General features: G+C 34.1%; 10 protein-coding genes and 1 long non-coding RNA gene across 17 annotated transcripts; 5 read left to right on the top strand and 6 right to left on the bottom strand.

Annotated features, from left to right (window-relative positions):
* The first annotated feature begins 5,820 nt into the window (after nucleotides 1-5,820).
* LOC130992606 (aldehyde dehydrogenase-like) lies at nucleotides 5,821-15,998 on the top strand. The gene is made up of 10 exons (XM_057917310.1): nucleotides 5,821-6,271; nucleotides 13,141-13,209; nucleotides 13,313-13,409; nucleotides 13,840-14,046; nucleotides 14,107-14,222; nucleotides 14,349-14,453; nucleotides 14,525-14,697; nucleotides 14,785-14,875; nucleotides 14,993-15,142; nucleotides 15,533-15,998. The coding sequence occupies exons 1-10, from the start codon at nucleotides 6,077-6,079 to the stop codon at nucleotides 15,764-15,766; spliced, it is 1,437 nt and encodes a 478-aa protein (XP_057773293.1). The 5' UTR covers nucleotides 5,821-6,076; the 3' UTR covers nucleotides 15,767-15,998.
* A 155-nt stretch (nucleotides 15,999-16,153) lies between these two features.
* On the bottom strand, nucleotides 16,154-25,529 carry LOC130992546 (kinesin-like protein KIN-7C, mitochondrial). The gene is made up of 24 exons (XM_057917220.1): nucleotides 25,220-25,529; nucleotides 25,012-25,109; nucleotides 23,842-23,931; nucleotides 23,448-23,500; nucleotides 23,253-23,318; nucleotides 23,076-23,129; nucleotides 22,183-22,242; nucleotides 21,958-22,036; nucleotides 21,666-21,733; nucleotides 21,052-21,111; nucleotides 20,699-20,803; nucleotides 20,483-20,587; nucleotides 20,261-20,368; nucleotides 20,016-20,162; nucleotides 19,680-19,862; nucleotides 19,399-19,566; nucleotides 19,072-19,311; nucleotides 18,751-18,891; nucleotides 18,357-18,482; nucleotides 17,996-18,046; nucleotides 17,856-17,903; nucleotides 17,487-17,780; nucleotides 16,647-17,360; nucleotides 16,154-16,564 (listed from the first exon to the last, which is right to left on the bottom strand). Exons 1-24 carry the CDS (start codon nucleotides 25,408-25,410, stop codon nucleotides 16,544-16,546), a joined length of 3,270 nt encoding a protein of 1,089 aa, XP_057773203.1. The 5' UTR covers nucleotides 25,411-25,529; the 3' UTR covers nucleotides 16,154-16,543.
* Nucleotides 25,530-27,216: 1,687 nt separating this feature from the next.
* Nucleotides 27,217-36,117, top strand: LOC130992713 (uncharacterized). Its single transcript, XR_009091359.1, has 2 exons — nucleotides 27,217-27,561; nucleotides 35,744-36,117. It is a non-coding gene; the product is annotated as an uncharacterized LOC130992713 (long non-coding RNA).
* Nucleotides 27,420-30,542, top strand: LOC130992681 (guanine nucleotide-binding protein-like NSN1). 2 transcript variants are annotated; one of them, XM_057917432.1, is made up of 4 exons: nucleotides 27,420-27,557; nucleotides 28,374-29,033; nucleotides 29,655-29,866; nucleotides 30,083-30,542. In XM_057917432.1, exons 3-4 carry the CDS (start codon nucleotides 29,675-29,677, stop codon nucleotides 30,422-30,424), a joined length of 534 nt encoding a protein of 177 aa, XP_057773415.1. In that variant the 5' UTR covers nucleotides 27,420-27,557; nucleotides 28,374-29,033; nucleotides 29,655-29,674; the 3' UTR covers nucleotides 30,425-30,542. The 2 variants fall into 2 exon arrangements, with proteins under 2 accessions (XP_057773415.1, XP_057773414.1); XM_057917431.1 differs by lacking the exon at nucleotides 27,420-27,557 and having other exon boundaries at nucleotides 28,055-29,033.
* Nucleotides 36,118-40,557: 4,440 nt separating the features above from the next.
* Nucleotides 40,558-46,235, bottom strand: LOC130992691 (proteasome subunit beta type-3-B-like). Of its 2 annotated transcripts, XM_057917444.1 has the most exons (5): nucleotides 46,120-46,235; nucleotides 45,597-45,704; nucleotides 44,189-44,279; nucleotides 41,049-41,133; nucleotides 40,558-40,967 (listed from the first exon to the last, which is right to left on the bottom strand). In XM_057917444.1, exons 2-5 carry the CDS (start codon nucleotides 45,604-45,606, stop codon nucleotides 40,905-40,907), a joined length of 249 nt encoding a protein of 82 aa, XP_057773427.1. In that variant the 5' UTR covers nucleotides 45,607-45,704; nucleotides 46,120-46,235; the 3' UTR covers nucleotides 40,558-40,904. The 2 variants fall into 2 exon arrangements, with proteins under 2 accessions (XP_057773427.1, XP_057773426.1); XM_057917443.1 differs by having other exon boundaries at nucleotides 45,597-46,228.
* An 8,284-nt stretch (nucleotides 46,236-54,519) lies between these two features.
* LOC130992557 (SWI/SNF complex subunit SWI3C) lies at nucleotides 54,520-60,555 on the top strand. 2 transcript variants are annotated; one of them, XM_057917233.1, is made up of 8 exons: nucleotides 54,520-54,786; nucleotides 55,368-55,943; nucleotides 56,768-57,303; nucleotides 57,828-58,179; nucleotides 58,262-58,335; nucleotides 58,857-58,962; nucleotides 59,051-59,214; nucleotides 59,685-60,555. In XM_057917233.1, the coding sequence occupies exons 1-8, from the start codon at nucleotides 54,768-54,770 to the stop codon at nucleotides 60,156-60,158; spliced, it is 2,301 nt and encodes a 766-aa protein (XP_057773216.1). In that variant the 5' UTR covers nucleotides 54,520-54,767; the 3' UTR covers nucleotides 60,159-60,555. The 2 variants fall into 2 exon arrangements, with proteins under 2 accessions (XP_057773216.1, XP_057773217.1); XM_057917234.1 differs by having other exon boundaries at nucleotides 54,524-54,786; nucleotides 55,371-55,943.
* Nucleotides 60,556-60,857: 302 nt separating this feature from the next.
* On the bottom strand, nucleotides 60,858-62,713 carry LOC130992672 (uncharacterized). Its single transcript, XM_057917419.1, has 5 exons — nucleotides 62,551-62,713; nucleotides 62,300-62,430; nucleotides 61,815-61,893; nucleotides 61,635-61,718; nucleotides 60,858-61,545 (listed from the first exon to the last, which is right to left on the bottom strand). The coding sequence occupies exons 2-5, from the start codon at nucleotides 62,426-62,428 to the stop codon at nucleotides 61,172-61,174; spliced, it is 666 nt and encodes a 221-aa protein (XP_057773402.1). The 5' UTR covers nucleotides 62,429-62,430; nucleotides 62,551-62,713; the 3' UTR covers nucleotides 60,858-61,171.
* Nucleotides 62,714-63,974: 1,261 nt separating this feature from the next.
* Nucleotides 63,975-66,084, bottom strand: LOC130992611 (pentatricopeptide repeat-containing protein At1g77405). 2 transcript variants are annotated; one of them, XM_057917317.1, is made up of 3 exons: nucleotides 64,508-66,081; nucleotides 64,318-64,386; nucleotides 63,975-64,147 (listed from the first exon to the last, which is right to left on the bottom strand). In XM_057917317.1, the coding sequence occupies exon 1, from the start codon at nucleotides 65,948-65,950 to the stop codon at nucleotides 64,589-64,591; it is 1,362 nt and encodes a 453-aa protein (XP_057773300.1). In that variant the 5' UTR covers nucleotides 65,951-66,081; the 3' UTR covers nucleotides 63,975-64,147; nucleotides 64,318-64,386; nucleotides 64,508-64,588. The 2 variants fall into 2 exon arrangements, with proteins under 2 accessions (XP_057773300.1, XP_057773301.1); XM_057917318.1 differs by lacking the exon at nucleotides 64,318-64,386 and having other exon boundaries at nucleotides 64,508-66,084.
* Nucleotides 66,085-81,007: 14,923 nt separating this feature from the next.
* Nucleotides 81,008-83,324, top strand: LOC130992602 (amino acid permease 3-like). Its single transcript, XM_057917305.1, has 6 exons — nucleotides 81,008-81,337; nucleotides 81,461-81,694; nucleotides 81,770-81,863; nucleotides 81,947-82,161; nucleotides 82,250-82,389; nucleotides 82,470-83,324. The coding sequence occupies exons 1-6, from the start codon at nucleotides 81,229-81,231 to the stop codon at nucleotides 83,130-83,132; spliced, it is 1,455 nt and encodes a 484-aa protein (XP_057773288.1). The 5' UTR covers nucleotides 81,008-81,228; the 3' UTR covers nucleotides 83,133-83,324.
* Nucleotides 83,325-85,524: 2,200 nt separating this feature from the next.
* Nucleotides 85,525-90,972, bottom strand: LOC130992596 (uncharacterized). Of its 3 annotated transcripts, none has more exons than XM_057917297.1 (8): nucleotides 89,943-90,972; nucleotides 89,183-89,558; nucleotides 88,968-89,097; nucleotides 88,557-88,657; nucleotides 87,442-87,507; nucleotides 86,725-86,814; nucleotides 86,062-86,238; nucleotides 85,525-85,912 (listed from the first exon to the last, which is right to left on the bottom strand). In XM_057917297.1, exons 1-8 carry the CDS (start codon nucleotides 90,467-90,469, stop codon nucleotides 85,874-85,876), a joined length of 1,506 nt encoding a protein of 501 aa, XP_057773280.1. In that variant the 5' UTR covers nucleotides 90,470-90,972; the 3' UTR covers nucleotides 85,525-85,873. The 3 variants fall into 3 exon arrangements, with proteins under 3 accessions (XP_057773280.1, XP_057773281.1, XP_057773279.1); XM_057917298.1 differs by having other exon boundaries at nucleotides 89,183-89,543; XM_057917296.1 differs by having other exon boundaries at nucleotides 85,525-86,238; nucleotides 89,183-89,543.
* A 3,270-nt stretch (nucleotides 90,973-94,242) lies between these two features.
* On the bottom strand, nucleotides 94,243-97,096 carry LOC130992686 (uncharacterized). The gene is made up of 5 exons (XM_057917437.1): nucleotides 96,891-97,096; nucleotides 95,672-95,843; nucleotides 95,274-95,325; nucleotides 94,666-94,732; nucleotides 94,243-94,581 (listed from the first exon to the last, which is right to left on the bottom strand). Exons 2-5 carry the CDS (start codon nucleotides 95,825-95,827, stop codon nucleotides 94,503-94,505), a joined length of 354 nt encoding a protein of 117 aa, XP_057773420.1. The 5' UTR covers nucleotides 95,828-95,843; nucleotides 96,891-97,096; the 3' UTR covers nucleotides 94,243-94,502.
* Nucleotides 97,097-108,379: the final 11,283 nt, after the last annotated feature.

Below are 108,379 nucleotides of genomic sequence, written 5' to 3'. Positions count from 1 at the left end.
GTGAGAAGCAAGATCAGGTGAAAGAAGGTGTAGACTGATACTGAGATTGTTTCAGTGAATAACTTCAATATGAAGAACAAGTTGACAAACTGATAGTTCAGTTAAGGCTTCAGTCTAATCAGTTGAAAAACTGAGTAAGTGTTATAAATCTTACTGGCTATCCAAAGGTTTGTCAGTTAGACTGATAACACTTGGTGAGCGGAAACGATTTAAATGAAATAGCCTTTAGTGAATCAGATTGTCAATTTTAAGATTTCTCTTTTCAAGTTAACAGTTTCAGTATAAAATCTTTGTACACAGATAGAATATGAAATACTGAAAGCAGTAAATGACACAGGGATTTTTAACGTGATTCGAAAAATCCTTTCCTACGTCCACAGTCAGTAGATCACACTGGTAATCGATTACGCTTGTGCTTACGGGTGCACAGCAAAACTATCAACTGAAACAACTGTTTCAGTACCAACACGTTAGGTTGGATTTCTCTTCTCTTTCTCAATCTCGCATTTTGCTTAGACTTCACTCATCTTGCTTGCGGGGGCTGAGAACTCTTCAAGTTTAGACAACCGTCTAGAACTCTAACACTCAAACGCTCTTTTCACTCGGTTTAAAAGTGATTTGAAAATCTTCTAACTATGATTACTAAGAACAGGCTCTCAAATAATCAAAGGGCTATGCTAAGGATGTATGAATGTGGTTGCCCAGACACTTCTAAGAGAGTGTTTGTAAATTAGGTTAACTGAATTTTACAACAGTGTTTACTCTCTTCTTCGATTCAAGTTTGACTGCTAAGTAAGTGGCTGACTCGATATTTTGGCAGAGTTTTAGTGTAAGTCTTTGAATCAGTGAGGTTGAAGGTTGTTCCTTAAGCTCTATTTATAGGCGAGGGATGTAGAATAGATCCGTTGGATCCTACTTCAAATACTGTCGTCGAGACTTGATTTGATCTCTGCTTAGGGTCTTCGTCCTCCATCTCCCTTTTCGCCGAAATGAGTATGGTCTTCCGGCATGGAGAGATGGTGTTACAGTATAACGTAACACGGATGAAGTAACTCTGCTCAGTGAAAGACGGTTTGTCATATCCCAACATTTAATGCACTGTCCTTTACATTTAATACGGCGTGTACCAGAAGATATCCTTTGTCTTTATTCGTCTAAGTGATATGTACTTGAATGCATCTTCAATCCGTTTTTTTTGTGGCTTCAATTCGTTGTATTCATCTGATCCTTAAACAAGTCTTCAGAGAATGTTTTGACTAAAGATTGCTTGTACATTCCAGTACTAGTTCTTCATTTATTGTAGCAATAACTTCAAGTGAACTTTAGTTGGTCAGTCTTCCAAGCTTCAGTTCACGTTGTTCAGTCAGCTTTTCATCAGTCTTCAGTTTTCAACTCTTCAGTCTTCAAGCTTTGCCTCTTCAGTCCAACTAGAGAAAAAACTCTAATACATGAATTCGAAAAGAGTATAGTCTAGAGAAATGAAATCTAAGGATTTTGGGAACATCAAAACAAGGTTAGAATATTTCTTCTATTTCCCAACAAATTCTAATAATAATACATTCTGAATTTTTAAGAATCCATAATTATTATAATGATTAAAGATTGTTATATTGATAGTTTAGTGTTATTTGTTCAAAATGGGATTGATTTAAATTATTTGATTTTCAATCTATTATTATTATTATTATTATTATTATTATTATTATTATTATTATTATTATTATTATTATTATTATTATTATTATACATGTTTAATAATTATTCTACAATACTCATTAAATTGATAATATTATTATTATTATATAAGATTTCAAATTAAATATTAATGTATAAATTAACATATTTTTTTTAAATAAATATATTATGGTACATGCATATTATACTAGTACTATTGGCGTTTTAAAGTTCAATTACGATGTATACAATTTATTAGTCGCGTTTTCCGAAAATGATTGCCAACTGAAATGTGGGTGACAAGTGACAACGCATATGAGTGTGTATTACTATTGTTCATTTATTTGAATATTGGTGATAGATATATTTAACCAAATTAATATTAGAGTACCCTAAACGGAAAGTACACTCGATTTGCCCAATTCAACGGTATCATTTACTATTAACTATATTTGATTTTTATTTGATTGGTGATGATTTTTATATGATTCACGTACTGTGTGAGTATAAATAACGAAATCGAAACAAGTTATAAAGTAAATAACAAGTTTTATTATTAATATGATAACAAAAATAATTACTTTTATTATGATGTATATATATATTATACTTTATTCGTTTAAAAAAATAGTTTCAAAAAAAAATGACACAAATTTGAATAAAAACAGTTGAGTGTATTATGAGTGTAGAAGAGATCCCACTTAAAAGATTGTGTTAATTAATAATGACAATTAATTGTATTGTGAGTGAAAAAAAGGGTCCACCGTATGATAGAAAGAATTTTAAAATAAAAGAGGACTAATTTTTATGGATTTCACAAAATAACAAAAATAAATTATTTTTTTGTGGATGTAAAGAGTATAAATAGATATGTAAGATGCAACGAAAATTTCTTCATTTATCAAGGTATTCAATTTAGAGGGTGTTTGGATAAAGCATATTTTAAAGAGCTTATGAACTTTTGGAGCATATAAGATGTAGGTTTCTTAAGAACTTATAAATTGTAAGAGTGTTTGGATAAGTTAGCTTATAAGGTAGAGAGAGAATTTTTAGCTACAGAGAGAAAATATTTGTTCGAAAGAGAAAATCAAACAAAGATAAATTTGAGATGGTATATGATGAAAATAATGAATTAGAATTGAATAAGATTTATAAGCTTCTAAGCTGGAATAGAGGAACTCGGAGGGTGTTTGGCTGAGCTTATAACCTTTTTAAAACAACTTATAACCTATCTAGGAGCTTATAATCTTCTTCAAAGTGTTTGCCAAAATAAACTTCTAAAGTGCTTATTATCTATAAAAATAATCTCTAAAAGCTTATAAGTTTCCCAAAAGATAAGTTCATCTATCCCAATTTATTTTCTCATTATCTTATAAGCTGTCTAGGAGCTTATAATCTTCTTCAAAGTGTTTGCCAAAATAAACTTCTAAAGTGCTTATTATCTATAAAAATAATCTCTAAGAGCTTATAAGTTCTCCAAAAGATAAGTTCATCTACCCGAATTTATTTTCTCATTATCTTATAAGCAACAGTACTCATTTTACAAAATAACTCGCTTATGATTTTTTTTTTCTATCATATATTATTCTAATTTCATCCATTTTCAATTTTCCTCTCTAACAAAGATTTTTCCTATCTAACTAAAAATTATCTCTATAGCTTATAAGTTCAATTATCCAAACACTTTGACAACTTATAATCTCTTATAAAAACTATACATCTTATAAGTTCAATTATCCAAACACTTTGACAACTTATAGTAATCTCTTTTAAAAACTATACATCTTATAAGCTAGCATTTGAACATTTTATACCAAGAGCTTGTAAGCTCTTTAAAATAAGATTAGTCAAACACCCTATTAATTTTTGGAGAGTTTATAAGCTCTTAAAACTTATTTTTATAACTTATAAGTTATTTATAAAGTTTATTTTTAGAACTTATAAGTTATGTAGAAACTTAATTTATCAAATAATTTTTAAAAAATTATAAGTTATTTTAAAAAACGCATGAGCTCGGCCAAAGACCCTCTTAATTGTGCCTAGACTAACTTGGTGGGTGGAGTTTGTAACACACAAACATCACAAATATGATTTAGAGTTTGCAACAATTCATTTTTATATATACAACAATATATTTTTTCATAATATAAATCACACAAAAGCAATGGTATGAGAAAAGAAACAAAATAAATATTTAATTCTCTACCTATATATATACATGCATATAGCCAATAAGGCCACCATCAAAATCAAAATTGATCATTTAATGATGGCTTGTCATACCCGTACGTATTATATTAATCAAACAACTAGTGGTCTCGTGATAGCGAAACTTCATAACCTAAACATGTGACTGGTGACACATAAATATGGGAATTTAAAGGTGAATTTAAAATTTGTTTCATTCGAGAATTTGTTCAACTTAAAATTTGTTGAGGGAAGATGCGTGTATGGTTGGGACCGACATCCAACATTTATCACTTGGTCGTACCTTGTGATCATATTGTATGTATCAATAATTTCCCCCCAATTAGTAATCTTTCGTTTATAATCGTCAATTAAGAAAACATTATTTTATGTTAATGAGGTTAAAATAATAGTACTAGTTTCAATACAACTACAATGCAGTATTAATTAATAGTCATTTGAATAAAAGTCAAATAATTAATAGTACTAGTTTAGTAGTTTCTATACAACTACAATGTATTAATTAACGTGTTTGTCGATAAATATATTTAATTATATGTGTACTTAAAGATTTTAAAAAAAATTAATTCAAAAAATAATTTCAAAAATAAGGGATGACTATTAATTTGGGTGATTAAAAAAAATAAAGATGTAATTAATTTTATTAATAGAGTCTTAAATTCTTTTTAATTTTACCAAAAAAAAGAAACGACTCACTTTTGTTGGAATTATCTAAAAACAAATACAACTCATTTTCAATGAGACAGATGAAATATTAGTTATTATGGCAAGTAAAAAATTTATACTACGTGAATGTCACGGATGAGATAGTCTAAACATAATATATATACTATACATTTTTTTTATAAATTATATAAATAAAATTTAAAGATGGTGTGATAAAGGAATTGAATAAAAAACCTCATATTTTGAACATTAACTTTCTAAGTGTTAGACCATCGCATGTATACAATACCGTACACTCTTGTGCCACTGCAAACGAGTCCAAACAAGGCAACCAAAATAAAATATTATTATGGCAAGTAGCGTAACTTGGTCCCAAATGTTGTGCCTGTCAAATTGTTATTAATTTTTAGATTAGTTGTCTTTTCACTGCTTCGCAGCAATCATTTCAATTCCTAACATACCGACACGTAGGGATATTCATCTAACAAGTATTTTTCATTTTTCCAATTTTAGGCACCGGATGTATCTGATCTCTATATCTATAAAAATAAAGTAAAGGTCCCTGTATTTTCACTTGTGTTAGAGCACTCCCAGCAGAAATTCTAAAATTATGTTTCTATATTCCTCTCGAAAGCTTTTTTATTTAATTTTAAGATCTCAATTTTATAAATGCATACACCAGATCTCCTATTTTCTACATAAAAACAATAATTATGTGTGGGTCCTACTAATTATAAGCTTAAAATAAATTTAGGGTGAGTGTAAATTTAAGATTGAATTTAGGTAGGTGTAAAATTTTTTGTGGGCCCCATCCAATTTAGGGGATCTGCTGGATGCATTTTTTTATCTCATTTTCAATTGTTTTAGCCTAAATTTAGAGTTAGTGATGTATTTAGGTGATCTGCTGGGAGTGCTCTTAACTAAGGTTCCTTACTTTTGTTTTGGTGAAACATAAAAACCTAATTTAAAACCTAAAAGATAATATAAAAACTTAAATAAGGACCGAAGACAGTTTATATTTTATATTTTAATTAAAATAAATTTTATTAATTTTTGCTCATCCCCATATATATATAATCAAAGAAAACTTTCTAACTAACACGGAGGAACTTATAATTGTAATAACCAACTATCAATTAATTAAAATATTGAAATTAAACGTGAAAAATAATTATATATTATGATTATCATTTACTATAATTTATAATCATAAAAATTAAATTGAAAAAATTAAGAGATTGTTATAAATGGACACAGATGGAGCTAAGTTTAACAAATAAAAGTAGGAAGATAAATTACAAGACGACATGAAATACTATAAAGAGAAGATGGGGAAATAATGTACAAACCCTTGTGCTCTTCTGCTTCCCCATTGAGGGAAAATCGCATTAACCTTTCACTAACCACCCCTCGCTTCAAACGTGTCCTCTACTTTTGGAAAGAAAGCATACAACTCATATACATCTCTCTGTCTCTATATATACATATACATATATGATAGTATATCACCGAGAGAGAAAGAGAGAGAATGGCTGCAGTAGAAGCGGAAGCGGCGGTGCGGGAGCTGAGAGACACCTACGCCGCCGGAAAGACTAAGAGTTTCGAGTGGCGGATTTCGCAGTTGAAAGCAATACAGCAGATTCTCACTCTTCACAGCGAGGAAATAATCGGAGCTTTACGCTCCGATCTCAAAAAACCAGAATTTGAAGCAGTTATTCATGAGGTGGGATTCAAACTCATTTTATTTAATTGAATTTCGACCTCTCATAAAAATGCATTACGCCTGCGTGTTTCGTTTTTCGTCAGTTATACAATCTTTGTTGATTTTTAATAAGTTCAAATTTGGTTTGAATTAACTTCAAAATTTTCGGTCGAATTTCATAGGTTGTAGATATTGCTGAGGATTCTAGTTGAATTTCAATGTGCAACTATATATCATGTGATTCATGTTGATTCTGAATGCAATTTTTTAGTCGATTAACTGTGACGAGATAACGACTTTAGCTAGCTCCATCAATACTTTCTATCCAAATAGCATCGAAATCGAGCCATTCACTATTTTCTTTATTACACTTTCTGTTTTTTTGCAGAATGTGAAATATTGGAGGTTTCCTTAGAAACAAGGTTAAAAACATAACCAATCTAACCCTATGAAGATAATCTTTTCTATGAAGATTTCAAATAAGACTTTATAAGATCCAGAATGATTTAATAGTAGTGGAGTGACGAATTCGTACTTGAAAAATTATACTCCATCCGTCCCATTACAACTGTCTTATTGTTTTTGGGCATGCAGATTAAGAAATGTGTAGAAAGTAGATAAAGAGGGCTTGTGAAAATTATTTAAATATTAGGTATAGAGAAATAATATATTGCCAAAAAAGAAATGAGACATTTGTAATGAAACATCTCATTGTAGATTCGATTCATTCGAATAGCATCCTCTGTTGATTAATATTTTGTGATCTTTACGAAAGAATTGGAATAATATTGTTGTATTTTGAAAGTTACAATGATTTAAAACTTTTACCGCATTGAAAACATTGAATCGTTAGGAGATATTAATTCTATATGAGATTAGATTGATAAAATACATTATTAAATATTGAAAATTTGATGAAAATAAACAAGTTAATTAATCAATAACTTAATTTATATTTTTATCCATCTTTAGCCAAAACTAAACACTACTTTACAAATTTTATTTTTATTTTTTTGAAACACTACTTTACAATTTATAACCACTATTTTAATATTATTGGACAGGTGGACCTATCACTATTCACTACCACCTTAGAGATTTGAAGAAATTCTGTCATTTCTTTTTTTTTGAAAATTCTGTCATTTCTTTAAATATCGTAAAAGGAAGATGTGGACCCAGTTGCATGGTGGTTTAATTTATTGCGTTTGAGATAGTTTTGTAGTACATAGGGCCCCACATGATACAACGTTTGAGATAGTTTTCTCGATATAGGCTCACCTACATACTACTAAAATAGGGGTGGATGCTGCCTTAATAAATTCTCCATATTTATTTTTACTTTTAATATGAAATTTTTTTATATTTTTATCTTATTTTTATTTACGGTATACTTTAATCCGGTATACTTTAAATTATAGTATGAAAAAATTTCATATTTTTATCGTATTTTTATTTTGGTATACTGTATACGGTATAGTACTGCAATTTCAATATACCGTATCATATTTCGATATATCGCACTTACACGGTATAATGAAATTGACAAGTTAGATGTAATTTATTATAAAACAATAATACTAATTATATATTATAGAATATAACTATGTAACTCACATAAGGTGAATATTATTATAACCATGCTATAAGCCTATAATATCAATATAAACAATACAACAATTCAATTATATTAAATTGTATATATATATATATATATATATATTATATATATATGTGTGTGTGTGTATTATGTTCATTTTTGTATCGATGATATTTATATTCTCCTATTTGTATATATATTCATGTAATATAATAAACTATATATAGATGTTATAAGTTAGATGTAATTTATTGTAGAACAATAATGTTAATTATATACTATAGAATATAACTATGTAACTCAAATAAGGTGAATATTATATTATAACTATGCTATAAATTCATGTATTATACTATTTTATTTATTTATTTTATATCATTTGATGATATTTATAAGGTGAATATTATATCATAACTATATGAACTATATTTTGTTTATTTTTGTATCATTTAATGATATTTATAAATTCATGTACTTGTATATATTCATACAATATAGATTATATACATCATTTCATAAAATTTATCAATACTTTTAAAAATATAAGCATAAAAAATATATACACCCTCCGTCCCACTAGGCTTGTCCCATTTCTTTTTGACACGGTTATTAAGGAAAATATAATTAGTGTAGTAAAAGTGTGTAAAGAAGTAAGGTCATATTATTTGTAGTGTAAAATCATTACTAAATATAGAAATGGGACAAGATCAATGAGACAACCCAAAAAGGAAAACTTGACAAAATCAATGGGACAGAGGGAGTATTCTAGTATTTTAAAACTATAGATTTTGATACGGTATATACCACAATTTTCGGCGTACCGATATATACCGACAATTGCGGTATATCATAACAAAGTATTATATCTTAATACCAGTATATACCGGATATTACGATATACCAGAGTAAGGTATGATACCATTATGCGGTATCATACCTTACTTTGTTATACCATAATATCTGGTATATATCAATATATGCCGGTATACCGTTAATAATATCATACCTTATTACTGCATATACCTTTAATACGATATTTATTGACTTTTTTGGTATATACAGTGGTATTGGTATACATCGGTATACTCCAATATCTGAAAAATACATACTTTTACCATAACGTAAATCTTCGGTATGGTATCATACCTTACCAAAAATTTTAGCATACCTTAAATTCGATATTTTACGGTATTTTCCGGTACGGTATGACCGGTATACCGAATTCTCGGTATATTTTCCCAGCCTAAACGAATCAAATAGAGTATTTGTTCCATTATTCTAATTTGAATAGAAATATTCGATTATATTAATATTTAATTATAAATATAAAATTATAATATTCGATTCGATAATATTATATATATATATATATATATGTATTTGTGTGTGTCGATGAGCTAAAATAAATTATTTTCAACCATTAGATTGTAAGAATTATGATGACTTCATCATTTTGTTGGATGATTTTAATTTTATTTTCATAAATATTTAATTATATATATATATATATACAAGAATTATAATATTATAAAACAAATATAATAAAAGAATTATGACATTATATAATAATTGACAATTTTAAAAAAGAAAAATGCAAGGAAACATAATATACATGCATTAAAATCATTCTTCACAATTTAAAAAGTAAGATTTCATTTTTAAAAAATTAAAATTTTAAATTAAAGTCATTCTTGCATCATAAATGGCGTCTTGTCATCGTGATTGTAAACTAATCAAATAATTCATTTTCAATAGATATTCGATTCAAATACGAAATATAAATATTTGATTTGATTTCATTAATATTCAAATATAAATATAAAATTATACTCCGTTTGATTTGTTTACAATCCCTAGCCACGTACACATGATATGTAGGTATAATATAATGTTGTCTTTCTAGAAATAGTTATTACTCCTTCACCACCAACATTTGTTGTTTCAAGGTGCACAAGGGTGGTTTTTTTTTTTCCTTATGATTTCTCTATTCGCTCATATCGAGATGATAAATTGTTGTTTAAGTTGTCCACGGTTAAGATTTTAATGATTCACCTAGAATATTAAAATGGATTATCTCGTTAGGAAATCGTTACCTATCGACAATTGTTATTTATGACGATGACGAGAAATTGCGTGCGGACCTCCGAGGCTCAATTTTAATTTTTGTAGTTATTACTAGAATTTAGTGATTCATAATAAAAATAAAATTAATTAATATGGTTAAAATTTATTAATTCGTAATTAGAATTAAGTAGCTGAATGAGGGGCGGCGGCTAGGGGTGAGCAAAAACCGAGCCGACCAAAAAAACCGACCGAAAAATGACCGAATCGACCGGTTTTCGGTCGGTTTTTTTGTATTGGGCGGTCGGTTCGGCCAGATTTTTGCAGAAAATTCGGTTTGGTCGGCCGGTTCGGTTTTTTCGATTTTGGCCGGTCGAAAACCGAACCGACCGACCATAATGTACATTACTAGGGTTTTTTTTCCCCCCCACTAATTCTCCTTCTCCCTATCGGCTGCCCTCTCATTGCGCCGCACCCGCACCCCACAGCCCGCACGCCTTCACCTCAGCGCCACTGCCCGGCTCCCCCCCATTCCTAACCCTACCGGCCGGCGAACAGCAGCCCCAGCCCAGTCCGAGTCCGAGGCCGCGCCCTCGCCTGGAAGAAGCCCGCAGCCGTCGTGTTTGGAATTAGGTGGAAAACGAAAAAACTGCACAGGTTTCGGTTTGGTCGGTCGGTCGGCCGAAAACCGACAATTGGCCGGTTCGGTTTTCGGCCGGTTTGAATATGGTGGGTCGGTCGGTCGGCCAGATTTTTTCTGGACCGGTCGGTCGGTCGGCCGGCTAAAAACCGGTCGGTCGGTGGGCCGAACCGACCGATGCTCACCCCTAGCGGCGGCCACACCAGAGTGCACCTCATGTATGATATGTTTAAATCAGAGACTTAAAAATGTTTAGAGAGCATTTTTATAAAGCGTTCTGAACTTGCAAAGATGAAAGATTGATGTAGGTTACAATTCAAGGGAAGTTTAATCTTTTATAGCTTTAAAGAAGTTTATATAAGAGAAAATTATGACCATTCTGGATAATAAAGTTTTGTTTCTAATCGATCACTTTTGTAAAAATTTATGGAACACACTTTTTATAAACTCCTAGTTATTGGTGCATAAATACACCAATTTTGAATTTTATCACGAACTATATAAAGTTTATATAATATAAGAGAGTGTTTTGTTCCCCTTAATTTTTTCTCTCTTCACCCACTAACTTTTTTACTATTTTTCTCTATTTTTTTTATAATTTTGTTTTTTATAAATATCGTCAAATTTGATTTATGAAGAAACATTCAATATGCATCTTAAATTTAAGTCGTGACAAATTTTTTAATATGGTATAAAAATAATAAAAAGTGAATTTAAAACGAATAAGTTATGAAAATTTTAAAATATTTTATTTTCTTTCTCTTCTTTAAAATTTAACAACTTTTTATTTATTTATTATAATGTGTAATACTCTATAATATTTATGTATAATGTTAATTTTCATTATCAAATTATTTTAAAAAAATAAATATTTCTCTGTTCAAATTAGACAAATATCAAGTTGAGATGTCGATATTAAGGTCAATTTCGTTCTATTTGCTGCTAAGGTCATTCAGTAGATGAATTTTTTTTAGCTGTGTTAGTTTAATTCATATGGTTTATTTCGAATTTAATTCGGAGTTTAATCATTCAAATTTCAGAGTTAATTCATTAAAGTCAGCTTTAATTTGACCATAAATAGAATTTGTGTTACAATTACTCCAATCGATAAATTGGTACCCCCTCCGTCCACCAATTCATGTCCTACTTTCCTTTTTGGTCAGTCCACCAAATCATGTCCTACCCATTTTTAGTAAATATTTCTACATTTTTTAATTGTTGGGTCCCAATAAACAATACATTTTTTCTCCACTCAACTAATAAACAATATATTTTGTGGGTCTCTTTCTCCACTCAACTAATAAACAATGCATTTGTTCTTAAAACCTGTGTTATCTTCCCTAGCCAGGTCATGAATTAGTGGACGGAGAGAGTATATTTTTTGAAACTTTTTAAAGTTCATGTTAAAAATCTGAATTCATCCACAATGGATGTATTTATGTGTCAATAACCCTAAATTCTATCACAAAATCTCATGTACACCCGGGTGTACCGTACACCTGGGTTGACTTGTACCTAGATTCTGACCCGCATATTAATCCAAACCCGCATCTTAACTCAAATCGTGTAAATTACACTATTCAGTTATACAAATGACACTGTTTATAACTAACACTATTCAATTATATAAAGGGTTAATTGCCTATAAATACACGAACTATACTCAAGTTTTGGCTTTTGACCAAATCTATTTTTTTGGTCAAAAAATACATAAACTTTTATATTTTTGGAATTTGACCGGAGCCGAAAGGTTGTCGGCTAATAAATTGATTGTCTGAATTCTGATGGGCAATCCGAAGATACCGTTAGAAAGCTCTTAATGTTATCTTTCTAATGATACTTATATTGTTGAGTTTTGATAATCGGAAGTGGTAAAAAAATGCCATGAAAGTCGAGGTCACGAAACTCTATATTTTTTCTTTTTTGTGACCACTTTCGGTTACCAAAAAAAGACAACGTCAATAGCTTTCCAACTGTACCTTCATATTGGCCATCAGAATTCAGTCAATCAAGTTATTGGCCAACGAATTTTTAGGGTCATGTCAAATTTCAAAAAATTAAAAGTTTATGTATTTTTTGACCAAAAAAAATAGATTTGGTGAAAAACCAAAATTTGGGTATAGTTTGTGTATTTATAGGCAATTAACCCTTATATAAATGACACTGTAACATTTTAAAATTAATGTTATAATGTCATTTATATTTCTGAATAGTGTCAATTATACACAGTGTCATTTACAATATTATAGTATCATTTGTACGCATTGCATGTCATTTGTATAACAAAATAATGTCAATTACATGCAGTGTCATTTGTACAATCGAATAATGTCATTTACAATATTTGAGTAGGAACAGATTTGGATCAGGATGAGGGTTAGGATTTAGGTACGGGTCAATCCGAGTGTACGATACACCCGGGTGTACCCGACCACCTCAAATTCTATTATGGTTGAAGCTAATTGTGGAAACAAGTCCCTGATTCTTTAATCTTCATATCTATATAGTATTTGTTTTCTTTAATTTCTGAGCTCCTTCTCTTTCCTAATATTTCTGTTGCGTTGTGGCATCATATATATGTATTGTTTGTAGATTTCTGTAGTATCAGCATCGTGCAAATTAGCGTTGAAGGAACTGCATCGATGGATGAAACCGCAAAAGGTAAATTACACTTAATTATAAGCATCTGTTTCTTTTTTTCTCATTTTGTGTGTGTATGTGTTTTCCAAAACAATTGCATCAAAGTATTGAATTTGTATTGCAGGTGAAAACCACATTAATCACTTTTCCCTCATCAGCCAAAATCGTGTCAGAACCTTTCGGCGTAGTGTTAGTTATATCTGCTTGGAACTTTCCATTTGGTAAGTCACAGTATATAATCTTAGGCTGCGTTTACTTTGATGAATAAATTTATTCATAAAAAATGATCGATAACACAAATTTATGTCTTTAAATGTCTCCTTTCTTTTTCAACATTTGACACAAAAAGAGATGCTCACCATTTTTCCTTCCTTATTTTCACTTCATGGATGGATAATATTATCACACGAAAATGGAGGGATAATATTATTCATCCTTGAAGTGAAAATTAGGAAGGAAAAATGGTGAGCATATCTTTTTGTGTCAAATGTTGAAAAAGTAAGGAGACATTTAAATGCATAAATTTGTGTTATCTATCATTTTCTATAGATAAATTTATCCATCAAAGTAAACGCAGCCTTACTGATTAACTATGTTAATTCAATTTGTTTGATTTGCGTCTTGATACTGACAATTAATTAAATTGGACAGCGCTGTCAGTTGATCCGGTGATCGGAGCAATCGCTGCTGGTAATGCTGTGGTGTTGAAGCCATCGGAGAACGCCCCCGCGACGTCATCGCTGCTTGCAAAGCTTGTGGGCAAGTACATGGACGCATCGGCCGTCAAAGTGGTGGAGGGGGCAGTTCCCCAAACCACTGCATTGCTAGACCAGAAATGGGATAAGATATTGTACACAGGTATGTTTATGTACCTAATGTTTATTTATTTATACCATTAATAATTAATTGAATTTACAGGAGGTAGCGCGGTGGGGCGTATCGTGCTAACTGCTGCGGCGAAGCATCTTACGCCTGTGATTTTGGAGCTTGGCGGGAAATGTCCGGCCGTCGTTGATTCCAAAATCAATTTAAAGGTACCTTACATTATTTACATATATATATAGCTCCATTTACAAGATAGTACAAGTATCAACACTGCATGGCATGGAAGTTATTTTTATAGTAATGTAATGTAAAGTTTTGATGCATTGATTTAAAAGGTGGCGGCGAGAAGAATAATTGCAGGGAAATGGGGCTGCAACAATGGGCAAGCCTGCATTTCCCCCGACTACCTAATCACTACAAAAGACTTCGTTTCGGAAGTGGTAATTCTCATCAAACCCTAATTACATACATTTCCCCAAATTCTTCAGCGCACTGTCATTATATTGCTCAGGTAAACATTCTGTCGGCGGAGCTGGAGAAATTCTTTGGAGAAGAACCTCTGCAGTCCAAGGAATTGTCGAGCATCGTCAACAGCCACCATTTTAACCGCTTGGTGAAATTATTAGACGACGATGAGGTTTCCGGTAAGATCGTTTGTGGAGGCGAACGCGATAAATCCAATCTGTAAGTTCCGATTTAAGTTTCATTCTTCGTTAGATTTTGAATGGCGTCTAATTAAAAACAGTGCGTGATGTCGTTTAATTTCCCCAGCAAGATTGCTCCGACGATTATATTGGGCGCCTCCAAAGATTCTCTTGTCATGAAGGAAGAAATTTTCGGTCCTATACTTCCCATAATTACGGTAAAACGTCGTAATCTTGAGCTAATATTGTTTGTATTTTACTGTTTAATGTATATTATATTACTAAAAATGGAAACTTGTATAATCGCTATTTTATGGTGATGTTGAATAATGAAGGTTGATAAGATTGAGGAGTGTTTTGGCGTGATCAATGCTATGGAGAAGCCACTGGCTGCATATCTCTTTACAAATGACAAAAAGTTGGAGGAGAAATTCGTTAGAAGCGTATCAGCAGGTGGTATGATCATCAATGACACTATTCTACACGTCAGTCTTCTTCTCCTCTACTTAATCGTCTATTGTGTAACATCTTTATAGATGATTATTACGTGTTAAGAAAATTCGAAAATCTACCAACTCTTACTTATGCAAATTCTTAATTATGAAGCAATTATTGTAGATGTAATGCAATAGAGAATCTGGCTTGCAAAAGAAAAACTTATGATGTCTATATGACTCATATCTGTTTGATCTTCTTAGGCTCCTTTCAGTTATACTACATTATTACTCCTCCCAAAAGAAAAAAGAGCTAAAAAACCATGTTTTGAACAATAGATTTTGTGCCTATGCCATTGATTAGATCATATCTATTGCACAAAGTAATTTCTTTCTTGTTTTCTTGGATGAGAATACACGTTACGAATGGGTTGGTTGCAGTTTTTGGAGGCGGGTATACCGTTCGGAGGCATAGGCGAAAGTGGCATGGGAGCGTACCATGGGAAGTTCTCATTTGATGCTTTCAGCCACAAGAAGCCTCTCTTAAAACGGAGTTTTGCCATTGATATATCAGCAAGATATCCTCCCTACACTCCAGGAAAACGCCGTTTTCTGCGCGCAGTTGTTCAAGGCACTTTATTTGACATTCTTCGATCATTGGCCACTTGTTGGTAAAATTCAAATTCTCCACATTTACCTATGCCTAAGAATCACTACCTAAATTATTCAACTACGTGTATTTATTTGTGGATTACCTTGTCCTTATTTTTTGTGATTCTGTAGAATTACTGATCACTATATATTTCGTGATTCATTAGTGGGACACAATTCCACCAGAACTTCTCGTCGCGTATGTACCTAAGACGTACATAAGAATTACTCCATAAATATTTGTTTCAAGGATTAATTGTCGATTTGACACAACATTTACAATTTTTTGTAATTTTATAATCCTTGAGTTTTTATTTTTACTACTACTTTTCTGAAACTTAAGGCATAAAATGTAAATAAATATTGAGATATTTTTTTAAAAGCTGATAAATAGGGATATAGGATAAATAGGGAGCAACATTTATCAAATGATAAACAGGGAGTAACATTTATCAAATTATGATTGGACTAAACTACTCATAGGGGTGATAGTACAATATAGGGTAGATCCTATTTAAAATGGCCATTCTATGTCCTAAGACAGTATTCACATGGGAAGATTGGGAATTACAAGTTACAATGTTAGAACATAGCACATGTTACAGAAATGTATGTCACTGTACATAAATGTGTAAATATATTTACACATTCTAACCAGATTTCTGCATCTACACCACTGTGGAATTTAAAGTTATCTGAGAAAGGTGAACTAGTAAGTCCAGAATTCTTGCATTGAGAATGGATAAGCGAGTCGACCCCCTCAACGGAGATGAGTCCATCGGAGCACCTAAGTCCAAAATACTAAGAAAGATAATCTGATCCCTGCAAGTTATATTACAAGAACATAAGTTGATTCAGTGTCCAAAAAAATTGAAGGAAGCAATCTGAAATAGTGACCGCTTACCTTAGATCTCAGATTTAAACCATCGAGGTGTTTGAACTTCCTTCTTTCAGATTGATAGCGCGCTTTCAGCTCATCAAACGAGCATGCATCTTGAGCGATTTCACTTTCCTCGTTCTCGTGGAATTTGGTTAGAGACTGGCCATCAGGAAATGGAAGAACTCCATTCAATTGTCTGGTTTCATCAGAAGCAGCAGTGGACTTACGAATATTTGCAACCAAAACCCACATGTTTGCAAGCTCATTTTCAAGCTTCTCTTCATGCCTCTTTGCTTCATCAAGTCTCTTTCGCAGATCAGCTTCGATTTTATCTCTTTCAGATAATGCAGCAACCAAAGAGGCCTCTCTTTGGTATCTTGCACTCAACTCCTGCTCAAACTCCTCCATTGATAATCTATCCTGCTGCTTTCTCGAGCGTGGATCAGATTGGCTACCACTTGCCCCGTTTTGCCTCATATCAACTGGAGCAGACTTTTGGCAGCAGTTTGCTTTACAACGGGCATCTGTAGCAGAAGCCAGATCTGCAGTGAGCTTGGCGTTTTGGTAGGAAAGCTTAGTTACCTCCTCTGCCAAGTTTCGGAGCTCAACTGCTGCAGCAGCTGCAAGCTCTTTCGCATACGAAGCTTCCTCAGTCTGCTTTTGGCAGTGAATTTCTAGACCATCCTTATCTTTGACAAGTTTGACCTTGTCTTGTTTCAATGACTCTATCTCAGCAGCCTGAGATAAAAAGGTTGCATAATAATCAGATTCTGAAAGATTAATCATGTGAAGAATACTAGCAAAGAAACTATTTACAGTATCTTCACGTTGACCACAAAGGGAACATAAGCCTAAAATACCTACCTGTGCAAGAAGCTGAGACTTTGTAAAGGCACCACAAATGCACTCTTTAGCATTTCCATGGTTGAATATTGATCTATTCAAACTTCCAGCACTAGTTGGTGTACTTTCATCCAAAGATGTTTCGTCACACGAATTGAGATCATACCCCCTTCCATTTTTTGTATACAAGGAATCCTCATAGCTGTTCACCCTAGTGGTGCTGCTATCTGCACTTGAATTTTTATTTGACATCAAGGAATCAGGCTGCTGCCTCAAGAGAGTGATGGTTTCTTGCATTTCAGTAGCCTCCAATGTCTAATAACAGACAACAGTTTGTTAAATTGTGGGATAATTGTGTAACTGCCCAGTAACTTAAACAATTACAATTACCTTCTCTCGCAGTTGCTCCTGGAGGACCCTGTTGTCTGCCGATTTGATCTTTTACCAGTCACAACATAATTTTTTGTTCACGTGAGTTCATGTTTTCCAAAAATGAAACATCGCGCAAAACCAATATAACTTCAACATACCTCAAGTTCAAAAGTCTTCTCATTTAATTGAGTGGCAAGCCTAGACAAAGCCTGCACAAGTGGAAGGAGGGGGGGCCAAGGAAACAAGATTCTCAGAAAAATATCCTTAGTTTTAAGAAAACTTTTCAAGCAATACGACTCCCTTTTTTAAAACCATTCTGACATTAAGATAAAATCAACAATCACTAAAATTTCAGATGACTAAAAACAAATAAGCACATGGAAAAGAGGGGGGAAATTAACAAGGAAAAAGCATTGTGGTGACTATTCTACTACTCAGACCACCAGACACAGATCGCCGGTAAGTTTGCAAAGCTCATCAGAGGTTTATGAATGTTTTGTCCTTTATTGATAAGCTTACCTGAGACATCTCAACAATGTTTGAACCGTACGGAGATGTCTCCACTGACCCAATCATACGTTGCTCAAGAACTCTCATTTGACGCTTCTTTTCTCTTATTTCATCCTTCAGTTTTTGCATGTTTTCCTGAATCGGGTGACAGTGGAAATGAACATGATTCTCAATTTACATTATGTACTTTACTTAAGGATGAGAAGTACAATCCAAATCCATAATCAACGTGAAGCATCTAAAGCATGTGATGCAAAGGAATTTCTAAAGCACGCCACTGCAGGCATGCCAAGACCTTTTACATCTAAGACTCAAATGTGGAACTAATGTGAATGCACTCCTTAATAGCATTGGTTACACACTTACACCGATATAAAAGGACAAATATATCTGATTAACTAACCAGTAGCTTCGAATCTCCAGGATTCTTAGCCGCTTGCTCTGATAATCTTTTCAGAGAACTGGTAGAAAAAGCAACCTCTCCAGCTAACATCTTTATCTGCTCACGGAAAAGGTCCATTTGGTCTGTAATGGTGCTCCCAGTCTACAAGAAATTTACCATTGAAGTTAATCAAAATTATTTAAGCCAACACAGAAACATAACTATAAGCTTGTGATAGTTTCAATTGCTAAGAGCTTCAAGAAAAGAAATGGAGTTCCATATTGACATACAGTTTCTGTCTAGGTAGCAGTCATGCATTAACTAAATCAAACTATATCTCACCGGTGGGAGACGTTGCACACCTATAGCTGCACTGAACAGATCGCCTGCTTGAGTCCTCTCGGGAAATGAACCAGCCTGAGCAGCATCTTCTACTTTTCTACTGATTGATCTCCTCTGTGCATCTTTTAGATCACTAAACATAACTCTGTTTTGTGACGATTTTGATGAGGAAGCAGGTGAACCACTTGCAGAACTCTCACAATCAGTATTTGGCGATGTCCCAATCACATTTTCGGGCTTCTGCAATCACAGGGTAAAGCATTTATATTGCATCTCAAGATTTGTGCTTCAACGAGACATTCCAAAAAAATCCACATAACGATTTACTTTCAATTTGAACCAATCAAGCATCCCCCTCCTTCTGTTCTTTCTGTAATCCTGGACTAAATCATCAAGATTCGCAGTGTCCCTCCTTCCATCATTCAAAATTTCAGAATCAATGCTTCCAGCATCATCGATAATGCTCTCTCGCTTCCTATCAGGCAAGTATGCTAGCTGCATAAGCAAGGAACACAAACAAGGCTTACGATTCCTTTGTGAGGTGGCTAATCTAAGATAACAAACAATATCTTGGATGTCTAGTACAGAATTAACAACAAAGTTAGCACCTCATCTTCCGCAAATGAATGCCTTCGCCAGTGGCTGGTCTTTTCAACAGTATTTGGTTGGATAGTAGTTTTTGTGGAAACCAAAATTAGTTTGGTTAACCTCTGTATCCTTCCCATCAAAGCAGCTTTGGCTTGTTCCTCCTCTTCTAATCTCGATTGCAACTTAATCTTGCCCTCTTCCAACTGCAACACACAGAGTATTTAAGAACATGGAATATACTAGCACCATTTTTGGCTCACAAAGTTCCAAGACCAGCATATAGAGAAGAAAGAAACTATGTAATCATAGGCCATATTCTTTTCTCCTCAAAACAATTTAATACAATTGTCACCAACCTGAAGTTTCAGATTAACTAAATCTTCTTGGCTTGGCGCTGTCTGATTCTCTTTATCCGTCATTCCACTCTTTAAGTGCTGAAGCTCTTGCTTTAGTCTGGATATTTCTCTCTGATACTTTTTGATGAGAGACTTCTCATCCAAAATCTATCCATGAAAATTCAAGAAGATTAGTAAAGCTTTGAAATATTCCCACCGATTCTACTTTCTTTACTTGTGCTGTTAAAGACTTCGATACACCTCACCTTATTTTGAGAAGCTTTGATTTCAACATGCTTACTTCGTTGGGCGAATTTAAGAGTGTTATGTGTTTCTTCGGTATTGCTAGAGGCTGGAGTAACTGTGCAGATAAGCTGCATAAAGTTCAAGCAAAAATCATAATTTTCACCAACAGAAACCTCCTAGATAACATTTCAATGAAATAGGAAGTCTTTAGTAGGTCTACAAATTCGTGAACTACAACTTACTGAGACTCGGCCATGGCCACTAAGAGATGACTGCAACAACCGTGTAAGTTTTGAATCTCGATAAGGTACATGAGTGGATTTTCCATCCGTTAATTTGGATATCACCTGCAGAGATGAAATTATTGATCATGTTAGCTAAATGTAATATGAAACACACAATAGTAAATTTGAGACCAAAGTAATGGTGAAAAGGAAAGACATGGCCATGTCTCTTACAGTGCCAAGAGTAAGTAAGCTTTTATTTATGTATGAGCCCTCTTTTCTCCTTAACCCAGTCGTCTCTGTTTTAGAACTTTCAGATCCTGCCAAGTCAATTAAATGCTATAAAAGAATTCAGTGTCTTGCCCAAATATTATAAAAAGAGAGATACTTAAGAAACTTAAGGCTATTTAGACACTCAAACAGCAAAATCGGATTAAATGAAACAGGGAAATAGGGAGGAAAAAAAGGCGATGAGGAAGAAAGAAAATTTTGTGTATTCAAATCTTTTCATAGTGCATAAAAAATGATAGACAACTAATGTAAATGAAACCACAACAGAGTTAGACAAACAGCAGGTTCGAACATACCAATTGCGATAGAGTCACTTCTTCTCCTTCAATGTCCCCGCGTAGACTGCTTTCAACAGTCTGTGAGATGAATAAGTTATTAAAGATCAAGGAATTAGAGTGTTATCTAATACAATAAATGTTTCAAGAGAATTTAATTTTGTGTTCTGCATCAATTACACAGCCACAACTATTGAAGTCTTTTTAGCTCTTGAAAGAACAATAGAAAAGAAACAGTCATCATGAGCAAGATGTCAATTACTATTAAATCTTTTTATCATTGTTCTTATTAAAACCGCATCAAAAGAAAATTGAAGTCCAATGTTTGCCAATGATTCTTTCGCAAACTCATACATGTCTCGCAAAAGAAAACGAACGAGGCTAAAGCCTAAAGGACAAGAACTGACTTAGTCCTTTTAAAGCTCAACAGACTATTCCTGAAACCCAGGGAACATGTCACCAAGCTATGTATTCACATTACAGCTTTTCATGCTCAATACAAAAGCCAATTCTACTATTTCCGGTAAAACACATGCACAGCCCTCTAGATATAAAACTCAAATGAGATGGCAGAATGAAGATGACTTCAGGCAATTCTATATGAGAAAACGAAAGCACAATAAGAGCTGTAATACCAAAGTGAATATTGTGTGGCTTCGGCTGCTGAGTAAGTTGAAGTTATTAGAACCCACGTGTCTATGCTCTGCATCAATATTGACAGAAAAAGTTAAGATTTTTGTTAGCCAGAAAATATTAAAGCACAACAGCAGAAAAACATTAGATGTTTCCAGGAGTAAATACAGGCGTTGAACGTTAAGGATAATAAGGTAGTGGAGAGCAAAACTACATTTGAGAACAGTAGTTTAAAGAGTATGTGGATGAGTTTATCATGAATAACAGGATCGAAGATTTTACAAGTCAATTTACCTTCACCAGATGCTATTAGAGAAAGAGCATGGGCAGGTGACAGTACCACCTCTTCTTTTATTCCTTCCACAAATGTGCCCTACAAAGTTACTTAATATTCCTCAAAGTCGCCTATTAATTTATACATCAGCAATCCAGTTGATTTCACATTGTAACCGTGATGCAGCTTATGCAATAAAATCAAGCAGCAAACAAGAACTTGACGCCACTAAAAGACATATATACCTGAGAGTCCTCTCGTATTCTAAGATTCTGTCCAGTGGGATTGAGCAAGTCATTGATGACCTAAATTTCCATGCAGGGACATACATAAAATGCAAAAACAAATATCTAATAAGTAAGATTCCAAAAACTGTAAGAAAAGCATGGAGGCTCGTGTTTCAATTTCATAATCAAATAAGGATGAGCTTGCTTCCAGTTTGGAAACCCAATTCAACAATCAAGGTCTTGAAATGCACTTCACTAAAACTTTACAGGTAAATAGTATTAGTCCTCAAAATCCCACCTCATCTTGCCAGAAAATCAACAATACCAGCAGGCAGCACCTGCTATCCATTTTATTTTTCTGAAAATCCAGAGTCCACCTCCCCAACCGACTAAGCTAAAAATGGTTTTCTTGTTATTTAATTACTCCTGAACTAAAGGAACAATATCAAATCCGAAGAAGATGTACAGATCATTTGGGAGCTTGTGTGTATATATAGCAAGGGGTGCAAGTGCAACAGGCAAAGCAAAGATTTATAAGTGTGCTCTGAAGTGTGGAGTTACAGAAGACACCACCCCAAAGGGGTCCAACTGACCAGGCCTTGCTGGATTAGCTACAGGTTCAACTACTTTCAGGGGACCCAAAAAAGTCAACCAAACTGCATAATGGGTTGACATGGAAAATATTATAATTTGCATTAACCCCAAACAAGTGCAGCTTAAGTTAATGCAAAGTGCACCAGATGAGTAGAATTAACCTCATAGAATAGTTGGACAAATATAATCAGCTACAGAAAGACAACCTAATGAAATTCAATCTCATATGTAGCTCAATTAGTCAATAGCAAGTTGCATAAAGCAAATAATCAAATACAAATAATAAATATTTCCAACTTGCAAATAATGAAACGAACCTCATTGTATATTTCCAAATATGAAACTCGGAGAAGAAACTCTCGCCCAGGCGTCTAATACAGCATAGCAAAGATAATTCAACTTTTAGAATAAATATAATCTCTTTATTGTGATAGAAACAACAAAACTAGCATACTTGTCACGGCCAGTGCCCACTTTAAGGTAATGGGACTTACCTCTTGTATAATTCCAAAGACATCCTTAACAGCCAGAGGTATGATTCCTGGTGACTTTTGCTCTCCCTAAGACATAAAAGCAGAAAGTTTTCAACATTAGCATCAATCAGGAACAATATAAGTGGATGCACCTGAGTTTGATTAATGCTAAGCATTTTATAAAAAATGTGGAGTTGAAGAACAGTTAGCCATTACATGCATCGTATGTGTCTTCCCACTGCTAGTAACACCATAAGCGAATACAGTGCCTACAGAAACAAGTAAGCACGAAATCAAAACCAGAGTCAACTGCCAAAAGAAAATTCTATTGCAATGGGATACAGGGTAATAGCTAATCAGAGCCCGACATAGATGAGCATGGATCAGTTTCCTTGGTTTTCCAAAGAACATTACAATTTGAGGCAGGCTTACATTAAGGACAAATGCTGTCCAAAAAAGAGGAGGAAAAAGAAAGACAATCTTATGAATTGTCTTTACGGTCTTTAAACATAAATATGTAACGGAATTTAGACTAGGGCAGAGTGGTTGACTGTAGTCTGAAAATATATGGTACCAAAATTACAGATAGTTGAGTAATGAAAATATATACCATTTATTCCTTCCATGGCACCATTTACAACATGTTGTGCTGCAACATCATACACCTGGCGAGTAGTTGTTGCAGGACCAAATACTTTGTCTGGGAACACAAGTAGTTTTGATCACCATTAATTAATAAGTTATCAACACAAAGGCAGAAAGAACCAACTAAAAGATGAATGTTGTTCTACAAATGGAAATGCAGAACTTATTCTGCAACATCTTCTCACATTTGCATGAATTAACAACCTAAAAGACCTTATAATCTGAGAAAAGTATCAAAACATTGGCTGGAATAGCTTTCTTGGTATCCCTTCAAACGAAATTAATAAATGCAAATCCATAAGCTTTGAGCATCAAAGCACATTTTCTCGATGTGGGACAGGCTATTAGGACTTTTTACTCCCACTCGTTCTCATTATAATGAATTTGAGTACACTCCTATCTATATGGTTAGCCATAAAGGACACCTTCTTTTTTAAGCTGCTCTAGAGGAAGACTTATATATACTTTTCAATGAAAATACAGCTTCTATCCATATGTTAGCCATAAAGGACACCTTCTATCCATGAATATGTGCATATCAGATTCTCTCTGTAGTGTCCAATTCTGCTGACATATACGCAGATCATAATGATCTGGAATCTAACTGAAACTTCATCGCTACAACTTTTATTAGCTACACATACCAAATATAAGCATTTACAAGCAAGTGATAGGCTGTGCATGGACATTACACAACTCCCCATGCAAAGTATGAAACTTTCAGATAAAAGTTTGATATTTCAATTGATTCATTATAATCAATCTCACTGAAGATACTTAAACAAAGGAATTTCCAAAAATTGTCGGTCAACGATCATCCAAAACATACCAGTTGTACTAGTGAACAGAAATGGTAAGAACTGCCACGAGTTCTGCTCCATTTATTTCTCAATTTGTGTTAGACTTATATTCGCAATTTCGCACAAGTGAAAGAGCTAAACAATAGCATTGACATCCTCTTTCCGCAAACAATATGTGAAGCAGCAGGTTGCCTGCTATATAAATCTATCAATGAAGCCTATTTTGATTCGAGACTTCATCCCAGAGTCCACTACTCATTAATCTCACACAGAAAACATCTCCATTTTTCGTCTACAGCTAATGCGTATGCATGAGAGAGAGAGCAGACATTTACCAAATCCATACGAAATGTCGGAATTGAACTCATTCCGCACAGTATAGTCTCCATCAGCATACCAAGCCACTTCATCACCTTTACCAATCTCCCTAGCACTGTAAACAGCAAAACACAAAACCGAACAATTAAACCATCCAAAATCCAATAAAATGCAGACCAGTACAAACTATGAAATTCGCATAAAAATCGAGATTCTCCCTTCCACCTGAGAGGCCGGAATCGCACGGTGACAGTGACATTCTCCTTAACTTTTCCGTGAGGCGGCGGAGCTGACTGTCGAGAGAGGAGCGACGCGGCGGAGGACGGAGTGGCGGGGCGGGCGGGCGGCGGGGGAGGGGGTTTCCGGGAGCGGAAGGGGGAGATAGAGGAGCGGCGGAAGGCGGAGGCGGAGGCCATTCGCTGTGGAAGTCACGAGCCGGCTGATTTTGCCGCCGGAGTTTCCAAAATCAAAAATATTTGGAAGTGGTCTCGCGTTGAGTTATTTTTTTCAAATGATGGGTGGGACCCGCCAACCAAAGGATCAAAACTTTTTGCTGCCGGATTTTTTTTTATTTTGTTTTTTACTACTAATACAGATTGTCATTTAAATCCAATTTTTTCATCATGGTTTAAATAAATACACTTTTCAATCATCGTTATTAAGATTAAGATAAGTTTAAATTCTTTTGGCGGTTGAAATTTCAACCAATTTTCGAACTTTTGATTTCAAACAAATTTTTGTCTTATGATTAGTTTATACAATACAGAATAAAATCTAAATATTATTTTTTGTTTGTGTACATTCAAAAAAAAAAATTAAATTGGAAGGGAAAATTGTAAAACCCATGGGACTAGCATTTTTTAAAAAACATATGGAGATGTGGAAACATTTTTCAAAGTATATAGTCAATATTTGTATTAATATAATTTAATACAGCAGAATGTGGAAAGATTACTATAAAATGGAAATTTTGTCATTTCTCGACCACTCTTGTTGCTTGCTTGTATAAGTTGTATGTTCTTCGCAACACAAAGTCACGAAACTATTAATTTACACTTCACTAGTGCATCTTGACTGCTAGTATTGAAATATTTTTCATTTGGTATAATGTTTATATTATAGAACTAGTGTATAATCCGTCGAAATTCGATGGGACTTTAAATTTTGATTTAAATTATTTATATTATTTTTAATTAATTTAACTTGATGTAATAGAGTTTACATTATATTAATTTCAACTATATTCGTCAATTAAATATTCATTTTTTGCTAGAATAATAATAATATTCTTTTATATAAATTTTGTACAATTTTTTTATATTGACGGATAAAAATTAATTTAAGATCTCATATGCCATATAAGCATCATCCCATCTCAACTCTATAAGACCAGAGGATTATCAAGAACTCGAAAAACAACATTTAACTTTTGAACGCCAAACTTTTGAGGATTATCTCGTCTGGACCCTGAAACAATTATATATGACTTTTATGCGTCAATCGTTTGAACATCACTATTTGATACTTTAAATATTATAACTTACTTCTAAACATTATTTTCATTGGGAGCTTGAAATATTTTTCATTTGGTATAATGTTTATATTATAGAATGACAACTTTTTTTTAGAATGATTACGTTTCACAACTTTGAAATAGAGAATGGAATGAAGCCAAATTGCAAAGATGAGTGTTGGCGTTATCACCAGCTGTGTCCCACGTAAATTGGCAGTGAAAATTAACCTTTTGTTTGTCATTTTTGTGTTGGAAAATGTACGGATATTTATGCTCAGAAGGTTAAAACAAAAATGAAGCTCGAATTTTGATGCCCAACGAAATTGTTATACTAAAATGTGTTTCAAATCAAAATGAAGCTCGATTTTTTCGATTCCTAACGAAATCATTATATCAAAATGTGTTCAATTTTAATTAAGATTTAAGAGAAGTATTATTTCTTCAACCAAGTCCTATACAAGACTGTCAAGACCGCCAGAGTCATTATAATTGCTTTAAAAAATAAAATGCATATCGTACAATTATTTTTTGCCTGCTTTATGATTTATCTTGAAATTATTATAATGAAGTAAGATATCTATCAATTCTATAAAGCAATACATTTTTGAGAGCCCACAGCAATTCTCTATCCTACGTGGCGCTCTCAAAAGTCTCTATTTCTATTTATCTAAATTCTACCTTTTATGCCTTCGAAAAAACTCAGCTTCTCACAGTAATCAATCTGCAAATACCTTGATTTGGTATTTTCTCCCCATCGCTTGATCTATGGCGCAAATTTCTCTCTCCATATCAATGCAAACGCCCTAATTTGGTATCTAACGCTCTACCATAGGAGCCTCCGAGGCATGCCAGCTCTTCTCTGACGCCCTACCATATATGCAGCCTCTCTTGCTCTCCCATCGCCTCTCTCCCACTCCCAAATCTATAATCCTAAGTCGTCGCCGCGAGCTTCGTCTCCTCCAGTCGCCGCCGCCGCCGGCTGCAGCTCACCAGGGAATGCCCCATTCTTTTCAACATTGAGCTCAAACACGTTTGGTTCCAGAACCGCAGGTGAGTGATATAAAAAAAAAATCACGATAATGATATTTATTTGGTCTGTTTTCATCTTTTGGGTTCATTTTGTGATGATTGAATCAAGAATTCTATTGTTTCTGGAATTGATTAAGTTAATATTTTTCTGCGTGGTGTTCTTTTGTGTCTGGATAGCGGCCGATTGGATTTTTTGTGTTTACTTTCTGAATATTTGTGGTGGTTTGGGGGTTTTATGATTCTTGACTACGCTGAAACTGGGAAGATCAAAGTGTGTTGTGCTTGATAACTTATTCATCCTAGAAAGTTGGAACTTGTGAAATTTGTAGGGGTCAAGATTTAGCTTATCTGTTATTTATCTCGTTATCATATCCAAAGTTTTTTATTTAAAAGAAATCATTTCTGAATGCCACCAGGTATAGAGCTAAATCAACAAAATTGATTAATCCTACTTTGAGCATGGACTTTACTGAGATTATAAAGAGCAACTTTTAAAAGCTTCGATGATCTCCTACGTAAATACGGATTGACTTCCATCTGTTTGGCTTTCTCTCCGGATTTTTCTTCAGATTGATTCTTTCCTGCTATGTTCACTTTTCGTGCAACTTTTGTTGTTCATGATGCCCCCTCTTTGAATTCGGTGTCTTGGAAAACTAAGAGCATATGTATTCAAGGTTTCCACGTATTTTATGCTGTCACATTTATCTTGCTTGTGAATAATGATTACTACATCTTTTTATGTCTTCTTGATCTTTGTTTAGGAAGATTGTTCCTTGCTCAACTTTTATTTTTAGCAGCATCAAGGGCAGCATTACCTAATTCAACATCCATGTGCAGGAGAGCAGTAAGTGGCAATCACTAAGCTATAATTGTAAAGTACCATCAGCGTGGAATATTATTTGAGTCCTGCTCACTTAACTTCGTACTTGGTAGAGAACACAACAATACCAGCTGTTATTTTGTGCATATGATTGAGTGGTTTTATAGTTTGAAGCACAAAAAAGATGGGCTTGAGAGTGAACCTGCTTCTTTTGGTGTTTCTCTCGGTTGTCATATTTGGTCATAGTATAACAGCTGAACAAGAAGAGCAAACTTTACAAAGAGTGATAACTGCTCCTCGGAGGAATGCAGAAGGTGGTGTTTTATTAGCCTATCAATTCTATAAAGCAATACATTTTTGAGAGCCCACAGCAATTCTCTATCCTACGTGGCGCTCTCAAAAGTCTCTATTTCGATTTATCTAAATTCTACCTTTTACGCCTTCGAAAAAACTCAGCTTCTCACAGTAATCAATCTGCAAATACCTTGATTTGGTATTTTCTCCCCATCGCTTGATCTATGGCGCAAATTTCTCTCTCCACTCCCAAATCTATAATCCTAAGTTGTCGCCGCGAGCTTCGTCTCCTCCAGTCGCCGCCGCCGCCGGCTGCAGCTCACCAGGGAATGCCCCATTCTTTTCAACATTGAGCTCAAACACGTTTGGTTCCAGAACCGCAGGTGAGTGATAAAAAAAAAAAAAAAATTACTCTTGATTTCTAAGAACCATTCATCAATTTAATTATCATTTAGGTTCTTGCTTTTTTTCTGATTTTAATGATGTAAATTTTGATTTTTATGATGTTAAATTTGGAGATGGAATATATGTGACAGCTGAAAAGGCATAATAGATTGCTATTATAGACACGTCGAATCCACTCCCCTTGGTATGATAAATACAATATGATGCCAATCCTGCAGTTGTTATTGATCAGGTAAAGAGGTGGATGAGAGAATGGAAAAGTGTATTTGAGGTTTTAACAAAGAATTATCCAACAAATTAACCAAGAGATTTACTTGGATGAAATTATTTTCTTTCTGATTGAGAATAGAACTATGTTGTAAATGTCAGTTTTTTTAGATAAAGCATGACAATCCATGAATGATTCAAACATATCTTTTGTATTCACTATGATATTCAAATGAATGATTATTAATTTTTGATGCAATGATATGCATAGCCAGTTATTAAAAAATAAACAAAAACTTTCAGTGGAAAAAATTTTCTTGGAATTATTGTGTATGTTTTATTAGCCTATAATGCAAAGCTATGCTAAACTTTGTTTTTCTTTACAACTGCAGGTAAAATTCCGTATTATACCATGCCTCCCAAGAGGAATGCAGATGAGCCTTCTGAGGCAAGGATCGTCACTGAACTTGGGAAGGAATTCAACATAGATGAAGTTTATGGCAGCGAATCAACTATTATAGGCAGTTTGAAATCAGTGAATGACTTCAATCCAGTTGAAGTTCCTTCAAATTCCCCTTTGAATTTTGATATGGTGATGCTTGAGGTTGGCTTTCTCTCTGAAGTTCATCTCATATGATAGGGCCTCGTGTGTACCTGTGTATCTCCTCAATAGACTCTAGATCAGCGTGATCTCTGCGTCTAATTGACTTATGAAATATGATTAAAGGTTGATCAAGAAAGCTCTTGGTCATGTTAACCGATTAGTGATTTCCATTTCTGCAATTACTACTATTTATTCACCATAATCAATGATACGCAGGACAAAGAACCACCTCAGGGCAATGATGACGATCAGCCCATGGCATCTGGAGAAGAAGATGGAAAAGTTAATGCAAAGGAGAAATCTGCTACTGTCAAGCAAAATGAAAAGCTGTATGCTGAGGAGGGCATGCTAAATACAAAGATGAGAAAAACAGATGAGAAAAGGCGGAAAAAGAAAAATCAGCCATCTGCGATGGAACATGATGGAAACGATGATTACGACTTCAAGGTTGACTACACGAAGGACTCAGCCATGGAAACTGGAGATGAGGTTGAAGATGATGAAACTAAGAAGAATAGATTCGAGCTACCTTCTGGAGTAGAGTTGGACAATGAATGACCAAAAAGAGAGATAGCCATTGATGATTGTGAGTTTGAGTTTGTGAAAGTGCTATAACTTTTGGTAAATTACTATACCCCTATTTTTGTTAGTGAATGGATTTGAGTTACATTGATTCATTGCATTGTCTAATCAGGCGGAGGGGTGATATTCTTATATTGTATGAAGTTTCAATTGCATGAAGTTTCGCTTTTTATGATGTTTAATCCTCAAACATTATATATTGTCCATATAGGCAAGCTGGAAAGCAAATACTAGGTGTCATAATCTTGCTTATAAGATATAAAGGCAAGCAAGAGCTATGCAACCTGCCTCCATCCTATCTGTATTTGTGTATACACCGAAAAATGCTTCATGCACTCATTCTTCTCCATATCATTCTGTGTATTGGCAATTGTTCCCATTTTTCTAATTGAGAGACATCTGATACTTCAATTTGGTTTGTGAAATTGCTCCAGGCTTGAATGATGCTCTTAGTGGATTCCCAAGTAGAGAAGCATCTTGATTTCGAACAGAAGTAAGACCATTTCCTTGACTTTATTGTTTACACACATGACCCCAACAGGAATATTTCTTTAATGTGGCACTCATCTGTGCCTAGGTGAGAGTTAGTGTCTTTTCTTTCTTTTACTATTGACGGTTAATTCACATATCATATTGAGTTACTTTGCTACATGTTTCATTGGATTTGTTTTAGTGTACTGATGAAGATAAAATGTTTGATTTTTGCCACATTATGTCTCTGCTGAGTTAATTTGTGTTAGTTTCTTGTAGGGTGAAGAATGTTAGATGATTTCTGTTACTAGAACATATTTTCATCTTCTTCATCTCAACATATATTTTGTAAATTTATGCTCATATTACGACTGATGGAAATGGTAGGAAGACTGCTATGAAGAGGCAGAACAAGAAATTTTAGAGGAGGAAAAAGAGGTATGAATCAATGCGACTCAACTCCTGTTGGCTTTATAAGAAGTGTTTGAAAATGTGGATAGCCAAAGGATTCCACGACATTTGATTCTTATCATCAATTCATCATAATGTAGAGATGAGGCACTTATAAAACTTTTTTTTTTCATAATACCTAATGGAATTCTTCGTGCATCTTTATGCTATTTAGGAAACAAGATTTGAGTTGCAATTCAAAACAATAGTCATAGTTTTTATAATATCCATCTTCCCCCCGACTTGTGCAATAATTTTAGAAAATAGTTGATTGTTAAATAAGCTCATTAGTTCTGTTTGCTAGATTGTGATTCTTGTCATTGTTCATTCATTGCTGAAAACTTTTGTGGATTTCCCTGTTGATTACTTTGATCTCTTCAATTACATTTTTAAGAAAAATAAGGACTGCCATCTTTATATGTTATATGCGATTAGCAATCATTATGGTGGCCTGAGTGAACCATTTTGTACTTTTTATAACCTTAGGTTGTTGATATTTTCAACATTTGCCTGAGACATAAGATGAAAGCGAACACCTAGGAAGCTTATGGTGTACCACATCATCCAAACTGAAGTGGCTGTGAGTTTGTAACTTTCATTGGGTAATGTAGTTGGCTGGGTAAAGGCAGTTGGTTTGTAAGGAAAAGGTTTAGTGGCGGGGAAATTTTTTAGGACAGTTGTGTTTAGTTATCAAGTAGTGATAACGAGGGTTAGCAGGGAGGAACACGATGGAAATGGAAGTTTAAAGGAAATACTCATTTTTGTTGGTTGTTTCTGGGGCACCATGAACTGCTTGGGGTCGGAAGAATAACAAATCTTGTAGTTTATACTGCTTGTAGTCTATAGAATGATTTTTTCCAATTGATCATATTTAGCGAACATGATATTAGAAATGATCTTCAATACTATAGTTAATTCTTGTCTACTTCTTGCCACCTTATATTCAATGAGCTGTTGAAAGTTACCTTTTTCAATGTGAATTCTTGCTGACTTTATTTTTAACTTTAGCAAATAGAATTTTCCTTCTTAAGGACATTCGGTATTGTCCATGAAGCGAAATGTTCGTTAAGGTTTTAGAACATGATTTGAAGGTGAACCTTATGTAATTTTTGCATCAGGCGTGAAGGGATCAGAAGAAGAGAATGTCCTCTAATAGAATCAATAGATGTCTAATGTAATTTTTACATTAGAACATGATTTGAAGGTGAACCTTATGTCATGTTTTATCCATCTATAGATGTCTAATGTAAATTATTATGTTTTAATGGTTGACTACATTACATTATGGCTTCTATTTGTAATTTCTTGCATGGTATAAAGTTAACGTCTTAATAAAAATTTATTTTATTAAGCCCCTTTTGTAGGGGCTATAAAATATAATAAATCCCCCCCCCCACCAAATTAATTACGAAATCTTTCTATTAGCGCTATACAATAGCGATGTCTATTAATTCAAAACACACTGCTAAAAAATTTGCCGATAAAAATCAGTTAAAAACGGATGTCTTACATACTTTTCTGAATAAAATATGATCGATTTCTGAATAAAATTAGTAATGCATAAATAAAGAATCTTCTATCTATTACTCCCTCCGTCCACTAATTGTTGTCCTAGGGAAAGTGTTATTTATACTTCCCCTAGGACAATAATTAGTGGACGGAGGGAGTATTAAATAGGATACATGTTGAAGCTACCACAACAATTCTCACTCCTAGGTGGTATCCTCATATCCTCCTATTCTCATTTTTCTAAATTCTACATTTTATTCATTCTTTATTTTATTTCTATTTTTAATGATAGTTGTCTTACCATAACTTCCACCCTAATGCAAACACCTTGCATTTAAAATATAATTAACGGCAAGTTTGATCGGTTTAAAAAGAAAAACTGGCAAGTTTGATCAAACCATTTTTATATCTTTATTCCATTCTTTTTTTTTTCTTCTTAATTAAACATTTTGCAATTTTTTCATTTTTAATTTCATATTATATATTATATTTATAACGTGAATAATATTAATCTTAATTATTCTTAACAATCATTTAAAAATGATGAATTTTATGTTTGATGTTTTGGCTGTAGAGAAGTACCCCTTATACTAATGATGAATTTTTTACTTTATGTTTTGTGCTAAACTTCAAATCTTCTTTATAACAGGAAAATGATTTAGCCTTTGTGGCATATCTAATATCTCATCATTTTGAAAATTCTCTATTCTCCTTCATTTTCATTTTTCACAAAAAACATCTCTTATCCCACATTGATTTGTAATCAAACATCTCAATTGATTTTTATTTGGTCAATTAACTTTTAGTTGGCAAAATAAATGGTTAAATTTTTTATTAAAAAATTAATTTAAATTATCTAATATTATTTTGGAAATAATTAATTTATTGAATAATGTTAGTCCATATATTAAAATAATAAAATAATAAATTAATAAATTTAATTTTGCTGATGTTATTTATATTTTATTAATTCTATAAATCAACATTTGGCGTTACAATATTTTAGCAAATGTAAAATTTATATAAAAATATATTTATAAAAATAAAATGATGCAATTTGAACCACATATTTGATTTTTATGACACTTTTTAATTAAATTTTAGCAAATGTAAAATCTATATAAAAATAAGTCTTGCGATTTTTTGTAGTATATAGTATATACATAGTATATTAATTTAAATAAAGTAAATCAATTGAGATGATGACTATTATTCTATAAAATTAAACTGTGAAAATCTGTATGTGGTATTCTATAGTTCGATCATTTTGAAAACTCTCTATTCTCTTTTATTCTCATTATTCTTTTCGCAAGTCACATGTCTTATCCCACGTTGATCTTTAATCAAACTTCATCTTGACTAAAGTCTATATTGTGTAGTATCTCATCCTTTATATATTTGCAGTGCCAATTTAATTTGGTCAATTAACTTTTAGTTGGCCAAATAAATAGTTATATTCTTAATATTAAAAATTAATTTAATTTATCTAATATCTTTATAATAGGAAAATAGTTTAGCCTACGTGGCATATCTAAAATCTCACCATTTTTAAAATTCTCTATTCTGCTCCATTTTCATTTTTTCACAAGAAACATCTCTTATCCCGCATTGATTTTTAATCAAACCCCATCTTGATTAAAGACTATATAAATACTTGTGTAGTAGTATTTCGTCATTTATATATTTTCATCATCAATTTAGTTTGGTCAATTAACTTTTAGTTGGCCAATAAATAATTATATTTAAAAAAAGATCAAATAATTTAGTTTTGTTATTTCTTAAAAAATCAAATCAACCAACAACAATACGAATTAATTATTATTGATTTTTGCAAAACTAAATAGGTTACTTGGTTTAACTGGATTAACCAATAATCGGATTAAAAATTCAATTATTTGATGTAGGTTCAAGGGAAATTTAGTTTAGCGTAAATGTGAAAACTCTAAATTTTAATTATCTAATTCAATTTTTTAAAAAATGACGAGTTTACCACATTACTAACATTGAGAAAGTTGAAAATTCTAATTATTTGTTAAACATAAGATGATTTTCTAAATACTAATATTTATATAAATAAATTAAAATAGGGTTAAGTATCAGATTGCCCCTTATCGATGGCGTCCCAATGGCTTTTAGCCCCCTAAAGTGAGGGGGGAGAGCTGCCTCCATCGAAAGGCTGGGGGGAAATTGGTGCCAAAAAGTCACGTTAAGGTAGTGGGCAGCCTCCATCGAAAGGCTGGGGGAGAAATTGGTGCCAAAAAGCCACGTTAAGGTAGTGGGCAGCTCTCCCCCCTGACTTTAGGGGGCTAAACGCGAGGGGGAGGACCCCTATCGATAGGGGGGAAATTGGTGCCAAAAAGCCACGTTGAGGTAGTGGGCAGCTCTCCCCCCTGACTTTAAGGGACTAAAAGCCATAGGGACGCCATCGATAGGGGGCAATTTGATACTTAACCCATTAAAATATAGTAAAATTTAGCTTAATATATTTAAAACTAATTCATCTTGATATGTTTGCGTAAGTTTTTTTATTTATTCAACTTGGAAAAATTATCTTTTGTATTAAATTAATGACAATACAAATTGACCAATTGATTTATTAGCATTTCCGCTATGTATATATATATATATATATATATTTTATAGCTCTAGACGAGATTATTCTCAAAATTCATTTTTAATCTTTCAAACTCCAAACGAGATAATGATAAAAAAATCAGAGGTGGTCTATCAAGCTTCATACGAGATGTACTCAAAACTTAATTTTCGCTCCAAACAATATGATGCTCATAAGTCAGAAGTGGTTTGCCAAACTCCAAATGAGATGATGCTTATAACTAAATTCCGGTCCTTTAAGGTTCGAATGAGATAATGCTTACCACGCATCGACGGTCTTTCAAGCTCCAAAAGAGTGATGCTTAGAACTCAGCTCCGATCTATCAAACTATGAACACGATGATGCTTACAAGTCAGTTATAGTATTTCAAGGTCCACACGAGATGATGCTCACAAGCCAATTATGGTCTCATGAGTATTTTAGCTCCAAACAATGTGGTGCTCATAAATTAGAAGTGGTTTGTCAAGATCCAAACAAAATGATGCTTATAACTTAATTTCGGTCTTGAAACTTCAAATGACATAATGCTTAGCATTCATTTGTGGTCTTTCAAGCTCGAAATGTGTGATGCTTAGAATTCAACTCTGATCTATTAAATTATAGACGAGATGACGCTCACAAGTCAGTTATGATCTTTCAAGCTCCACACGAGATGATGTTCACAAGTCAGTTATGGTCTTACGAGCTCCGAATGAGATGTTGCTCACAAGTCATGTTTTATCTTCAAGTTACAGATGAGATGATGCTCATAAGCCAAATCACATATATCAAACTTCAGATAAGATTAGAAGTTCGACATACAAAGTCAAATGTTATATTTCACGCTACTGATAAGATGATGTTCCAAAATTTTGTAAGGTATAGATGAGATGATATTTATATATAAGATGTGGTCTTAAATTTTGTCTATCAATTTATAAAATTATACTCCATTAAAATTTGTAAATCTTTCCTATATACGATTAACAAAAAAATAAAATGCGTCAATCCTTCATCACATCCTATGTCAAATACACCTAAATCTTTTTCTTCTTATTTTTCTAAAATCTCCAATCTCACATCAACTTTTTATAAAATTTCATCAAATAAAAATTTATATAAAAAGATAATTTACTTTAACTCTCAACAAAAATTAACATATAACTGACAAAAATTGTTGAGATTATTATAGCTTGAACTGTACCAATAATTTATTTTAATCCAATAAAATTTAAAATTAAAAATAATTTATATAAAAACAGTTTTATATGCTATATTGAAAAATAATATATAATAATAATTATAATATAAAATAGTTCCCCGTCGAATTTCGACGGGTTATACACTAGTTATTTGAAAAACATTACGCTTGATTTCAAGATACACGGAAAAAAAATATTGTCACTAACCTAATTAACGTGACATCAGAATTCTTTTTTAAGCCTCCTATTGGAAAAGGGTTGGACAAAGTTATTATTTAGAATTTATTACACTCGAAATCAAGGCATGTGGTGGCCAAAATAGTTGATTTATTCATTGATTTCTTAAATAATCGCCCAGACTCGGTTACTTTTGACTTAATTTCATCATATATCTTTAATTTTCACCAAACCAATACACCCTATGTGAAAAATTAGGTAATACCAATGGAAGAAAAATAAGCAAGAAGAATAACATGGTGATTGATGTATTTGATTTTTCAAATGCATTAACATAGTAATGCATATGGGCGTTTTCTAAGCAATCTATCACCAAAAAGTGAGGTCAAAGCAGCGGCGGTCAGGGAGGGAGGTAAGTGCAAATCAACACACGGAATTTTACCTGATAAAATCCCTTGAGGATTCTCTCTGTAACTTCTGTTGGAGTTATGTTACATAATAGAGGTCTGTTAGTGGCATTGAGGTCGAATCATGGCACCCAGGGCGACTCCTTAACAAATTTAAGTATAAATTGAAGATGAAAATGCTAATGTTAAAATACTTACACTGAGGATATAAGGTCCTTGTGTGTTCATAGGAAAAAGTAAGTAGACTGACACCGAATGCCACACATCAAATAATGAACTTACAGAAAGAGGGGAGTCTGGAGGGAGGAAAGCATGCATCTTACAAATATTAAGTGTTTCAATAAAGATCTAGAAAAAAGGCAGACATAAAGTCACTGGCAAAATTAAGGTGGGTCAGCTTCACGCAGGGCGGCCCTCTAGTGAATGAAGTGGGGCAATGGCCCCGGGGGCCCAAAATTTAGGCCCATTTGTATTATATCCTAGTAAAAAAAAAAAATTATTTTTTCTCTTGTGGGAGACGGACAGATGCAGCAAGCCAGCCCAGCAGCTCAACAATTAAAATATATATATATATTTTCCAAACGGCTCTCTCTTTGCTCTCATCTCTATTCTCTCTCTCTCTCCCAAACGGTTTTATCGACCCTGCACTCTCTCTGACTCTCTCTCTCTCGACACTCTAAACACTCCACTCTCTCCATCTCTCAACTCTCTTGGCTCTGCTCTGCTGGCTGCTGCGTTCTGGTCGCCCGTCGCCGGTGCTCCGGCCTGTAGCTGCGCCTCTGCGCCCTGCGGTCGCCGGTTTTGCAAACTGGTGTGTTGTTTCCAATTTAAATTTAATTGCTTTGAGTTAGAACTTAGAAGTTTAAGGTATTTTGTTGGCTGCTGTGTTTATTTTGATTCTTTGAGGTTGAAATTTATTGTGGATATTATGTTGCCTAGAAAATATGCATCGGGTAGTCAAAAAAGAAATAAAAGCAAAAGAATTGATGAGGTGATTAAAACTAAAAAAGGAGTCATTCATAAGTTTCTTATACCTAGTTCTAGTTCTTCGTTGAAAGAAGTTGATGTGATTGAAAATGAAGAGGTTGATGCTATTATTGAGAATGAAAATAATGCTTTGAACAAAGAAATTGATGTAGATGAGGATGACAATGACAATGACAATGGTGCTTTGCATATAGAAATTGATGATGTTACTTTGAATATATTTGATCCAAAAACTTGGGATAATATTGATAATAAAACTAGAGATATCTTGATTGAGAAAGGTCCCCTAAGAGAGTATAATCTCACATTCCCCGTATATGAATTTGGTAGACATTTTGCATATTCTCATTATACTAGAAAACTCCCAAATGGGGAGAATCAAGATAGAAAATGGTTAGTGTATTCAAAAGATATGAATAAAGTATATTGCTTTTGTTGCAAATTATTTAAATCATGTCAAAGTAAAAGTTTGTTAGCAAATGAAGGATTGAACGATTGAAAACATATACATGATAGACTCAAAACACATGAGAATGGTGTCGAGCATATTAATAATATGAGGACTTGGATTGATTTGCATATTAGATTGAAACGCAATCAAACAATTGATAATGATTTACAAGTACACATTAAGAAAGAGAAAGAACATTGGAAACAAGTGTTAGTTAGAATTATTGCTGTTGTGAAATGTCTTGCTACACGTAATTTGACTTTTCGTGGGGATAATGAAAAAATTTACCAAAATAATAATGGTAATTTTTTGGGTTTACTTGAATTAATTGCAGAATTTGATTTGGTAATGCAAGAGCACTTAAGACGTGTCCAAAATAAGGAAATTCACTATCATTACCTTAGTCATAAGATTCAAAATGAGTTGATTTCAACATTAGCATCTAAAGTTAAAATGATATAGTTAAAAAATCAAAGAGGCTAAGTATTATTCAGTGATACTTGATTGCACTTCAGATATATATAAGTCATAATGAGCAAATGACTTTAGTAATTCGATGTGTTGATATGACTAGTTCTCAAATAATGATAAAGGAATATTTCATAGAATTTATAAGTGTGGATGATACATCGGGATTAGCTATTTTCAATGAAATACAAGTTGCTTTAGAATCACTTGGGCTTGATATTGACAATGTGAGGGGACAAGGTTACGACAATGGTTCCAATATGAAAGGAAAACATCAAGGTGTGCAAAAGAGATTTTTTGAAATTAACCATAGAGCATTTTATATGCCATGTGCTTCTCATTCTCTTAATTTAACAATATGTGATATGGCTAGTTCTTGTGTTAAAGCTGTCTCTTTTTTCGGAGTTGTGCAACGTTTGTATACTTTATTTGCTAGTTCTACAAAAGATGGAAAATTTTAGAGGATCACCTTCATCAATTTACTTTAAAGTCCTTATCAACAACAAGATGGGAAAGTCATATTAATAGTGTTACTGCTATAATAACTCAACCTAATAAGATTAGAGATGCTTTATTTGAACTAGCAAGAGTTAGTGACGATGCTAAAACTAGGAGTGAGGCCGAGTCTTTGGCGACTAATGAACTTGAGAATTTTGAATTTTTGTTGGGTATGACTATATGGCATAATATATTGAACAAAACAAATTTGATTAGCAAAAAACTACAATCTAAAGATATGCAAATTGATGTTGCAATAGTTATCTTGAAAGGTTTGATTTCTTATTTTGAAAAATATAGAGAGGAAGGTTGTCAATCGGCCTTGACATTAGCTAAGGAGCTTGCATCTAAGATGGAAATTGATCCTATTTTTCCACCAAAACGTATGATTCGTAGGAAGAAACAATTTGATGAAAGTTGTCAAGAAGAGATTCCATTATCTGATGAAGAGTCTTTTAGGATCAATTATTTTATTGTTATAGTGGATATTGCTAATTTATCTTTAAAGACTAGATTTGAACAATTGACAATTTTTGAAGATATTTTTGGCTTTTTGTTTCCTCATAAGATGTTATCTTTATGGGATAGTGATAAATTGCATAAATGTTGTGTTAAACTTCAAGATGCCCTAAAACATAATGATAAATGTGACATTAATGCTGAAGATTTATATTATGAATTGTAAGTGCTACAAACGTGTTTACCATCTCAAACAAAGTCTCTTGGTGAGTTTCTTGAGTTTGTTAAAGTTTCAGATTGCTTTCCTAATATTTCTATTGCATATAGAATATTGTTGACTATACCGGTTACTGTAGCTTCAGCAGAAAGAAATTTTCAAAATTAAAATTGATAAAATCATATTTGCGTTCTACTATGTCTTAAGAAAGGTTGAATGGATTAGCGGTTTTGTGCATTGAACATGAGGTATTAGAAAAGCTTGATCTTGAAGAAATTATTGATGATTTTGCTTCTCAAAATGCTAGAAGATCTAAGTTATTTTTGTAATTATTTCATTATTGTTTTTTAATTTATTGCACTTTTATAGTTATAGGGGCCCCTTTTTTCCTTTTCGCCTAGGGCCCCTGAAATGTCAGGGGCGGCCCTGGCTTCACGACATATGTAGCACCTAGTATACAGGACAAGCTTGCTATGTTTGTGCATAATAGTTCAGAGGAGTATTGGTTGGACCATGCTAAAGGAGGATGAATAAGAGAAAAGCCTACTTTCTGGAACTAGTTGGTGCTTAAGACACAAATTTTTCTACTTGGTATTTCTTTAGAGAGTGGAAGGCGTCAAATGACAAATTCTGCAGAAAAAACTGGGGTAAAACTCAAGTACTTGTCTATGGAGAAAAGGTAAATCAGTAACATCGAGCAAAGAGGCAAACCATGTCAGGCTTGAACATTGACTCACAGGCACCATAAAGTGATTCGAAGGCTGATCCAGAAACTACAAAATCTTTTGCCAGTTCTCTGCAATTGCCGAAGAAATATTAAAAATGCCTGAAAATAGAACTGTGGATATGCACCAACAAAATAATATGTACAAACCTACGAAGTTGAGTTAAATTAAATAAGCACCAAGCTAACAAATTAGAAGCTACAATCTATTGCAACCAAATCTAGTATATTGATGTCGAGAACACAACACATGAATGAAGGAATTGCATCTTTTTTTCTTCAGGTTCCTATCTAAAGTTCCTAAAAGATAATATCCAATTACTCCCTCCGTCCCAACCCAATAGGCTCATTTTCCTTTTTGGGACGTCCCACTCCAATAGGCACAGTCTAAAATTAGAAATAATCAGGGCTCTAATTAAAATTATAACTACTTAATTAAAGGGGATATACACCCCTAATTAAAACTCTAAAAACTCTCATAATTCATTCGGCCACTTTCATTCTCCCCTATTCCGCCTTTTCCATTCTCTTTCTCAACAACGAGCGCCGCCGCTCTCCTTCTCTCATCTCCCGACCATGGCGGTCTTCTCCCCCTCCAGATCTCGGAACCTCTGCCAAACCGCCTCCTCTCCACCCGTCTTCTCTAGCGGTCTTCTTCTACCTCTGCCGCCGTCTCCACCGCGTGCTACCGTCTCCACTCTCCATCACGTTGACAAACATGGTTTTCGTACCTCAATTCCACATGTTTTGTTGTCATTTCCCTTCATGTTTTGCTTGTGAATGCTTGTTTGTGCCCGAATATTTAGTTTTATAAAGATTTGATATCTTGGTGTAGTTTTGGAGCAATTTCAGGAAATCTCAATGATTAATTGGAGGATTTTGAAGATATGAGATTGAAGTACGTCTCGAGAGGAATCCGTGAGCGCAAACGGCGACCAAATCCGAGTTCGGACGAGGGAGAACGGAGCAAAACGAGCGGACTGCGCAATACGCCCAGTACCCCGCGGTCACCACCCGCGGCCGCGGGGTGGGACCGCGGGTCAGCTGCCCCCGACTCCAGGAGACACCCGCGGTCACCACCCGCGGCCGCGGGGCGGGACCGCGGGTCCCCTGAGCATCCCCCACGTTTGAAGGCCGCGGACGCGGGCCGTGACCGCGGGAAAAGAGCGGAGCATCCCCAAGTGGGCCCCAGTCGCGTTTTTCAGCCCTTAACCCCCATTTTTCCCCTTTTCCTCACATTATTCATCTTCCCCAACCTCAAACACACCCATTTTCCATCTTCCCCAATTCCTCCACACCAAACCCTAGCCTCCATTACCACATCTTTTTACCAAGATTGAATGCATTGAAGAGGAGAGAAGATTGGAGAAAGCTCATTAATAGGATTTGTCACTTCTTACTCTCTCTTTCATTTATGTATTTCTTTGATTTTGGTTTGTTGTTTGTGAACATGTTTGGATAAAATCCCCCATTAATTTGGGGATTAGGCTCATGGATGATGTAATTAATTGATTATTATGCTCATTATTAGTCTTTGATTATGCCTTCTTCATTATCTTTGCAAGCCCTAGTATTATTTCTTGTATGGATTGTTGGCCACTTTCTATGCATTTCTCATTTGTGATTTGAATCGGGAGATGATAATCATAATAGATTAGGAGCTTGAAACATATTGACTCAATAAACCGGGAGGTTGAGAGTTGGGTGAGAGTTTACCGATCCTTTGTGCTTTTGGGAGTTATAGGTTAGAAGTTGACCGGGGACGGCAACTATGACCCGTAATCTACCGTTTTAGTCGTCCGGGAGGGGGCTAGAACTAGTGGGGAGATCACTCTAGATAAATAGGAATATCAAGACTAATATTGAGCTAATTTGAAGTCCATTGCTAATCCATCGATGCCTAATCCCTAAACCACCTTCATCACTTAATTAATCCACTTTGTTTGATTGTTCTTATTTTGTCTTTGAATTTGTTAGTTAATCAAACCACTCACCTCCTTGTTTAGTCTAAATAGCTCTAGCATAATGAATTAGGATAATCACTAGATTGAACTACTAATCCTTGTGGGATACGACCTTGCTTCCATATATTACAACTACCCGTATACTTGCGGCGTGGTGAAAATATTAGCGAACACACGTCCTCCTTCTTCACCCTCTATCGCGTGTACCGCCTCCACCGCCTCTACCCCTACATTCTCCACCGTGTCTTCGATCTCCACCACCGCCATCCGCCTCGTACATCGGGATACCCAGATCTGGTGAAAGAGACGATGTGGTGGCTGAAACCGCTGATTTTTTGATGGAGTTGCAGATCTGGAATTTTTTATTTCTCAGAGTTTGATTTCTAAGTTCTTGATTTAGGGTTCTAGACTTGGTAGAATTTAAGGTTGCCTCCTCTCCACCCTTTTCTTTTTCAAAGTTTCGTTCTTGATTTTTTGGAATTTTCTCTCATAATTTGCTGAATTGTTGAAGCTTGAAGAAGAATGTGCAAAGTAATTTCTGCATTGAATTTTTGTTGCTGAATTTCTGCATTGAGTTTCATAATTTGTTGAATTACTTTCCCATTATGAAACGGCTAAGATGATGAGATTTTTGATGACTTAAATATGCTCTGCTGGGTGGGCGATGCTCTATTGAATTTCTGATGGGTGATGCTCCGTTAAATTCATTGTGTTTGAAAAATGGGATAATGAAGCAAATATGATTAATGAAAAATAAGGAAACACTTAAAATCTTAATTGTTGGTGGACCACACCATTTACCTACGAAAAAATGAGTTCCTTAATCTCCGTGCCGAAAAGAATTGAGCCTATTGGCCTGGGACGGAGGGAGTACTAAACTATCCAAAATACCATAACTTTCCAAATAGCAAAAGAAAAGAAAGCAATTAGCATGAAGACCTATGGTTAAGTCAGGTTTTCGTAGTTTTTAGCTTACAAACCAAACCAAACTACAGAAGGAAGAAACATTTAAAAGGGGGTTATGGCTCCACAACGTGTTTGTATAATGATGATAAAAATCCACTTGCAAAACTTATAAGACCTTTTCCAGTTAGTTCACTAGAATCTGATTTTGTGGCAATAATATACAGTAAAAATAGATAAATAAATATAGCTAGACATACTTGGCTCCAATAGAATCCATGGTGCAAATGAAGGGTTTTCCATCATCTCCCAATCCAGCAATAACAGGTTGCCAGTGACGAGGAGTAAAATCTGCAGCAACATTGTGCAATTAACATGGCTGAAATATTTCTTTTATATTATTATTATTGACACAATTATTATTATTATTTCAAATATTTTGTGCAGCGCTGACTTGACATGGCTGACCTTATCAATCGGGAATTATCTTGGCAGCTCGACAACTCAGCTCCAAGCTCAAGAATTTTTTTATCTTTATTTATTGGCAGCGCTGAAAATTCTTATGTATTGACAATGTGCAGTGCCAGAATATTTTGTCTTTATTGTTCTACAAAAATGATTTTTTTTTCTTTGACGAGTTACAAGGTTGCAAGGCAAAAGTATTTTGAATTTGCTATGTTGCCAAGTGCAAACATCTCGTCTTAAGCGAGTGGCGGAGCTAAAATATCATGGCTGATAAATCAAAGGTCACAAAGCAACAAGAAATTCATCAGAAACACTCATTTATTGTTGACCAGGGGGGAGTAGCTGATGAGGAGTAAAATCTGCATCAACGTTGTGCAATGAACATGGCTGAAATATTTCTTTTATATTATTATTATTGACACAATTATTATTATTATTTCAAATATTTTGTGCAGGACTGACCTTATCAATCGGGAATTATCTTGGCAGTTCGACAACTCAGCTCCAAGCTTAAGACTCATGTAATAAGGGCTTAGGCCCAATTATTTAGATTAATGGGCTTTAAAGGTCAAATGGGCCAAGTTCACTTAATAGTATATAAATAGGGGACTTCCGTTTTTCATTCACAAGTTAGATAAGTTAGAAAAGTTAGTTATTCTTTCAATTCTCAAGTTGTAAATGTAAATCTCCAAGAATATAGTGAAACACCCAAAACCCCACCCGTGGATGTAGATCTTATGATCGAACCACGTAAATTCTTGTGTCGCTTATCGTTTTATAGTTGGGTGTTGATTTTGAATTCATCAGGCAGAAGTATGGACCAAACCTAAGCGATAAAAATAAGAAGGGTATTACGTTAATTATTTAAAATGATTTATGGTAATCAATGTGTATAGGAGACACTCAAATGACACCGAGAATCAACACTAAAATACAAGATTTAATTCAACAGTTGGAAATAAAAAGATCATATGAGCTCAAGGACCTCAAATGAACCTCATCTGCTTTTACCTTAAATCTAAGATTTTATTTATATGTTGTGGCAAATAGCACAATAATAGAAGGCGATTGACATGCATCACCAACTAGGTCTTATCAGCTCAATTTTAGTCACTCTTATAAAGGCTTCAATAATGATAATACTATTCATAACCATTATTCTTGTCCGTATCTTTCACAGTACGAGATAAGAATCTTACTAACCTTTTTTCATAAAGAAGAGCAGATACAAGGCTAGCAAAAGTTTTAGGCTTCATGTCTCTCTCTTCTCGTAGATGATATAACTTATGACGAAATACAAGCCGTTGATACCTTCACATAACAGCAACAGAAGACGCAAATCAAAAAGTGGTTTATCTAAGCCAAAACAGATATTACATGAATACGTAATCTACAAGTTTCTCTTTCTACATATCCAATTCTACTCCTAATGCTTCGTCAACAAGTTCCTAAATCTATTATATTAACCCTACAATTCGATACCACAAAACAACTCCTCAATTTTTCAACAAAAAAAACAAACTCATCAGGAAAGTACGCACAATTGTTCACCATTATTCTCCATTTCACATTTCATTCAGCCCCAGTCTTAGAACTCAGCTTCCAAATAGAAACACAGTGAAAATATGTACATTTGAGAACGAGCACATCCAGTTCTAATGCAAGGCTTCAGCTCAAAGAGGACAAATACTATGTGATAATGATCATCAAACCTAGTAGAGTTTACCTAAATGAGATTTTGGTGTGCCTCAAGCTCCGCAATTTTTAACAAGTTACATCAAACAACACAAAACATCGAGCCACAAACACACAGTATTAGCAACTGAAATTGAAATTATGTTACAGGGTTTGAGCATCGGTGGCGAGGCCGAAGAGACCAATGAAGAGTTTGTCGTGAATTTTGGAAATCAGTAACGATAGTCTGCAGCTGCACTCCTAGTCGCCGATCACTGGCGATGGCGAAGCAGTTCTTTCCCACCATCGCCACCACTGCGCTGCCGTTATATTCGAAGATCTACAAAATTCATTCTGTGTAATCAATAACAACAAACACACAAAATAGTGATAAAATCATCATGAACACTGTAACGCCATTAAAGTCGTCTACGGTTCTAGGACAATAGATGAAATTCGCTTGATGAACTTACCAACATAATGATATTTTGCAGTCAGCTGCGAAAAAATAGAAACTATTTTTGTCGAAGTAATTTGTGCATGAACGCTAGAGTTTTCAGACGGGGGAATGTTTTTGTGTTTCTATGGGCTATGGCGTGCGAGAGGGGAAACTACTCCGCCATGGAATTGAAGCAATCACGAATAACAGGTTGGGTTCGGATTAGTTTGGGTTTAGTTATTGGGCCGGACTTTTGGTTTGGAGCAGGAGGCTTGATTGTTGGGCTATTTATTGGACCCTAAAAACTGATTACGAGTAGTCATGTTTTTTTATTCAAAAAATTGATTGTCGGTAGTATAACAATATTACATCAATTCATAATTTTCATAAAACTTAAAAATACAAAGTTGTGTTTTCTTTTGATAAACTAACTGTATTAAATAAAGAAATTTTTAAAGTTCGCACCACAAGGGACTCGAACCCAAGACCTTTGGCCTTAGACATTAAAGCATTATCGTTTGGCCAACACACGTACACTACCAAGTCATGTTTTGGATTGCACTATTTTAATTTCTCTTGTGGAACTTCTCTAATAAGTATTCATGATATTAAGGTTGTGTTTGATAACAACCTTAAATCTATATCTATATACTATATAAAAGGATAATCACTTTCAAAAATAGTACTAGATTATATTTTTCCGCCAAAATCATCATACTATTGTTGAAAATAATTATTTATTTATTTTTTGTTCATTTCGTCTACTCTAAATCATACAAATGTATTTTTGTTATAATTTTTTATACTCATGGAATTTATCACATTTTTATGGTTTGTAGTTTATATTTTATAATGAATGAATTTGTAGCCTAACTATACCCTATATATATGACCATATTAAATATGTAATAACATATTTTTGTCTAAAATGATCATAAAATGTTTAATAAATGTATATAAAACATTTAATAAACATGAATAAAAGTATCAAACTATTAATATCAATATGATCATATATGGACTTTTAACATCTGTATTCTAAAAAAAACATATGTATTTATTTATTCTTTATTTCATGAATAGTCAACAAGTATAAAATAAATTTTGAACATTTAACATTAATCAAGCCACTATAATCTATCTATATAAGTATATAATAACGACTACATATTGCCGTAATTAGTGACTTTTGTTTTCAATTATTTTTCATATAGTTTTCGAAATGAACATATTAGAGCATCTCCAATGGGCGGTGCTTAAATGGTGGTCCCCACCTTTAAAACTGGCAAAATTGACCCGGCCCGACTGGCTAGCCCGGCCCGCCCGTGTTAGGGCTAGACTGGGCTGTACAAAATGTAGGCCCGAAAAAACTCGGGCCTCAAAAGCCCGCCCAATTAGCCCCCCAGGTAATCGGGCCCGGGGCTAAAAAGCCCGTGGTTTTCGGGATAAAAAGCCTGCCCAATCATTTAATTTTTTTTAAAGTAATCCATTGTAATTAAAGTTATTTTCTACACCTTATCTCATTTTTTTTTTATCTTGTGTAGGTAGCATAAATGCGTCCGCTAGTCCGCTGGTTCTGGTGTAGGTAGCATAAATGTGTCCGCTAGTCCGGTCGACACTGGGTTGGGCCTGAAAATTGGCAGTCCGTCGAATTCGGGCTGGGCCAGCCCGACCCGATCAATCTCAAAAGTCCGTCGGGCCGGGCTGGCCGGTCCAGCCCGACCCGCCCATTTTGCTAGCTCTACCCACCTTAAGCACGTCCCCCCTCCAATGCATAGTTCTTATGGAGGTTTTTAAATCTCCATTTCCACCAAAATTCTAATTTCTACACTTTTATGTTAAAATGTTTAATTTTCATTGAAATTAAAATTAAACATTCCATTAAAAATAAAATGACAGAATTTAAATAACTAAAAAAATAACATAGTTTAAAAAACTAAACAAAATTAATTACGAAAAATTAAAAATCCTAAACTATATAATTCCTCAACGCTTCAGCACATTTTGGATCAAAATTAAAAAATTACAACAATTAAAAATTAGGTGGAAATTAAAAAATTACAAAAATTTAGGATTTTAAAAGAAAAAAAAATTAAAATAAAAAAATAATGGGAAAATTTCACCTAAATACACAAACTTTGTCGAAAATCCATATTTGACGTGAAGTTAGGAATTTACATTTTAATACACCAATTTAAGAAGTTCTTCAATTTTGACACATTTTTCAATTTCGGCGACCGGCATTCTGACGTGGACGCCGGAATGCCAATGTCGCAGCCACGTCACACACCCACTCTCTCTCACTCTCTACACATCACCTCCCCCCTCCCCCCCGTCGGACCCTCCCCCTCTCCAGAACCGCGGCGCACCCACCACCTCCACCAACCAAACCAACCGGATTTCCCACCACCACCGTTTCCCTCACCTCCACCATAACCACCAAAAACGCCATATCCACCGTCACCAAATCTCCACCACCATCGTTTTTTTTGGTTTGCACAGATTTGCAGATCTAGGGTCTGTGCTTGGTCGTGAGCGGCGGCGGTGGCGACGTGACTCAGGATCGAGGGAGTACAGGCACGGAGGCAGCTAGGATCTGCTGTTGATGTCGGAGGTCAGAGAGAGCGGAGTCGATTTTGGGCTGCGGGTGGTGGGGAAAGTGGCAGCGGGTGCAACGTGGTTCTGGGGAGGGGGAGGGTCCGACGGAGGGAGGGAGGGTTTGCGGCTGAGGCCCTGTGGGGCTCGACGGCGGCAGTGCGACGCGGTTCTGGGGAGGGGGAAGTGGCTGACGGCGGGAGGCTGGGCTCGGCGGCGGCGGCGGTGCGATGCGGTTCTGGGGAGGGGGAGGGGGAGGGTCCGCCGGGGGGACGCCGGGGGGGGAAGGTGACATGTATAGAGAGAGAGAGAGAGTGGGGTGTGAGAGAGAGAGAGTGGAGTGTGTGTGTGTGTGTGACGTGGTGATGATGTGGCATTCCGGCGTTCACGTCAGAATGCCGGTCGCCGGAATTGAAAAATGTGTCAAAATTGAACAACTTCTTAAATTGGTGTATTAAAATGTAAATTCCTAATTTCGTGTCAAATATGGATTTTCGGCAAAATTTGTGTATTTAGGTGTAATTTTCCCAAAAATAAAAATAAAAATTTAAAACCCTACCCACACCCACCCAGCCGCCTTTGCCTTTTTCTCTTCCCTTTTTTTCTTGTTTCTTTCCCCCAATTATCCTCCTCTTTGCCCAAGTTTCCCCTGCAACTCCTATCTCCCATATCTTTCTCTTGAACACAACAACTATTTTTTTTTGTGCGTGTGAAACACATGCAAACCCCAAAACCCCTCCTTCGACCTGAGGCGGACTATCATACCGACACCGCACTACTGCGGGTCTTCAGCGCGCGGTGCGATCGATTTGCCGGATCCATCCGGGGCTATCACCCCGCTATTGGAGATGCTCTTAGGAAGTTACTCGTATAATTTTCTTTTTCAATAATTTTATTAATCTTTATGCAAAATTCAATCAGCCTATATAATTGGGACAAAATAAGTATTTTGAAAAAAGTTTGAGTTGTATAATATGCATTAAAACATAAAAGTTTTAGAAAATATATAGATATTTTGACAGATATTTTAACGGACTAATATTGATCGTTGATAAAAATATGTTGTTGAGATATTGGTCATTGATTTGACTAACATACAACTATAAAAAATCATCTTTATTCGAAAACCTTATAGTATTAGCAAAGATCTATTTTATAAGTTAACAAATTTATGAATTTTATTTTTCTAGTTATAAAAATATTACTAAGTTTATTATAATTTTATAATACAAAAAGATATCCAACTTGAACAAATATAAATTATTTATATTTTTTTATTTATTTAGTTAAATACATGCATAGGGAGCAAAATTAATTTAATATAAAAATGTCAATTGATACTCTATTTCTAAAATTGCATTTTATATATTAACATAACAAATAGATAAAAGCTCATTAGTCACTTATTAATAATTTTCATATACAATAGTTAAATAAAAACGGATTGATATATTGACATGAACAAAAGAAGAAAGGCTCATTAATCAACAATAAATAATCACTTAACCGAAAATTACCTATACATAATTAACTATGAACATGGGTAATTGAATTCTGAAATTTTATAGAACCAACATTGGTGAATTATAATTGAACGTATATAGATTTAATCGGTGATTTATTATCGAATTATGAATTATACCTAGTGTTATTTGGAAAAACGAGAGAGAAAAGTAAAGTTGAGAGCACGAGAATCCGGTTGCTGTTGTATTGCAAGTGAAGTAAGCGTAAGTTTACAAGGTACATGCTCATGGCTATTTATAGATTACACGTTAAGGGTAAAATGGTAATTTCATGGCTGGAACATGCGTCTTGCGTGGTCGGGGGCATAATAGTAATTCTGCTCTCAAGCGGGAGAATTTCCCGCTCTTTTGGTGATTCCTCTGGTGAACACCATTTCTCTGGCGAGAATGACTTCTCTGATGCAGACCATTCCTGTGACAAGGCGCATCCCTCTGACTTCTCTGCGGAAGCCCGTTTCCCTGGTGAAGCCCGCTCCTCTGGCTTATACCACTTCCCTGCTCTGCACATATTACTCCTCATCAAACATCTATATAATCTATATAAAAGAGGAGTTTTTCCCCTCCAATTTTTCCCTCTATTTTTCTCTCTCTTCTTTCACTAATTTTCACTATTTTTTTCTCTATTTTATTTCTTTAGTTTTTTTTTTATAAGCATCATAAAATTTAGTACATGAAAAAATACTTAATATACTACATCTTAATTTTAAGTTCGTGAGAAGATTTTTAATATGGTATAAAAAGTCATCAAAAATAAATTTAAAATGAAAAAATTATAAAAAAAATTAAAATTAAAAATATTTTATTTTTTCTCTCTTCCTTAACATTTAAAATATTTTATTTATATTTGGGTATGAAAATATTAATTTATTTATTATGACGCTTAATACTCTATAATCTGGTATGACGACTGGCTTGGGTATAATCTTATGAATAAATGCGGAATCCCGCATTTCATGCTTCCGTTTCTTTCTCAATCGGTGGCTGATTATTTCTACGATGGGGTCTGGCATTTCACGCAAGCCTTTGTTAATGCTTTTCCTGAGTTAGTGTGTGATATTTTACTCACTCCTCTTGGTACTGAGGGAGATGTGCGTTTCTGGAAACCCTCGTTACACGGGAATGTCACTACTGCGCTGGCCTTCAACAATCATTGTCATCATTTTCCGAAGGTATCTTGGGGTTCTTGGCTTTGGGAATCTTTTATTCCAATTCGACGTTCTTTGATCTGTTGGCGTCTTCTTCACAATAGAATGCCGACTTATGATCGCCTTATCCGCTACGGTATGATCACGCCTAACGTCTGTTTGATTTGCTTAAAAGGAAGTGAGTCTCAGGATCACCTTTTCTGGAATTGTGAGCGTGTGAAGAATATTTGGGCTACGTTTCTTGGGTGGTTTAATTTCACGCAAGGGTTGCAAGAGAATGATATTCATAGTTTTTTGGTGGCAGCTTGGCAGTATAAACTTAGTCCCCTCACCGGTAATTTCTGGAAAGCGGGTATCATCACGGTCATTTGGGCCATCTGGATGCAGAGAAACAATTGTATCTTTGATAATCAAAAGTTCGAAGCAAGCCGTGTCATCCACACTGTGAAAGTTGCTTTCAAAGAGATGGATGATAACTTTGCTAAATTAGGCTACATGTGGAATTCTTGGTCGGATTATCTGATTCTCAGGGCAGTGGGTGTTACTACAAGGAGTGCTCCTCCTCCGGAGTTTGTGGAGGTGCATTGGTGGCCACCGGTGGCGCCGTGGATCAAAGTGAATACTGATGGCTCGGCGCTGGGAGCTCCGGGCACTATTGCTGCAGGTGGGGTGTTTAGAGATAACTGGAATGTGGTGCGTGGTTGTTTTCACTTCAAAGGTGGCTCGGGTTTTGCCTTTGAAGCGGAACTTCTGGCTGTTATCTCGGCGATTCAAATTGCTCACAATCGTGGTTGGCACAAGCTTTGGATTGAAGCCGATTCCAACTACGTCATATCCATTCTTAATTCTCGTTCTTTGAATGTGCCTTGGCGTTTTAAGGCGGCGTGGAATAGGATTTTAAAGATGTTAGATGCTTTCTCGCTGCAGGTTACTCACATCTTTAGAGAAGGAAACAAGGCGGCAGATTTAATGGCTAACCAACAACGTACGGAAGGGTGGTGGCCGCACGAGATTGAGGAGATTAGGGCTGCGGTTCGCCTTGACATGGCTTCGCATAGCCATCTGCGTCAGAAACGGTAGTTGGGGCTGATGGGTGGTTGTTTGGTTCGGTTTTTCTTGGTTTTGTTGACGTGTGTTTGGGGAGATCTTGGTTTGGGTTTTTCTTCGAACAATTGGCAAGCGTTTGGATTAAGATGGGTGCTCTTGACGCTCAGTTGGTTCTTGCGCTGATGGAGGCGTGGGTTTTGAAGCGGTGGATGGAGTTGAGCTTGTGCTGCCCTGGTTTGGTGAGGGATGGAGTGTCGGTAGAGTCCTTCCGGGTTTGGGTGCGCTCGGCTCGGGGACGCTAATGGTCGGATTCCGTTGGTTTTTGTCTCTGTTTTTCGGGGACGTTTTCTTTAGGGGTTTCAGTTGTTTTTTTCGTTGATATTCTGAATCTCGGAGTTGTATCTCCTTCCGCTCTTCCCTACTTTCGTCTTGTGTTTAGACGAGTACTCTTTTTCCTTTTCACGGTTTATCCCACTGGGTTTTCAGTGAAAATGTTTATATGAGGTTCGGCCCTTAGTCTGCTCCTTCTGTGCTTTCAAGGGGTTTTTTTTTTTTTAGTTTTTTCTTTTCTTTTTTTATATAAAATCGTCATTTAATAATAATGACCTCATGAAAAATAATAATAATAATAATAATAATAATAATAATAATAATAATAATAATGTGTAATGTCAATTTTCATTGTCGAACAATTTAAATTTATCTAATAACTATAATTATCATTATACTTAATACAAAGTTGAAACTCTACATTTCAAATTCAAGATTTTATTGAGCAATTGATGTGGATTATTTTATTTTATTTTATTATTAAAACATATTTTTCATTTATTTATATTTTAATTTTATTTAATATCTTTTTATTATTTAAACATGTCATTTAATTTCGATGTTCGTCGTGCATCGCACTAATGTAAGTTCTAGTTTGTTGGATAAATCAGTTGACATCCATTATTTTTGGACGATTGCGACCAAATTGTTGAGTTTTTAAAAATAATGTATATATATTAAAGGAAATCAGTGAGTATGAGTATGTAATGATAATTGTTTTTCTAGAATACTCAATATCAAACTGTCAACTTCTAAATAATTTATCAAAACAACAATTTTTTACCTATGTATTTTTTTAATTTCTTCTTGATATTAGGCTAATCGAGAAAAAGTTATTATTTCTTGAAATGATATATTGTTGCAAATAAACATAAACATAATCTTAATCTTAAAAGAGTTTGGTGAAAGATTCAACTCAGCTAAATATAAAATATTTCGTCAAGCTTTATAATATCTTGGTTTGTCATGATTTTACTTTAACAAAAAAGTGTCAAGTGTTATATATTAACCTGCTAATATTTTTCGTCAATTTTTTTTTGCTAATTAATATTTAAATTTAACACAATTACATATTATATAAAGAAGAATTAGAAGATACATTGCTTGATGTGGTGTTGAACTCAGCTCCATCCACTCCTAATTAAATTAATTATAACTTTCCAAAATGGAGCAAAACAAGAAAACTATATTCAAATAGTGGAGGATAAAGGGGTAAATAGATTACAAAGGAACCAAGAGGGATCCAAATAAAAACAAACGAAAAATCCAGGGACCAAAATGAAAAGTCATAGCACTCAGCCCCTTCCAGTTAATTATAAAGATTATACACCAGCTGTTACAATAATTAAAAAAAAAAAAATAGCAAATGAAATCAAAAACATTTTCCCCCAAAATAGAAGCTGCTCCACCCCCAAAGCACACTACAGTTTTTAGAGAGAGAAAAACACTACAATTCTTCCCCATTCTCCCCCCTCTCTTTCTCTCTCACGCACCACACACACTTCGCACACCACAATCTCAGCTCTCCACCTCACCAATCACAGAGACCCCACAAATCTCTTGCCCTCTCCTTAAACCTCAAACCCTCCATAAATCTCTCCCCCTAATTTTCTCTTGAGCAATGCCAGCTTCCTCCTCAGGTAACACTTTATAAACCCCAAAATTATACTTTCTCACTGCCTGAATTTGCGTGTTCGCAGCGCTGATTTGTTGTGGAGGACTTGAGATTGATGAGTCTTTGTCGTTTTTAGCGTCGATTGGTTTGCGGGTTTGTGAAATCTTGCAAACCCGTTCACGTTTTCTATGCCTGTGACCTGTTTATGAAATTGAAATTTAGCTACTTGATTTTAAAATGTGGGGAGCATGTCTCTGGTGCCCGAGTTCGAAATCATTGGTGACGCTGTTCGATTTTTCTGTGTGTATGCGGAATGCAATTGCCCCCCTTTTATGTGTTAGCTAGCAAAATTAGGTTTTTTTTCTTTTCTTTTACTTTCTTTACTGAAAAATAGACGTTGCTCATGAAAATATTGACAATTCATATTAGGAATGTGCAATCTGAAATTTCATTCATGATCGTAAATTAATTCTAAAATCAAATTGCTAGGTTTTGAAAAGGTTTTATTTTCAGCCATTGCTATACTCGTGAAGCCTAAGAAAAGTGACTGCCAGTCCGTTCTGTTTTCTTATTCTCTTCCCTTTATGGTTGTATCCTCTTGTCAAGAAGCAAGAGCTAGGTGGAGGAAGCGGAAAAGGGATAACTCAGTGGCGCGTAAGTCCAAACTGAAAGAGCACGATGATGACATCCTTGATGATAATGATGACGATGACGACCCAGATCTGGACCCCCCACAGAACCATCTGGAGAGTGAAGATGATCCTCAATTTCGTAGTTCTGATAGGGCAAACCAGATAACAGGAGAGAAAGGGGATGAAAACTTGGTTACTGGTGGACTGAAGTTATGTGAGTTTCCAGTTGTGATTAAGAGGGAGATAAATAGGCCACACTCATCTGTCTTTCGAATTGTGGAATATGAGAGGGCTGCAAGATATGGGGATAGCAGAGGCCAAGGGCAGAGTGGGGTGCCAGTGTTGGAGAATATTTCTTATGGGCAGCTGCAGGCACTTTCTGCAGTGCCTCGAGATAATCCAGCTCTTTTAGGGGTTCCCTCAGAGGAGACTGCAAGTGGTAGTGGGGGTGGTTCATATGTGATCACACCACCTAGGATAGTTGCAGGATCTGGTGTTACTAAAAGGCTTGGTAGTGCAGGTCGTGTTCATGTTGTGCCAGTACATTCAGGTTGGTCCAATTCCCTTCACTAGTGTGTGTATATTCATTGTATTAACTCGAGTCTATTCCATCCTGTTATCATGGTTGGCATCTAGGAATATTGTTCAGATTTGATTCTAAAATGATTTGAGTGTGAATTACTTTCAATTGGCATGAAAATGAGTAGGTGCTCTTCTTACGCATGCAATTAATATTCTTGCGTTAACTCAAATTCAGAAAGAATTGCAAACATACTGAATAATTGAATTGTTAAGTTTAATAAAGTGAGCCGAAAAAGGTTTTAGCATTCAATTTTGATATGAGTATTTAATAGTTTAGTTTGGCTTAAGCTCTTAGTGTGTAGTCAGCTATATAGACTGAACATGATTTCAAGTTTCAACAAGGATTTATGGGTATCTCTTCTAGTTTATATGCTTTAATAATGTTTGGTTAACTCAACGTGGGGCATGCACATCTTCAGATATGATTGTGCTGATGCTTAATATTCAAAATTGTACAAATATATCTCCAATATTGGCCTTTTTTTAAAAATTTCACTCTTGTCTAGCATAATTCGGGAAATATGTTCTCATATGTTCATTCTGGTCACTGAATTAGTAATTAGGCTATTTGCTTTTGTGGAGGTTAATTAACTGTGTAGTTATATGTTTAATTAAAATCCTGTGGTTAGTTCTTACAGTGTGATTTTAAATACTCTACAAAACTTTGAAGCTTATGTGCCTGACTACCCTTTCTCTATCCGCTTTTTTGGAATAGTTTGTGTACCTTCCTAAGTCATTATTCAGCTTGCTTTAATGTATTCCATTTCTGATTCTTGGTTTAATTTTAAACAGAATGGTTTTCACCAAATTCAGTGCATAGATTGGAGAGACAAGTGGTTCCACATTTCTTTTCTGGGAAGTCTACAGATCATACACCTGAAAAGTACATGGAGTGTCGGAATTTCATTGTTGCTAAGTATATGGAAAATCCTGAAAAGCACCTAGCGGTGGCTGACTGCCAGGGCCTAGTAGCTGGTATGGATAATGAGGACTTAACTCGAATTGTGAGGTTTCTGGATCACTGGGGGCTTATCAACTATTGTGCAACTCCTCCTAAGCATGAGGCCCCAAAGGATGGAACTTACTTGTGTGAGGACTCAAATAATGAACTTCGCGTGCCTTTGGCTGCTTTGAAATCTATAGATAGCTTAATCAAGTTTGACAAGCCAAAATGTAGGCTCAAGGCAACTGATGTTTATCCAGAACTTGCATGTCAGCAGGATGAGGATTCTGACTTTGACAGTACTATTAGAGAGCAATTATCCGAGCATCAATGCAACTGCTGTTCGCGGCCTATTCCTGCAGTGTACTACCAGTCACAGAAGGAGGTAAATATGTTATCTTTTGCTTTTGGCATGTCATACACCATGCTTAAATCTTGAATGCTGTGCTCTTTCCCTTATTTTCGGTATCCTGTCATTCCTTATAGCAGTATGCACATGGGTACTGTTTGTATACTGTGCATAGTTCAGATTACCTAAAGCCATGGATAAAGGTGTCTTTTATTCCTGATGTATAGATGAGCTGATACCCAGGATTCTAACCTTCTACTCTAGAAAGAGTAAAACCTTGACAATATTAATTCCTTATAGCAGTATGCACATGGGTACTGTTTGTATGCCGTCCATAGTTTAGATTACCTAAAGAGCTGATACCCATGACTCTTACCTTCTACTCTGATCAGAGTAAAACATTGACATTATTAATTTACTAGTAGGAATAATGTGTATTAAAGTAGCTTAACATGTATTATGGGAAACTGCACTTGACAATATTGAAACAAAAACATCATAATTTCCAGAAAACAGGAAGGTGATCTATCTTGTGTGTGGCTGATCCTTGATCTTGACAGGTTGATGTGAGACTCTGTTTGGATTGCTATCATGAGGGGGGGTTCATTGCTGGTCACTCTAGCCTTGATTTTATGAAAGAAAATTCCATGAAAGATTATGTAGACCTGGATGGGGATAGTTGGTCTGACCAGGAAACGTTGCTGCTGCTCGAGGGAATGCAGCTTTATAATGAAAACTGGAATAAAATTGCAGAGCATGTTGGCTCCAAGTCAAAAGCGCAGTGCATTCTCCATTTTGTCCGTCTTCCTCTAGACGGCGCTCCACTGGACAATATTGATGTTCCAAGCACATCTGGTTCATCAAATTTGAGCAATCATGATGATCATGGAAGATCAGAGCCAAATTCAAATGGTTGGTGTCAATGTCTAAGTTATGTTTTCTGCATATAAGATGGAGTTCTATGATTTAAGTTTGGCATTAATTTTTGACACAGGTATCTGCTTGGAAGGGGATGACACTGAAAGCAAATTTCCTTTCTCAAACTCTGGAAACCCAGTGATGTCTCTGGTATTGCTCATGAAGTCATGCTTGTTTTCTGAGACATGATTATTGTGTCCATACATCTTTTTTCCTGCATGTGTGGATTTATTTAAATGACAGGGATTTCTTTTATCACGTCTCTTTCGTTTCTCAAATAATTCTTGTCATGTGTTCTTATCTTTTACCTGCATATCTTGGAGGCCCTGGTTGGTTGAACTTGCCTTTTTTGCTTAAGGACCTAAACGTGAAACCCTAAATCTGTTCTATCTATTAATTTTCTTCCCATGCCTCATGCTGTGGCACAACTGAAAACATTGTGATGGGTTATAACTGAAAATTTTCTCAAGATTTCCATGTGATGGTTATGAAAGCTTCTAAGGTTTCACCTAAACTTGTTTCGGAAAAATCAAAGCTATGCACTGTCTTGTCTGAAGCTCCAATTTCATCTATACTCGTGTAGATGCGTTCTCTGTCAATAGTAGCTTGGAATTTCCTATGCAAACTAATTTGTTTAAGCATGTCCTTACAAGCGACCTGATCTTTTATAGGTGGCGTTTCTTGCTTCTGCCTTGGGGCCAAGAGTGGCTGCAGCCTGTGCCCATGCATCTTTGGGTTCATTGTCTATGGAGAGTGGCAAGGAAGGGAGTCCTGGAGGTATGATTATTCTAATAGAAAAGGTATAGGTAATCTTTTGTTGGCCTTTAATTTTTCTATTAATACTACCGATTTTCATTCTGTGAAGGTCCTTTGAGCCAGCATGATGCTGAAGGTGCTACACTGTCTGCTGAAAAAGTTATCTCTGCGGCCGAAGATGGTCTTGATGCAGCAGCTATGAAGTCAAAGCTTTTTGCTGATCATGAAGAGCGTGAAATCCAGCGGTTATCTGCTAATATAATAAATCATCAGGTACTATCTTTGTAATGATTATGCTAAGTAGAATCTTATGGTTGGTTTGTTTTATGTTGATGGTGGGACCTTATAAAATTATTTTTCATACTGTATATGTTCTGTTGACCGATTTGATGAATGCCGACTGTCAGTGTGGATCCTCTGTTGACCAATTTTACTGCTGCCACCATGGCTAACAGTGTTTACTGCTTTATTATACTTTATACGATAGGACTTCCAATGCTCTACTGAGCTCAGATTGATTGCAATGCCATGTCAGGATCCCATGTTTCTTTCTACTTCCATTGCTTAAGAAATTAAAAGTAGCGCTGATAGATCAATTTAGTGTGGATTCTCACTTAATACTGCTACTTTCATCTTACTTCTTGTCAACTTCTATTCCTGCTACAATATTCGGTATATTTCGTCTATGGACACCTCATGATGCAATTTATGCTGACATGTGGTACTACATTGAATGTTCTCAGTTGAAGAGATTGGAGCTAAAGTTGAAGCAGTTTGCAGAAATTGAGACCTTGCTAATGAGAGAATGTGAGCAGATGGAAAGGACAAGGCAGAGAATTGCTGCTGAACGGGCCCTCATGATGTCGGGACAGTTTGGTTCTGCTGGGGTGCAACGGCCAATGGGACTACCAGGTGTCAACAACGCTGTTATGAACAATTCTGCAGGAAATAGTAGGCAGCAGCACGTTCAAGGCTCCCAACAGCCTTTCATTTCTGGATACGGAAATAACCAACCCATCCATCCCCACATGTCCTTGATGCAGCAGCAACAACAACAACAGGGAATGTATGGCCTTGGTCCTAGGCTGCCCCTTTCAGCTATACATCCATCTTCTTCAGCCCCTAATACCATGTTTAACCCGACATCAAATTCTCAGCCTTCTCTCGGCCATCCAATGCTCAGACCATTATCTGGGACTAAATCTGGTTTAGGTTAGGCGGAGCATGATTACTACATATAAATACGCGCTTGGAGTTGGATCATTTCTTGAGCTTAGGTGTACTGTACCAAAAGAGTGGAAAAGTGGAGAAAAAAAACGACGTTTCCTTGAACCTTTGGTTTTATCTAGACGTGCATGCGTGGAATGGAGTGGGACTAACCTGTATCCCTGATGCAGCTTGGATGTGCAGACCTGACTTCCTCTACAGAGTATGGAACAACTGCTTGGACATGGAAAAAGATTTGAAATTTCAACTACTAATTTGATTGTGACCATTACTAATTAGATGAGGAAAGCAAGTGGGATTTTAGGAATGTACTATTCAGCTGTACAGATTATTAAAATTGCAGGATACCATGAATCAATGAAATTGCATTTGATGGGTTTTATTTTATTTTTTTTATTATTGGCATGCCTCCTTAAGTAACGAGTTTTGTACTTTTGAGTGCTGAAAATTGTTTATGACAAGTATGCTAAATTGGCATTGTTCAAATTTATTGGAGCAGTTTATCAGATTTTCATAATTTTGAAGGTAATAGCAGTAAGTACGTGACATCTCTTTTTAAAGTGCTTCTGATTGTTTCCTCAAAAAAAAAACAAAGCTTCTCATTTAACATTTATTTAATAGAAGAGTCAAAACACGAAGCTCTTTATACTGATATGATTTTTCAAATTATGGATAGAAAAAATTTAAAATGGTTTAAATTAGTTTTTCATTAAATTCAAACAAAACCCACATTACAAAATCAAAATTTGACAAGGTACCAGCAGCCCAACAAACAAACAAAAAAATCAAGAGAAATACACTCCAATCATAACGCTACTTGAATTTTTTGAATTTTCTGGATAATTCAATAATTTTATAAAGGGATACAGACACCAACTCAGCCATAAGGGAATATAGAATGCGTATTCAAACTAAGATCCTTTTTTCAAAACCTGGCTCCCACTTTGGAATCAAGATATAGATAAACAGGCACATCACATTGCAGTGATCGGGGTCGTGCAGTTTAGGTTTCAGTTTTCCTTTTCTTTTTCGACTTTCTTTCCTGAGACTGCTCCATAGTATCAGTAGAGGTAACAGCACTGGTGGTTTTTCCTGAATCTTGAGCTGAATCCACACGTTTTCGCTTTGGAGGCTTTGAAGGCTCCCCTAATCCAGAAACTGAACTCTTGGTTCTGCTACTTGGAGTTGAATAGCCACTCATTCCATGTGAGTTTCTAGGCTTCACACTACGACTAGGAGTGGCCAAACGACGACCGGACAGAGTTGAGGTCGTCATGGAAGACCGTTGAGACAGACTCAAATTCAAGCTGTTGCGTTTTTGCAGTTCACTAGGCTCAGGATAGTGAATCAGAGAAACATGCTTAGAGATCTTCCCAGCTGTTGTTATACAACAAACACAGATATAAGACTGATTTCCCCCAAAACGATAGCTACAAATTATATACATGCGCTTTTAGAACGCATACCGATTTTTGCCTCTGATACTGAAGATAAGAAGACTGTTTCTTTGGGACCTTGGGATTTCATGCTCAACATTTCATATGATATTCCTGCCAACAGATTTTCAAAATGAAAAATAGAGAGCACGTAGATACTACTAGGGACCTCGATACAACAAAATAAAACGCGATTTCATGCAAAATTACCAGACGAACTCTCAAAGGTGCCTATATGTCCATCACCCTGAAGTTTAATGGACACTTGTTGCCCACTGAATTCAGGAGTCTGAAACAAACAATAAATCAATCAGGTATGAATTCACTTCTTCAAATTCTATTTTAGCAATGCTAAAACAAAAGATGGAATTTCAATCAATTACTTTTTGTAATGGCAAGAAAAACTCCAGGTAAGTCCAGCACTACTAGAAAAACCCCTAATTATTCTGTAATTGTCGATTCTTCGAAACACAATAACTCATTGAGCTAGTTTCAGATTATACTTACAAAGTTACCAACAAGGAGCTCGGATTTTATTAAGACAAATGGGGATAAAACACTAACCAATTTCTCAAATTTGATCCAACCAAATAACTCTGCACATCAAAGCAAATTATCTCCATCACACAATAAGTTACTAGGGCAAAATTTTAGCTTCCTTCAACTGGCGCGCGGGCACACACACGAGACAATACCTGATTAATCGGCCACTGAATGAGCCATAGTTCGGTGGAGTCCGTCGTCTCCAGATCAATCAAGGGTTCCCTTTTATCCTCCACAAACTCTGACCCTGGATGGTAACCTGTGTCGATGGCATCATCCATAGCTGCAAAAGAGCACATCAACACCAATGTTGTCAAAAATAGCTTTTTCTAATTCTCAATCATTGCATTTAAGTCCCAAATCTTTGTGTATTTTAGAAAAATAGAGAAGAGAAGAGAAATACCGTAACGACTAACGAAGAAGAAGAAGCCTTGGAGGAGAAATCTGTGAAGAAGAAGCTTGGCGCGGCGTGAAGAAGAAGAGCGGCGACTTGGATTAATTGTTGTGTTTTACAATTTTGGGCTTCAAATTAATTGTTGGACTTAATTGAATTTGGGCTTAAAGTTTTTTTTGAAGGAAAATTTGGGCTTAAAGTTAATTGTTGTGTTTCTTGACTTGACTTGTAATAAATGTTTTGGACTATTAATTTTATTTAATATGGACTTATACGTCCCACGTATCTTGATGCATTCTGCACGTGAATTAAGAAGTTGTAGATTAGTGTTTTAAGTGTGTAGGTAATAAAATAAAAAAGTGATAAAGTAAAAGTGTGTAGATAATAAAGTAGAATAGTGATAATTAAGTATAATTAAGAACCCTTATTTTTTAACTAATTGTTACTATATTTAGAAAAGCATCAAGATTCGTGGGACGACTAAAAAAGGAATATGCATCAAGATTCGTGGGACGAGGGAGTATATTTTTGAGCTATTAATTTTATTTACTGTTTTGGAATGTTTGGTGCATTTTTGCTTTCATTTACTCCCTTCGTCCCAGTCCAATAGTCTCATTTCATTTGGGCACGGAAATTAAGAAACTTGTTTTTTGAGTGTAAAAGTGAAAATGTGTGTGAGACCACATTATTTGTAATATAAAATCATTGCCAAAAATAAAAATCAGACTATTGGAGTGGGACGTCTCGAAAAGAAAAATGAGATTATTGGAGTTGGACGAAGGAAGTAATTTTTAATTATTTAAAAAGGTATATTTAATACTCCATCATTCTACAAAGATTGTGTATTTATTACTACTTTCATCTATCCATAAAAATTGTGTGTTTTCCTTTTTTTAAAAATCTCATTTATACTTTAAACCCCATTCACACTCAATATTTACAAAATACTCACCCCTTACTTTTACAATTTGGTGGGCCCAATACTACCATTTAATACTAAAATCACATCTTTTAATTTTTTTATTAAAATTTGTGCCGTTCACTCCATCACACATTCTTTGTGGACAGAGGGAGTAGTATATTTTTATTTGTTAATAATTAAATTTTGAAATAATTAATTTTAAATGAATTTAATAATTAAAAAGTTTTGTGGGTGAAAGTATAATTTAAAAGAAATATATAAATATGACTAAAACGTAATAAAAAGTTAGTTGAAACAGAATATTTAAAGAGCAGTTGAGTTTGGCAATAAACAATTAGAATAGAATTACTATTTGAAGTGACATTTACTGTAAAATAAGTTTGAATTTCGTATAAAAATGGCTGGAGATATAAAAGAAAAAAAAGAAAATATTGAAGTGACATTTACTATTGGTGATTACCCTTAGTTTCAACACAACATTTAAAGAAAAAAAAGAGTGAAGACGGGAAAATAAAGTGAAATAGCCTTTCAAGAGATATAAAAGAAAATTCATCCTGCAAAAATGGAATCTTTGTTTCTCATTACCCTAGTAAATTATGATGCATACATATTCCACAAACACAATACAAGAAAACAAAAAAATAGAGAAGTATGCATCCAAATTCAAGCCCCCTCTATCCGCACCTGCATCACCAAATTCAAAAGATTAAGGCTAAGATTAAGACATAATTTACACATAATTCATCAGCTCATTGAAATTAAAGGACTTTGGATTTCCAAAACGAACTCACTGAATCAATGGAAGAAGAGAATCCTAACAAGTAAAAAATGAGGAAACCACTGCAAAATTTTACCTAGTTTCTTAAACTTCAAGAACTCTTTTTTCCTCTAGCATCTCTCCACTTTTCCCCAACACTAACTAACTGCAAACCATAAAATATGTTCACAATTGATGCATCTAAACATAGACAGATATTTAGCAAAAACATCCAATGCTCATTCTAAATCAAACCAGTGTAAAAATCTCTTGCACCACATTCTCACCTTCGATGCAGAATGCATGACATTTGAAATTTTCCAACACCCTCCGATAGATGACATAACCACCATCTCCACGACTCAACATCATTCCATGGAAGCCGACTCACTCCCCACGTTCTTGTCTACTCTCATAGCCGGCTTCACCTTCATCACTTGTCTAATCCGGTTTGCAATCCCACTCTCAATGTGCCTACGCAGCTTCTCATCCACCAAATCCATCTCCCCTGCTGAATCCAACGCGTTACAAATTAATCTACAAGTATACTCCCTTGGAACTGATCCCCCCTCAACCAACTCCACCAGAAACCCCACTGCCTCGGCCAACCTCCCCACCTCACAAAGGGTGTGAATAATAGGCGTGTAACTACTCGAGCTTGGGACACCATGACCCCTCTCCTGCATCCTCCTCAACATCTCAACACCCCGATCAACCTCATTCACAGCACTATAGTACCTAATAAAAGAATTGTAAGTAACCTGATTAGGCACACACCCGCTCTTTTCCATATCCTCAAACAATTCCAACGCCCTCCCTACCCTACCCGTCTTGCAACAGCCATTAATCAAGCAGTTGTAAGTCACCACATCCGGCACAAATCCCTTAAAGATCATCAACCTAAACAAGTGATTCGCCTCCCACACTCGCCTCCTTATGGCCTTCCTAGAACCCGTCTCCATCGCATACCTACAATACGAGCTAATCAAGATCGTGTAAGTGAACACATCGGGCGGGCATCTAAACCCCGGCAGCTCCATCTGCTCGAATAAGAACTTAGCTTTCTTGAAAAACCCTACTCTACAAAGCGCATAAATCACATTGTTGTAAGCATAAATATCGGGTTTGCAATGGAACTGCTTCATTCGATAAAATGCAGACATGGCCTCATTCACCAAACCCTCCTCCCCCAAAGCCTTGATCAAACAAGTCATAGTCACAGTAGTAACAAGATTGAATTTTTTATACCTTCCCGACATATTTTTCAAGAAATCCCACAATAAATTCATTCGATTACCTTTAGCCAAAACGAGCGCCATTTCTCTGCAAGTTCGTTCATCGTGTTGAAACCCAAAATACGTTTCCACCCAATAGTAAAAGTCGAGTGCTTTTTCGAGCCCAAGATTCAATCTTTTGGGGTCCCTGTGAGCAGCTGGGCCAAGAACAAGAGCCCCTTTTTGGAATTTGAGCGTTTCTTGCCGGAGATTTCTCTGCCGGAGCGGAGAGCGGTGGCGGAAGGTTTTTTGGCGGCCGATTGATCTTGGGGATTGGAAGAGGTATAATGGGATTGATCTTAGCACTTGAATTACACTTTCTGAAGTCCAGGTGCGGTGGTGGGGTGGAGGGGAGGTAGTGAAGGGTTTGTTTTGGATTATCGCCGCCAGCACTTGGCCGACTAGGTGGTTGGTTTGGGTGGAGAAGCGGCGCCGGAGCGGCGCCGGGAAGGACATGGAGAAAATCGAAACGAACGCCGCTGATAAATGAAAATGGTGGTTATTACATTTTTGGGCATTTTTTTTCCGTTTTAACTTTTAAGTACCTTCAAAAAGCTCAGTATTATTCCCTCAAAAAAAAAAAGCTCAGTATTATGTGTCGGCCTTCTTATCCATTTAAATTAGGCCCATTTATGTAATAGCCCATACTATTGTTGAGTTTCATGTTGGACGATTTAATAATTTTTTTCCGTCAAAAAATAAATAAATTATTTTCACATGTTGGACCCGTCTCTACAAAATTTTCATAGCATAAAAGATCTTCTTATTAATTTCATAATATGTACTACTACTATGATATAAGCTGTCATCCGATTTTTTTTAATTATTATTAATTAAATAAAATACACTAACCATCTAAACGCAACTGAAAACATCTATGTTGTTTTAGACTTTAGCCAAGTTTGTCAAATACATTGAATCCATTTTACTGAAAAATTTATCAACATTTTAGTACAAACTTAAGCTCATGATCCACAGTATGAATCATCAAAATTCATTTTACAAAAAAAAAAAAAAATTACAAGTATGGTAGCTGAATGGCATTCCTCTCGAACAACTGAATTCCTCCATTTTCAATTAAAATAAAAATATATTTTATCAAAGAAACAGTATACAAATAAGTCCTCAAACGTGGTTTTTTCCGTAATTCAATTATTAATACAGCAAACACAAAAGGTTTCAAAAAAAATAAAAATAAAACAGAAACAAAAAGGCAAGAATTCAACAATTCATTTATATATCATTACTAATACCAAATATAAGATCGAGTCCACAAACACGTTCCTCACAAAACATGTGCATGAAATCGTCAACCCCGAGTCCACCTACAGTCAAAAGTCAACAAGCAGAGGTCAAAAGAAGTCGCGTTATCGCTTTAAGCTGTCGCGAGCTAAGGTTTGACTTTGCGGGTCCCGCAGTCTTCCTTGAAGAAGTTTTGACCATCCAATGTTGGGAGAATTTAGTGCATGTTAGGTTGGCCGATTAATTTTCCCCACTTACACCTACGGTGGCACACCCATAAATTTTTATTCGGGGTTGAATTTATATGGAGTTTGGAATGAGTTAATTTTTTTGTAAGTATTTCGTATAATTTATTTTTTCTTGCTTTGAAAATGATAATAATAATAAGGATAAATGTCACTTTATGTTCCATCGTTTGATCGAATTATTGATTAATATGTTCCAATTTTTCGATAATATCTAATTAGTATCCAATCTATCAACTTTTTTTAATTGTGTCCCGAAAAAAAATTCGGCATCCGAGAGTTGACGTGAAACGCCGGAGTTTGATTATGTGGACTTATTAATCTATTTGGAATTGTCACCTTTATTATACATAAAAAAAAAAAGCAACACCAATCACCTTCCTTGCCGCTACCTCCACCACGACCACCTCCCCTACCACCACTGCCACCGCGCCCCCCATCCCCTTGGTATCCACCGCCACGATCACTCGGGTATCCACCTCCTTCACCCCCTACAATCAATTAATAGATCTCATATCAGAAAAGTTTAAACCAACAATTAAAATAACAACCAACTCAATCTAACATAAGAAAACTAACGCGGAAAAACAATTAATTGTATGCCTCTATTACCTCTCATTAGCCCCCAAAACAGTTACGATGATGCAGTTCGTCTCCCCCTCAACTGCTCTAGAGAGAGAAAGTTGCTGCAGCTGGGGCAGTCCGTCGCCGGATTCTCTTTCGCCACCTTCTCCAGCGTCTACAATAGATTGGTCGTCGTCGGCTGCCAGAACATTGTCCCTCGTCGGCGTCGCCGCCATCACCCTGAGCCCCCTCGTCCCTCGCTTTATCCCCCGACTGACAGCTTCGAAACAAGGGCCGAGCCTTAAATCCATAGATCCCCAATTTCTACCCCTTTAACCTCAATTCTTGGTGATCGTGCCCACGCGTCGACCCCAGTCGGCGAAGGCCGCCGCATTCACCATCTCTTCTCTCCTCCCCCTTCTCAATTCCGGCCACCACAACAAGAGTCACGTTTGAGTGTATTATGTTAGCCTTTTAAATATATATATATATATATATATATATATATATATATATATATATATATAGGGGCGGTTATTCAATAAACCACCCTTATTTTAAGAATTACGAACCAGCAAAAATGCATGAATTTTATGTATAACACGCATGAATAAACTGTATAAAAGTATGAATTGCAAAAAATAATTTTTTGCTACCTTTGGGATTCGAACTCAGGACCATGAATTTATCCAACAAGATGATGAATCAACCGTAGATCTTGATGATCTAAGGACTGAAAATGGTTCCTAATTTATATTTTAAGAAGCGTTCTTATTTTAGCCTTCCCCTATATATATATATATATATATATATATATATATATATATATATATATATATATATAAAGCTGACAATTCCAAGTGGATTAATAAGTCTACATAATCAAACTCTGGCGTTCCACGTCAACTCCCGGGTGTCAGAAAATTTTTATGGGACACAATTAAAAAAATATTGGTAGGTTGAGTACCAATTAGATATTATCGAAAAGTTGGAACATAATCGATAATTCGGCCAAACGATGGAACATAAAGTGACATTTACCCTAATAATAACTACAACGTACAATAGTTTCATAAATAAAATAATCAATACTACATTACAAATAACAAATGCATATGAAGATCCGCCTCTATGTTTTTTAGAAAAAAATGTTTCATTCACAAATTAAATTCTTAGTTGTGTTTTCATTTTTATATTTTATTTTCTGTATATATTAAAAAATTCAAAATCAATTTTTTTTGGGAGGAGAAGCCTCCTTAACCCCCGCCTCTTCTCACCTATGATTTGATTTATTCATTATAATGATTTTTATATTATTCTTTTGAGAAAAAAGTTATATAAACTTTCATCATAAACTTAAAATCTCTAAGAATGTGTTCTCTTTTATTAATAAATTTATCATAGAAAAACGAGGGATAACAAAAGATTCTTCCTTTAAATACTACTCCCCTGTCTCACTCCAATAGACCCATTTTTCTTTTTGGGATGTCCCATTTCAATATGCTCATTTTTCATTTTAAGTAAAAAATAGTGTACCTAATTGGTGTGGACCACATCACTCTTCTACTAAAAAGTAAGTTTTCTTAATCTCCGTGCCCAAAAGAAGTGAGCCTATTGGAGTGGAACGGAGGGATTAGTATTATTTTTTTTTCTTCATTTTCTACAAAAGAGAATTTCATTATTTCTCATTCCTCATTAAAAATTCTCGTTTGTAGAAAATGAGAGAAAATAAAAGACATATTTAAAGGGATAAATTTTTATTATTCTTTCTTTTCTTACGACAAATTAGAACACACCGGTAACGGGTGTGTTGGCTTGTTAATTAATTACGTTGTCTCGAGTATAACGTGTTGGTTTATAATGTACTTGTTTCCTTGAGAAAAAAAAGTTCTTTGAAAAAGATATGTACTTTGGAACTAGACCCATGTAGGGGAAGAAAGTGGAACATTTATTAAACTAGTATGCCCGTCCGTGCGATGCACGGCAAATATCGAAATTAAACGAAATGTTTATGTAAATAAATAAATAATATAAATATTAAAGAGAGTCAAAAATATGGACACATACTAAATTTGTTTTAAAAATAAAATAATATAATGAACACGAATTAATCAAAAAACTCAGATTTGAAAACATCAAATTTTCAACTTTATATAAAGTTTAATGATAGTAATAATTATTAAATAATTAAAAATTATTTGATAAATTATTATTATTATTATACGTCATATTTGATACAAAAATATAACTAATATTTGAAATTATATTTATATAACTATTTACTATCTACAAAGTTGTATTAAAATTAATACAAAAAAATATATTTAGAAAAATAGTTATATTATGAACCAATATATTTTCATTCACCTTTGTTACATTCTAAACTGTTATAATTAAAAAAAAAACATGTAAAGCAAAAAATATGCTATCTACTTATTTTCCCTTTAAAAACACAAAATAAAAATAAATACATATATCGAAGAAAAATATAGCATAAAAAAAGTAAACATGTCATTAAGGAGAGAGGATTAAGAAAAACAATAAAGAGAGTAGAGAGGAAGTATACAAAAAATTATTTTAAAATTTTAAATTACTATAACTTATACATTTTAAATTTATTTTTTTATGATTTTAAAATTTAAAAGGTCTAAAATTTTATAAGAAATATTAGCACAAAAAAAAATTACAATTATATCTATCGAATCATACATTTTTTTTTGAGAATTTATGAAATAATACTTAAACATGCTATGCAAAAAAAAATAAGAGGATAAAACCGAAAAGCAAAAAGAAAATAAAAAAATATCTAAATGTAAAAGAAATAAGTGAATGATATACGAAAACAAAATATAATAAATCAAATGAAAAATAAATCATTAAAGAAAAAGAAGTAAAATAAGAGAGAGGAGAGAGAAAATAATTTAGTTTGAAACTTTAAATTTTAATATCTTTATCATCTTAAATTTGTTTTGTACTTATTATATATCAAATTAAAGCTAATTTTATGATCTTTAATTTGATATGCATATTGAATATTATATCCTTACTCACATTACATGATTTTCAAAAAGAAAGAAAAAAAAGTAAAAAATAAAAGAAAAGAACAAAAGAAGTTTGAATTGAAAACAAAAAACTGCTCCATGCCACCACCGAATCTATCTATATAATAAAATCATGAATGTAAAAGTGAGTGGAAACATACTTGAATAACTGAAATTTAAAAAGTAACTATAATTTTAAATTATGACGGGAAAAAATAGCCGTTAAACTGTTCTTTTATACTCCCTCCGTCCCGGCCAAGACGCTACATTTACCTTTCGGCACGGGATTTAAGGAGTTGTAGATTAATGTTTTAAGTGTGTAATAATAAAGTGATAAAGTAGGAGATAGAAAGTGATAAAGTAAGAAAGAGAAGGTAATAAAGTGATAAAGTAGGAGAGAGAAAGTGATAAAGTAAGAAAGAGAAGATAATAAAGTGATAAAGTAGGAGAGAGAATGTAATAAAGAAATACTTAATTAGTGTTAATTAAGTGCTTAAATTCCCTTATTTTTTCCAAATATGAAAATGTAGCACCTTTGTTGGGACGGCCCAAAAAGGAATATGTAGCATCTTGAGCGGGACGGAGGGAGCATAATATATAGATTTCTAAAATCTTATATCGTTTTTGGTATATTATTCAACTTATCAATCCAATAAACATTCGCATTCTAAGCATTGAAAATTACTCAAATTCGAAAACATATAGAGTTTAATAAAATAAAAATTATATGTTCCATTTCCTCTATATATACATGGCTAGCATTAGGGGGATTGGATATTTCAAGCAATCTACTCAATATCTAGGTGAAAAGAAAATCTAGGAAATCTAAATTTTAGTTATAATATGTGATCAGACAAGATATATTAAGCACATCCATATGTACACAATTAAAATAATTTAATCCCACTATTATTTATTGGATTTGGACATGTGATGATATAATATTGCAACAGACTTGAGAAATATGGTTAGATGCCAAGTTGCAACCGATTAATTTATTTCATAAAGATGATAGCTAGTGTCTAATTATATATTCAAGATTAATTAATTAAAAAGAATTATGCAGTGATTACGTACTTTCTAGATGCTAATCTCCATGTCAAGAATTAAGGGTGATCGATAATATTTAATACAGGTGGGAGTGGGGTTTTCATTCCCTTTTCGTTTTTTTTTTTGGTTGTCAAGCATTAAGGTTACAAGTTGCCAAAAAGTGTGAAGTTTTCTTATTGTAAATTTACTAAATTTCATCTTTTCATTGTAGTATTAGTTTGTAAAGGGTGTGTTCTTTTTTGTTGTAAATTTATCATTGAAAAATAAAGGATAAACAAAATTTCATCATTTAAATCCTTCTTTTCTTTTCTCATATTTCCTACTTGACCCTTACTCATTCCTCATTTACACTACAAATGAGAGATAATATTATCACACTATTTTTGAAGGGATAATATTATTCCTCCTTTGTAGTGTAAATGAAGAATGAGTAACGGTCAAGTAAATGTGGGAAACGAAATGAATGATTTAAATGGTGAAATTTTGTTTATCCTTCTTTTTCTCATGATAAATTTACAACCAAACAGCACCCAAACTAGTTATTTATCACACGTGATAACTTATTCGTGGATCATGATATGAGATCATGACATTATTCTCTAATGTAAGTCGTCCAATGTGAAATATTAAATTTCTGTTTCACGTGCTTAACTGATACTAAAATATTTTTTATTTTTATTTGGTAGAGTGAAGGTTCAAATCACCTAAATGCGTGCAAGTTGGTGAGTATGTAGCTCCAAAGGAAAGGATACAAATCATACAATAGTATAACGAATTATCCTAATCATTATTTGACATTCGTCACGATCACTTTGTCAATATAACTAATTCGAATTTACTTAACGAAATCGGGCGAAACCCTCTTATATATCATTGAAACTTGAGGTTCTTGAAACTCGTGAAACTAAATGTTTTATTGTATTACAAATTTACAATCTTATATCACGTTAATTAGAAATTAACTCAGTAATTTTAATATCGGTTAGTTGTAAGTAAATATTATGCATTGACTTTTATAAAAATTTGTGGGCAATATTCACAAGGAAGTCAAGTAATTCCTCCGTTTCATTAATAATGTTCCGCTATTTTTAAGCACGAAAAAATTTGGAAGAGTGTAGTTAGTGTATATATAGAGTGAGTTGGTGGAAGATATTTAAGAACTTTCAAATGAGTTGGTGTATAAAATGAAGTGGGCCCACCATTTAATAACATTTTAAATGATTAATTTTTTCACTAAAAATGGTATGAGACATTGCTAGAGAGACATCTCAATATAACAAATGGGGCATTACTTATGACACGGAGGGAGTATTAATTTGTTTCAAATTAGTTAATAATAGATAGAAATTTAGTTGGCAAGAAGATTAACTCTCTGTCCAACCATAATTTTCAATTTGATTTTTGACCTAAGTAGATCTACATGACTACACGTGACAACGAATTAACTGATTACAAATATATTGATGTGGATGATTTCGTGCTGCCCGTAAAAGATAAGGCCAATTAGAGGAAAAGCAAGGTTATTGGGCCTAAAGGCCTATTACGTTAAAGGATTATATTATTTACTTTAGTAAAACTTGGCGAGCTTGAGAGATTCTATGTGAGTCAGACTTGAAAATAATAAATTAGAACAAGCTTGCCGTAGCAGGAGATAATCAAGTCTAACAAGTCAATGTTGGAGTCAACAAAGAAGTCCATGCTTGATAGTCAACATTGATTAACAAGAAAGAAATATAGAATAAGATCGACATTATAACCCCGAGTCGAACATTCCTATCAAAAACAGACAAATCCAACAGTTATCTCGAGGATCTCGCGGTAACGAACTTAGTCGATGTCATCACATTGCGCCTTACATGTGAACTTGCTTAGAGATGGATTTACCCTCAGAGAGCGCGCGAACCGATTGAGGCAAGTCGAGGGTGCTCTTAGTCTAAGTGTTGTCTATAAATACTAGCTAGCTTCTTGTTTATTGTATACACATTTTTCCACATTCTCCAGATATTCTAAACTTTCTCCAGTATTATAAGAATTCTCACTTGTTTCCTCCGCTCCCTTATTGTTAAGTTACTTTCACCATCAATTTAGATTCATTTTTATCCCTATTCATATCATTATTATAAGAATTCTCTCTAGTTTCTCCAGATCTAAAATCTCATTTATCCCTTTACTAGATTCATTTTCATCACCAGTTTTTTCTTTTTTCCCCGCTCCCATAGATTAAATTTATTGTGGCTACATCCACCACATCATATATATATTTAGGGTTATGTTATAGCGAAAATTAATATTTTCGTGATCAATGATAATAATGAATAAGTCGATATAAATATACGAGTAGTGTATTAAGTTAATATGGTGAAATATTCGCCCACCAGAATTTGAACCCAATTTTGAATGACTATTCATTCATAACAAGTGGCTTATTCGTAGATTTATACTGGTTTATTCGTTATTTACCTTTTACATAATAAATTTAAATAAATTAATATCAGTCATAGAATTTGAATAGTTGACATTTCAGATTCATTCTCATTTTTCACTACATTTGGTCATTTTTACTAGATCTATTTTCTTACAAACGTCGGGTCTCGGCGGCCTGTATATATTTTTTTACTTAAAATTTATATTCTTATTTTACCCTCCATATTTTTTTTGTCTTAGAAAGGCTCCGTCACTTATTGTGTTTTTATGTGTTGTTACTGAAATATATGTAACAGAAAATACCAAACTATCAGGAAAAAAAAGTGAAATATATTTCCATCTACCATGATTAGGTTAATGCTTTTTATCAGAAAACAATAATTTTACCTTGGACATTAAAAAGTTGGAGGACTTAATTGTGATTTATAATCATCATTTCTTAATTACTTTACAATACTTAAGTGGAAAAGTTACGACTCTAAAAAAAAGAAGTGGAAAAGTTATGCTATCTCCAAATGTATAGGTTAATAGAAAGAATGCTTCTTCCACTTAGATATTATAAATTTTAATTTAATTGCAGATTGGCATCTTCAAAGATCTAAAATAATCTTATAAGATAGAATTTCTTCCAACTAAGGAGCTAGATTCCATGAATCATTTTTAGTACGACCAATATTAGGTATAAAGTTGATTATAAGTTCGTGAAATGAAAAAAAAGAAGATATATATATATTTTAATTTTAAAAATGCTTAGTGTGTAGTATTTGGCTACAAATAGAAACTCTTTCAAAGTAGTATTTGACAAAATAAGCTCTTAAATAACTTATAAGCTGTAAAAATAAATTTTAAGATTTTATAAGTTCCCCAAAAAAATATATAATTACCCCAACTTATTTTCTCATTATCTTATAAGCAACACTCATTTTACAAAAATAACTCAACTATAATTTTTTTATTTTCATCATATATCATTCTAATTTCATTTTTTTCAATTTTCTTTTTCTAACAATTTTTTTTCCTTACTAACTAAAAATTCTCTCTCTAGCTTATAAGCTCAATTATCCAAAACTTTAACAATATATAAGCTCTTAAAAAATTACATCTTATAAACTCTTTAAAATAAGCTTAGCCAAACACCCTCTATGTTTATCAACAACTACCCAACCACCAACCACTCAACCATCCAACCATGTTCAAGATTTAATTAATTTCTCTCTCGTCCACATCACCAATATTCATCGCAACCGAACCACTTCTATTTTTGTTGGTTTATCAATGACCCACCCCAACCACAATATTATATATAATTATTTTATTATTATTTTTAATCATACTAATTTAGTAATATTAAATATAAATTAAAATATTATAAAAATATTTAAAATCAGAAAAATAGAGAAATGAATAATACTATATGTAGAGAGAGAAAATGGAAGAATTTGAAGGTGTGTTGAAATATAGCAAGAGTGGTCTTTATTTATAGAGAATGAAAAAAATATAAATTTTGGTCATTTTTATTTTTTTTTATAAATATTTTACGTAAAAGATATAATAATTTTATTTATTATCTAAACACAAATTTTCTAAACCAATAAAATACAGACATGTGTCATACTACCATTCAAATTTCATCTATTTTAGAAGAGAGAGATGAATGGTATATTGTGGTCGACCAACATGGTTGCTGCTCATTTGAATTGTTTTTTTATTATTATTTTGCTTTGAGGACGTGCGATCGACCAACACATCATTTTTGCACCGGTAAACTCAGTCTTATGGGTTCAAGATTATCGTTATGCGGTCATGATTTTTAAATTTATTTATTTAATTATCTATTAAAAAAAAAGGAGGAAGTCAATATAGAAAGAAAAAAAATGAAGATGAAGTTGAATTTAATTAGCTTCTTTTATGAGAATCTTGAATATAAAGATATATAACAATTAATCATTATTTTGAGTCGAATTGATCATCGATATATGCTTATCATGAAAAAGTATTGTTCTATAAAATTTAGTTTAATTGTTTATAAGAATTCTCTTATGTTTCTTTAAAATTATGATAAATTTTATCTATCTTTTAAACTTAATACTTGTATAAATGTTTTACGTACCAATACCATTATGCTAGTATTAAAAAAATATCAATATCACTTTTTTATCTAACTTAATTTGACAAACGTATTAAATCTCCTGATGACTTAGCATATCATAATTCGTCTATACGTTGGAATATCTTCAAACATTTATACAAAGTGGAAAATAGCAAAGCTTGACAAATAGATTTATTGTTTTTTAAAAGCATAATCTTTTGTCAAAAAGGGTTAACTGTCTTTATGTAATAACCCTTCTTTCCTCGGAGTTAGGGAATCAGACATGACAGCATACGATACTGGTTAAATTAATGTCCATTCAATAATGGCAAAAGTATTTATTTATTTATCTATTAATGCTAAAATAAATGGAATATGCTCATGTAACACCAATTTAATTTAAACTATATTATAAACCATTAATAAATAAATAAGCTGTCGATTGATATTTCATAGGTGCTCACAAATAAATAAATAAATAAACAAGCAGTCGATATATTGATATTTCATAGGTGATCATACCTCAATTACTTGTATTTGTTAATTGATATATTTGTTGTGATTGTTGGGTGATTTAGTTATCATTTATATCTATATCGCTCCCTCAATTATTTCGGCATTTATCGTAATTGACCTCCTAAATCTTCACGTCTTTTTGCATACGTTGGAAATGCATGTGACCCAATTTATTTGTTATCACGAGATTCGTTGAAACGCTTCGTGATTTCTCTTCAATAGACGAGTGCCTTTTGATCGACACTCTTGATAGTGTTGCAGATCGCCTCGGCCTATAGTGGACAAATTAGCTTGATCTCCCGCGACGTGTAACCGGCATGACTTCGTCGTCTTCGAGAGCATATGAATCTCGGTGACTTCGTCATCTTGAACGAATTGAGGTTCGTTCAAGTTGATAGTCAGGGTTGAACGCGTTGGAGGCTTGAGAAAATAGCGAAAACTCGAGTGGAGAAAAAATTAGGGTCCATGGCGAATTTAATTGATCGATGAACCAATTGTTAAAGTCGCGTTCTGTTTTTCAAAGAGAAAGAGCAAGAAGGAAATTTAAATTGGAAGAAGAGAAGAAATATTGTGGATTTAATCAGAGCCGGCCCTTGCATAGGGCCAAAGGGGCAAGGGCCTAGGGCCCCTTAAATTTAGGGGGCCCCAAAATAAATACAAGTCCACTAATATTAATCCTATTAAAAAATTTAGATTATTTTTCTAATATTTTTATTGGATATAGAATATTGTTGATTATAATGTGGCTATTATCCCCTAAAAAAAAGACTATACTGGTTATTGTAACTTTAGTAGAAAGAAGTTTTTTAAAATTAAAATCAATAAAATTATAGTATATATTTGCATTCTACTATATCTCAAAAAAAGTTAAATGTATTAGCAATTTTATACTTTAAACATGGGGTATTTTTGAAGAGGTTATTGATAATTGTTCCCAAAGTATTAAAAATCTACTTTATTTCTATAATTATTTGGTCATTAATTTATGATTTATTGCACTTTATAATAATGTTAGTTATATATACAGCTATCTCAAATTTGCTATAAAATTATGAAGCTTCATTTTCTAGGGGGCCTTTTTTTTTTCCTTTCGCCTAGGGCCCCCGGAATGTCAGGGCCGGCCCTGGATTTAATTGATATGTAAAAATTTGCATGAAAGTACAATATATTTATAGGAGAAAATAGATTAAAAGAAAGGAGAAAAGGAAAAAGTCGTTGTTTGCAGCGACTATTTAACAAAAAAAAAATTAAATAATTAGATAACGATTGAAATATTTAAAAAAAATTATTTTTATAGATAGCGTGTGCATAACACGTGCTTTAAATTTCTGTTGCAAACCAGGCTCTTAACAATGAGGTGGAGCTCGCCCAGAACTGGCTCAAACCTCTCGGTCCACCTCGCTACAAGTGCTCTTATGCACTAAACTTATTATTAATTTATTTTGGCAAGTGATCATAATGATCAAAGAGGAATCCCATTCTCATGATGAAAAAGTGGAGTATAACTATATATTTTCTTCACATCTATGGGAAGGACTATATATATCCTAAAAAGTGGAGGAATGTATATTTTTACAATTTTTTGTAAGTTTGCATAAAAAAATTATGTTTTGAAAAAAAGTTTGTATCTTAATTTGACTTTTTTTTCTTCTTTAATTCTATCATCAAAGCATGTGTTATGATGTTTAAACATAATTCACTAACCAAAAACAACAAAGCAACAACCAACAAAAAAAAAAGATAAAAAAATCAAACAATTGAACATGAACTTCATCTTATCTAACAACCTATAAAAGCATAACCCCAAGAATTCATGTCTATGCTTGTTCTGGTTATAGAACTGAAAGGGGCCGGTATATAAGCGCTCCAATGAGACCCCTTATTTTTAGTGAGATTCTAGACACAATTTCGTGCGTTTATTTTATCACTCCTATGACTAATATTGTACCTAGAGGGCGATTTTTTTTTCCTCAGGGTTCAAATCCTGGAGGGAGCAAAAGAGTTTAAATTTCGTTATTCATCAGTATTTATTGCATTGTTCATCAGTATATATGTTTTATTCATTACCAATTTTTAAAATTTTGTTATTCATTAGTATATACTGCCTTGTTCATCAATATATATGTCTTATTCATTGAAAAATAAAGGTCCCAGTATCTCACGAAAAATAAAGGTCTCGTTGGAGCACACCCCTATATATATATCAAGCTATTTTTGAAAAAAGAGTGAACAATTGCCTGGGGATTGTTAATTGTAAATATAATGATTTAATAGTTACAAAATTAGTAAAAATATGTTCTCTATGTTAATTGCATAAGAGATTGAATAATAGTATTTTCTTTTTCTACGTTCCCTCTTCGTTAATTAGAACTTAGAACCTAGAGAAGAGAACTAAGTAAACTTGATGCCCACTTTTGTATCTATCTTAAATTGATGCTGCATTAGTCATTAATTACCAAACCCCCACTTAGAAAAAGGAAGGTAGTCACAAAATATCTAGACAACCGCAAATATCAAATCTGCTCACTTTTCTTATATATACAAACGTACATATAAATTTTTCATATAATATATGAAATATTATGTACAAAATCTAGCTTATTTTAAAAGTCAAAGTAATTAAGTTTGTACTTTTAGCTCATGAATACATTGAGAAATTAATCAAAAATATTTTATTTCGTTATGATTCAAGTTTGTTTCAAAGATGATAACAAGTTCATGAGATAGTTGATTTTGAAACTTTTAAAAATAATAATTTTTTCTTAAAAAAATGTAAATTCGAAGATATCGAACTAAAAAGCTTAAAGATAGATTTGAGATGTTTCTTTTATTAAAAGTAACATAAATTGAGATAACATTGTTATATTATATTATATTATATATATATATATATATATATAGATCATGTTTATTTATATTTTGAGTATTTTGTTTTTAGGTTACACATTAATGTATACGAACTAAATATCTATTTTTCATTCAAAAATGTAGTAGGAGTATTAAATATCTAATTTAACTATATCTAAAAATCTAATTTAACTACCCTTTATTACAGGTAAAGAGGGGCGCACGACGCACGTTTCCATCTTTGCATAAAACACGTGTTTGAATTAATTAGTGCCACTTGTGATGTGATGAGGTCCTAATGTGCCACCTTCAAACGCCACTAGCTATTCACTATCACTAACATTAATTCACGATTTCTATTTTTCGCAGATTATAATTTTCATTTATTGAACTGTTATAATACTAATACTAATATTAATAATATTATTCACTAGATGTGTTTTTGCAATTGAGCCCTTCACTTTTTGCTTTATTTCCTTAATTAGAACCCCAATTTCCATGAACAATTGAGGAAACAGGTTCCTAAATCAATAAAACTTGAGGGAATTTTTTTCCCCCACATTTTACAATTTTGTCTCCTCTATGAAATTCTAAAAATGGATGGACAATCTTTAAAAACGGGTTGGTCATTTTTTAAGAACTAATTATTTCGTGACGGCTATACAATGAGCAAATTGAGTTAATTAGTATTGAGTCTATTGACCTACGTCAAAGCCGATAAACTCTAATCTAGTCGAAAAGCAAATAAATTAGAAAATGATTAAACCCAATTAACAAAAAAAAAACTTTAATTTATATCTATATTATAGTATATAATAATAACTGCAGACTGATAAGATTGTCAACTCCTTTCATCTCTATTGTCCTCATCCATGTAGGTAAATACCGTAAATTTATTTGAAAGAAAAACCGAATTGTATGATATGCATCAAGAAGCAAAAATCCTAAAAACTCTTGCCAAGTTAGAAGTTTTTTTTTCCTACAAATATTTTAATAAAAAATTAAACTAACTAATAATGATTGTGAAAAAAAAATATATGAATTGTTAAAATCTCTTGATTATTGATTTGACTAATGTCCAACTATAAGATTAATTTTTATTTGAATTCATTGGTGAAATATAGTTTATGTAAAATAAGAAATTTATTAATTTATATTTCTAATTATAAAAATATTATTAATTTAAATATCAATTCTATAATAAAAAAATTAAAATAACTATTATTGCATATCACACAAGCAAAACTAATTTATAACAAATATGAAAAGTTGTTCAAAGTTTGTCCTACTCAATTTTTAAAGAATCAAAATTCCCTCATCATAATTCATAAATGCAATAGTAAAGAAAAAGGAAAAAGAACTCGAACCCAATACCGTGTAGGCGCCCGCGTCTCTGCAGTGCTGCCGTCATTTTTATCATGTGCCGTTTGGCCTATTTTTCAACCTCTTTTCTCCAACATGGTGTTATAAATAGGCTGCCACACCATCACAGATTCATCAACAACCTCAACCTCAACCTCAATTATAGAGAGAGATTTTATTCAATTCCATACATAAACCTCGGAAAACTGTCCCAACTTTGTCTTCACTACTTTTCCTCCAAAAAAAAAAAAAAAAACTTTGTCTTCACTACTCCCATGCACTAAACTCAAAACTGCACTTCATAATCCACGCAAAAATCCCATCTTTTTTCTTGCAGTTTCCAATCACACAAAAATGGCTGATTCATGGCACCCCAACAAACAAGTCTTCGACATCTCAATCAATGTGCCTCACGGCGGCGCCTCCAAGTGCTACGACGACGACGGCCGCCTCAAACGAACTGGTAAAAAGAAAAAAAAAATTGAATTTTTATGCTCTCATTTGTCATTTCCCTGATAAAAAGATTGAATTTTTATGCTCTCATTTGTGTTTTTCCTGATAAAAAAGATTGAATTTTGATGTATAGGAACCGTTTTAACGGCAAGTTCACACATCATAACCGCCGTGATCGGGTCAGGAGTTTTGTCACTAGCTTGGGCAACTGCTCAATTGGGATGGATTGCTGGTCCGACCATGCTCTTCTTGTTCTCATTTGTGACATATTACACTTCTACCCTTCTGGCGTCGTGCTACCGCTCCGGCGACCCCGACACCGGCAAGAGGAACTATACTTACATGGATGCTGTTAGGGCCAATCTAGGTTTGTGTTGTTGAAATGTTTGTTTGTTGTGGGAAATGTGAATTTGGAAGTAATTGTGTTTGTGTTGAATTTCAGGTGGGGTGCACGTTAAACTGTGTGGGGCAGTTCAGTACTTGAATCTTTTTGGGACTGCGATTGGCTATACCATTGCAGCATCTATAAGCATGATGTGAGTTTTTTTTTTCTTTCTAATTGTGTGTGTTTGATTATTATGTTTGAACGTTGTGTTGATGTTTAATATGTATGGAACAGGGCTATTGAGAGATCGAATTGCTTCCACACAAAAGGGCATCAAGATTCTTGCAAAGTCTCGAGCAATCCTTACATGATTGCATTTGGTGTGGTGCAAGTGATCCTCTCACAAATCCCAAATTTTGATGAGATTTGGTGGCTCTCAATCGTTGCTGCAGTCATGTCTTTCACTTACTCCATCATTGGTTTAGGCCTTGGGATTTCCAAAGTTGCAGGTATGAGTATAGCACTCACATTTCTAGCTTGAATTCTTGATTCTTGAGTTGAATATGAGTTTTTATGTGTTGTTTTTTGTCACTCTAGAAAATGGCCAAATCAGAGGAAGCCTCACAGGAGTAAGCATTGGTGCAGTGACTGAAATGGAGAAAATTTGGAGAAGCTTCCAAGCACTTGGAGCAATAGCTTTTGCCTATTCTTACTCACTCATTCTCATTGAAATTCAGGTACAATTCTTGAACATCATCAATCAAATTTATTACATTACAATACATAAATAAATCTTATAACATAAAATTAATGACAGGACACAATCAAGTCCCCACCATCAGAATACAAGACAATGAAGAAGGCCACCTTCATAAGTGTGGCTGTCACAACCATCTTCTACATGCTCTGCGGCTGCTTCGGCTATGCAGCCTTCGGGGACATGTCCCCGGGAAACCTCCTAACCGGCTTCGGATTCTACAACCCTTACTGGCTCCTAGACATAGCCAATGCAGCCATAGTCATCCACCTCATTGGTGCATACCAGGTCTACTGCCAACCCCTCTTCGCCTTCCTTGAGAAAGTCGCACAAGAATACATCCCTGAGAGCGCATTTACCCTCATAAACAAGGAGATCTTGGTCCCCATCCCGGGCCTCAGCAGCCCTTACAAGCTCAACCTCTTCAGGCTTGTGTGGAGGAGTGTGTTTGTGGTCACCACAACCGTGATCTCCATGCTCATGCCCTTCTTCAATGATGTCGTGGGGATTCTTGGGGCCTTCGGCTTCTGGCCTCTCACGGTCTACTTCCCGGTCGAGATGTATATTAGCAGTCACAAGATCCCCAAATGGAGCTCAAGGTGGATCAGTTTGCAGATATTGAGTGCTGCTTGTTTGGTCATATCTATTGCTGCAGCTGCTGGCTCATTTGCTGGAGTTGTTTCTGATCTCAAGGTTTACAAGCCTTTCAAGACTAGCTATTGATGATCATGATTGTTCATCTCAATTACTTTGTTTTCATAAAGGGAAGAACCCAAAGGGTTGTTTTAGCTTCACAAGGGGCGAAATGGTCCATACATATGTAATATTTTTGCAGTGTAATTTCATCTATTATAGTGTTATTATTCAATGAAATTCCTCGAAAATACCTCATTTTCTACATGGGGTTTCTTGTTATATGCTAAAGATCAACTTATTAGGTTGGCACAAGATTTCTTCCTCTGTTTGTCCTTTCTTAATATGAAATTAACAACTAGAGAGATAGTATTATCAAGAATTGAGAGCTAAGAATACTAGCAAAAAAGACTAGCTATGGTGAGTGGGCATGATAGTTATGGATTGCTAATATAGTGAATCTTGAATGTTAAAGATATTATCAACAATATTTCATTAAGTCCAAAGGATGAACATAAAAACTGCATAACATCATGTCACCGTGAAGACAGCTCATCATTCAATTTTTTAAAAAAAAGGTTCAAGGTCCGAAATTATAAAGTCATTATATTGAATTCAACAAAAATAAATGGTTAGTTTTGGCCTTGTATCTTAAAAATGTATGGTGATCCAATCAACAATCATCTCCATTTTTTATTCCCACTTTTCCTAGGAGTAACTTTATATCTCCAACAATGCCTAGGAAATTCAATGATCACAAGATTTCTAGTTACAAGTGATGGAACATTCTAGATTGCTCATTGATGGATGTGAATATCACACAAGCTTGAACCTTCACAATCACCATGAAAAGTGTGCTTTTCCCCAACACACTACTACTGATGGAAAACAAAGAAACAAGGACTACTAAGTAGGAACCAACAGCTTTATGTCCAATCCTTCCAAATTATACATGCATGTGATGTGTGTTTGTGTTTGTGTTGTGTATGCAATTAGGTCAAACAAATCTTTATATGGTCATTGTCAAAATGTCATTTATAATGCGCATGTATAATTGACAAATATAAAATCAATTAGAAAGTAGGCTATGCGAGCAAACGCCTGAACTGAAATACTACAATTGCATGGGATGTTTTGAAGATTAAATATTAACACATATATATAAGATAGTAATATTCCAACAACAAAGAAAGGCCATTGAGGTGCACTCTTTTCTTTGAACCAAAAATAGTAGTGCTCATTAGTGGTTTTACAATTTGTTTGACCATGCATCCACATCAATGCAAAAGAGTGGGCATATGCTCCCACCACAATGCAAGAAATGGATGGATATGGAGAGAGTCCAATTTTTCAAAACACTTTAAAATGGAGAATTCTAGGTGGTGGCTTACATTAATTTTTCATATACATGTATTGTTACTTGTCATATACGTCTTTGTTACACTATATTATTTGTCATATATCAAGTAATCAGGTAGGTTTCAATTTCACTCTTTTTCTGAGATGGGGTAAAAACAAGAATAATTTTGCTCGAAGTTATAACTCATGAAATCAATTTCAGATAAAGAATTTAGTTTATCTTGTACGTTTTATGGTTAACAGTCGATTACTTTTGAATATATCAACCTAATTAAATGGTAATAGTGGCGGCGGTGGTGGTGGGAGTTTGTAAATATCATTTAGGTTCATGAATAATCGACGTCTCTTTCTAGGAAAGTTCATCCGAATTCGGACAATCGTAATCATAAATGAATAAATAAATAAACTCTCACTAAAATTTTTGTCTTTTCATTTCTTTTATCAAGTAGTGACACTTGGATATCTGATTATTATTCCTCAATCCTCATCAATTCATTATTAATCATTAATTAATTAATTTGTAACCGGATCCATCCAAGAGCCGACATGCAGATTCTTCATTCTATGGCGTAAAAGGTATGTAGGACTTAGGAGTATCTTTTTCTAGATTCATTATTAAATTGAAGTTTTATTAAAAAGAAAAAAAGAAAAACCAGTGAAAACACAATGACGCAAAGTGCCCGAGGCTCGAGAGTGAGCTCGTCAAAAGAAAGAAAAGAACAACAAAAGGAAACGCAAGAAGCCTAAAACTTCAGCGTACAGAAACTTCTTTTTCTAGATTCATCTTAATTATTATTCTTTAATTTCTTAGAACCAATTGTGAAAGTGGGATTTGCTTTAATAGTTGTTTAGATCAGTGCATGTAGTAAACTGAGTAGATATTTTATACAAAATGTTGAAAAGTATTACGACTAATTAAATTTAGTCAAACCTTATTTATGGTTTCCAACCTTTTTTTTCCTAGTCAAGTTGAATTCTCCGTCGTTGAGAAGAAATTCTATATTAATAGAGTATTTGAGTTTAATTTGTGCAGAAAAACACAAATAGAGTTTTCTTTGCATTATTTTATTATTGTACGCCAACCTACATAATTTGCTTAGTTTAATAAGCAGTTACCAAACAATGATAAAAAAGACAATGATTAAATTAAAATTTTAACATCATTCTTTAATAAAATAATTACATAACGATGAATTATCCTGGCATAATGAAATTCAGATACTGCATGATAAATTTTTACAAAGAATTAAACAATGAAGCAAATTACTGCACAACATTTCATTTTAAAACGAGTACAATACCATCACAAATGGAAAATGATACAACCATGCATCCTCTTGAATTATGGATTATTAATTTCACCAAGCATCTTTACGATTTTTTTTAGACAAAATACAGCTATCTGATCTCTCCCCGCTCGACAAAAGCAGCTTTGTACGTTAGATCAAGTGGAAATGTTTGTCGTTATGAAATTATCGCAGTTCCTCTGCACAAAATTTGTTCCAAGCTTCCTATTGAAACACAAAATTCCATGAGCTAGATGACTTCCCGTGATGTAAAATGAGAGAATATTTTTATAGCCCTAATCATCTGACTTAACGATTTATGTGTTTTTCAGAAAAAATAAGCACTGCACGAACATCATGCACGTGAGGAATACCTTTAGAATATCGAAAACCTTCTCAGCAATATATTTTTGTTGGAGAGTCGCTCCTTTTTGTTGAACTTTGTCTGGATGGATGTATAGAGTCGCCTTCTTGTAGACCTTTTTCACTGAATTGGAAGTAATCATATCTGTCAAAGAGACTGGACGCCAGCCACACTCGTGCCACAAAATCTGCAAGATATTCCATATAAGATAATTGATGGACAAAAAAGCTATGATCTGGTAGGGTAATAAATAAAAATTGAGAAGCTCAGCAGGTCTAATCCATTATCTATTAACAACTAGCTGGAACACATCGACCATAATCTTGAAGATAGTGCATCACACCATGCATCATCAAGAGGAGAAAATGCACTCCTTATCCCAATGACTAACCTTATTTGGTTTGTTCCCTTAAGTAAAATATAGCCGTGAGAACGAATGTTGCAGATGGACGCACTTCAACAGTTAAGTATTCAAGCCAAATCTCAAATTCACGTGACAGGGCAATAATTGCCTTGAAATGGTTTTTGAGCAGCAACCAAAGGCAATGCAGGCATTTATAGTATGATAACACATATTTGAAAAGCTGATGAGATTGGTTTATATATTGCAGACCTAGCAGTTATCAACATAAAAAAAAGGGGCAGAAAACCTTATACTACTACAGAAATTTACCTGCTCTAGTGATGACAACAATGCACGTATATTGCCTTCTTTTCCAGCAGACCAACGCTTTATGTCATACTCCAATACCTCTGCAATCCTCTGAAATAAAGAGTTTCAGATTAGGAGCAAGGCTCCAAAATTTCAAAGCTAAGATAGTGTTGTATTGTCCTAGTTCTCAGATTTCATATAAATATGTAAATGTAATTTCAGTTTGTGGGTGAGCAGAGGAACCCTGATCTTTTTCATTCTTACAGAATTACGTATTTCAGTCAGCCAAAATCATGTCAGGACCCAGAAATGTACAAAAGATAACCCAGTTCCCTAACTTGCAACTTTCTAGTATTAGAACCCAATTTTAATACAAAATGGCCCAAGTCTCTCCCAATAAGTTCTACCACCTTTACTGGAATGAGATACTCCCTCCGTCACATTGATAATGGCTCACTCTCCTTTTTAATCTGTCCCATTGATAATGGCCTGTTCCATAAAAAGAAACCACCTTCTCTCACAAAAAGTTGTGGGCTCCACCACTTTTTATCACTTTTATCCTTAAATCACTCTTCTTCTTAATACCCGTGCCCAAAAGTAATGAGCCATCATCAATGGGACGGAGGGAGTATTATATGACAATGTCAACCCCTACAACTTGGCCATAAGTAAGGTACTTCAATGCGAGTGAACCATCATAAATCATTGTTAACTAAGTACTAAGTTGAATCGTCTTACACGTTTCTCTTCCTGTTCAAACTGAATCTCAAGATCACGCTGATTCTTTTCAGCAAGTGCTTCTGCCTGCAAACAGAAACAAACGAAACTATAAATTCAATGTATACAAATACTTACACACCCAAGAAATATAAGAATCATACTTTTAATTGAGAACATAGAGTTCATGTAGCTCCTAATTGTGTACATTATGGACATCTCATCAAGTACTGTATGAGGGGTTAAAAGAAGACAAATTCATAAATCCTAACTATAATCTGTAAATGCAAAACTTGGTCTGCTCAAAGAACTCTTGGCAGAAGAAAGTGAAGAAATGGTACAAGGGCAGGCTATATTCCATTGATATTATTCCATTCTTCCACAAAGAGTATACATTATACAACATTGAGTTTGACACAAGTTTTAATAAAATAGTTGGTGGTGGGTGTTTAGTGGATAAAGGGCCCCACCATGTATAAGTAAGTGGTTGTGGTTTAATTGAATGTGGGTCAGGGGTGATTTTTTGGCAAATAAGGGGTGTTTGTAAGGTTGAAATATAAGGAGAGAGTGTGGGGTCACATCCAAAAAAAGAAATGTAGTATACTCTTTGTGAATGCCAAATAAGGCAAGCGTGGACGGAGGGAGTAATATTATGAGTCAGGTGAGTGAGTCACAACCATGGGGCTTAGCCCACTGGCCACCGGGTCCTCACTAAAGTGAAGTGACCCGGGTTCGATCCCTCTTGGGAGCATATTGGAGATTGGAGATATAAGGTGGATTTTGGTGAATGGAGAGATAAGGTGGTTCTTGGAGTGGATGGGAAACTAATTACTAACATCTAACATGACTTTGCCCGATCAAAAAAAAAAAAAAAGGTGAGTGAGTCACACGATGAACTGGATGAAACTAAAATGACACAAATCTAGCACATTGTCAGGAAGTCTCAATTATCAAGGGAAACTTTTCTTCAAGGCTTCAAGCATAACAAATGATGTTTTTCTTGTTTCCTCTTCCATTTCAGATGTACACATGAGTCCATGTTATAAATTTCTATGCATGGTAGCTTCTGTATTTTACAAAACAATAAAGAGAAAATTTACACAATGTAGTACGAGCCTAGATCTCAATAAACATACCATGCGTTCATTTGTCCTCATATGACGATTTAGCCTAGCTCTTCGTCTTTCTTCAGGTTCTCCATCAATTTCGTAAAACTCCCCAGATGAAGTCGTAATATCTGTGAGTGGCCGAACAGGGATGTAACAAGTGAAGACACACACGACATAGACCTTATTTGACAGAATATTTTGGTAAAGATATGCTAAATAAAGTGAGTTAGTTTATATTGATTCCCAATGATTCAACAGTAGCCATAAACGATGAAAATGTAAATAAAATGTGAGTCATAACTAACATAAATTTTAATGTCTTATGTATCAAGTCTTAGTACCCAGACATGTGGTCACTCTTTCAACGATTGTGTGTATAAAGTGCACCTCAAATATAAGGAGATCCATTCTAAAAGATTGCATTGCATGGATGAGTACCTCCAAAAAGTGAAGTATAATCGTTGCCAGTATTTGTAAAGGTCTTTTTTGTGTTGACATTGGGCTGTGACGGAGCTCGCTTCACTTCAAGCTTCTTCTCTTGATGGAAAGAGTCATCAAAGAGGGAATTCTAAATGGAAAATACAGAATCAATAAAAACTTTACCCAATCATAGTTTCAATATTCAGCAGACATAAGATGAAGTTAGAATCCACCTGAGCCATAGAGCTTGGTCTTGAGGCATTATTTTGCTGCACAGGGTCACCGCCACCAAAAATATCGTCCACATAATTGGCATTCCCAAACCCCTTCAAACTTGCACCTGACATTGGTTTGTAGCTAGCTGTTGTACTTATTGCATCAACTTTTGATTTAGTCCCACCGCTAATGAAATCATCAAAGTCATCATCAATCGGTGATTGAACTGAACCTTTTCCTCTGTCTTGGTTAGACGGCCCATCAAATGGCCAGGAGGCAGATGATTCAAAGACTAAGAAAGGGTCATCAATCAAAGTTGAGCTCGAATTAGATGGACGGACATTTGAAGCTGGAAAGGATTTTGTCTCCGAGAATACTCTGTTAAAGATAATACTACCACATAAGATAAACTTTAAAATATAAAACAGCAACAAAAATAAAGAAAGAAAAAGCACAATACGAACTCAGAGTCTCAGACTAACATCACTCAATGCCATTCCATCAATTAATTACAAGTTACAACCATCCCTTAAAACCCAGAACACATAGCTCAGAATACAACATTAGATTAGAGGATGATTCAAAGCGAAGTTATTACAACTCCAAACAAGCTCCCACTATAGCCTCAGTCATTTACAACTGTAGTAAAACATCTATGCATAATTATCCACTAATTTTAGACCATTTACGACATTAACTGAATTCCACATAGACCAGAAGTTTAATCAATCAACAATTGACTAAACACTATTCACAAAATTCAAGTATATTCCGTACCTAGTGTTTGTAGCGCTCTCTCCTCCGAATGTCGACATCAAATCATCCAATCCAGACCCCTTTTTCTCCAGCTTCACGTTCGAATTCAGCCCTAAATTCCCTAACAGATCATCAACATTACCTACAGGCTTCGGCTTATACCCCGAGAAATCATCATAAGCAGATAAACCTATAGGACTCTTTGAACTACTGCTGTAATTATTCCGAGCTTTCGAGCCAGAAAGCACAGTTTCCAAATCAACTCCCCCAAATTGTTGCGAACTCGAAACACTACCACCGAAAATATCGTCATCAACAAGTAGATTTTGGGATTGCGGAGTTCTCCCGGTGCTAACATTGGACCTGAATATCCCGTCGAGCTGATCAACAGGTAGCGAATAAGGATCGCCAACCGACGACGTTGCATCGGGGGTATGGCTATTAGCTGTGAATTGTGATTTAGGTTTTGGCTTCAATTTAGCCATGGGCGCTGATTTGCCCTGCGCTCTGAAGCCGATGCTCTCAACCAAAACCCCGAATTCGTCCATTATTTTCCAAAATTGTATCGAAATTCAGCTGCGATGAACGAATTGAGGGGATGTTTGTGATGTCTGGACCAGAAGGGGGGAAAAAAGGGATTTGAAGGCAGCAAAAGAAATGAAGAAATTATAGAAGAAGGGATTGATAGATAGATTGAAGATGATGGAGAAAGGATGCAATGATATTTTGAGAGGGAATGAATTCCTAAATTCTCTCCTTGAGACGCGTTGTCGGTGGAGGCAAGGATTCCCAGCCAGGAAGATTCAGAGAGAGTAGGTGGAACGTCGAGGTGGCGGTGGGCCAGCGGCCAGAGGGGGCGGTCCGGACTTCGTATTTTTGACACGGTTATGGAGTACCATTTTTTGTATTTTTCTTCACCTCTAATATTTTTTATTCATTGCATTTTCCTACGGAAGGGATATTGGATTTGTAATTAAAGGACCAGTGGATTTAATGTATCTACTCAAAATTATGCGGTATATTACTTATTCAGGATATATATAATTTTAAAAAAAACTAGTATCACATTTACTCTTACTTTTAATTTTTTTCATATTTTCGTCTTAAAATATGTGTCATCTCTCTCTTAAAAAATTATCACAAAATCTCATGTACACCAAGATACACCCGAATTGTACCCGATCCGAATCTTAACCCGGATCTAATCTAATTGGACTATCTCACCCGAATGTCAAGTGTTAGTGTCATTTCGTTATAGTGTTAGTGTCATTTACATGTAGTTAATATTATTTCAATAGTGTTAGTGTCATTTTACACGTAGTGTTAGTGTCATTTGTAAAACAAAATAGTGTTGGTGTTATTTTCAAAATAGTGTCATTTGTAAAACAAAATATTGTTAGTGTTATTCCAATATCGTGTTAGTGTTAATGTCATTTCAAGAAAAAATGGGTCAGGATAGTCCAACTGGGTTAGGATCCGGATCAGATACAATCCTGGTGTATGGTACACCCAAGTGTACAGAAGACCACCTCAAAAATTATTTGAAGACGAAGAGAATAAAGTATAAAATTGCACAAAAAATAATGTAAAACAGTATCTTCGTGAAAAGGATCAGAATTCCGAATACAAATTTATACTAATATTTAAATTATATATTTATAATTTTATTAATATTTGTATGATTATACATATATATACATATATTAATGGACATGAACATATGCTACAATGAGACCATATGATACAGAAAGGGTAAATTGATTCGAATTTTGACATGTGTTAGTGTGTTACAGTGAAACGATATCACATACAAATACAAGTAGGGTTAAATTGTTGCAATTTCGACTTTTCAAAATAAAAAACATTTATATTGATAATCGATACCAATATACTCCATCCGTTCCGGCCAAGACGCTACATTTACTTTTTGGCACGAGATTTAAGGAGTTGTAGATTAATGTTTTAAGTGTAATAATAAAGTGATAAAGTAGGAAATAGAAAGTACTCCCTCCGTCCGCCAAAAGTGGACCATTTTTACTATATCGGGCGTCCGCAAAGAGTATACCACTTTCCTTTTATAGAAATGGTCCCACCATCCACTTTAATCTTTTATCCTTACAAACACTCTTTATTTACAAAAAAACCACCTCAAATTCAATCTCAACCACACATCTCATAAAGTGGTGGGACCCTTTCTCCACTACATTAAAATTATCACAAATTTTATTAAATCTCGTGCCCAACCAAAGTGGTCCACTTTTGGCGGACGGAGGGAGTAATAAAGTGATAAAGTAAGAAAGAGAATGTAATAAAGTGATAAAGTAGGAGAGAGAGGTAATAAAGAAATACTTAATTAGTGTTAATTAAGTGTTTAAAATTCCTTATTTTTGCCAAATATAGAAATGTAGCATCTTCGTTGGGACAACCCGAAAAGGAATATGTAGCATCTTGGGCGGGACGGAGGGAGTATTAAATTCGGGGGCAGAGCCAGAGGGGGCAGTGGGGTCACTGGAACCCCTGGGATTTTTCAAAAATTCTAGGAATATTTTTGTCATTTTACATATATTAATTAAAAATATAAAAATATAATTTATTTTCTAATTTTTAACATGAAATAAACTCAATCTCTAGTCTTTGAAATTTTTCTCATTCTTATTTCTTCCCTCTCTAAATTGTTTGTGGTGTTAATATGACTATTTTCAGTTCTTGTCTGATATAACTATTTGGACCCATCGAGTAATGAAAAAAAATGAAGTTTTTCTATAATACTATCGAGTAATGAAAAAAAATGAAGTTTTTCTATAATACTATCGAGTAATCGAAGTATTCGATGGTCTACACGATGGCACTATCGAGTACTCGATGGTGTACTCGATGGCACTATCGTGTATAGCATCGAGTACAAAAAAGACAAAGGGTATTATGGTCTTTTAAATTTAAAATGGTTATATAACTTATCTATTATAAACTGGGGCTATCAAACTTATGTTTTTATGAAAGAGGGCTATAATAAGATTTCCCTCTTAAAAATATATTATTAAGTGTAAAAAGAAATCCGTCAAATTAATTTATTAGATAATCAATAAATAATTTGTGAGATGATTTTTTTTTTATAAATATTATGATAATAAGAAAAATTGTGATAGGCAATGTATAGTAAAATTGTAAACAAATTTATATAGTAATTGTAAAAAATAAGAAATTTGTGGTAAAATAGTATACAAAACTAAAAAGTACACTCTTATCAGACGCACTATAATGGTAAAAATAAAATAAAAAATAAACACTCATATGAGACGGAGACGGAGACGGAGACGGATGAAGTAATAAATTGTTAATATTCTCTTGCGTTTATAATTAAATACAGGAGGGAATAGTACGTTTTTTGATACTTATGATTATAGTGAAATCCAATTTGATTATGCTATGCATATGTTGCCGCTTGCTCGTTCGTGCCTCGACAACAATTACTTAAAAAATCCTCTGAATTGCTGCCAAAGCAGAAAGCCCTCTAGAAATAAAAGTTATGTCAAGACGGGCCTAAGGTTTTATCAGTTTAAAAATAAAAACTGGGCCTAGTAGTTCAACTATTCAGAACTTGAAAGTATATTTCTTTAATGTGACAGAATAACATATTTTATTGCTCTAATTCCATAAAGCTCTTTAAAATGATAGTTTAAAAATCAAAAGATGCAACTCTTTTAGTTTGGGGATGGGCAATTGGAAATGTAATCACATCACAAGCATAAAGTAAAGAATTCCTCAAAAAAAAGTATAAGGTAAAGAATACGAGTGAGCAAAAACGACAAATTAATTTATTAGATGAGAAAATTATACTCCCTCCGTCCACCAAAAATAGTCCTAAATGTGGACAGCATAAATTTTAATAAAAATAATTATTATATTGTGAGTGGAGAAATGATCTCACTTAAAAAGTAGTTTTATAATGATAATTAATTGTATTGTGACTTGTGAGTGAAGAATAGGGCCTTCCATGTGATAAATATTTTCCAAAAATAGAAATAGACTAATTTTTGTGAACATTCCAAAATAGCAAAATGGACTATTTTTTGTGGACGGAGGGAGTAATATTTTTGGGCTTAGTTTTATCATAAACTATTCAATCTAATTTCAAAGAGACAATTGTTCCAAACATTTTATCTACCTATCCTAACAAAACCAAGAGAAATAGAATAAAACTGAGGCATGAATTCTGCATTAACGCCAAATTTTTCTGGATAAGATCAAATTTTCTCACATACCCTGAAACTATTCATGCACAAACTTATAAGGAAATCATCTCATACTTAGCTAGACCATATAAGCTGTTCAAAACATCATTAAAGATGTTTAACCATTTGTAAGCTCCTACAAAGTATTCAGTAATATATCATAAAAATATACCAGTATAAGATGTTAGGAACTCCAACTCTGATACCACAAAAACTATCAAGATTTGATTAACTGGAGAACCAGGTATACTACAATTTATAATTGAGATTATGCATCGAGAATTTTTAGCCAATTTACCTCTTACTATGAGGTTACTCAATGAAATCAGAGGAAAAGGTGACCTTCCACTCAAACCCTTTTAGCTTTAGAGTCAGTCATTCCCGAGAGTTTGTTGACCTCGTATAACAGTCCCGCAGAAAAGAGAAAGCTGCACAATAGTAGATATTTCAGATTCAATATCGGTACAACTTCCTTGATGTAGTGACGAACAACCTGTTAAGAAATACCATACCAGGTTGTGATACAAACTCGGTGAACAGTGCTAGCAGCTATTAGGGCCACGGCTTCTGCAATAATAACTGAATCACAAAAGACAATATGTAATGTAAGTAGAAGTTAGTTGTAATACATCCAACGAATAATTTAAATCCGATAGGGGAAAGCATCATGAGTTTAAAAACATTTATGAAGTTTGACAAAGTGATGACAGAGACAATATTTATCATTTTACCCTGAGTGAATAAACATCACAATTAGCAATGCTATCTATGTCAAGATACCACACACCATTCCACAAAATCAATTCATTACCACGCTACAAAATGTGAGAACCACAAAAATTCAACCCAGAAAATAATACAATCAGACTTCAAAGGGATATAGAGGAAAGTAAACTAATAAATTTGAATACTACAACTTAGAGATCTACTAAAGCTATTACAGTATTCATATGTAACAATTAGGCACTAAAATATTCTGCTGCTTGCCACATTAAATCCAAAGCAGTACTTCTTACCAAACAGAAAGGAAAAAGTATCTAACTAAACTAAAAGTTCTTTCGAGTTTAGAAATAAGTAAGTAAAATAAAAACATTTACAGATAAGGAGAAGTGAAACTCACCAGCTCCCCATCCTGTTTTGACACCAATTGTTTCCTGATAATTTCCAATGAACTGGAGATGAAACATCCAAGTCAGAGGTATAAATCTCAGTCAAGAAACATAAATAACATATACACACTCAGAATTAGTGCTTGATTGGCACAGTCGATCAGGGAAATCAACAAACTAATGAAGAATATTTTAAGTTAATAAGTGTTTAGAAAAGTAGTGAACATGAAATTAAAATCTCCATTCAGCTTATTCAACCTAATTGATCACACTCTGTACCACAATCTAAATGAGTAAAAGATATACTAGGAATATATAAAGAAAACACTAGGCCTAAGTCACATAGATTAATTGCTCGATCACCATTGCCATTATTATATAGTACTCCATATAGAGCAAGTTTTCTTACCGTGAGCAGTGTGAGGAATATGAGAGAGCTTGTGAATCCTCCAAGAATAGTAAACAACTCTGAAGAAGCTAACTTCGCTCTAAACATTTCTTGCAGTGAAAGAGTAGCAACGAATAGAAAAAGAGAATACAACATAGAACTCCCAGCTGCAGCCATGTGATCAATGTGAACTCTGAGAAACATGGGAGCAATCGCATTAATTCTAGTCACTAGGAAAAAAGCTCTGATATCAATTAACAACTGCAACTAAATAGTTCGAGTTCATTAACAATGAGATGCAACCTATCTAATTCAAAATTAACGAAATAGTGGCTTCAAAATATTCTCGTAAGAAGCTTCATACCACCTATCAAGTTCATATAGGGTGTGTTTACTTTGATAGAAAAGGTTAGAAAAAGTATATTTTCCATCATTTTCACATGTTTCGTATGATGGATAATTTTCTCCGGTCAGGTTGGAAAATTTATTCGGGCAGCCCCTTTTCACTCCTTTTCTCACAAATGTTGGATAATATTATCCTATTGGGAGGGTGTGATTCCAACATTTCAATTTGTTTATCCATCTATTTCTAACAAAGTAAACACATGATAAAAAAAAGGAGAAAAAGATAATATTATCTCACATTTTCTTATCCATCCTTTTCAAATGAATTTTACTACCAAAGTAAACACACCCATAGAGTAAAAGTTGGTTTTGAGGGTTGTCAGACCTATTACACAGCCAATCCATAGATAATAAAAAATGCCTGCATTACTAAGCTTTAATCTAAAATGGTAGCTCTTATTTATACAGTTCGTGTTCTAAATTCCTGATGCAGCTTAAACATAGGAATTCCACATTGGTCGACAAAACCCTTCAATCAATTTACACAACTACACAAGGTGCAGCCAATTTTCTTCCACGAATTCAACGTATACAAACTTAACCTTTAATCTCTTGCGGCAATCAATCATAAACGGGTGGCATGAGCATATAAGCACTTGCAGCTGATGAAATTTCTACACTGACAATAAAATCAATCCACAACAGCTGAAACTTCTAAGTAATTGTATGGAACAGTGATTAATCGGAATAACAATTTCTCGAATCTAATAAACCCCCCTGCAGATCCATCACCAACGCCGCCATTTCACACACACGCACACAGCATAACTGCGTGACAAATTAAAGATCTGAAAAGCTGAAAACCAAACTAAATTGCATAGAAAATGAGACTCACCGAGAGTATTCCAATTTGGGATTTTCCAAGTTTAGATCAAACTGCAGCTGCGTAACTGGACGTTGAACTGTAAATTTCGAGATTTACATGTGTGAAGAGAAGAGCTTACACACGACTTTACTAGAAACGCTTTGTCGCTACTTTGAAACCTCGTTTTTTTCTTTTACCTTTTCCATTTTCTTTCTCTTTTTTCTCAATACCCAATCTTACTCCATTTCTTAATTAAACATTTCATGTTTAATTGAGCTGGTTGAGAGTTGTTTTTGCACTCGCTTCATGAGTTGAGATTAGTAAAATATTATTAAGCATTAATTATTATTATTATTATTATTATTTAGGTCATTTCTCAAATTATACATGACTTTAAAAATTGTTCATACTACTATACATGAAGTTTCAATTTGTTTAAATTTTATAATAAAACTAAAATTCCTCCAAATTAAAGTTAATATTCATGCAGTTATGTCTTCTAAATTACATTAAATCACCAACAGTAATTTAACACAATATAGCAAACTTATCTGATCTTAGAGCATCAACAACCCTTGCACCTATAGTGGGTGCAATAGAAGTGTGGTCCCACTTCTATTGCACCCACTCCAGCAATGGTATTGCACTCACTTGGGTGCAATGGATTTTATTTTATTTTTGATATAGTTTTATTCTAGTTTTCATTTTAAATTTACAATAATTGATAAATTAAAATTTCATTGAATTCAAATTCAAATCCTACATTGATTGAATTAAAGTTGCAATACAAGAAAGGCATAGAAGCAATCTCCTCCACGTCGGCAAATTAGCACCGTTTCTGGCGGATAATAGTTGCTACGTTTGGTGGCCGCCGGCATAGAAGCAATCTCCTCCACGTCGGGCTCGGGGTCGGCAACGGCGGCAAAGCGGGGGTTCAAATTGGTGGCCGCCGCTTGAAAGGCATTCGATTCTTGCGTGAACGGCGAGAATCCTTGCCTGGAAGCATTTGATTCGCCGGGGGATGGATTTTGAGGGTGTTGACGCCAATAGTTGCTCCAATCGCCTTCCATTGCTATTTGTTGAAATAATATAAGTAGAAGATGAAGAAGAAAATGAGGAGAATGATGAATGTTTGAGGTATTTGTTGATATATATATATATATAGGTGCTAAGAATTAAAAAAAAAAAAAAAAGCCAACGGATAGAAAAAATGGCTACTGCCGATTTTTAATTTTTTTTTCAATTTTCCTTTTTTTTTTGGTTTGAAAAGGGGCGCGTGTAAACACGCCCCCTCCTTCGCTCCCACAGGCTGTTGGTGCGTTCCATCGCCCCACACCCATTGCACCCGGGTGCAGCAACGCCGGCGGGTGCGATAGGCCGGGTTCGATCCGGCCTTCGCACCCAGCGTTGGAGGTGCTCTTATCTGAACGTTTAACATATGCAGCATGTGATAAAGTCAAAGGCCGAGCCTTGATTTATTGTTACTCATTGAAAACAAATCTCACTCCCCTCGGCTAAGGCCAAATAACATTTATATTTTTCAAATCTACTCCGATTGGAACCTGTGTTGGGGTTGGCCTTCTCTCTCTTATGCGTATTTGGTGTGATGATCGTGGTTGTGGAACGAGAGGCAGAGGAGGGAGGAGGAGAATTGGGATATAAGTTTTGAAGAATTTAACAAATTAAAAGTTTCATTAAAGGATAAAAATTATTGTGAATTTCATGTTGTAATTTAACAAGCAGGGGGTGGTTATTAGATATTAGAGCATCCACATCGGTCGACTCATCTGTGGGGGCTCGAGTCGTTTTTCGGATGTGTCGGTCTATGTAAGCCTCATGCGACTTGAGACTAATTCATCCGTCTTTTATGAAAGACCTTATTTTTTAAAAAAAAATATTTGAATTCAACTGCTATTTTCGATTTTTTCCTTTTCACTTCTATATAAACCCTTCTTTCCCTTTTATTTCTTTCATCTCTTCACTCTTTCCCTTTCACTTCTTCTTCATTTTTAGCCGATTTTCATTTTTTTTAAATTCCAACGGCCATAAACAGCTAATTTCAATTTTTCATTTTTCATTCCCTTTTCACTTCTATATAAACCCCTTTTTCCCTTTCATTTCTTTCATCTCTTTCACTCTTTCCGTTTCATTTCTTCTTCATTTTTGTTTTTCTATCACAAAATGGCTTCGTAGTTTCATGATACTTCGTCTTCGTTCGACGGGGAGACGAAGGAAATCATGGACATCATCGTCCAATCGTAAAATATTGTTGCTCAATTTTTCACTCCCCAACCACAACCCCAAAGACATGTTATTTTTAATAGAGGGTTCGTTAATCGTGATCGTGAGGCTGCCCATCAACAGCTTCTTTAAGATTACTTCAACGACAATCCGACGTACGGCCCAATATTTTTTCGTCGCCGTTTTCGGGTGCAGAATGAGCTATTATAGCGCATCGTCGATGGTGTGCAAGGTGAAAATGGTTACTTGGTCGGGACCCTCTCACGCCGTTGCAGAAATGCACGGTGGCTATCCGACAACTAGCCATCGGTGTTTATGTGGATACTTTTGACGAGTATCTGAAGGTTGCTGACACGACGGGGCAGTTATGCCTAAAGAAGTTTTGCACAACTGTCATCCGAGCATACGGTGCCGAGTATCTTCGGCGTTCTACATCGGCGGACGTCCAATGATTGCTTCAGATGCACGAGGCGCGGCATGAATTTTTCAGGATGCTCGGGAGTCTTGACTGTATGCATTGGGCATGGAAGAATTGCCCAAAGGTACATGGCACATTTACACGCGGTGATAAAAAAAAGTCCACCTTGATTTTGGAGGCCGTTGCATCCCACAATTTGTGGATTTAGCATGCCTTCTTCGGTGTCGCCGGCTCGAACAACGACATCGACGTTCTAAACCAGTCGCCTCTGTTCGCCGACGTCTTGGGAGGAACGTCATCGCCGACGACGTTTAAAGTCAACTGGCACTACTACCAGATGAGATACTACGTGTGCGATGACATTTATCCTGAGTGGCCAACGTTCATCAAGAGTCCACCGTTTGCGGCCAATCCGAAAGAGACGAGGTTCAAGAAGATGCAAGAATCGGCACGAAATGATGTCAAACTGCATTTGGAGTGCTTTAAGTTCGATGGGGAATCATTAGAAGTTCGGTCTGACCTTGGTACATTGATCATCTCAAAGACATCATGTTGGCTTGTATTATTCTCCACACCATGATTGTGTAGAACGAAGGGGAATGAGCTACCCACTGGAGAGATGACGATTGGGAACACGGGGCGTCAAGTAGTGACTCGTCAGGATGAGTATGTGCAAAGAGATGCAATTCTCAGATATAGGAAGATACATGTGAAGCTTCAAGCGGATTTGATCGAGCATGTTTGGCAACGTTTCAGACCTCTAGGGCCGAATAGTTATTTAGGTGTTTATTTTAAGCTATGTTTTATTTATTTTTTAATTTTATGTAATTTAAATTACTGCAATTTTTTTTACTTGTAAATTAATGCAATTTTAATTTCAAGTAATTGTGTTATTTAAGTTGGTTCAATTTAAATTAATTAAAAATATAAAAATCAAAATTAATGGATACGAGTCAGTTGGATGGGCCTCCCCAATGCAGGATACTTACTCATAAGTGGTCCCCTCTTTGGATGAATCAATAACTGACTCAAAACCGATGTGTATGCTCTTCAAGCAATTTCTTGTGTGTGATCTTTGCACTATGTTGGGTTTTTGTTGTTGGATCTAGCATTTGTTGTGTTGATCACAAATCCTGCAATAGAGAATATAGAAGGTGAATGAATTTGTGGACAGCGGCGGGGTTTCACATATAGAAGGTGAAAGATTTTTTTAATAGTGGATCTTAGTTTTTGAATTAAATATGAAAATATTATCTTTAATTAAATATGAAGTACTCCCTTAGTCCCTGGAAATTATGATCTTATTACTATATCGGTACGTTCCTGAAAATTGTGGTCTTTCCTTATTTTAAAATGACCCCACAAACTTTCACTCTCACTATTTACCAAAAAAGTGTGGGATTTAAAATCTACTCAAAACACAATCGCCACACTTATTTTTAAAACTTGTGTCATTTTCATTGGACCACAATTTTTTAGGGACGGAGGGGATATAAGTTAATTATATATATAGGGGTGGGCTATCGTGAGAGCACATCTTAAAATAAGAAATAAGAGCAATTTTTAATGTATGAATTTTATGTAGAACACGTATGAATTCGTTGTATAAATGTATGAATTGTGAAAAATAAATTTTTGCTGCCTTTGGGATTCAAACTCAGGGCTATAAATCCATCCAACATGAATCAACCGTAGATCTTGATGATCTAAGGGCTGAAAATGATTATTATTTTATATCTTAAGAAATACTCTTATTTTAGCCATTCCCTATATATATATATATATGTGTGTGTGTGTGTGTGTGTGTGTGTGTGTGGAGGAGGGGAGGGGGCTAAAATAATAACGCTTTTAAGTGTATAAAAATAGGAACAAATCTTGTCAATTAGATCTTGGTTGATCTTGTGGCTTGAAATTTGCCTAATCAGAACATAATTCATAACAAAATAACTTCAGATTCATGCATAAAATATAATTCGTGACAAAAGTACTTTCAATTCATAATAAGAAAAATGTATAAATTGCAAGAAAAACGGTTACGAATTTCGGATCTCCATATAATTTGATTTGGGCCATTAATTCACTATGATCTAATGGATAAGATTTGTTCCTATTTTATACATTTAAAAGTGTTTTTATGGTAGATCAGCCCTAATACATTCATTCATGTTGCATGCATGCATTTAAATTATTTATTTTTGTGAACCCATTCATGATATTATGAGTATTATATTTATTAGTTTTCTCTAACTTTGTCGTGATTGCGAGTATTCCCATCTTTATAATGACTTTAATTAGTGTAGTTAGAATGCAAATGCATATTTTGTTAATTTTGTTGTTTAAAAATAATTGCTTGATTTAATTACAATTATATCAGTTTTGAGTTTGCATAATTTTACAGCAACAATTGCAACTCAAATAAACGGCATCTTTGAATTGTGATTATTAAATTGAAATAATTGATGTCCTAATATTATTTTAGATTTGTATTTTGCTTATAATCAGTATTTTGAATGTATGTTAGTTGATTTCATTATGATAAAAAATGAGAGAAAAATTAATGGCAGGTTTGGCTCGATCATTTGATGGCCCAAATAAGATTAGGCCGGACTTGATAAATTGTAGCCCGATCAATTTTTGGATCGAGTCTAGCCGATAAATTCAAATGCCCGATAAATGGGATCGGTTTGCCTGACCCGTCCATTTTGCCACCTCTAGGTGTGAGAGAAATTTTTAATTTAGACGAGACGGATCAGAACCTTAGCAATGTTAATATTATTTGGTATTCATATTTGAAAATAGACTAATTCATAAAAGTAAGATAAGTAATACAAGGAATAGTAACAAATAGTTAATGTATTATTAAGATTAAATATCTTAGAGGTCAAGTGAAGTTGTTTTTAAAGGAGGGAAAGTTTATATAATGGATAATGTATAATAGATAATGGATGATTGATATCGAATATTTGTATTTGGTAATTTAGATATAAAATATAAATATTATGACTTTGTGTTTGGTAGTTTAGATATAAAGATAGATAACCTCAATTATTTAATTATCTAGGCTTATAACATATATCAAACATGCACTTAAGAAATACCACTAAATTACAAATTTTTAAAATGAGGGCAAGTTTTTTAAAAAAATTAAGGAATAGCACATGCGAAATTTGATTATATTTTTTTAAAAAAACTTCTCATATAAGCTTTTAAAATATATATATATATATATATATATATATATATACACACACACATAAGAAAGAATGCTATTTTTCGTGAGAAATGAGAATGATTGAATAAGCCAGTATATAGTGTTCCATAAGCTGCTTGTAATGACTGAATAACGAAATTCAATTAATTAGATAGAATTTTCGCTCCCTCCAGGATTCGAAGCCTGATAAAAATGTTATTCAATCATTACAAGCAGCTTATGCAACACTATATATTGGCTTATTCAATCATTCTCATTTATCACGAAATATAGCATTTTTAGTATAATTCATATATATAGTATTTCATCCGTCCACCAAAGATATGCTACAATTTTCTTTTTCGTCCGTCCATAAAAAATATGTCACATTCATTAATAGGGTTCACACAACTCCACTCACATTTAAAATGAGACCCTTATTCTACTATCAACTTTACTCACATTTTATTAAAATTCGTGCCGAAAGTAAAATGACATATCTTTGGTGGACGGGGAATATATAATTAAGTTGACGCCAACACCATCATCCCCATGCCTATTCAAATATCGGATAAGTAGGTGTTTGACAGGTGTGGACTCACATGAATACACACACCACAAATACTTCCAAATCAAAACAGAAAATTTCGGAAATTGTGAGTAGTGTGAATAAAGCTGGCAAAATTGGCACTGACATTCAAATTAAAATGATAATTTATGGAATACTCAAATTAAAGTGAAAATTTCCGGAAATTGTTAGCAATGTGACTGTGTCTGTGTGAGTGGTGAAAGAATGTATAACAAAAAAAATAGAAAATAAATGCTCTAAAAATTGTCCACGACATTATAATTTGAAAAACATATTTACTTTGGAATAATAATGTGATCTCTAAAAATGGTATCTTTTGACTTTGGACTCTGAAATACGATCTCTTTATCTTCAAAATAAATTTCTAAGATCACTTAAATTACCTCAATCGAAGTTTTGTAGCAAAAGTTATAACAATTGTACGAAAACTATCATGAATAATGGATTCAAATGCATTATTGTATGAAATTTTGAAAAAATAACTAGAATTTAGTGAGATATAAAATCAAAGTGTATTTTTTTTTTGAGGTGCAAAGTGGAAAATTATTAATTCTTATTATTTTGCATAACTATCTCAAAAATTGTCTCTCGTTAAAAAGTGATATTTTTTGCCGTATTAAACGAGCGGGCGAGAAACGTGAACTCACGTTTATATGCCAATCGTGAATAATTGTGTGAGTTTATTGTTCCTCATATTAGTAGTATTTTCTTTTTTTTATGCAAAATTTTTAAAAGAAACAATTTGCTTAGAGAAATTAAAAAGTGACTTAAGATGTTTGGCTGAGCTTATAAGCTCCTCAAAACAGCTTATAAGTTCTTTCAAAGTGTTTGGCAAAATAAGCTCCTAAACAGCTAATATAAGCTCCTCAAAAAATAAATTCCTATACCCCAACTTATTTTTTTATAATCTTATATGCAACAATCATTTTACAAATATTTTTCAACTATAATTTATTATTTTCATCATTAATCATTTAAATTCATTTCTCTTCAATTCTCTCTCTCTCTAGTAAAAAATTCTCTCTCTAGCTTATAAGCTCAATTATCCAAACACTTTGACAACTTATAAGCTCTTAAAAATTGCATCTTATAAGCTCTTGAAACATTTTATAAGCTTCAACAACTTATAAGCTCTTTAAAATAAACTTAGCCAAACACCCTCTAAGTTCGAATTGATTGCACCATCGAGTGAAGTCATAAATTATAAATTTCCAAATAGTATAAGAATAAAACGAGAATCAATAACTTGGTATCAGAAATTGGGAAGGAGATGAATGAATTATGCGAATAACCCTTGAATTCGAATAAACATTTGCAGAGAATCAGTTTCCAAAAGAAGAGAGTGTTTGGCTGAGCTTATAAGCTCTTTAAAACAGTTTATAAGTTGTTTAGGACCTTATAAACTCTTTTTAAAGTATTTAGCAAAATAAGCTTCTAAACAACTTATAAATTGTAAAAATAAGCTTCAAGAGCTTATAAGCTCCCAAAAAAATAAGTCATCTACCCCAACTTATTTTCTCATTATCTTATAAACAACACTCATTTAACAAAAATAACTCAACTATGATTTTTTATTTTCATCATATATCATTCTAATTTTATTTTTCTTCGATTTTCTCTCTCTAACAAAAAATTTTTCATACTAACTAACAATTCTCTCTAGCTTATACGCTCAATTACCCAACACTTTAGACTATCTTTATCAATGACCTCAACAACCCAATCTTTAAAAAAATCAATTTTCTTTCTTCCACATCTACAACCTTTATACTTTATCAATAACCCATTATAATTTAAATATCTTTTCTTTTTATATTATTTATTATCATACTTTTTAATAACAAGTGCCAAGTGGCATCTTTCTATTTGATTAACATGGGTTATGGTAAAGGTTGGTCTGCAATTTGCAGACACAACCGGTTGTCACATTCCAAATTTTTAATTATTTTTTTTGGTTTAAAACTTTTGTTTATTCTCACGATCGGTTGTCAAGGTTATTAATAAAAGTAGTCTTACAACTTATAAGCTCCTAAGAAACTACATTTTATAAGTTCCAAAAGCTTATAAACTCTTTAAAATAAGCTTAGCCAAACACCCTCTAAATTTCAGTGTATTAAGTTAACGTAATGCTACAGTTTACAACTACTTGCTATTTATAGTGCTCAGTCTTCTTCAATAACTCAGGTTACACCGCATGAATTGGTTACAATGACGATGAATCTAACTAAAATCCGATTGATTACATTTTTTTTTGTTTTTATCTTTCTCAGGACTATCGATTTCAAACTACGTGTATAGCATGAGGCATCGCCAGCCGTGAAGCTTCAGTGTTGAGTACCGCTGACAATTGCCATCTTCTCCTTCTCGCTGCCGAGGACGATCTATATTAACTGAGACTCCATGCACTTAAGCTTACTCTTCACCAGCTCTGCAAGAATGCCAAGAAACATTAATGCCGAAATATATATATATATATATATATATATATATATATATATATATATAGTAATAATTACATAATAAATTTGGGCTCTAAAGTTTGTTAAAATTAGGGTCGTAAGTTCAGAGGTCAATCAGCCTTGGTAATAGGGCTGAGCAACGAACCGACCGAACCGAAAAAACCGACCGAACCGATCATTTCTGGTTCGGTTCGGTTTTAGGATTTCTGGTTGTCGGTTCGGTTCGGTTTTTAAGTATAAAAACCGATGGGTATCGGTTCGGTTGTCGGTTTTTTAGTTTTGGTTCGGTTATGAACCGAACCGAACCGATATATATATATATATATATATTATTTATAATATATTAATATATTTATTATACTAAATAGTAAATATAAAATTCAAATTGGAACAACCCTACACCTAAATCAATTATGCACAGTCTGTACGCACACTACACACCCACCGCTTCCTCTTTCTCCCCCATCCCCTCAGCGGCCAGACCAGCGCCACCACGCTTCCTTCGCCGGCGACTCAACACGCTTCCACCACGCATCCTTCCCCCGGTCACCCTGACGAAGCAGCAGCAGACCAGCGCCGTTCCTCCGCCACCCAGCAGATCGGCTCCCAGCAGACCTCCGCCGCCTAGCAGACAGCGCCGCTCCTCAGGTTCTTCTCCTCCGGCGCCACTCCTCGGTTCTCCTTCGCCGCCCAGCTTGTTTATTTTCTTTTGCTTGTTTATTTTTGTTTTACTAAGGTACTAAGAAAGTAATTTCTCCTCCTCCACTCACCTGCTGATTTTATGGTTATTTTTGAAAAAAAAATAATGGTTCGGTTCGGTTACCAACCGAAACCGATCGGTTTCGATTGGTTCGGTTTTGATCGGTTTTTGTCATTTCAATGGTTCGGTTCGGTCCTACTTCTAGCCAAGTCGGTTCGGTTTCGGTTTTTGTAAAACGGGTCGGTTCGGTTCGGTTTTGAACCGATGCTCAGCCCTACTTGGTAACATATATTACTCCACATCGCCATCCACATATTGTAATTACTCTATTCATCTGGTCATCCCACTTTTAATAATTCATACTCCATCTGTCCGCCAAGAGTATGTCACAATTGCCATTTTTAGCGTCTGCAAATAATATGTCATTTTTCTTTTTAAGACGTGATCCTATATCTTTTCCTTATCATTTATCCTTATAAACATTCATTATTTATATATATAAAAAATCTTATTCAATTCGAACCACTCATTTTAAACAATGATGGGATCCTTTCTCCACTATATAAAAATCACCAACCATTTTATTAAATTTCGTGCCCAGCCAAAGTGACATACTCTTAGCGGACGGAGGGAGTATTATTTTTCAATATACATTCAAAAGTTACAATTAATATTACTTAGAAAATGTATAATTTATAAGCAATTGTTTTATTTTCTTCTTATTTATTGTTCTACATATTATTTCCATACATTTTAAAAAGTAGACTATATTTTGTAACATCCCCAAAAAAATAAGGAACTATCAAATGAGGCGAATAGAATATAAATTATAAATACAACTATACAAGCAAGCATTTATATTGATGCATTGTATATACGCTGTAGATTCCTCTTTTTTTTTTAGGGCAAAAATTGTAAATTTGAATGTATACGACATACCTACTTTTATTTATGGTGACAACCGTGATCCTATTTGTCAACCAACTACTAGTTAAACTAATTTATAGTCCACCAAAAATAGATGGAAATTATTGAAATTGTTAATTAATAATATTAGTAAAAGTTATATATATATATATATATGTATGTATATTGGTAAAGAATTTATTCACTATATATCACAAATTTCTCAATTTAAAAATAACACTTTTATTTTTAAAATGGATTCTTCACTATATACAACATAATAGTTTTAAAAAATAATAAAAATTATATATATATATATATATATATATATATATATATATATATATATATATATATATATATATAAACTAACACATTAATCTTTCAAATTTTCATTAAATACATCGCATGTAATTTTTAAAACTTCAATCAAGAGTCGACATGGTCAACTTGGATATTAATTGTATCAATCAAAATTATTCATTTTTATTTGAGAAAATACTATATATTCATCGTACACGTGACAATCATTTAACCAAAAAAAAATCAAAATGATATAGAAATAAGTATTTATATTGATACATTATAGTTATAGATTCCTTTTTTTTTTTTTCAGGGAATAAATTTTAAATTCGAATATATACGACATACCTACTTTTATTTATGGTGACAACCGTGATCCTATTCATTTTTATTTTTTTGTCAACCAACCATTAGTTAAATTTTAGCACTTATATATTAAAGACTCTACGTTGCCAAGTTGGATCGTGCTTTACTGATTGAGAGTAACATTCTACACCCACAAGTCACGTGATATTAAGGCATTTATTAAAAAATAATTTAAAATTATGTTCAACATTTTGAATTAATATGGATGTGCCTGATAAGTTGATATACTAACTTATACGTGTGCGTGATATACTACGAATTATGCAAATTTAAAAATTATTAGCCTTTTGAATTTGGCATATTAGTTAATGAGGGTGCGATAGACTAAAAAAATACTATACTAGTAC

This window comes from Salvia miltiorrhiza, chromosome 7, assembly GCF_028751815.1.
Source record: "Salvia miltiorrhiza cultivar Shanhuang (shh) chromosome 7, IMPLAD_Smil_shh, whole genome shotgun sequence".
Classification (NCBI taxonomy): Eukaryota; Viridiplantae; Streptophyta; class Magnoliopsida; order Lamiales; family Lamiaceae; genus Salvia; species Salvia miltiorrhiza.
The sequence above is the reverse complement of the archived record's forward strand: the minus strand, read 5'-3'. Positions and strand labels throughout refer to the sequence as shown.

What these genes read in the sequence shown, in the direction of transcription:
- LOC130992611 (XM_057917318.1), bottom strand. Translation starts at nt 65,950, where the DNA reads ATGTCCTTCCCGGCGCCGCTCCGGCGCCGCTTCTCCACCCAAACCAAC.
- LOC130992686 (XM_057917437.1), bottom strand. Translation starts at nt 95,827, where the DNA reads ATGGCTGCAGCTGGGAGTTCTATGTTGTATTCTCTTTTTCTATTCGTT. An exon ending in CAAAACAGGATGGGGAGCTG is followed by an intron (nt 94,733 to 95,273) that starts GTGAGTTTCACT and finishes TTTGTGATTCAG; the next exon opens with TTATTATTGCAGAAGCCGTG. An exon ending in CGAGTTTGTATCACAACCTG is followed by an intron (nt 94,582 to 94,665) that starts GTATGGTATTTC and finishes ACTATTGTGCAG; the next exon opens with CTTTCTCTTTTCTGCGGGAC.
- LOC130992602 (XM_057917305.1), top strand. Translation starts at nt 81,229, where the DNA reads ATGGCTGATTCATGGCACCCCAACAAACAAGTCTTCGACATCTCAATC. An exon ending in TGCTGTTAGGGCCAATCTAG is followed by an intron (nt 81,695 to 81,769) that starts GTTTGTGTTGTT and finishes GTTGAATTTCAG; the next exon opens with GTGGGGTGCACGTTAAACTG. An exon ending in TCATTCTCATTGAAATTCAG is followed by an intron (nt 82,390 to 82,469) that starts GTACAATTCTTG and finishes AATTAATGACAG; the next exon opens with GACACAATCAAGTCCCCACC.
- LOC130992606 (XM_057917310.1), top strand. Translation starts at nt 6,077, where the DNA reads ATGGCTGCAGTAGAAGCGGAAGCGGCGGTGCGGGAGCTGAGAGACACC. An exon ending in TGCTTGGAACTTTCCATTTG is followed by an intron (nt 13,410 to 13,839) that starts GTAAGTCACAGT and finishes TAAATTGGACAG; the next exon opens with CGCTGTCAGTTGATCCGGTG. An exon ending in CTATACTTCCCATAATTACG is followed by an intron (nt 14,876 to 14,992) that starts GTAAAACGTCGT and finishes TGAATAATGAAG; the next exon opens with GTTGATAAGATTGAGGAGTG.
- LOC130992681 (XM_057917432.1), top strand. Translation starts at nt 29,675, where the DNA reads ATGCCTCCCAAGAGGAATGCAGATGAGCCTTCTGAGGCAAGGATCGTC. An exon ending in TTGATATGGTGATGCTTGAG is followed by an intron (nt 29,867 to 30,082) that starts GTTGGCTTTCTC and finishes AATGATACGCAG; the next exon opens with GACAAAGAACCACCTCAGGG.
- LOC130992546 (XM_057917220.1), bottom strand. Translation starts at nt 25,410, where the DNA reads ATGGCCTCCGCCTCCGCCTTCCGCCGCTCCTCTATCTCCCCCTTCCGC. An exon ending in AAGTGACTCTATCGCAATTG is followed by an intron (nt 20,804 to 21,051) that starts GTATGTTCGAAC and finishes ATTCTTTTATAG; the next exon opens with CATTTAATTGACTTGGCAGG. An exon ending in GTGTGCAACGTCTCCCACCG is followed by an intron (nt 18,892 to 19,071) that starts GTGAGATATAGT and finishes AATTTCTTGTAG; the next exon opens with ACTGGGAGCACCATTACAGA.
- LOC130992672 (XM_057917419.1), bottom strand. Translation starts at nt 62,428, where the DNA reads ATGGATGATGCCATCGACACAGGTTACCATCCAGGGTCAGAGTTTGTG. An exon ending in TTCAGTGGCCGATTAATCAG is followed by an intron (nt 61,894 to 62,299) that starts GTATTGTCTCGT and finishes TGTTTGTTTCAG; the next exon opens with ACTCCTGAATTCAGTGGGCA. An exon ending in AGTATCAGAGGCAAAAATCG is followed by an intron (nt 61,546 to 61,634) that starts GTATGCGTTCTA and finishes GTATAACAACAG; the next exon opens with CTGGGAAGATCTCTAAGCAT.
- LOC130992691 (XM_057917444.1), bottom strand. An exon ending in ATGGATTCTATTGGAGCCAA is followed by an intron (nt 41,134 to 44,188) that starts GTATGTCTAGCT and finishes CGGCAATTGCAG; the next exon opens with AGAACTGGCAAAAGATTTTG. An exon ending in CAATGTTCAAGCCTGACATG is followed by an intron (nt 40,968 to 41,048) that starts GTTTGCCTCTTT and finishes TTTTTTCTGCAG; the next exon opens with AATTTGTCATTTGACGCCTT.
- LOC130992596 (XM_057917296.1), bottom strand. Translation starts at nt 90,469, where the DNA reads ATGGACGAATTCGGGGTTTTGGTTGAGAGCATCGGCTTCAGAGCGCAG. An exon ending in GAGAGCGCTACAAACACTAG is followed by an intron (nt 89,544 to 89,942) that starts GTACGGAATATA and finishes TATCTTTAACAG; the next exon opens with AGTATTCTCGGAGACAAAAT. An exon ending in TTGAACAGGAAGAGAAACGT is followed by an intron (nt 86,815 to 87,441) that starts GTAAGACGATTC and finishes TCTTTATTTCAG; the next exon opens with AGGATTGCAGAGGTATTGGA.
- LOC130992557 (XM_057917233.1), top strand. An exon ending in ACTACCAGTCACAGAAGGAG is followed by an intron (nt 57,304 to 57,827) that starts GTAAATATGTTA and finishes TGATCTTGACAG; the next exon opens with GTTGATGTGAGACTCTGTTT. An exon ending in CTAATATAATAAATCATCAG is followed by an intron (nt 59,215 to 59,684) that starts GTACTATCTTTG and finishes GAATGTTCTCAG; the next exon opens with TTGAAGAGATTGGAGCTAAA.